We start from the raw sequence: 144,179 nt of genomic DNA, 5'->3' as shown, positions 1-144,179 counted from the left end.
CCACCTACAGGCCAGTTGGTGTATAGTAACATAAATTAATTTATTGTGTGGGCCCCCATGAACGGAATTCCACAAAACTTGGCGTGCATACAGAGGGTGTCATAATGATCCTACACTTCCAATTTCGTGCAGTTTTGACTATGTTAGGTCACAGATACCTTCAATTACACCACCTCATTTTTACTTTTTTGTGTTTAACTAGGTGGCGCTATACATGAAATGAGTGGTTATGGAATGGGTTGACATGGCCCCTTGAGATCAACATACAAAAAAAAAATGGTCCTCCTAAACCCTACGGTTTTCGAGATATTCACAGAAAACTGTGTCTGCCCTACCCTCCTTTCGGGGGGTCCAATTCAGCGGGGGGGCTACAGATCCAGAAAAACGATGGTTCCATGCTATCCATGTGGGGTTACATGTCCACCAAGTTTCGTGTACCCCGGTCTTTCAGTGTCCCGGGAATCATTGACGGAAATTTGGGCATGCGAAAAAGAAAAAAAAAAAAAAGAAAAATCTGACTAAACCTATATGACCGCCGCTTCGCTGCGCGACGGTCATAATAAGCTTTTCTTTTTCATTTTGTAAAAATAATGACCATTTTGTTGTGACACTATTGTAAAGAAGTTAGGGTTACAATTTACTTGAAGGGATCTACATATGAGTGACATGACACTGTCATGAACATGTCATAAACATTATAAACAAGACATAAACGTTTAAGACATAACGCTTCTGTCACACGCTTCTGTCAAGTGTTATTCGGGTTTTGTCATGACAAGTTGGGTTAGGGTTATGTCATGTCACTCTTATTTAGAAACCTAAAGTAAAGTGTTACCGTTTTTGACCGAGTGTACAGGTTAGTGGTAGGGTTATGACAGTGTCATGTCACTCTTATCTGTTACTGAAGTTAATTTACCTGGCGATGCCCACCCGGTTTTATCTTCTGATGGGATTTTTGCCACCTAAAAAACAAAAACAAGCATAAAAGACGAACTGCTAAGTAACTGAATACAGAAGAAAAAACTTTGAACAGTTTTCTCTGCCGTCTTTCCAACTTTGTATTTCAATAGAACATTTTGAATGTTTTAAAATACTTGACAGAGCAACCTAAAAAGATACTGGATGTTTTTCATGAACAATTATTTTCTGTAATTTGCATGGTCAAATTATGAATTCATAAAAAAGGGAAGTGTATAATATTCTGAAAACTTGTCTTAACCATTCCATAATGTGAAAACATTTTTCAAAACAATAAGTGCAAAATATTTACCTCACAACATCAATGACCAAGATGGTTATGATAAATGCAGCCAGACACTTTACCGTGATTCCTATAGCCAGGAAACTTTGGCTTTGTTCTGGGAAATAATGTATGATTCATTGATATGGTGATGTTTCAGATAGAAAGTATATCATCAGATTTGCCTGGGAATTTACTAAGAGAACTTTGATTTAGTCAAAGGGTGGCAATACAGGTTTTACAACATGCAGAAAAAATACAAAGACTCAAATAATGAGATTCTTTGGACGTTGACCTGAAGTCATACCATTAAACATAATTAAGTGAAAAAACATACTTTTAATCACCAGTCTCACTGCATCAGACTCCTTTCCCCCTTGTGAATGTTCTGCCCTGCAGTAGTACTGTCCTTCATCACTGGAGCTGAGATTAAAGGTGAGGGTTTGTCCAGATCCTATAGGGGTGTGCAGGTCTCCTCTAAACCAGGTGTAGTTCTGCACTGGAGTGTTGGCCTCACTTGTGTTACAGGTCAGAGTCACACTACTGCCCCCTGCTGCTGGACCTGAAGGACTCACAACAGAGGCCACGACATCTACAGGAGAGACTGGGGAAGGGTATGGCCTTGAGTTTAAAACAAAAAATACATTAAAATATACACTGAAAGTAATTGAATGCAAAGTCGAGGACTTCAGTTTGAGAAATCTTTATACAGCAGAAATACAGCCATCGATTAGAAATGAAAAGTTATTCTTACACCAGACTCTTAGTGTTTGCACAGCACTGGTTTGCGGAGTGTTCAAATTCAGTCTGAGATAAGAGGCTGTGCAGGAGATAGTTTTTCCATGGTGACTAGGGGAAGCAGTGAAGGTCAAAAAAGACGTGAGGGATCTGCTGCCATTCTCCTCATCCTGTATGTGAGTGTGTGTTCCCAGTGGGAGGAGACCAGGTGATGGTAGGAGGCTGAGAGGGACAGGGAGCAGCAGCAGTGTAGGTCAGAGTCACTGATGTCCCCTCTGACACCTCAGACATCTGTTGGGGAGGAGAGCTTTAAATTCAACCTTCATTTTGGCATTAAACCCAGTTTGACACAAAAACATCAGAGTCAACATCAGGTCTCGTATATTGAACACTAAACTAACTTAACAAGGGATGTTGCTCTGAAGTTATAATATTGCAGCAATAATTAACATAACCCAAGAGGTTAACCTCCTACCTTCAACAATCAGATTAAATGACTTTTTGAACGTTCCTCTAAAGTTGGTCATCTCAACTCTGAAGTACTGTAGGCTTAAATTGTATATGTTTTGATCAGATGTTCAGGCTGTGTCCCTTTGTGAATGGTTATAGGCGCCTTTTCTCAATAGTCAACTGGGCTTACTTCATGCAGAGGTGTTTGTGTGCATGTGCATGTGTGCGTGTGCTTGTTTGTGTTTGTGTTTGTGTTCGTGCGTGCGTGTGTACTTGTGTGCAAGTGTGTGTGTGTGTGTGGGCATATGCGTGTGTTTAGGCGTCTGTATGCATGTGGGTTTGTATGTGTGTGTGTGTGTGTGTGTGTAGGTGTAACAAGTCTGATTGTATCAAATTTATCCTGAGCAAACAGCATTTTTTTGCTGTGTGCAAAGTCGTGTCTTCATGGTGTATTTCAGAGAACACTGGAAAACCTACCAGAATATGTTCAGGCATGGCTAATTGCATATTTGATACTTTACAGTGTGGATATATTTGAAATTGTGGTGAGGCTTGCAGCTGCCTGTTTTTTTAATCAAGGGCCAAGCACACAAAGGCAGAGTGAGCTATTTTAAATATGTTGTCAGACCTCTCCCCATGCAACTATATTAATGACATGGATCTGTTTAACAAATATACTGCTCAAAAACACTAAGGGAACACTTCAATCATACACTGGATCGGTACTCTGACACTGTTTGGTTCTGAGCACAAGTAAAACTTTTGTTTTGAAAGAACTGTCAGACATTCTGTGAATGTAGTTTGAGAATGGAGAAAAGGGTGGAAGGTTTCAAAAAATGTGTTTTAACAATTGTGGAAAACTAAGTGTTGCCTTAATTTTTTTGAGCAGTGTATATTGATAATTTGAACTCTGAACCACTGACATCCAACCAATAATAACGCAGAGGTATATCCCCGAGAGTGCTCAGGGATTGGTGATCAGCGATAGTTGTTGGTGCATGTCACCCATGCCTACAAAAGGCCCAAGGACATCCAGCAGGCTTATTGCATTCTGTGGGGAGTATGCTTAAACTTCCTAGAAAAGTGGTTCTCAAACTTTTCACAATGAGTAGCACCTCAGAAAACAATTGGCTCTCCAAGTCCCACCATTATGACTGACATTAAAATTCAGTAGTGTAGACCAAATAAACTACATATTTTACATTGTACATACTGTTTTAAATCATTTTTCCCCCAAGAAAGAAAAAAAAGTTAAACTTCATTGATCAAGGATTTTTTTTATTGTATATATTTTGATATAAGTGATTAATGCATCTTTATGAAAGAAAAAACAAACTACTCAATGGAATGTCTCTTGGCCAATCAGAAACAAATAATTCCAAAGAATCCAATTGTAGTATAATCTTAGAATACTCAACACCAAAGCTTTATTTACTTGCTTATGCGTTGCAGATGTGTCATCAGTGCAGGACCATCTGTTTTCTTTATCTGAAGAGAAACTGAGCTAAATAAAATTTGAAGGATGAGTACAGACTCCCAAAACCCTCATCCTTGCCTGTGGCACATTTGAGTAGAAACAAAGACTCAACTTGGATCGTGTTAAAACCTTGATCTCCATTATCATGCACACATAAAGCAATATGGCAGTAGAAGTTTAAACTTTCAGTTTTGGCTAAACCATGAGACAAGTAGTCAGTAAAACCCTCGACAAGCAGCTTGAACAAATGATCTCGGACAACTAAATTCCAAATACACTTTTTAATGTATGCATTAAATGACACATATTGGAATGGTTTTGGAGAGCTGTTGAATTGATTCCACATTGATTCTGTGGAAGCTGTAGAATGTGCTTCCGTAGTTGGTGCAACAGTAGTTTTAGAGAGTTTTCTTCCCCTTTGGAGGCATTACAGGGTAGTAGCCTCCAAAGGGGGGCATCCACTGTTGATTCTGTGGAGGAAGCACGGCAGCTGTGGTAGGTTCAACAGTAGTTTCAGAGGGAGTCGCCACAGGCATTACAGGGTAGTAGCCTCCAAAGGGGGGCATCCACTGTTGATTCTGTGGAGGAAGCACGGCAGCTGTGGTAGGTTCAACAGTAGTTTCAGAGGGAGTCTCCACAGGCATTACAGGGTAGTAGCCTCCAAAGAAGGGGGGCATCCACTGTTGATTCTGTGGAGGAAGCACGGCAGCTGTGGTAGGTTCAACAGTAGTTTCAGAGGGAGTCTCCACAGGCATTACAGGGTAGTAGCCTCCAAAGGGGGGCATCCACTGTTGATTCTGTGGAGGAAGCACGGCAGCTGTGGTAGGTTCAACAGTAGTTTCAGAGGGAGTCTCCACAGGCATTACAGGGTAGTAGCCTCCAAAGAAGGGGGGCATCCACTGTTGATTCTGTGGAGGAAGCACGGCAGCTGTGGTAGGTTCAACAGTAGTTTCAGAGGGAGTCTCCACAGGCATTACAGGGTAGTAGCCTCCAAAGGGGGGCATCCACTGTTGATTCTGTGGAGGAAGCACGGCAGCTGTGGTAGGTTCAACAGTAGTTTCAGAGGGAGTCTCCACAGGCATTACAGGGTAGTAGCCTCCAAAGGGGGGCATCCACTGTTGATTCTGTGGAGGAAGCACGGCAGCTGTGGTAGGTTCAACAGTAGTTTCAGAGGGAGTCTCCACAGGCATTACAGGGTAGTAGCCTCCAAAGAAGGGGGGCATCCACTGTTGATTCTGTGGAGGAAGCACGGCAGCTGTGGTAGGTTCAACAGTAGTTTCAGAGGGAGTCTCCACAGGCATTACAGGGTAGTAGCCTCCAAAGAAGGGGGGCATCCACTGTTGATTCTGTGGAGGAAGCCCGGCAGCTGTGGTAGGTGCTTCTGTAGTTGGAGCTGGAGTAGTGGATAAAGCTGGTGAGACTTGGTCTGAGCTTGATGCAGGGCAGGAGAGTTTTACTGGATTTTTGTGCCACAACATCTGCAGCAAGTGGCTATTTCCCTGGAGGAAGACATAAAATAATGCAGTCATACACTAAGTATAAGTATATATACTCTTGATCCTGTGAGGGAAATTTGGTTTCTGCATTTATCCCAATCCGTGAATAACACTCTGTACAGTGAGGTAAAGCACACACAAATCCCGGCGCAGTGAGCTGCCTGCAACAGCAGCGCTCGGAGAGCATTGAGGGGTTAGGTGCCTTGCTTAAGGGCACTTCAGCCATGCCTACTGGTCAAGGTTCGAACTGGCAACCCTCCGGTTACCTAGCTCAACAAAACTGACACATGTTCCACATTAATTGAAATGCTAAATAATTGCTTGGGGTCCCTTTGCCTAACTTCAGGAACACTTTTGGTTTAAGAGCCTTACATCTACAACCAGTAAGGCCACTCCTATGCACACATATCTGTTTACAAGGGACCAAATGGTATTCAAATTGTATGCAATTTTGATCATCTTCACGATTAGCTTCCACCCCTCTGGTGTGTTGATTGGACTTCACCCAGGAAAGTCTAACTGATCAAGCTACTGAAATCTATTCATGAAATGTATGCCAACAAAAAAGGCTGAAGGCAACAGAATACTAAAACAGGATACGTCGAGATCACTGTTAAGTGAGCTTGCCTTTTTAATGTGCGAGTGAGAACCTCCTTAAGCTTACATTTAAGGTGTCAAGTCAGGGGGTCCCTATATTTGTGATTAAGGACAATAAGGATCTTAATTTTATTCTCAGGTGTTAATTCAGGGATTCCTTGATTAAGGGGGGGGGTTAAGGGGAAATCAGGTAAAGGGGGAAAAAGGGGTAAATTCAGTAGGCTTCTCTCCTTAATTGACCTAAATCTACACATATTTCTACTTAAAACCCTTCTGTAATTAAGTAGTTGTTTTTAAAGTCAAAAATTAAGCATTAAAGGGAGTGAAAATGAGTTGTTTCATAGTGATTGATGGCATCTATATGGGCTAATGTTACTCCCACTCTGACAATTTAAAAAAAGAGAAAATCCCCTGACGTGACATGAAAACCATAGCCTACCTGTTTTATAACATCACAACCATTAAATGTGGCAACAAACACAAGGCCCACTGCAGTCCTTTTCACAGAGTAGCCACAGTCTCCTGGTAGCTTGCTTAGTGAGAGAGGCGTGCCACCTGTTGAATAGAAAAAAGAAAAAAAATATCAAGTTATTGATGCAAACACCGCAAGTGAAAGGGTTGCAAGGAATCAGCTGAATTAGGCTACTAATGTCGACAGACAGTTATCGTGTACACTGCAAAAAAAACACACTTTTCTTACCTCTGTCTAACTGGAGTGAAGAACATCCAGGGCCTTGTGCAGATAACTCCATGAGGTCATTAGTACATAATAAAATTGGTTGCATACGACGCCAAGCCTTAAAGTCTTCAGTGGTGCTTTGTCCACCCACCAGGCCAGAATGTGGATCGTCGGCTTGAAAGTTAACGGAGCCATCGTCTGCAGTGTTTTCTTCAACAGATCGTCCCTCATATTCCAGATTTCGACCCAGTGAAATATCCCCTGTGCCGAAAGTAATTGTCCCAGTGTGAATGTTCTCGGACCTTTCCTTACGATGCAGCTTGTCTCTTTGCACCATTTCGAGGCTTATACCACATGTTTGGCCAATGCAAAGAAATACAAGACACAAAAACAAACCAGCACCCCTTTTTGTTTTATGCATCATTTTCATAAAAGTGGTAACCTACAACCAGGGAGCTGGACTAACCTTGGTCTCGCAACCCTTTCAGTAGCCTATAAATAGGCCTACTCAATTACCACCAATTGAAATGAGATCAGTGACCAAGCCTCTGATCAGGTTTTAATTGATGATGCAGCTGAACACTTAAATAATCAAGACCTACTATAGGGCTCTGGGCCTACTCTTTAATTTCATTAACAGCTGAACAGATACAGCTGGCCCATTGGTTTTAGGAAGGCTACATCAATTAGGCTAAGTGGACAAGCTGTCTCAGTAAACTTTTTGTCAAGGAGCATACAGTAGTATTTATCTTTATGACTTTGATTCACGTTGTAGAAGACAGTTGTGCAATTGTTCTGACGTAGATTTCCAGTGATCTCTACTCTCTCAAGCAACCTGGTCGTGTTAGTAGTGCCATTGAAAACCACTGAGTTTTTATCAAATTTAGAACCCCCTTTAATCCACATGGCGTAAATTGATCCAGATTTGGTCAGTTTACTCTCAAAATCAGAGATATCAAATGTGCATGGTATCAGTGCGCAAGATGAAAGCATAAATCTTGTCTGGCAGTGACACTGAGTATACATCATCTTTCTTTTTATTGTTATTCCCTAAAATGACAAAAGCAATGTATCATTATATTGAAAAGCCTTCTTTCACCAGTTTAAAAAAATGAAATGTTGAAGAATTAATTTAATAGCTGTCACTGTAGTAGTGCTTAACAGCATAACTCTCAAAAAGAATTTCAAGTTTTTGCCTGAAATTGCACTGTGCCTATTTACAAGGGCATTGTTCCCACCTCTTCTGGGGCCTACCATCAAATGTTGGACCTCTATAGAAAGCTGAGAACCTCTAGTTTTTGTAGGAAACAGTCAATATAAATGTGTGATGTACTCACAAAGAGTTACAGAGGCTAGAATATATTTTTTTTCTTTCTGCCGGATTACAAGCATCTCTGAACTGACCACATTTCAGCCCTCTAGGTCTCTTGATATCCCTTAGAAACACAACTGAGCCCTAGCACCAGGTCTTGTGAAGTTGTGTGCAAAAGTAGATCAATATAGAATGAAAATATGAGTGCTTTAGACTATTATTTGCCAAGGTATGCCCATGCGTTTTGTAAAATGGATACTCCCCATAGGACTTTTTGTTATCCAAAATGCATACTGACAATCAAATGCTTACTGCACATGAACCCCTTTGTGTAGAAGCATAATCCTGGTCTCAAATGAAAGGTAACACTTTGAGGTTTCATGCTTGTATTTGGATTATACTTCAGGGGTTCTGATATGGAATGACTACACTAAATATGGAATGATTACAAAAATGTCTCTATTTTTGCATTTACTTTGTTGGTTCAATGAGTGTGTATAAGATAGACTATACATCTGTACAACTAATATTGGATAACACAACATGAAGATTCAATTTCTATGGATTCTTGTGAATATTTCAGTACCCAATATGTTGCATCTACTTATTGTGCTGCAGCTACACTGCAGCCAGAGTTCAGGGTAGCACCAAAACCGGAAGGGGGGGAGGGGGGCATTTTGGATCAAATTTAATTGAGACATAATAAGATTAATCTAAGAATGTAAAGCACTATACAGATTGTACATGAACATTTTTGGATTCCCAAGAGTCATTTTTGGATTCCCAAGAGTCAAAGTTTTAAAATGGTGTATAACATTACTATGCTACATAGCAATATGGTGCATACAATTGATTTAGAATGTTGGGGGGAGGTGGGGGAGGGGGGTAACCGTCCCGCCGGCGGGACACTGAAAGTTATTACGTTGATCACAAATATTACAAAAAATAGTTTAAACACCCACCTAATGCTAAAAGCAGGAAATGAAAGAAAAAGAGGGTCTTGAAGAAAATCATTGTGTCTATATGTATCTGTTAAATGGTTAAACACACAATGGTTAAACAAAAGTGTACTGACCAACAACCGCAGACAGAATTAATATAAAAAAGACAATTTAATTATGACATAATTTGCATTTTATTCAAGAATTCCTACATCTGAGCAGCACTCAGCAAAAACAGCAAAATCAGTGAAACACATATTCTCTGGCAAACCACTCCCATTTTAACCGTAAACCGTAGAGATTTCAGCCTAGCTCTACACTACAAAATGTGCCTTACAGACCTCAACACCATCACACACTAGTAAGCATGATCCTGTTTGTTAAGGGTGAGGAGGTGCAGAATTTGTCATTCATTATATTACTGTCACCACATAGTGTCTATCATAGATGAGGGAAATAAAAGTATTAAATGTAAAATGCAAAATTCCTGATAACTGTTAGTCCCCATATATAGTTTCTCAGTTATCAGAAATGCAAAATAATAGAATTTTAATCATATGATAAAATATGTGATTAATTGTGATTAACTATAGGAATTCAGCGATAAATCATGATTAAAAATTTTAATCGTTTGACAGCACTATTAAACACACAATGGTTAAACAAAAGTGTACTGACCAACAACCGCAGACAGAATTAATATAAAAAAGACAATTTAATTATGACATAATTTGCATTTTATTCAAGAATTCCTACATCTGAGCAGCACTCAGCAAAAACAGCAAAATCAGTGAAACACATATTCTCTGGCAAACCACTCCCATTTTAACCGTAGACCATTTTCCCTAGTATTCCCATTCCCAAGTAAATCCCATTCACACAAAAGCCATTAAAGAGATTTCAGTCTAGCTCTACACTACAAAATGTGCCTTACAGACCTCAACACCATCACACACTAGTAAGCATGATCCTGTTTGTTAAGGGTGAGGAGGTGCAGAATTTGTCATTCATTATATTACTGTCACCACATAGTGTCTATCATAGATGAGGGAAATAAAAGTATTAAATGTAAAATGCAAAATTCCTGATAACTGTTAGTCCCCATATATAGTTTCTCAGTTATCAGAAATGCAAAATAATAGAATTTTAATCATATGATAAAATATGTGATTAATTGTGATTAACTATAGGAATTCAGCGATAAATCATGATTAAAAATTTTAATTGTTTGACAGCACTATTAAACACACAATGGTTAAACAAAAGTGTACTGACCAACAACCGCAGACAGAATTAATATAAAAAAGACAATTTAATTATGACATAATTTGCATTTTATTCAAGAATTCCTACATCTGAGCAGCACTCAGCAAAAACAGCAAAATCAGTGAAACACATATTCTCTGGCAAACCACTCCCATTTTAACCGTAAACCGTAGAGATTTCAGCCTAGCTCTACACTACAAAATGTGCCTTACAGACCTCAACACCATCACACACTAGTAAGCATGATCCTGTTTGTTAAGGGTGAGGAGGTGCAGAATTTGTCATTCATTATATTACTGTCACCACATAGTGTCTATCATAGATGAGGGAAATAAAAGTATTAAATGTAAAATGCAAAATTCCTGATAACTGTTAGTCCCCATATATAGTTTCTCAGTTATCAGAAATGCAAAATAATAGAATTTTAATCATATGATAAAATATGTGATTAATTGTGATTAACTATAGGAATTCAGCGATAAATCATGATTAAAAATTTTAATCGTTTGACAGCACTATTAAACACACAATGGTTAAACAAAAGTGTACTGACCAACAACCGCAGACAGAATTAATATAAAAAAGACAATTTAATTATGACATAATTTGCATTTTATTCAAGAATTCCTACATCTGAGCAGCACTCAGCAAAAACAGCAAAATCAGTGAAACACATATTCTCTGGCAAACCACTCCCATTTTAACCGTAGACCATTTTCCCTAGTATTCCCATTCCCAAGTAAATCCCATTCACACAAAAGCCATTAAAGAGATTTCAGTCTAGCTCTACACTACAAAATGTGCCTTACAGACCTCAACACCATCACACACTAGTAAGCATGATCCTGTTTGTTAAGGGTGAGGAGGTGCAGAATTTGTCATTCATTATATTACTGTCACCACATAGTGTCTATCATAGATGAGGGAAATAAAAGTATTAAATGTAAAATGCAAAATTCCTGATAACTGTTAGTCCCCATATATAGTTTCTCAGTTATCAGAAATGCAAAATAATAGAATTTTAATCATATGATAAAATATGTGATTAATTGTGATTAACTATAGGAATTCAGCGATAAATCATGATTAAAAATTTTAATTGTTTGACAGCACTATTAAACACACAATGGTTAAACAAAAGTGTACTGACCAACAACCGCAGACAGAATTAATATAAAAAAGACAATTTAATTATGACATAATTTGCATTTTATTCAAGAATTCCTACATCTGAGCAGCACTCAGCAAAAACAGCAAAATCAGTGAAACACATATTCTCTGGCAAACCACTCCCATTTTAACCGTAAACCGTAGAGATTTCAGCCTAGCTCTACACTACAAAATGTGCCTTACAGACCTCAACACCATCACACACTAGTAAGCATGATCCTGTTTGTTAAGGGTGAGGAGGTGCAGCATTTGTCATTCATTATATTACTGTCACCACATAGTGTCTATCATAGATGAGGGAAATAAAAGTATCCAATGTAAAATGCAAAATTCCTGATAACTGTTAGTCCCCATATATAGTTTCTCAGTTATACAAATTGTAATGGCCGTAGTTCCTAAATGATTCATGAAATAATTTTGCACAACTCCTTGAATTAAAGCTGAAAGTTCACATTCAAACACATTTTTGAATGCTTTGTTTCATATTCAGTCTGGTGGTGTGCAAATAAGGCCTGAACTCTATTTTAATGACAAGAAATTCATCAGGATTAAAACGTAAAGTTATCTCTGCTTATCTTTTAGATTCCCTTACCTTTTTGCAGCACTGATTGGGTTAATTGTGTTAATCTTGTTGAGATTATTGAAAAGCTGTATCTCCACTAAAGCATGACCTCTGAGTTTACATGCAGAGACGCACCAGGATACTTTATCTGACACGGACTCAAATGTCCTCACAGAAATAACCAGGATAGAGAGTGACTCAGAGAGAGACTGACTATTTCAACAACTGAATGGGATGTACAAGGAACTTTGAAGAAGTGAGATGGAAAAACTTGTGCTTGCTTGATGGAAAAAAACACAGAGAGTTCAGTACCTTCTCATAGCTGTGAACTGATAAAGCTGATTATCTGAGACCAAAGTTTTCAGCGGAAAAATGCACTGACTTGCACTTTTGGCAAAATATCTTCCTCTTTGTTGAGAATGTTTGGGGTAGAGTCCCCAGCTTCTGCCTTAACATAGTGGTCAGGGAGCTAATATGAGTTAAAAATCAAGGTCATGGTAACTTTATTGTCCCCGAGGGGCAATTAATTGCACAGCCAGCAGACAGACATAAAGACAAGACACACAACAATACCTAAAAACATAAATACACACAGGATCTAACATTTTTTGAAGATACAGGCTGTTGGTATACCTGCTGGGCATTGCTGCCTGACGCACCTCCACCAGTGCACTCTATGCAAGTGTGTTCCCCTACACACCTATGGGCAGGAACGGGTCATCAGCTGGGGACCACCAGTCACTGATGTTTCGCTCCTTTAACCCCAGTACATCTCTTGGTGGCGGAGCGATGGCTGGTATCTCTACCTGCCACCCCCTGCTGATGCCCTAGGTGTTCTGCCCCCACCCTCTATCTCTCCTCCTCAGCCACAGCCAGAAGCTGCCCCTCTCTGCCTCCTCCGCCAGTTCCTTGATGGCTTTCCGGCTCCCTGCTCCTGTGCAGCCAATGTCTCGCAGCAGGCGAACTGTTGAGGCGCCCACAAAGCCCCTACACCCCACCTCAACAGGGCGTGTAATGGCTTTCCAGCCAGCCTCCTGACACTCTGCTGCCAGGTCTGCATACTTGGAACGTTTGCGTTCATTGGCAGCCTCTATGCCTTGTTCCCACGGGACAGTAAGTTCCACCATCAGGATGGTCTTGTCTGGAACTGACCACAAGATCAGATCTGGCCGGAGCGATGTTTCCACTATCTCTCTTGGAAAATGGAGCTGTCTCCCCAGGTCAACCCTCATGGTCCACTCGCCACCGGGTGAGAGGAGTCTTGGTGTTGCTGTCTGGTGGGTGGGTTTGGGATCTTCCCCAGCTTTAGCAAAGGAGATGTGCCGTCTCACTGGGGCAGGAGGTAGGCTGTTGGCCTGTTGTCTGCCTGCCTCTGCCACCTCTGCCAGCTTTTTCAGCACCAGGTCATGCCGCCACCTGTAGCGGCCTTGTGACAGTGCCGTCTTGCATCCAGAGAGGATGTGCTGGAGGCTTGCGTTGATGGTGTTGCACAGGGGACAGCTTTCTTCCGCGCCAAACCATAGGTTGAGGTTTCGGGGGCAAGGCAGAGTGTCATAGGTGGACTTGATTAAGAAGCTGAGTCTGGCTTGGGGGGTCTTCCACAGATCTGCCCATGACATGGGCCTGCCTGTGACGCCTTCCCAAGACATCCAGCCTCCCTGCCGGCTTTGAGACACCGCTTTGACACGTAGACGGTCTTGTTCTGTAACAAATAAAGTAATAAATAAAAATAAATATAGTTAAAACAGTTCTGGCAGATTGTTTATAATGGAAATGGAAGTCGGGATAAAATAGTTTGCTGAGTCTATTGGACCTGCATCTGGGCATGGAGTACCTACGGCCTGAGGGGAGTAGCTTAAACTGGCAGGACAAGGCATGGCTGGGGTCAGCTGCAATAGATTGGGCCTACTTTGCCACTCTTTTGGTGTAGGTGTGAGAGAGAGTGGGGAAGTTGATGCCTGCAATCTTGCTACATGTCCTGACGATACTCTCCAGTCTATTTTTGTTTTTTTATGGACAGAGAACCAAACCAGCAGATAAAACAGAAGGTTAAAACAGACTCAATAAAACAGGAATAAAACATTCTCATAAAAGTAGGGTCAATGTTAAAATTCCTCAGTTTGCGATAAAAGTACATGCGCTGATGGGCTTTGGCACAAACAGCATCAGTGTATGAATTAAAACATAGCTTTCTGTCAATAATTATGCCAAGGTACTTATACTCTTGTACTACCTCAATCACTATCAATGATAGTGGGGGGAAGAGGGGGGGCATTGCTTCCTGAAATCAATAATTAGTTCCTTGGTCTTTGATACATTTATGTTTAAAAAAGAGCGCTTCATTGCCAGATGAAACGCCGTTAACTTTAACCCTTTGGGATCTGGAGGTTAAAACCCTTTAATGCCTAAACCAAGAAATAGTGGACAGAAAATTCTATTTTTTTAAATCTGAAGTCTCAATTAGGCCCTTTAACAAAATATAAAAAAATAAATAACAAAAATAATTTGCAAGTGTGTATCATATTTGATACTTTGGGCATTACACACAATTTTTGTTTGTATCATATTTGATACTTTGGGCATTACACACAATTTGGGCAATAACAAGAACTTTGCAATCTGTAAGATCTTTGGATATCCATAACATTCAAATCTTTTTTTTTCTTTAAACAGCTGGCTTTTTCCATCCTTTTCTTTCATTTTGAACTTCAAAAACTCTTTCTTTGTATAACATCTGCATCTTTGAACGTTGAAACGACAGTCTTTTCTTTCCTTTACTTTGCCAAATGGTAAGCAAGGAAACAGTTCCTGTATTTGTTTAGGCAGAGGTGGACATTGCATTTTACACCGAACACATAGGAGAAGTGAGGAGTTTCTTTGCAGTGCTTGCACCTTTGTCGTGCCCAGGATGGGAAGTGGTCAACCCCATCTCTCCTAACATCTGGAGGAACACTGCATAGTGGCCTCTTCCGTGGTGGGGTATGTGTTTGTGATGGTGAGGAGTGTGGCGAAGGGGAATGTGATGGAGAGGACAGTGGCCTACCAAGTACCATCTTCTGGTTTTCAAACTGTATTTGTACAGGGCAGAGAGCATATCCAAAAACACCACCCATAAATTTGTTGTAGGTCTCCACAATGGCTGTTCTGGGAACCATAACGTATACGTCTTCCGATCCCAGTGTTTCACCTGGCCTTGGGGAGTCCAATTTATATCTTCCACTTCATCATCTGTCTCTACAAGGCCCTGTATGTCGCTCAAATTGCCATCAAGGAAATTCAGGACATATTCAGTAGAGAACTTCCTTTTAGCCTTTTCCCTTTTAGCCATCTATAAATTAGCCATAGATATCTATGAATTATGAATAAGAGTTATTAATTATTTGTTGTGAATATCACATTTCAATCTGTAAATTGTGTAATTGATTCATTACACTGTATTATGGACTATGGAAGACATAATATACATATAACATCCAGAAAAACATAACTATGCCCATTGAAAGATTTACCACTAAATACCTGCTGCATCAATTGTGATGTCAATTGTGATGTCCTGCTGCATCAATTGTGCAAACAATTTCTGCTCGATTTTACACCAAACTACATTTTACAATTTTTGGAAATTTTAAGTTTTTTGAACAAAGTCATTTTTAATCTTAAAATATTGATAAATATGTAAAGGTAAATCACACCATAAAATTATCAAATTACCAATATTCTTGACCTTTACATAATCGGCAGGGTACTAATGAGATTCCACCATTTTGAATTTTAACAAACTACATGTCAGAATTGTTGTAGTGCAAAAGGTATCCAACAGGGGGCAGAGGACAAGTATTAGATTGTATACAACAGGGTTTTATGCAAAGTTTATATCTCATGGTGATGCAATGGGTCTCAGAAATGCATGTCTCAAATTTGATACGCACTGCATTAAAGGGATAAAAAGTCAACTAACCAGGCTATTAGCCCTGGGTGGATGTTGTGTGTCATTAAAAATCTGTCTGCTAAAATTGTAGTTTTTCATCCAAACAGATGCAAAAATATTTATATTCCTGAACTCACAATACCAAGGCCCTATATACTATGTAGGTTATTCATGTCCGTAGTGGATCTGTAGAGAGCATAAACCTTGTTTGGGCTTTATTTTTATTTGGACTTTATCGCTCCTCTTTTACAGCAGAATGCATCTTTCTACATTTTCAAGATATCACTTTTTCATACTTTTCCCATACCATCTATATTTAATCAGAAATAATGAGTATAACTCAACAGAATGCTACTCCCTGTCGCCTTGAGAGAAGCAGCGCAAAAAGACTTGTAGTCTTGTATCGTTTCAGAGATCACAAGTCACTGTTCATATCATAAACTTGTTGAGGTCAGATCTCTGACTGTGATGAGAAAAATAACTTCCCCATATCTGAGAATTTGGGTGGACATATTTGGTGAACTACTGTATAGGATGCACATGCACTGATGAAAAAAGATCATCAAAATGTAGTTCTCAAGCTCTTTCTTCATCATGTAAATGCAAAATATTTATAATAGTCAGAGGGCCAATTCTAAAAAGGGCTTTCGTTAAGACTTTTGCGGACATGTTTTAGTACAAGCTGTCTTTTTTTAGTTAGAAGACACCCATAGGTAAGATATCAGGGAGGGTGGTTGTCAAGCTGATTTTTTTCTGTGTGACTTGTACAAGCAATTTCAGACCAATGTTTTGGTTTTCTGTTCAACACGACATACCAACAATACTGTACATATGGACCCTTTCAACAAGGTAAACAAAAACAATGCTTGAACGTTCTATTTGGGCCCCAATCTACTTTCTCTGCATTAAGATAACATATGGAATGTTAAAACGGAAGTCTTGTGGGGCCAACTATGATGCTGATAATGGAACTCTCTTGAAAGGGTCCATACATACAAATGGTATCAAATGAAAGCTAACACTCATGGGCTGTCTGTAGAAGTGTCAGAATGAACATTGATTGTACAGTGTAAGAGACAACAAAACAAGAACATGAAAAAAAAACATCTCCGCCTAAAGAGAACCAGTTTTCAAAATGAATATCAGCTTGGAAATATAACATAGTAAAACCTCTATCAATCAATACCCCTATATATGGGAATGAGTCAAGCCAAGTTTAAAGCTTGTACACAGTACAATGCTGCACAACTTATAATACTTTAATGTCAAGGCGGACATGTAGAACTGTAGATGGTGGTCTGTGGTACTACTATTTGACATAACTGCTCTCTCACTTCTTTAGGGTTAGTAGTAATTATGTAAACAAGTATAGTATGTATATATACTTTTTTGATCCCCTGAGGGAAATTTGGTCTCTGCATTTAACCCAATCGGTGAATTAGTGAAACACAAACAGCACACAGTGAACACACAGTGAGGTGAAGCACACACTAATCCCGGCGCAGTGAGCTGCCTGCTTCAACGGCGGCGCTCAAGGAGCAGTGAGGGGTTAGGTGCCTTGCTCAAGGGCACTTCAGCTGCGGCCCACTGGTCAGGGCTCGAACCGGCAACCCTCCGGTTCCAAGTCCAGAGTGCTAACCAGTGGGCCACGGCTACCCACTAGTCATATGGCAAAGGTATGTTTTTTCCCCATCCAAGCAGTGGCACTCAAGTAGGCAGCCAACAGAAGACACCCAGGGACCATGTCCATGTGCTTAGTCTGAGTCCTGGTCAGGGACACAAAAGAAGTCATAGTCAGAGACCAGAAGTCATACCATTAAACATAATTAAGTGAAAAAACATAATCACCAATCTCACTGCATCAGACTCCTTTCCCCCTTGTGGATGTTCTGCCCTGCAGTAGTACAGTCTTTCATCACTGGAGCTGAGATTAAAGGTGAGGGTCTGTCCAGATCCTATAGGGGTGTGCTGGTCTACTCTAAACCAGGTGTAGTTCTGCACTGGAGGGTTGGCCTCACTGCTGTTACAGATCAGAGTCACACTACTGCCCCCTGCTGCTGGACCTGAAGGACTCACAGAGGACACCACATCTGCAGGAGAGACTGGGGGAGGTAGGGTGTTTAGAACTAGAAATACATAAAAATAAACAATACATGTATTAAATAGATAATTTTGATAGATATCTTTACAACAGCAATACAGTCATTGATTAGAAATAACAAGTGATTCTTACACCGGACTATGAGTCTTTGCACAGTACTGTTTTGCAGAGTGCTCTTCTGAAGTAAGAAGCTGTGCAGAGGATATTTCTCCCATGGTGACTACGGGAAGCAGTGAAGGTCAAAAAAGACGTGAGAGATCTATTGCCATTCTCCTCATCCTGTATGTGAGTGTGTGTGTTCCCAGTGGGAGGAGACCAGGTGATGGTAGGAGGCTGAGAGGGACAGGGAGCAGCAGCAGGTCAGAATTACTGATGTCCCCTCTGACATCTCTGATACCCGTGGATTATGTGGATGGAGTGAATGACATGTGTCTCCAGCAACGCACGCAACTGTGTGTAGGAGCCATGACTTGTTCTACAACTACACAATCAACTTCACTCACCTCATTTTCACGCATGTATGAAATCATGTCCTCCGAATGCACTACACTAATGTCGAGTAGACATGGACATTTATACCGGGCTAGGATGTGCTGCTTTCACATCTACGGTGTCATTTTCTTAATAAACTAATACAACGTTTTAATGGGCATATCCCATAGAATATTGTTCAAAACATCGTCAGAGTAGGCCTAGGCTAGCCTAAGATAAATTGTTCAAACCATATTGTTTCAAAATATTAAAAACTAATAATAGCCAAAAATACTAAATCGCAATGCATGCTGGGAAACAAAACTCAACATGAAATAAAGTACATGAAACATAACTAGAATGCATTGACATTATATCCACTCATTTTCTTGGACCTGTGATCAAACAGGGACAGCCTATAAATGTAAGCCTATCTTCCTGGAACATTGCAGATAAAGAAACATTTTAAGATGAAACTTTAAGATGAAATAAATAGATTCCAGATGTTTCTATTCTATATCATTGTTTTATTAATAAACAGTAAGGCTCTGGTGAGGCAGAGAGCTTCTGCTCCTCGTTAGAAATCTCATCGGATATGTGCACTCTTTGCTGTTTCCACAAGGAGCTGCTGTAACATCGGGGACAGCTATGCGTGACACTTTTAAACGCGAGCATGCGTCAAATAAATTACAATGACATTTAAACAATATCAGCATTTTAGAGCGGACCTCAATCTGTCAAAAAAGTGAGCACAAGGCCAAAGTGATGGCAAATAATCGTTCCTGCCTCAAAACCCAGATTGCTGCTTAAAAGGTGCAGTCTACGATCATTGTGGAGACATGAAGAGGCTTAGTGGGTATTATATGAACCATTTTGAGAGCTGTGGTGGTAAATAAAGATGTGTCCAGTGATTGTTTAAAAAGGGTATGAGAAAATCAATATTTGCCAGGGGTATGAATAATTTTGTTCTTAACTATATGTTAAAAAAAGTCTAAAAAGTGAACATCCGAATGAACTGCTTGTCAAATTAATAGGCTATCCTAAAAAAGTTGCATTATTTGCATGATAAAATGTAATCAGGTAATCCCCAACAATGTAACTGTAATCTGATTACACAATTTTTTTATTGTAATCTGGGCTGATTATAGTTACTTGATTTTTGTAATCTGATTACTTAATCCAGATTACATGTAATCCGTTACTACCCAACCCTGGTTATACATTAACGTTAAACTCAAAATGTATGTGCTACATAATTCAGCATGTCTTTATGCAGACATGCTGAATTATGTAGCACATACATTTTGAGTAAAGACATGCTGAATTATGTAGCACATACATTTTGAGTTTAACGTTAACAACCCTTTCCCCAGTCTATAAAGCTGTGCGACGCACAACTTCATAAACTGTATGATATGTTGCCTTAGACTAGGCTAATGCAGCTACTGCTAGAGACTAGATAGATAGATACTTTAGTCATCCCCAGACGTGTAACGTGAAGTCGTGCATGGATGTGATGTCTCCGTCCTGCAGGCGGTAGCCAGAGCGCTCTCAACTCCGCTGCCATGTGTGAATAAACAAACGTCCCCCCCATGTCCCCGGTATAACGTTATTGTCAGGAATTTGAAATGACCAAATGCAAATGTCATCCGAGGGACCTGACGGTGACGTCCACAGAAAGTTCTGCACCGGACGTCACGCAATAACCAAACGATAACTTGCTCCGGACGTCAATAAGGTCACCGGAACGTCCGCTAGAGAACATGACGTTCGGAACCAATCGGGGACGTCGTGAATGTCGGCATAAGGTCCGGTGGACGTCCTGTGTTTGTCGGGATACTCTATTTCAACACAAACGTTTGATATTTAAACACATAAAGCCATTCAAATGTGTACTGATCACAGACAGAATTGAATTAAAAAAGAGATTTAATCATAACATAATGTGCATTTAATTCAAGAATCCCTACATGTGAATAGGACACAGCTTCAGTAAAAATCAGTAAAACACATAATATTCTCGGACAACTCACCCCCCACTTCAATTGCAGATGAGTTTCCCAAGTCTGCAATAAATCTTGTTTCCACAAAAGACACTGAGGTGAGATTTTAGCGTACCACCACACTACAAAATGTGCCTGGCAAACCTCAACATCATCACCATTGGTAATAAACATGATCCTGTTTGTTAAGTGTGAGGATGTCTGGTGCAGAATGTGTCATTCATATATGTCACCACATAGTGCCTTTTCATAGATGAGATATAAAAGTATTTAAAGCAAAATGCACAATGTCCACATATACAGTGTCTCAGTTAGAAGATATAACGGCTGTAATTTTCCTAAAGGGTTTATAGACAACTCCTTGAATTGAAGCTGAAAGTCTACATTCAAGCACATTTTGAATGCTTTGTTTCATATGCAGTATTTTAGTGTGCAAATATATAATATAATTATATTTTAATAGGAGTTCAACTATAAAACGTATGTTTAACTTTATACATTTCCTGTATCTCCGCTTATGATTGTCTTTTAGATTTCCTTACCTTTTTCCAACACTAATTGGGTTAATTTCTTTAATCTTGTCAAAATGATTGAAAATCTGTATCACCTCTGAGTTTTCACAGAGACCCAGGACTCCAGAATATCTTAACAGAAATCACCAGAATAGAGACTCGGAGAGACACTGACTCATTCATAAACTCTATGGGATATAGAAGGACCTTCGAAGAGGTGAGATGATAACACTTGTGCTTATTTGATGGAAAAAAAGTTCATTACTTTCTTATAGCTTTGAATTGATCAAGCTAATTATCTGAGACCAAAGTAACTCAGCAGAAAAATGCATTGACATGCACTCTTAGCAAAAAATCTTCCTCTTTGTTGAGAATGTTTGGGGTAAGTATCCCAGCTTCTGCCTTAACATACATGTCAGGGAGTTGATATGATGTTTAAAATTTAGTTTTTCATCCAAACAGATGCCAAGATATTCATACTCCTGAACTCACAATACTGAGGTCCTAAAAAGTGGAGATACTGTAGGTTACTGGTGTCCGCTAGCCTGACATTGTCATACTCAAATTCTAGTCAGAATTTGAGTCTGATACTGCTCCATTGGGACGTAATTATGGGGCGTGTTTCAACCGATACAGGGGGGGAATGCCTCTGCACTCAATTGGATAGACCTAACCAATCAGAGCAACAAAATAGCTTACCGTGAGGTGTAGGAAGAAAACACACAAACCATCCTTCTGCTCCTATATCCCCTCCGTTTTTTAAAAAATTCTGTTGTGATATGCTACAAACATGTTAAACAGCTGGGAAAGGCTGTCGCAAATCCCTCGAACAGGTGGTCAATCAGAGATTTCAAACGAACGAGGTCGCAATGCAACAGCACTGTTTTCCCTTGATGAAAGTGAAACCACCAGTTTTCCCACATCTCAACTTTGGCCAAAGTTTTCAGAAATAATCGTTTTCAGTGATACAAACTAATAATATGAATTTTCCATATTGGGTCTTAAAAAGCCATGTATCCTTCTAGCCACAGCGTTTTTGTTTCAAACATAAGCCTAATCTAAGCGTGCTCAGATGACGTGATAGACCAGGCGCTGTTGCTCACCTGTCCATCATCGTAAAGCCTGATTTGATTGGTCCGCCCGATTTAGGGCGAGCATACTTCCACCACAATGGAGCAATGCCAGACCGAACTTCCCGTGGGGCGGGACTAAGTTCGGAATGGCACCCAGGCTAGGTGTCCGTAATGGATCTGGTGAAGAGCATGTTTATCATAGATCAGTTGAGGTCAACTGTAGACTGTTGCTGACAGTGATGAGAAAAACAACTTCCCCATATCTAAGAATTTGGATTGACGTGTTTCCTGAATCTAGGCTGCACAATGATGGAATGAGGTACTCAAAATTCAAAGTCTTTCTTCATCACTTAAATAGTTCTGCAAAATACTCATAATAGGGTGCTAGGAATATGGTTCAATAAGGCTGGTCATCCAGGAGGCTAACCAGAGAATGTTGGAGAACTATGGAGTCTGTCTTATGGACCCCATCAGACAGGACGTTTCTTTCCAGCTGTTTTGTGTAGACAGTAAATGTTTGGCACTCTGTGTATGTGTCCTTTGTGCCTTGCATTTGGCAACCTGTTGAGCGTGTTCTGTCTGATTGGGCCCTGAAGTGGCCATACATTAGCCATGGCAGTAGCAATACACTGTTTGGACTGATAACAACCCTTTGAGCCATCTGGATACAGCCAAGCTGGGCGTGACCCAGCAGCGATGGGTAGCTGTCTGCCTATAACTACAACATTCAATACCATTCTGGTCACTCAAATAAGAATGCCAACTCTCTGTCTAGACAGCCCCCTGCAGAATGCCCCAAGCCTTTTTCAGGGCCATCGGCCGGAGGAACTGCTCTACCTGTGCCCGTGCAAAGCTGCTCGATGAGAGGCATGTCTTCAGGTGACCCAAGTGGCCATGTCTGTCTTTCCTTCACATACAGCTCTGAATGAGTCAGACCCCACTATCAATGTCTTCCTCCCATTGCAGTGGGTGCAGAAACCAATGGGACACCTGCTAGCGTCCTGTCCAACTCAGATCCTAGAAGTGAACTACACCTTCCTGGAGCCTTCCAGAGATGGTAAGGAACAGGTTTTAATTATAACTGATGTGCTTTCTAAGTTCACACAGGCAGTGACCACCCAGGACCAGAGGGCGGCGACAGTGGCCAGAAGTGTTGAGTGCTGCAGTGGTGCTGGTCAAGGCCAAGGCCGCAGTTTCAAGAGTGCTGTTATTTATCAGCTGTGCTGCCTATGGGGTCCAAAAGACCTGGACAACACCCTACCACCCACAGGGCAATGGCCAGTATGAGCGGTTCAACCACACAATGCATGATCATGCAGCAGCTGATCATGAGACTGAAGATGATCACACTGGTCAGTAGGTCGTTGTGAGTGCACCAGGAACCCAGACACAACCTACCCAATTTGACTTTATGAAGGACCTTCCGGACCACCACTGGAAGACATGGAAATCCCCATCGCCTCCCAGTGTCAGTGGTGAGTAGGGCAGACGGGGCTACAAACTCCCAGGTACCTGGTAGGGTGGGGGGGGGGGGTAGAATGTAACCAACAGAGTTTGAAGTCCTTTCTGTAGCCATTCCATGACATACTGAAACTGTGGCTCCCGATCGACTCTTTGCCCCTATGAAATGCATTGCTCCTCCCTCTTGGCATGGTCTCCGACTCCTGTGCTTGGGGTGACTGCACGGCTTCTCTCTTTGACTCAGTAGGATCCATAGTGTTCCAGTGTTTCTATAGGATCCAGTGTTTTTCAATGTCATTTAACAATTCTTTGCATATTTCAGACATTTTCTTGCATGTACTGACTGACACTAAAAGTAGAATGCCGTCTTTGGCTTCAGCAAGACATCAAGGTTATCCTAACATCAGCCAGCTCCAAACAACCAGCCACAGTATCTTCCGCTATTCAGCACACTTCAGTCTATATTCAGATCCTATGTTCAACTGAACACAATGTGCTCTCGCACTTCTTTGATCTTTACTACTAGCAACACCATTTCATATACTGATATAAGCACTCTACTGCCACCCACTGGACAAACATTATAGGTGTAACAGATTCTAACACTGAATACCATACAGGTCTTACATTAACCAACATGATTACCCTAGCAACCAGCATAGAATCTGCTTTATTTAGCATAGCAACCACCATATCTACCCTAGCAACACCATAGCAACAAACCCAAATCCTAGCTACCACCACCATAATGTCAACCAAGCAACCACCATAGCAACCAACACAATTACCCTAGCAACCGACATAGTAAATGCTTTATTTAACATAGCAATCACCATATCTACCTTGGCAACAATCTAGCAACCACCTCAACTACCCTAGCAACAACCTAATAACCACTCAATAATGTCAACCTGGTAACCACCACAGCAATCAACATGATTACCCTGACAACCAGCATAGCAACCACTTTATTTAACATAGCAACCACCATATCTACACTAGCAACAACCAAACAACCATCTCAATTATCCTAGCAACATCTACAATATTGTCAAGTCAAGTTTATTCATGTAGTGCATTTTATACACAGAGGTCATTCAATGAGCGTTACATAAACAAAACCAAACTGGGATAGCTAATAAAAGCATAGACGGGTAATACCCAAAGAATAGTTTAAAAAGTAAAGAACAAAAAAGAAAACATAAAACACACTAGGTAATAGTATATAAAAACATAAAAGCGCAAAAGTGTTTAAAAAGTAATAATTAAAAGACATAAAAAACAACATAGCACCCAGTGAACAGCAGCACTCTATGGAGATTCTTCCAACATGATTACTCTAGCAACCAGCATAGCCATGCAATATGAAATGCATGTATAACCCAATAAAGAAAAATAGGCTACTGCATGAAAAATGTTGCTTTTATTTGCCTTGTTAAATGTAAACATGCACTAAAAATACCATGAATGGCACTGTGAAGGGCATTATTATTGCCAATATTATTAGGCTTTGATTTACCCAAGCCATCGCGGCCCTGAATGGCAGATTATGTTAAATTAGTGAGTGGTTGGCAACACTTGTTGTATAGTAATTGTTTTTGTGCGCAGATCTCAGAGCAGGCTGCCTACATGAACGCGTTTTTGACGGCCTGCTTATGCTGGCGGGCAGCTAGCGGATCGTTAGGAAAGAATGGTCTTTGGTCTTTTTGGGGCTGCAATGAATCGCTGATACAACCTTTAAAAGTGTGCAATGTTCATGCTACAACAGCTGGGCAGCACACTGCTGTTATTGGCCTTCAGAAGGGACAGGTCTACACCAGCCTGTGTGTGTGTGTCTGACACGTGCGTGTGTGTTAGGCTACTAGGCTATATGGTTTGCTAAGCAATTTTCATCAAGCCTACCTCTCTCCATCTAACAGCTGTACAACTTTCTATAGCCATACAAAGCAGCCTAACTCTTCACTATTTGTGTAGTTAGACTAGTGGCATAGACTTGCCTAACTGAATAAGAAAGATGCCAGCCTCACGTCCTAAAAACATCGCATCATCGTGTAACGTTAGAGATCTCTCATCCATTCCAACTTGAATTGACGACTGATAAGAAAGCATTGAATAGACCGTTATGGGCAATAATGTCAACAACCCGTGCATTAAAACAGGCCTAAAATGAACTTACAATCTTAGATAACTTGTACTGACAACGAAGGATGGCGTTCCACTGCACTGTCAGAAACTTTCTTCACGCCCCGCACCCTCTCAACGTCCTAGAGATGCTAATGCCTCGAGTCTACCTACGAGGCAGCCTCAGTTACACGTCCCCTTGGAGACTAGCAGGAGCAACACGTGATGTGGCCACTTACTTATCAGGTTTAGGGGCAGAGAACGGCGCTTTGAGGACGGGCGAGGAAAGTGTCTTCCTCTCTTACGTCGATTAATTTCATTATTTCGGTTTGCAGTATTTGGAAAGGAGAGGAACATTTCAAAGTTGACTAACTTTGCACATCTTTAGTATCGCCATTTTGATTGCTTTCCGGAACAAGTTTGCCTGTTCCTTTTTTCCCCTCAGCCCATCATCTCTATTCACCATCATCAGTATGTCTCGGCGTAAGCAGCCCAACCCCAACAAAGTCAGACGTAAGTCGCTCGCGGATTACTCTTTTAAATCGCTTATTTGTTTATCTGAACATGTATTTTAATTTAAATATAACGGGACAATGAAATGGCAACATTTTAACTAAGGTACAGTTAAGCGAAGTGGTGGCATTGAGTTTTCTCAACTCCTGTTCGCTCGCTTCCTAGTTTGTTTTTTTCCTCCGAGGGCTTGATGCTCCTTGGTCAAAAAAAAAAAAACGAGAGAAAAAAACAAGCATTGGAATTTGACACGTTCTCTTCTCACACGTTATCGCCATTTTTAAGTGACTTTATTGATTTGGTTGATTCAGTCGTAAACACCGATTTAAACTGTTGCGCTTCCTGTAAGTTTGTGATGGGGGCTGCAACTGAAGGTTCAAAGTCTAACAGCTAGCTAACTAGCTGCTAGTGTTGCACGGAGCATCCATATCTTCGTGCACTTTGATCGAATCAACAACTTAGCTGGCTAGTTGACATGCGTAGAGTTTCTGTTTGGCCTTGGCTCACATCTCTCGTTTTTAGTAAAAAATCCATCGGGTGGCTAATATTAACTGTTATTTGAACGCATGTTCGAACAGCGTGGGTTACTTATTTTGTCAATCTAACGTCCATCTCTCACCTAGAAAGCCACACTACCCAAGTTAACGTCTGGTACATTGGCATATTAAACGTGGATTTGATTATTGACAATGATTGGCGACAATATGGGACGTTAAGTAATTGTAAATTAGCGGATACTACTGATTAGCGTACTGCTACTTGGGTTAGTAAACTTTTATTATGGGTTGTAGCGCATCACAATTTTTTTAACACTTAACGTTTAAATATATACGCTTTGAGATTTTTGTTGTGTTTTACACATTTTACTAGCTGATGAGACATGTAGTGGTGGACTGGAGGAATGGATGACTCCTGGTCTCTGGGGTAACGTGAACAGACACATAGCTCGAGCTGTTAGGTAATGGTTGCTAGGCATTTTTCCTCTGTCCCTTGTGCAGCGCCTCTCGCGTTGCCGGTGCTATTCAAGAGCGCAAGAGCAGTGCACGGCAGTAGCCTACTCTGCTTTAGGTAAACGTGGCGAGCCCAACTCGCTCCATGAGTTGCATAAAGCACCATCATGCTTAATTACGTGTAGATGTGTGGGGATTTTGGTTGGTTTTCTACAGTCATTTTCAGTGCAGGTATTAGGTTTTTCAGTTTTTGGGCTGCACATGAAAAGATATCCTGCATACGAACTCCAGTCAATTTAGGATGAGGGAAGAGAACAGATCCGGATGAGCACTTCGCATTCCATTACGAAATTCTACACTGTACATCGGAGGCCTACATCAGCAGCGCTGCTTTGTGCGACCTGTCATTAAAGACCGACTCCTATGTCTCCATTTTATGAGTTAATTTAGTTGCCCATGGAGTAACCAAGTAGACTTTAAGCAACAATAGGCCGCCCTAACTTTCTCTGGAATCCATTTAAGCATTTTAAACAAGTTTTGTCTAGTAGGCTATGTTAGTGTAAGTCCACGCTTTCAGGTTTTTGGAGGTTTGGGAGAGAGGTGCTTAGGCACTGGACTCACTAGGCTACTGTGTGCAGGGATGCTAGAAAACAAGAACCAGAAAAAAGGTTTTGCTCATGGCATCTTTTTCCGTTGATAATGAACGAGTGGGCATGATTTAGGAAATTGGGAGACATCATTTGTTTTTTATTTTTGTTTACTATCCATGTAGATAAAATCAGATTTGCAGATATTAGACCACCAGTGGTTTGCGTTAGTGGTGTGTCACAGTGGTTTGCTGTTATAACTGAAAAAACTAAAAACTGTTTGGACTATAAAAAACGGTGGGGTGTTTGTCACCAACCTGCTAGTGGACTCCCAGAAAATTGATGAGCAAAACACCAGCAGACCACCATATCTGCCCGGAGTGGACAGACAGTGGTCCACCAGTCTCTTGCTATCTGGCAGTGTAAAAATATATACTAATGTTATAGAAATGTTTTAAATAGTTTAAGAAACTACGGTCATCTATGGTCATGGCTTGTTAGTTTTATTGTTTAGATCCAGCCAAATTGCAACCACGGCAGCACCATGGTTCTGGTACTCTATTGTTTGTAATACCCTGGCAACAGAGTGGATGAAATTGTATTGCATTTAAAGCTAATAGAACTTTAGTTTAAGTTGGAACTTTAGTGGAAGTTGGAACTTCAAATAAAGTCAGTCAGTCAGTCAGTCAGTATGAAAGGTTTCATTTCTATAAGACACTAATTACACATGCAGGGGTTAACGGAATCATGTGTTTAGAATCTCACTTATTTCCATTCATCATCTGCAGTCAGCTGCAATATTTTTTGAAAGGCCTGTGTTTGTTTTGAAGTCTTTTAATTGGCTGTAGCAGTTCTTGTCCTGTATATATATCTATTATTTGAACTATAATGTACAACCATGGCCTATCTCTGCAGTCCAACTTTAAGCTGATGGATAACTTATTTTTAGTTGGGGTCTGCTTAAGGTTTCTGCCTGCTATAGGAATTCACCTTTGACATTTGCCCTTTTTACTGTGGGTTTCATGAGGTGTCATTTTTTTTGCCTTATGTGAATAACTTATATAAAATGTATTTAAATTTATTTTGGGTGCATGTTATACTAAACTATACTATGTGCAACTAGCTGCATAGTGAACATATAGTGTTTACCATTTTGTGAATTTTATGCATGGATTGCATTTATCCATGAATTATCCATCCTATTTATCCCATGAAATATAGATGCATAGAGCTGTATGGAATATTGCTGAATTTTATTTTTGATAATGGAAGTTACGTGTTTTGCCTTTGAGTCCAAGCATGTCTGGGTGTGAGAGTGCCAGGAAATGCTCCTTTGTACTATGAGGAAGAAATAATTGTGTCACTGTTGTGATTGGCAGATTGTTATGGACACTTGTTATGACACTTCTTGGTGACAACTTGCTCACCAGTGAAAAGACAGGGTGTTAAACCTTCTTCCTCCTCCCTCCTCCATTCCTAGCTCACCCCTTCCCAACCCCCTTCCCTGCGACAACCTTCAAATAAAATAGGTGTTTACTACAGGTTCAAAGTCTAAATTGACTGCTATCTCTAGTGTGAAAGAATGCTGGCTTCAGTGGTAGAGGGCAGAGGAAAAAGGGATGGGAGAGAAGAGGGGGATAAAATGCAATCCTGCAATCCTACCTTGTTAAACAGGAGAGAGAGGGGGTTGGAGTGTGTAAGAGTCAGACATTAGACTAGTGAGCAAGCACAAAGGAGGGTGCAAGGAAAGAAAGGAAATGTTACACAGTTCTGGTGGATCGACCTAGGAGCACATGACCTCGAAATATGAAGGGGACAGGAGCACATGGTGTCAGGAAACTGAGCTGAAGGAGGAAGAGACAGAGGATGTGTAGAAACAATAGCCCTGAATGAAGCCTCACCTTCTTCACGTGTGTCCTAATTTGTTCATTTTCTCTCTTCAGTATATGTGGAGAAAGTCCATTCTCTGCTTAGCCTTTAGGGCTACATGCATTGTTTGTATGCCTAGTTTACTCAATTTCAAACCAAAGTGTAGTTCCTGAGTATTACATAAGAGATTATTATTTGTATGCATAATTGTTTCCTTTGGCACTGTGACTGGTTTTTAACCTGTTTTACAGTTTTCTATGAACTCATTGCTTTCAGTAAGTAGGCCAAGTTTATCATTGCCTGGGTAACTCGATGATCTGAGAGACTGATAGAGAGGGAAGAGAGGGAGACTCGGCTGAGTCTGTGACTGCTCTTTTTTTCCTGTTTTGTTCCTTTCTGTGCAATTTCTTGTTCTGTCCGTCTCTTCTCTTTCTCCCTCCTTCAAAGTTTGTCTTTGCTGACTAAACAGTTTTGTCAGCTGGCTGTTGTTCATAGGCTGAGGATTTGTAATACCTTCTGGAGTTTAGCCGGGTAGGGGGGAGGGGTGTTATTCACAGACAGCACTTGTTGCTGAGTGGAGCGGTGCAGTGACGTGGAGTGGAGCGGAGCGGAGCGGAGCTGTGCAGTGAGGATGGATGGATGGATGGATGGATGGATGGATGGGAGGGTGGGAGGAGAATAGAGAAGAGACAGAGGAAGACTCTTGGATAGTGTTTGGGGGTGCAGAACAGTGTAGCTTCGTCCAACCAGTTTGTTTTTGTACATTAACCCATGATCAGTTGATGGGAATATCCTGGAATGAATTTGCAATGATCTTTCCTAGAAAGATAGTGTCGTTTGTGATGTTTCATTGATATCACAGACAGCACAGTCACTATCCATTGTTGTGGCTTGGATTTATTGTTCTGTACCATTGGTGGGAATGGGAAAGTGGCAAGTATCAATGAGTGAACAATGTTTTTTTGTTTTTTTTGTGAAAAAAATAGATGCCTCTAGACCTGTAGCAGCAGCAGTATTCTGACGGGTAGCCTAATAGTTCACAATTGTTGTTTGTTGCAGGTTGATTCTTAAAAGCTCTGTTGTGTTGTTGGTGGTGTTTGCAAGTCATGTGTGTTGGCTGTTACAGTTTGCTTGCTAGTTTAATACAATGCTTTTTAAATGGCGTATATGTGACCCATTTATTGTAATTAATCATAAGTTGACCATCATTTGTCAGCAGAGATTTGAATACTACCCCTTTAGGCCTCAATAGCAGCCAGATACTACCCCTTGCCTATTAGGCACCAGTAGCAGCCAGACTGGCATTCCAATACCCTGGTTGCTAGATTAGCAAGGGGCAAACACAGCAGCTGCAGCCATACGCAACCTGGAGATGTACTTTATACTCCACCAAAACTAGAAGTACTCCAACACACATTCATTTATACATTGTGGTCCATGTGCAGCTGGGTTTTGAAGGCTATTTGAGAAACACAGGTGAGAGGCTAACATTCCTGCTAACCTGAGTTGAACCAGGCTTATAACCACGACAATAGAAAATGACTGAGACAAACTGCGAGTTTGAGTCTAAATTTAGTCAGTATAGCTTCTTTAAAGATGCTTTCAATGTATCACTTAGATTCCTTGTATTGCTGCCACATCTTTGCCACACACATGCTCTCCTTTGGCTGAAAAGGTAGTATTGTTTGCTCCGTAAACATGGGACACCTCATCTCCATGGTAACCATAGTACATGCCCGCAGTCAGGTTGTTCCTCTTTTGGTCAGGATGGAAGATGATCACACACCTCCCTTACACACACACACACACACACACATAGTTATTCTCAAGAGCATCGCTTTGCACAGCTGCAGCAGGAGTGGAGGGTGGGGGTTGGGAGAGGATCAGTTAGGAGGGATAGTGTGGCAGCTCTGTAATGGAGTTGTGCACATGTTGGGGATGAGTTTCACAATCACTCCTTTTGTTCTTTCGTGTTGCTTATTAAAGGAAGAGCTTGGTGGTAACAACAACCTAGGGTCTATTTTTAGATGATAAGGAGTGTAAACTCATTGGGTATGTTAACAACGTCAGTCGGAGTAGTTTTGAGTAAGATTAGAATATGCATTTACAACACAAAAGTATATAACACTTGGCTTGGGGAAGTATTTTTAACTTTGTGAGTGTACAGAAAGGTTATAAAAAAAGAGTGTTTTGTGCAGTCTCAGTTCTTCTTCCGGCCATCTTGCTTGGAGAAGTCTGTACAGTTGATTACCGAATGCTGCAGAAGCTACTATCAAGGAACACACAAGGACAAAAGATTATTTTTTATAGCTGTGGAACACAGCACTTAACATGCATTGTCTGTATGTTCTTGTCATGACGACTTTTGGCCATTTTTGTGGGATGACTATTTTGGGGTAGCCTAATAGAGATGTGATGATTCCTGAGTCCTTACTCTAACTTTTTTCGTCTGCTACATCTAAACTGCTACATCTAAACATAGTCCATGCTATAGGTTACTGTCTAGGACGTTCTTTCATTGTGGATGTGTGGAGCTGACTCCATTTTAATCCCTGAAGGTACGATGGATGGTCCCAGTAAAAGCCTGCCGGACTTTGTTGCCAATCGGGCAACAGCAAAGAAAAAAAAAAGAAAAAAAGAGTACATAGCATTCTGGATAGGTAAAGGAGGGGGACAGTACTGGGGGGCGTGTTCAAACTTGGGTGGGTGTAAACTACTGCTGCTCAACATTTGGTTGATGTTTTTGCCTTGAACTTTGGTCTGCATCTTCACTCGTAGTCAAGTAACATGCAGGCACTAGCCCAAGATGGGAGAAGGGTAACCATAGAAAAGAGGAGAATCCAGATTGTTCATGGGTTGTTTTTGTTTTTTGTTTTTCTATTTCTTTTGTATGTGATACAACTACCGGTATAAAGAATGAAGTGTTTAAAATAGCAAAGAGGAGAAAGGTGGGAGACAAGTTTGTGAAAGTATTATGTATTGTACTCTGTCTTAAATAAAAGAACATTGGACACTACTTGCTTCAGCAATTGATGACACTGCGACTGTCCAGTGTTTTTCTGTCTCCCAGCCCCCACAAGTGACCGTCTCCCTTAAGGAAGGAAAAAAAGTTTCACACAAGCACAAATCATGTGTGGTCACTGCATGAAACTGTGTGTGTCTTTCCGAGTGTGTGTCTGACAGAGGGATAGCCTCAGTCTTCATCCTCATGAAGGGTGTATTCTTCTTAGCTTTACAAAGAGCCCTATTATGGGGCTGTGTGAGAGGCGTCTCTGCCTCTTTCTCCATGGATGCTCCCCCATCCCCTCCAGTGATTTCCTCATCTCAAAAACAGGCTTGTTGGAACACAGAGTAGTGGCCCTAGTCAGCATCTTAGTTTAGCCTTCACCTGTCGTAGATAAGGTGATGTTACTCAATAAAATAAAGTTTAGCATACCTAATAGACCTGATATTATAGTAACCAACTGCGGAGTATTGCACAATCATAGGTCATATTAGAATCAGTTCCTATTAGGTAGAAACAACACAGATTTATTGGAGTGATCGTATGCGTCAGTAACCCTTATTAACTTGCAGTGCAGATTATGATATGATGACGTTGACAGTTTGCAGAGCAAATTCAAAGTGGCTGAAGGTTCATCGGATTCTGCCAGACAAACTTTAACCCCTTTAAAGGATGATATTAAGTACAAATGATTTCTCCAAAGTACATCACTGATTTGTTCTGGCAATGCACTGCTTTTTTGGTGTTTGTGTATTTTCGCGCATTTAGACTCGCTGCCAGCGATATGTCAATTCTCTCAAAGGAAATAGCTAAATGGCTGTCAGTATCAATCAAATACAATTTTAACATTATGGGTTCTGATTTGTATATGATGCAATGTGTTAATACTGACATGCAAGAACTAATGTTGATTTAATGAACTTGGCAAAACGATACACAAGCACCAGTGGCTCAATGCACAGAGGAGTACATGAATTAATTTAAAGTAACACTGTTTCTTTGATCATCCATGATTTCATTATATGTTAAGTTACTGTGCCAATTATTCATATTTTTATGAGTATCTATACTTATTTATCTTATTTTATTGGTTTAATTGAATTATTATTAACTATTATTACTTTTCTTTTATCCATTTTATTTATATTCTTCTCCATTTTGTATAGGAGTTGACATGGAGTTGACCAGGTTTACATTTCACTGCTAGTTTTATACTGTTTTAACTGTGGACTGTTAAATTTCTCTTAAAATCGTGAATGTACTTGCTAGTTGGCTGTCTGCTGCAGTAGTTTTTTGTTTGAATGAAACTTTTTTTTTTTAGCCCAACACAGGCAATGCAAGGTGACTCAACAGTTAGCCTTCACTACCGCTTGTCATTTTAAGTCTTTCCTAGCTTTAGATGAAACAAGTTTTGGACAGACCTTTTTGCCCCTTTGCTGTGGATAGGGCTGCTGCTTGTTGCCTGGTTGCTGCCTGGGTTTGGGTGGGGGGAGCCCCTGACCCTTGGCTGGGCCCCCGAATTTATGGAGTTGAGCTGTCACTGCAGCTTCTGAATGAATGTACCATTTGTTGTGCAGACAGACAACTGTCAGAGTAATGGTGGACACTACAGTGAGACCAAATTGTGTCCTACACAGCTATAATAGCCTCCAGAACAGGGAGAGAGAGAGAGAGAGAGAGACGTAGAGAGATGTAGCAAGATGTCGGAAGGAGTGGTGGAGGATTGAGTGAGAGACTTCATTCTGGAGATGGGTAAGAAGGATAGAAGGGAAGCAAGCCTGTATTCTGCTCACTGGGATAAGAGCTACATTGCAGTGCAATGATTGCACATGTTCCAAAGGCCAAGCAAATGGCTGAATCCACCCAATGGTCCTCATAAACTGAAGTCTTCCCAGACAGCATTTCTATCATTTAAGAGATTCTAGCAGATTTGACATAGCAGATGCTTAAAAATTAAGTTTAGGGATGAGTAACTGCAACTAGTGTATAGGTTAAGAGCTAGCTGAATATGGTATTCAGATGGAAAGGAAACTTATTGCATCATCGCATAGAGCTTTGGGCAAATTATCTGAATGTTTTAGAAATACTGTGCTGTAGAAACAACAGGATGACCAGTGGCCCTACATTCACCACAACAGGCAGGGAATTGTACTTACACTTAGTTATGCCTTTTGGTCAAAAGAAACTACCCGTTTCTGCCCGTCTCTGAGATCTTAAAAGGATGAATAAAATGAAATGTCTGTTGAGATCAGTGCACTCATAAGAAAAAAAATTGTATAGCTAATTCTTTGCTCCCGATAGATGACATTATATATGAGCTGTGCCAGGCATTTCAGCAGGGTGGTTGCATGTGACCAGAGTTCCCTGTTGCAGCCACAGTCTATGACTGTGCATCAGATGACTTCAATTATTGTTAGCAGTTTGTTTCCTGTTTAGATGTCTCATTTCTGCAGCTTTAGAAGGAGAAAAGGAAAAAGTGCTGACTGGCAAGCATGCGCAAGATGTCTCACTTTCAAGAAGGTTTCACGTTTTAGAGAGAATGTGGGTAGGCAAACTGGGAAGTGTATTAGGTTGTTGCACAATGTTCAGTTCAAACAGGCCATTTGCCATTATCAATTCTTGTATTCTGTATACGTTGTGTAGTTTCTTGCTTGAATTTAAAGCAGTGGGGTTGGTTTAGTCATATTTGTGCCTTCTATTAGGTTTCTCGACATGCTCTTTAATTCTGATAAAGATTTCCCTTCCTAGTGTACCTCCTCCCTTTCTCATTGTCCTTGATGAGCTGTGGTTGACAGAGCAGGGGCCAAATGAACAGACGAGTGCAGGCTTCTCCTTGGAATGTAGACAAAGAACCGGCTGATCTTGTCTGTTAGGATTCTCACTGCTAAAGTGTTTCTCTCTCTCTCTCTCTCTCTCCCCCCCCCCTCCCTCTCACACACACACACACACACACACACACACTCCCCTTGCTCTCCGTCTTCTGCATTGCTCTTCTCACTCGTACATTTGCACTCCTCTTATCACTGTCGGCAGCTGTGTTTTCCACAAATGCTCTGTCTGCCCTTATAAGCTCTGTAGTAACAGGTCCTGAGTCTTGATATGTGTTGAAGGCACACAAGTCATAGGAGTTGATGTACTAAGACATTAGTGTCTGTTTGTTTCTTCTTTAGTTGTTTAGTACATTTTATCCGAGTTATGTTCATAGTTTATTACAAAGATGCACATTTATTACATTAACAAGTTAATTTATCATTGCTCTTCTCAACTGTAGGGGAATCCGATAGCAAATCTTCAGTGCTGCTTTAAACATGGCATTTTTATGTACGAACAGACCGCACATGAATTAAAACGCATTTTGCGGGGCACAGGGCAGCCGTCAGGCAAGCTATGAAGAGAAGTGTTAGGCCCAAGAGCAAAGGTGTTCTGGCATATGTGTGAAAACAGTGTATGTCTGTTTTGTGGTCAAATGTTTCCGCAGGTATAATCCAGATTGTGATGAAATGCATTCATAGGAGAAACTTTCAGAAACAACAGTACCAGTATTCAGAGCACCGGTTCTGCTTCTTTGAACCACTCAGAAGCAACTTTGGCTTTCCTTTTAATGTTGTCTTGATCCTTTTAATGTTGTCTCAATTCAACTGTGCCCGTGTTTGAATGAATATTACTGTTCAGTTGTGGGCACCGCAAATAAATGTTGGAGGGCGGTGACGAGCACTGTTTACCTGATGAAGTGAGTGCTTAGTAAATTCCTCATAATATAGCAAGGCATTTTGTGTGCTTTCTGCTAGTGTCAGCTGTCCTAAAACCACGGTCACCTGTTGTCTTTGCCTATTAAACTGAATGGGAACAGTAAATCAAACATTTTTAAACAAATGTGCTACACAGAGCAGAGAGGCCATGCACTATCACTTCTTGAACATTTTAGTCCCTAACTTGACACACATGCAAAAAGTACTTGAAGGCTGTGTCCTTGAGCAGGGATATTTTGCTACTTTTTGTCATATTGCTAGGGGCTGCCACATACAAGAGGTGCTCCATTTTAGATTAGGACATGAAATGTTTGTCAGCTTCTTTTCCCTGTTTGCTAGTCTTCCTGTGTGTTATGGGTGTTATTTGATTCAATCGCTGCAAGGCCTCTCTTTTACTTGTCAGTGTGAAATCTTTTCTGGAAACATGTCTGCTTTGTTCCAACTTGAAATGCTTCCTCCACATCAACCCACTATAACTCCCCTTGTGACTCTCAATTAGGCAGTCTTACCAGCCACTAATCTGATAATCTGTTTCTCTCTTTGCCTCCCATCCTCCTTCCTCTCTGTCTCTCTCATCCTCTCATCCTTATTCTGTAGTCTTCTGTGCCCCCCCCCCCCCCAACCCCCCACATACATTCTTTGACTCTGTCCCTCATATGATGGTTCTTGACGACTGTTCCTCTTCAACCTGTTTGATCTTTTACTATTCTCTTTCTCTCTCCCTCACCCCCCCCCCCCTCCTTTTATGTGTGAGACACACAAAGACACTTCATCATCCTCTCCTTCTACACTCGCCAGCTTTTCCAGTTCTCACATCCTAAAGACGATAAGCTGTTGTTGGCTTCCTAAGTCTTTCTGTCACTCTCCTCCATGTCTGCTCCCTCCATCCCTGACCTGCTTTCCTCCTGACATGGCCCAAGGTGGACTATTTTATATAACCACATTTAATGAGGCCAGAGATTACATTCTAGGAACATTCTTGCTCTTTCTATTTGTCACCTTCCTGTTCTCTCGCAATCGTAGACAGAGGAGCGACTGTTTCACAATGAAGTGTTTTTATTTCATGTACAGGCATCAAAAAGAGATTGATTTGTGGGTGAAAGTTCTCTTATGGCCAATTTATAATAAAGAAGCAGCAACCACTCATTTCTGGAAAACAGCTCAGATACCTGTGTGTGTGTGTGTGTCTTTATTATTGATCTGCGTCTGTGTGTATGCACATTTTTGTTACTAAACTGCATCTCTTGTCATCTCCTTTTTCAGTGTAAGCAGTGTGTGTTTGCTGGGCACGTGAGGTGTGTAGTGAGGTGAGGTGAGGTGACCTGCACCCCGCTCATCTGTGACCATCTTTAGCACCTGTATCTGTGGATGGGTAAATATGTCGCCCGATAACTGCTTATATGCACACCACTGCTCGACACTGTCCCCTGCAGCTGAAACCACCTGCAGCATGCCTGCCCTCAGACCTGTTGTTACATGCACAGACAGCATGGAGCACTTTGCCATATGTGTACATTTGAATATAGTATGCTTATGTACATTTGAATATAGTATGCTTATGTACATTTTAATTTGGATTATTTTCCCATCCTGCTTTTTCTTTCCTCTGATAGCATTTAACTATACATCCATATCCATCTTGCCAATACTGTCCCATCCTAATTCTTTGACTTGCTTCTTAATAGTCTTGCAATATGCTTTATCACATTTTTCTTTGGCTGCTGTGCTGTCTGACTTAGTCAGTGTGCATGACACATCCTGTTGTCTAAACACAGTCCTACCGTCTCCTCCAAAGCTTTCAGGATAACACCGCCAGCAGGCCTTTCCCTCCATCTGATTGGCCACAGACTCATGCATACACACACACACACACATACAGAGCCATGCAGAATCTTTCAGACTTGGTGAATGTCCTCAGGGTTACGCAGCCTCTTTCCCCAGGTGTGCCTACACCCTCTCATAACTGTGGAGATAAAGCTTTGTGTGTCAGCTCCACTCCCCATTACTCAGTCAGGTGGTATTACCTGATTTGTGGTACAGACTTTGCACCATACTTTTTTTGTTGTTGTTGCAAAATAAACATATGGTGCCTTTCATAGTCCACCACAATAGACACAAAAGAGCTATAGACTCAAAACCTGACTACTGATTTGCTTTTTTTGGGTGACTCTTTGACTCTTGTTTGGTAGGTACAGCTAGAGTTTTTGGGGGCCTCACAGCTAGTCAAAACCTGCCCAGTCTCCTTGAGGAGGAGTGCAAGCCAATGCTTGTCTGAGACAACAGCCAGTGTATGTCCATCAGTCAGCAAACTGGTATCCCTGGTGTGAGGTGATTGTAAACACCAATCTTAATATATGTCAGTCTGTCTGGGAAAAGTGTCTTTTAAGTGTGTGGATGCAACTCGAAGCGTGAAGGTGTAGCATTCTTGAATTTGATTCTGCCCAAAACTATACAGGTTAATGCTGTGGGTGCTTATAGTAAGCCTACTGTATATAGAGCACTCCCCTATTTCCACCCATCCCTTTACATGTATGGGCCAATTGATAATAATTTCCCTACTAACCAAGACGGCAGATTCGGGAAAAAACATAAGCTCCTGTCCGAAAAGGGTATCTTACCTAAATTATGTTTGTGCCGAGAATGACAATGTACAGTCACTCGAAGTGCGGTAAACAGTGTTGTAATACTGCGTGTACAAAACCGCATGGAGGTCGGATTTTGTCCACATCTACACACCTCTCGCTACGGAAACATGTAAGGTTGTTTAATGAAATTATAAATAAAAGAATATATATCTTTTTTAAATTTTCAATCAAAAAGGACAGAAATTGTTCCATTTTGAGAAGTAACAACCTGATCAGATGGTTTCAAAAACATGTTGTATAATACCTACACAAACGAAATACATAAACAACAATGGATCTCCTCGAATTAGTTATCTACGTTTTAACAAGAATTAGCTGCACCAGTAGCCTGACGAGCCAGACCCACATTAAAATGTAGGGTCTGGGCACTCACCGTTCGCAGTGCTCAGTCCGAGGGGCGGGATAATCGGTTGTCTTTCAAATTCCCTCTGCACGCAATAGGACAGCGCTATGAGTCCCATGCGTTTCCCACCAGCGGAGCTAGTTGGCTAGTTCAAACTTTTGCCAACTTAAAAAAAGCTTAACTCGTGTCACACTGTTGGCCAGCAGCAACATCCATCTTCTTTGTTTTCAAGTAGCAGGGAATTCAAGCCAAATCGTTGCAACTCTGCCATCAATCATTATGTTAAGCCCTCCTAACGACTCTATACACGATTTGATTGGCCTGATAGAAGTTAAATTTTTCGAGCTCACAAGCCAACCGAGAGTTGCTAGACTAGCCTTGGAAAGCAAATGTAATTTGCTGTCACTAGGGTGCGTCTAGATTTCTAGGCTACTGCACCAGTGGTTCACCATACATTTAAAACAAGCATGTGAGAATACAGGCATACATGATGCCACTGTGCGTAAAAACTGGGGGAAGCAACATGTCAGGTTACTTAGATAATGTGCATCTTAGTAGGCTTGTATCATTAGACAGAAGGACGTTTTTTGAACACTACTCAGCAGTCTTTTCTGGGGTTTGAAAGTCCTGTACAGTTTGATAAATGTGTGTGGCTGAACATGATGTGCTGTTGAGTGTGCACAAAGGTAGCATATGTGTGAATGTGCGTGTTTTGCAAGTCAGGACAGGGCCTATTGATTGCATGAGTGGTGGAGACTAGCAAGGGAGTGTTAGGAGAGTAAATGGAAGAAGAGAAGAGGATGGCGGGTGAGGGGGTACATTTAGGGATGGTGAGAAACTTTTTCCTTCCTGGAGGAGGGAGAGATGAACAGGAATAAAATAAAAAGTGGGACAGACGGACACTGAATGCCTCAGAAAAAGCAAGTTCACATGGACACACATTCACACCTATGACACAAACTTTTCCTGTTTTCCCAGGGAGAGAAAACTGGTACTGGAAATTCAAGTAGTCAAAGAAGAAAACCTGCATGTTGAAATCCTTTGTGCTGCTTTTCCTTTTCAGTGTAATTTACCCCCCTGGTGTTTAGTCTGTTTTGCACAGGACTATTTGACCTTTTTACCAGCCACCTGTTAACATCAGAATAATTAAAAATTATACAGCTGTGTATGTGTGTGTGTGTGTTGGAGTGCTTCTTAGGTGGACTGAATAATCACAATCTACTGAACCGTTAAGACAACGGGACAACCGCAAGTTGTGTTCTCCACTCCCTATTTTACAAACAATTGTCAGGGTGTGGCAGTGTGCTAGTGAGAATGATGGAAGCAGGGAGCTGGAAAGAGCTACATCTGTTCCTAGCCATCAATTACACACACACACAAACACAGTATCATAGATCTGATAGAAGAGTAAAGGTTGTTGGAACCTTTGCAATATATGCAACATATTCCCCGGGTAGTGATCTCCATTCTAAAAAATAATTATTTGCCCTCTGTCTCTCATCTTCCTTATCATTTACCCAATTGAAATCCAGCGAGTTTTCACATAAATCTCAGTTTCTCAAGGTCAACGAGAGCTCACAGACATGCCCCCAGAGTGCTGCCTGGCTATGTTAACTGCAGGCTTTAGCAACTCCTAAGTAAAACGATTGTTTTTGGGGGGTTTTCGGACCGACAATAGCCTACTCCGTGACCTTGAGAAAAGGAGATCTATGTGAAAACTCTGTGAACTATGTGAATTTCTCCTTTAACTCGACTGAAATGTTGAAAAACATTTAAACATCCAACACTCTTAATAGAAGTGCATTTCTACTACTATTTCTGCCTGCTTCATCTCAGGGCCTCTGCAGGAGGGAGCTCAGCAATGTCCTCTCATACTTTCTGTCTCCGTTTTGTTGAGGAAGAAGTGAAGAGAAGAGCTTGTCAGAGAAGAGCTTGTTGTTAGACCGTGAAAAGGAAACAACAATTAGGAGAAGCCTGGAATTACCTCTTTCTTTTCTCCTCTCTCTCTCTCTCTCTCTCTCTCTCTCTCTCTCTCTCTCTCGCATGACAAACATAGATATGCATCCAAGATAAACAGGCAAACTGGTGTCAGTGTGTGTGTTTTCACATGCATGTTTGCTTTATGGTGTGTGTGTGTGTGTGTGTGTGTGTGTGTGTGTGTGTGTGTGTGTGTGTGTGTGTGTGTGTGTGTGTGTGTGTGTGTGCATGTGCTTTTGTGTGCCGTGTGTTCATGATTTGTGTGTACATGCATGGTATGAATAAATGTACATGGGTCTGTATAGAGGTGTTGTCTAACTCCTGTCCCTTTTTGTGGGGGCCTGTTGGCTGAGTGAGAATCTGACTACAATCCAACATGGACAATACACACACACAGACACAGACACACATACACTTTTGGAATGACAGGTTTGAGCAGTAAAGCATTGGCTGTGCTGATGCTGTTGTGATGTGACAAGGAGGATAGAGGACACAGCTTGTGCCTTTTACAAACTCGTATATGTGTGCGTGTGTGTTTTCCAAGTCCATAATTTCTGCGTTTTCAGTCTATTATTTTTCTCTGTTTCCTTCCTACGTCTCCTTTATTTTCTGTAGTGATGGAGAATGGTCCAGAGGACAAGTTGCTAGGGGAGGAAGCTGCTCTCACAATGACCACCAGAGAGGAGGAACCAGAAGAAAAGTGCAATGACCTCCACACAGAAGACCTAGTTGAACACAGAGGTGAGAAAGGACAAAGGAGAACTGGAGTGCAGGTATCCCCTGGTGCTCTTGGAAGGGTCAAGTGTTCATTACCGAGGAGAGGAAACATTTCCATATCCAGGCACTGGGTAGGATTGTAAATATTGGAAAGGCTTTATTTTTTAGGGCTAAAGTATTAACATACACCAACGTGTATCGGCCTTCCGGCCTTTATCAGGGTGTAGATAACAAGCAGAGCAGAGCCAAGCCATAATTATAGTTGCATTAATGTCAGGTGTGCCACTCTGGCTCATGCAACACATTTCAGAGACACAGACCCTGTTTACACGTACATGGTTATTTTGAAAAATGGAGACATTTTCCTTCGTTTGTGCTATTCGTTTACACGCAAATGGAGAATTCTCGTCTGAAAATAACGGCCAGAGTGGAGATTTTGGAAAACTTTTGTTTGCACATTTGTATGTAAAATGAGAAAAACTGAGTTTTAGGCAGCTGACGTCACAGTATGTGCCAGAACTTGCACCTGCACCAAAAGTGCGACCTATGTTTACATTTTGTTCCAAAGAGAAAGAGGAAGTGATTTGTTGCTGTTGTTGCTATTTTTGGGATTCTGATTGGCTAATGTGGGCTTGAGCTTCTCGTTACACTGCCACCTAAAGGTTTGGCATGCTCTTTACGGCATATATACTGGGATTAGTGTAAACAAAAACTTTTCTGAAAACTTACTGAAGCTGTGCACAATGTTATTTTTTGAAAACGGAGAGGGTGAAATGTCCTTTTATGAAAATAGCCGGCCACATCTAAACGTAGCCACAGAGGTGAGAAACTTGAGAAATGCCGTGGAGTGGTTGATGTGATTGTCCAGATCTGTGCAATCAGATTGTGCAGACAATACCAACACCTACTAGCATCCACTCCCAGTACATCACAACACTTGTGTTCTGTCCAAAAGTGCATGTGTCACTAATCCACATAACCTTTTCTAGGGAGAAGAGATACAGCAATGAGCACTGAGAATGGGGCAGCGGGTGCTGATGACATGCTGGAGGAGACATATGGGGTGGACCTCTCCTCCATTAACTCAATGATGTCCACTGTGATGAGTGTGTCCACGCTGAACGGGTCGGGGGTGGATTCAGCCTCATGCACCCCCACAAAGAGTCCTGTCCACAGCAAGTCCATTAACAGCAGATCTCCTACCATCAGCCGCGCAGCAAGGAAGAATCCGGTACACACACAAAATATATATGCACGAAGATGATGCCTTTGCATAACACACACATATATGCAGACATGCTGACCTGAAACATTTCATAAACATCATAAAGATTCCATACACTCTGGTCTACACATTCATTCATAGTTTAATCAGTCACACACACACATACACACACACACACACACATATATAATATGATATATATATATATATATATATATATATATATATATATATATATATACACACACACACATATATATATATATATATATATATATATATATATATATATATATATATATATATATATATATATATATATACACGCACACACACACACTCACGGTAAAGCACTCAGTTTGGTTTTGGTAGTGTACCAGTTACGACATGACAGCAGCGTAAAATGTTATCTTCACACGGTATGGGTATTTCATGGTCTGTGATAGACAGAATTAGCAAGCTAGTTGGTTATCTGGTCATAGTAAGCCCATGATTAAATGTTTAATGTGCCAGGAACAACAAGAAAACCTTACAAAGTCCTCCAAGCTGTTGTGTTGTTAATCAAATTAACAAACCAAACAATGCCATGAACCGGCAATTTACCAGCCATCAACACCTGATTGGCAGTCGTTCACAAAATGCACTCCTCATTTGCATAGTATTCAGCTTTGCTTATCATCATCATCACCTGCTCCCAATAGACCTCTGAAGTTTGCCTCCAAAAAGTACCCAAAGCTGCCATCTTAGCCCATAGAGGAGATCCGAGTGTTAATCAAAGATAACTACCTATGGCCATTTGCACTGCAAATTTTGCTGTCTTAACATACTGAAATGTACAGTACCCATTCGAAAGCAGAGGACAAAGGTGTGTAGAGTAAAACATCTGCATTTCAGACTTCTTTGTTCCCACGAGAATTTAACAGGTTCGATAATTCAAAATCCCCATGTTATTTTCCCATAAGAAAAATCACAATATACCAGATCCTTATGGGCAAAGATGGCAGTTTTTTTTTTGTAGATGAACTTCAGAAGTCTATAGAAATGAATGAAACTCCAGAAATTGGCTTCCCTCAATTCGCTGGCATGCATCAGTACTATACCATAAGCCTTATCATATCCTCAGATGCATCTTTTTGAATATTTTGCCTGTAAGTGGAATTGGAAGAACCCCCTTGTTTCAGTTTGGTAGGTCAGTCATTAAGCGCTTTCAGATATAACCTCCGGAGTATATGCAGAGGTTTGTCAAACGGAGGTCCTACCCTTCGGATGATTCAGATATGATGCTAACCTGCGGACCTTATACTGACCTTATACGGACCTATGTGTGAACGACAGGACTTTTTACTGGCTTTTCCCAAATCACGAAAGTAACGTCGACGCAGCAGTATAGTAGCAGATAGCATCCATCAGGCAAGTGTTATTTAAATAAACTCCTGGTGTACCTACAACCTTTTCAATCCCTCGTTTTATGAGTAAAGAACATACTGCAGAAGTTTCGTACCATTCAGGGCATTATTAGTGGGGTAATTTACGAGATAAAAGTTGGTTCCATTACGCCTGCAGAAACTCATTAGTTTCTGACAGGGCTACTCGTCCAGGGTTCGACCAAGGGAAAACAGGTTCTGGGAGGGTGTTTGGCTCGGGGTCATGGTGCAAAGGACCCTAGGGTGAAATTACTCCGAACCATCGCTTTAAGTGGTTCGTTTTTTCATGGTTTATTTTTTCCAAAAGCATCCTCTCCCCATGTGTCTATTGCATTTACGTAAGGAGCTTTGAACAAAGTTAGGTTTTCTTCATTTTCATAACACTGGCATTTAAGTCAGATATAACCACATGGACGCACGAAAGAAACGTCACCGACACGCCCTCTCACTAGGTGTGAATTTTAACCCTCTTCTACGCTTCGTTCAGACACAGCACATTTACATAATGTCCGGAGGAAATACTAGGGGGGGAGTAGTAGAACAAACGGCTAAATTCCATTCCAAATGACCGGTTATGTCGTTCAGATATACGGCCCCACCGTTTAACATCCGCAGAACCTCCGGTCTTACACGTATGTCTGAAAGCGCTTATTGATGTGTGCGTGTGTGTGGCAATCCACTACATGCAGTCATCTAAGAGTTAATGATCACAGCTTTTGTCAACAACCAGTCTGTGCTAGTGCTCAAGGTGTCAGGTTACTCAGATCAGCTACAAGTACATACACACCTTTCCTCTCAGGATACATTGCCTCCCTCTCTTGTACAAAACTCAATACAACTGGTTACCTGACTGTCAGTCTTTTCGATTGCAGTTGCTCATACAAATAGTATTTAGGTGCCCCTTTTTTCATTACTGAACCAAAGCAACAGACAGACAAAAGCTGTGTAGATTAACTTAAGACGTACAAGAAGGGAAAACTATTTTGTGATAGACTTGATGACTGTATTGACATGCCTATTATTTGCAGTGAGACACTACTTAGATTGTACACTGTTGGTGTTAGGGTTAGGATTTGTCTTTTATTGTAACTTTGGCAAAGCTGCATTAAACCATCAAAGTCCTTTTAGGCAAGTCCCCCCACTCGGCGGCCATCTTGGTAATGCACTTTGGGCTTGTAATCGGGCAGCTATTTTCCTATTTAAGTGAGGGGAGGCATACGTAAGGAAGAAGGTCATAGGACATAAAAAGTACATCAGGCGAATCTGTGTTTAAATTAAAGCTGAATTGAACGATATAAATATGCCCCCCCCCCCCCCCCCCCCCTAAATGGATAGGTAAATGTGGTTGGTTAGGCTACGCTGGATATGTGTAGACAACTGCCATGTTGGTGTTACAAACTAACCCCATGAATTTCTATGGAGGATTCTTTGAGTGCTGTTTCTCCTCACTAGAAAGTCGCTGAAACCATGCTGTCAACACATAACATAGGACATACACATTTAATGTTCATTGTTAATCCATATGCATGTGCATTTTTCCTTTCCAACTTTGTACAAAGGTTCTGTGTGTGTTTGTCTTCCAGGAAGCCAAAGAGGAGGGGACATCTTTCATCTGCCCTCTATGTGACAAGGACTGCTTAACCCAGCATCAGCTCACTACACACATCCGCCAGGTACTTGCTCATACAGCAACATACCAGTACATACCACTACATCAACTCACATTATACTATTCCTTAGACATTTTGGCAGTGAAGTGAACAACAATGCTGGGTGCTATTGTTATGTTCAAGATTTCTGTAGCCAATAGTGTGTCATTTCCTAGAAACCTTGCAACAGCAGACACTTCTGCAAATGATTGGCTATGGGAGACAGTTAAATATATAGATCAACAGGTATCTTACGTTTGTATCATCAGCTGTAAAAACAGTATAATGGCCAAGATTCTTGGATTTCCCCTTGAGGATCAATATAGTATCTATTTATCTATCTATCTAAGATTGGTACCTCAGAATGCCAGGCTGTTGCTATGGAACCGATGTGATGGTCATGTTAACATCCCTAAGACAGCACTGCATTGCTGACACTGGCTCTGTTTGTCTTCTGCCACTCCAGCACAATCAGGACAATGGTGCAACTGACCACTCATGCAGTATCTGCGGCAAGTCCCTGAGCTCTGCCAGCTCATTGGACCGTCACATGCTGGTTCACAGTGGTGAGCGGCCCTACAAGTGCTCTGTATGTGGACAAACTTTCACCACCAACGGCAATATGCACAGGTCAGAATTTCTAACGCCCGCCTGATTTTTTTTTTTTTCTAAGTTTTTCTCACATTTGTATCTTGGTCTCATTTTCTTGATCTTATTGTCTCCCTGTCTCAAAAGCCTTGCTCTAAAGCCAATATCAACACAGAGACCAAGTTATTGCCTTTATTTACATTAGCATTACAAAAAGCCCCTAATCACCCATTCTTAAGTAAGAAAATAGTTTTCACGTGTCATTGTTTTAGAGGCTTTGCCAGATACTATACTTTAGCTGTGGCAATATATGTTACCTTTTGCAGAGAGAGATTTCTTTAATGCTCCTTGAATTGAGTGTGTGAAAAGAGATGAGTGTGCCTGATGGAATGACCGTTTGATCGTTTGTCTAGCGCACAGTAGAGATGATATGGCAATCCTTATGCACCTTGTCCATGATTAAAGTAAATGATAATGTACTGTCCCGGTTTATTATTAAAAAATAAGTCCCGACAGGGCGAACAGGACCCTGACATGAAGCGGGTCTTGTTATGTGGTGAAGGGACTTGTTTTCCAAAAATTTCCGGCGGACAATACATTTCCCCGCATATTATAAGGCTACCTGCCAAAATGAGAGAAGAAACCTCACACATTTCTTTTATAATTATTTTGTTCTCGTTTTATGGCTTCCACTGAGAAAACAAATTGTTCCCCACACATACAGAACGGGAAAGCTTCAGATTACGTATTACTTGCTGATATTCACTTTCAATTAAGTCATATTGCATGAACTACTCCCGGCATGATATGAAAGACAGGAATCAGAAGCACAAAACCTGTTGCCTTTCACAATGCTCATTATATTTTTGCAGCAGTTTTGTACGGATTTTGTGGACCTCCGAACATTGGGAAGGCCCGTTCATGTTAGTGGAGCTTTCTGCAGCATTCTGATGAGCCATATTAAAATACTATTTAACAATCTCAACTGAAGCACTATAAGCAGTAGTGTAACATTAAGTGGTTTCTTTAACTTTTTTTCTTGACTCATTGAATGCCAAGCTGTTTTTGGAAGCTTTGTCCTAGAGTGCCAGCAATCTAGACCATTGTTTATGCTTTTTGTACAGCCACAGCATATTCTGTGTTATAGCTATGAACACATACAATGGCTCGTTTGAAAGGTGAGACTTCTACACGCCTCTGTTCCTGAGAAATCCCAAGCTAAACAGTGGCTAGTTTTCATCAAAATCCCTGTTTTTTTTTTTCTAGAAATGGAGATATTGCGTCTTTTATGACCTGAGAAGTGTTGCCTGCAAAGTTTGTGGGAAGAGATCTAACGAGACCTGCCACCGAGTGATAAACCCACGAAAATAAATGACCTGATTTTGACCTGGCGTGCATGTCACTGATAGGCTAATCAGTGACTGATTCGAAACAAAGCGGCAACCATCAAAAGCCGAGTTAAGATCAAACATCCAGATAAAATGTCCAGATCTTGCGTTTTCATGAGTTTCGTATATTTAATTTCCATTCATAACAGAGTTCCCAAAATCACATATAAGGTGTGTTAGAGTGTCTAGTTTCGTAATGGAAAAAAAAAAGCTAAAAACGTAATATTACGTTTTTGGCACTCAACGCATGGGAAGGAAAAACGTAATATTACATTTTTGGCACTCAATGAGTTAAGTGGGCAGGATGTGGGCCATTCTGTGTGCGTGATACAGATAAACCAGCGGGTGTTGATTAGGTGTGTGTGTGTGTGTGTGTGTGTGTATGTGTGTTGGAATTGGTTACCCCAACAGGGTTTGGGTGTGGTTCTGCAATAATAACAGGGTTTGGGTTTTGTTAAGGATAAGGTCTGCCCTCAAGGAGAGCCCATAGTGTGAAGCAGGAAGGAGAAAGATGATTCTGGCCCTTCCTCCATCACCACATCACCGGTCAGCAGCTCTGTCTCTGGAGCTCTGGTATCTGCTTTCAGCAGGCTGGTCAGTCATGGGGGATGAACAGCACACTTCCTCAGTTTGTAGAGCTTGATCAGAGACTTTATTAACATAGAATTCTCCATGTAAAATGTATAGGGACAGTTTGTAACGCTAATATGGCAGTTGTCTACACATATCCAACCGCATTGTTGGAAATGGCATGATGTACATTTTGTCTTCAGTTTACTTCCCCGTCACCATGATAATAGCATGTTGTTGCATGTGTGGTGAGCAAGTTAACATAAAAAATAATGTCTTTTTTTTTAAGCCATATTTTAGCGATTTGGAGGGAGATATTTATACAGAATCTGATTTAAACACAGATTCACCTGGCTTTTTATGTCGATATGACCTCCCTATTTGGAGTTATCTATGCCTCCCCATTCATTTGAATAGGAACCTGATCTTGTTAGTCCGAAATAGCTGCCCAGAGACGTTACCAAGATGGCCGCCAAGTGGCATGGCTTGCCTTAAAAGATTTTGGCTTGATGGATTGCACAAATGTACCATACTCATATGTGCTTAAACCAACTGACAGCCTATGGTTAAGGGTCTAGAGGAGGTTGTACAGGGGGCTGTTGTAGTTGGTGGTTGTGTGTGTGAGTGCATGTAGATTACTATATTCCCGTACATGACCTCTGTATTCTGTCTGGTTTAGAGAGCTTTGTTAGGGATGTGGAGGCAACGATGCATGAGGATACCCAGTCTGTGGTGTTGGTAAAGTGGCAGCCATTTTGTGGCAAAACATCACATTAGTCCCTTTCGCACCAGAGGAATTTTTGCAGTTCCTAGAACCCCTTTTCCCTTTGCATAGGAACCCTTAGTGACCTAGGTCTGCGTTGATTGGTCCAACTCATAAGCGAGAGAGTCTTGCCAAAAAGTGTCTTGCCAAAAAGCCAATTTCCATTCCAAGGGTCCTCATCTGTGACTACTGTCAAAAGATGAAGAATGCTGTCATCTTGGGTTATGTTTACTAACAGTCTAAACAGGACAAGAGTGTGTGAATAGTAATGGACCTGATTGGTTGTGGGTGTGTGGACTGTTTGGATGTGGGCTCTTCAGATCTGGGCTGGGCCTCATTCATTTATTGTACTACTTTGGATATAGATTAGATGTCTACTCATGTGTAAATCATTTTATTTACACCAGTGTCTAATTAAATGTTTCCCCCTTGGGCCAGTATATTTTTTTTTATACGGATTTGTGCGGCCCCTTGTATTTACTGGCCCAGAAAAGTCACTTTTACTCAAAACTGTTAATTTATTGTAATGGGCTCCCTCTTTATTGTAGTGGCCTCCTATGCTTATCGTCAACCAGCATTACAGGTGAGCTGAGCTGACTCATAATGGTGACTGGTGGAAAAATGGTCACTGACCTTTATGTATTACTGGGGCCCTGAGCTATCCAGATGTTGGTGTATACAGATTTGCAGGGTGTTTTTTTTGACAATGATTGTTAAAGGAGCTATCGTATACAAATCTATTCTCTGATGCATGCAACCACACAGTTGAAGTTTTAAGATATAGGCAAAAATTCAGACCTGTGTATCAAAATCATGAGTGTAAAAATAGCCTACATTTCCTTGATGTGTTCCTGTTGTTCAGTGGGGAGTAACAACTAGCGCTAACAACTAGCCTAAATGCTTAGCTTACTGTATGTTATACAAATGTTGATGCAACTTTGTGTAGATGACAACTTGTAAAATTGACTTACTGTATTTTCCGGACTATAAGTCGCACTTTTTTTCATAGTTTGGCTGGTCCTGCGACTCAGGTGCAACATATATATATATATATATTTATATATATGTTTTTTTTCTCTTCATGACACATTTTTTGACTGGTGCGACTTATAGTCCGAAAAATATGGTAATAGTAAAGTTGAGAAAGGGAGGATTTAGAGGTCAGTAGGAAGGTACCTTTATTTGGTCATGGGCAATGTTATGAATATAAAATGTGGGGTTTACATAAGTGAGGTGACTGCAAAATCTGTTTGTCATGGCTGACCCATCAAATAGAAACAAGCAAAGCGTGGTCATGAGAAGTTGGCATACCACCTCTCTAGATCAAATCTAGATTGTTGTTCTAGATTTGTGTTAGAAAATGTCAAACATCAGTCCTTATTTGTCCCATTCCTGTTTTGTTTTTTCAATTGATTTTCCTTGTTGTCCTATTCCTTTGCTACAGACATATGAAGATCCATGTCAAGGAGCCAGCCGGCTCCATTCCCAGTAGTCCACCCTCTCCCACAAAGCGCAGACGGGCCTCAGCCAAGAGGAAGGGTAGCCAGGATGAGGATGGAGAGCAAACAGAGGAAGCCAACAACAAGATGGTATGTTTTTGTGTGTGTGTGTGTGTGTGTGTGTGTGTGTGTGACCCAGGGGTATATGTGTATACCGTATGTGGGTGTGTAAGTATCTATGATCATGATCTCCATTATGATCTATAGTCTTGTCTTCATCGTCGGAACTCTGCACATTACCCAGGTGGCAGGGACATTTACAGGAACGGCCCCAAAATCTGCCCTTTCATCCTGTGGTATTCGCGGAAATAAGTACAATGGAGTGAATTGAAGTCTGTATACAGAGCTTACCTAAGAATAGCTGTTCCAAATTTTAAGAAAGATAACTTTATGCTGGTTTCATTTCGTAATTGAAATGTGAAGTGAATACACCATCAAAACTCTGATTAGTTAAAGCTGATATTTCAGCATATGTTAGTTTGTTAATTCAGGGTGTGTAACCACAGCAAGATAAATACAAGGTGAGATTAAGTATAGCTTTATCTGTGTAACCACTGGTAAGTCTTTGTGAGTTGCAAAAAAATGGCGCTGCTTGGCATTGTGGAATCTGACCTGCGGTGTTCCCACCCCACCTCTCTCCGCTTCCTATCACTCTTACAGGGGTAAGTTCTGTGGGAGGAACATGCACAATGTGTGAGACCCCTAAAACTACCCCTGAGTTCCTGAAGTGGAAATGGGCCTTTTGTGTGTGTCTGTGTCTGTGTCTGTGTCTGTGTGTGTGTGTGTGTGTGTGTGTGTGTCTGTCTGTCTGTCTGTCTGTACTATGTGCTTGTCTGAGTCCTTATCCATCCGTCCTACAGGTATCTGAGGAAAGGGATACTGAAAATGCACCTCAGGGCAAAGGTGAAGATGACAAGCTGCCCTGCTCTATTTGCTTCAAAGCATTCAGATGTAAGAGCGATCTAGAGACCCACATGGAAACACACCCTGACTCTAGCCTAAGGTACTGGTACTCTGACATTTGAAAATTAAGAATGAACACATACACAATGAAGATGCTAAGCACTAGTGGCTCCACAACAAACCAAACAAGCACTGGTTGCATCAGGGCAAAGTATTTAAGTAAGGGAGCCATAGATTCCCTAACCTCAAATCAGTGCACTAAACTCAGACCTCCATCATAACACATAAGTCAACAGTTAAGAAATAATGGTACAGTCATTAATGAATGATGATGCAGTCATTTTTAGCAATATGGATTGTTTAAGGTGTGTTCTTTTGATATTTCCTAATTTTAGTACATTTTAATGAATGTCATGACGGTGTTGAGTGAGTTTAACATGATGAGTGAGTCAGTCTTGATGGGCGTAAACCCCAGCAAAGCACCTGGGTTCTGACAACATATCAGGTTGCACTTGTTACAGGCAACTCTCAGGGGTTTTCGGCAAGCTCTTTAGGCATTTATTTATTCTTGTGTATTTATTGTTGGAAGAAGTATGTTGGCTATGACTGCATGATCACAAATTAAGTTCCCTCACAGAAATAAATAAATAAATAATTTTGGAATTGAAATTTGAACCCACAAGTCATTAGGTGTCACAAAAGTGTAGTAATGACTGACTAAATAAAATTCAACTTATTTTGTGTGAAATACATTCTATTATTAATCCTTAATAACATTTACAAATAAAACATATGTTTTCATTTCATTATAAACCTGATAGCCATTGCATTTGGTGGACATGCTCTGTCCAGTGTCTCAAGAATGACTATACTATGTAAACGTAGTTTTATAGATTTATGTGAATTATTGTGATGCATTATGAATATTTAATAACAATTGATTTGTTATAAAATTTCCAAAGACTGGTTTACACAAAGTAGGTTTTACTTCATTGTGGTGGAGGACTAAAGGTACATTTAGCAGGCAGGTGGTGTTTCTGCTGCTGCTCTGCTCAGATGTGTTAAAGTTATGTCTGCTTGAACACAAAGCATGCCTTCATAATCTCCCAGCAACTGCTGTTTACCCCAAACCCCCACTGCACGGCCTTCAGCAATGTCAAACATGCAGCCTTTGCACATATTGGAGGGACAAGGATCTGCTATGGAGCAATTACAGATGGGACATCCGAGTATACCTACATTATATCGTGCAAAAGTGTCCTTGCTAAGTTTGTGATCATTGTAAGTCATTGTAACATAGGCCAGACCAGGCTTTTTACTCTGTATATCAGTGTAGCATAAAATTGAAAATGAACTTCTTTGATTTGTCTAGATGTACAAGGCACATACTGTTGTCCAAGTCCCACTATTAGTCCAACCCCTTAGTCCCAGTTCTTGCTCCCTTCTACTGACCTTAGTTTTTCTGGCTATGCTCTGGGGAGGGTATTGCTCAGAGGAGAAAAAGAGGGAGGAAGGGATAGATAAAATGGGTTGAATACTGCTGAGGGTGGTGGTAGTTAGTGGTGGGGTCAAGTCTTAATGAATCACAGAAGGAGGGCCTCAGGATGCTGTCCACTGTTGGTGGGGTTGGTGACTGTGGGACTGGTTTCCTAGGAAACCGAATTTCCAGACCACTGCTCTGAAACTCCCAAGTAAATCACTGCACATCCCAGCTTCAGTTGACGGGAGGCTGTTTAGGATGGCTATGAAAAGGGGAAGATATACAGGCAGAAATTAGAATGAGACACAACAGGCCAGTCTTTAAAATGTGAGTAAACACACAGACTCTGTATTGTGGTCTTGCTTTAGGCAAGGACTGCAAATTTAGCTCTAATCCTGGGTAATCGCTGGAACCGAGAGGGCCAGTTAAGAGGATATTAGCAGCAGTATTGCCGGTTCCATGGTCAACGGCTTTTGTGAAGCAGCAGAACTGTACTTGCACACATGAGCTGTGTACACATGCACATACTTACATGTGCACACTTTCCTATTATGTGCAACTCCAAACATGGTTGCTTGCTACAACTCAAATGTACTCTGCTCTTTCACACGTCACAGTTCCTATGGTTGTGGGGGAAGGGCAGAATTGGCTGTTTGAGGCAGCTCCAATGGGATTAAAGATGACTGCACACAGGCCTGTCACACATACTGTTGCACATAATCTGTTGGTGCATCGCTGCAGATATTCAACATCACATATATGTCAATACACACTCACAGTTGTATACACACACTGCATTTGTCTACTGTCTAGGTTGCATTTGTAAAACTAGAAGACACTAAGTACCATATACTCCAAAGTTACACCAGGAAAGTGTACACGTTTTCAGACAGCAGTGTGAGAAGCCTCTTAAATTGCAAGGCTACTTGGACTGTGTTTGTAGTCATCTGTGTGCCCGTATCTGCGTTTGTGTGTGAGAGTGCCCGTGTCTGTGTGTACAGTGTATGTATGATAAAGCAGCTTACGTCATCCATGGGCACATTGTCACAGTGTGATAAGACCACAGGGTGGTGCCACAGACACCTCCCAGTTGCCTCATTATGTGCCAGTGACGGTGCCATAGCAATAGCTTATCACACACACACACACACACACACACACACACACGCACTCACACACTCACACACACACACACACACACACACACTCACACACACACATACTTGACACTTGACACACATTCACACCCATACAAAACAGACCACATGTTAGTGGGAACACCTAACTAAAAAGGTTATGTGATCAGTCTCTCAGTGACTCAGTTTCTTGTAATATTAAGTGCTAGACTGCATTCAAATAATCACAGAAACTAGTTGTGTTAACTGCGTCTGCATATCTGCAGATTTGTTTTTCATGCTTAATAACTAAGGTGCACACCCTTCAAATTGTCTGCATATCTGCATTCAGTGGGTCTTTGATGAATGTACGATCATGCAAATTCATGCCATTTCTTTCAGATGTGATCTCTGCTGTCTCTCATTCCGCACTCACCGAGGTGTTCTACGTCACAATGCCGCCACTCACCACCAACTTCCCACAGATCCCAGCGGCCAGCCTTTTATCCAGAACAACCCATCCATTCCCCTCGGTTTCAATGACATGGCCTTCATTGACTTTTCTTGCCACAAGTTCCCTCAGATCGCACAGGTGATTGTACTAGACTATTTAAAATGTTTGATTAATATATTATAATTCCGTGTCTTTTTGTTCATGTTAATATTTTAATAATTCATTAATCATTTATATATTTTTAGGTTTGGTGTGAAACCAATTTGCGTCGGTGCACCAGCAAAATCCATCGCTTTGTGTGTGATGTGTGTGACAAGGCTTTCCCTCTCCAATCTGCTCTTGACCTGCATAAAGACACTCACCAACAAAAAGATGGCTCACCTGACCCTCCCCCCTCTCTTGGAGCTGAAAAAGCCGAGACCCCATCACCTGATCAGTTCTCTTTTATGGGTGGTCTGGGTCTGCAGCACATTTCCAAGGTCAAGCCTACCCCTTCTGAGGAAGAAGTTTACCAGGCGAAGTTGGACAGCATACGCGTCATCCATGTGGAGCAGCCCACGCACTCCTTGCCACAAGAGGGCGGTGTCGTGACAGGGCTGAGTGGGATGGGTTTTCACCTCGTGGACCCATTGTCACTCCAGAGTCTCTCGCAACGCGAGGCTCTAAGCATCCTCTCCCTCAAGCCGTTCCAGGGAGGGTTTGTTCTTCAGCCAGACGGGGGTGCTGTGGCCAAGCCTGTCTGTGGAGAAGGTGGTCTAGAGCTGGCTGACATCCAACAGATCCTGAAGGTGGCATCTGCAGCACCTAACCAGATTGCACTGCCCACCTTGTCCAAGGCACCATGTAGCGCTACGCAGGCAGCTGGCCACAAGCAGATGCCGCCACTCAAGCCCAAGCCACTGGTGACTCCGTGGACCAATATGAGTACTTCTACCCCTCCCTCACTGATCACTACACAACAGGCTTCGCTAGGCTGCATCAGTCCCAATCTGCCTCCCCCAAATAGCCAGCTACTCCGTAACTCTAGGGAAATGTCCTCAGCTTTGTCTTCCTCCTCCGTTGTCTCTGGTTGTCAGGTGTCTTCAGAGAGAATGCAGATGGAGGCGGACTGCATGGGCGATGCTGAAATGCCACAGGAATCAGATCAACTTAAGAGTGAGGCAGGCCAGGGTGCGGAGGGTGGTGAAAAGAAGGCCTCAGGCTCAGGGGCCCAGAAGGCATCCTATCCTTGCAGGTTCTGTAACCAGGTCTTTGCCTTCTCTGGTTTGCTGCAGGCCCACATGCGCTACCACTTGGGCATCCAGCCCCGCCAGTGCAACATTTGTGACTATGTGGCACCTGACAAAGCCACACTGATTCGCCACCTGCGCACACACACTGGTGAGCGGCCCTATGTTTGTCGTGTCTGCCACTATCCCTTCACTGTCAAGGCCAACTGTGAGCGCCATTTGCGCAAGAAGCATATGAAGAACACACGGAAAGAGATTGAGAAGAATATCAAGTATGTCACCTCCACCACTACAGCCTCCTCACCGGTCTCTACCCAAGAGGCCATCCTGGAGCAGGTGGGGGCCGGCGAGACCCTTTGTCGCTTCTGCGGGGAGGATCTGAAAACCTACCGAGCCCTGCAGATCCACCTCCGTACCCACAGTGGTTGCCAGCGCAAGCCTTATGAGTGCCGCCGCTGTGGGGCGGCTTTCCTGACCAAGAGAAACTGCATCCACCACCTACTGAAAGGGCACCCTGAGATCCAGGAGCAGATTGAGGAGCATATAGCTGTAATGCCAGCTGGAACTGCCTTGCAACCAAGACTTAACTCCCAGCCTGTCAATGGCCTGCCTGCCTCCTCCACATCACCTAATGTGAAGATGGAAGATCTGAGCTTCTACAGTGGGGAGCTCGAACAGCCCCTGGACTTTTCAAACAAACATGTTGGAGGAAGCAGTGCTGGATTGCCACAGATTAAAGTAGAGGGTAGCATCTCCTCTCTATTAAGCGATGACTGTGACATGGAGCCTATTGACCTTTCCATACCAAAGAACCCAGAGAAGCGAATGAAGATGGAGATGACTGTTTCAGCACTGGAACATAGAGAAATCAAGAAGGAGACCTCATTCATCACCCCCCTTGACCACAGTGTGAACCAGACCGTACAGAGAGAGAAGGATGAGAAGTTGTTGCAGCAAGGGGGCTACCAGATGCCTTTGGCTGTTGCCTCAGCCCTCAGTGCAGGGGGGCCTGCTGGTCGGGCCCTACGACTAAAACCTCTCCTACCCAAACCAGTCTCCTCATCCACTTCCTCCTCCACCCTGAAAGAGTTGCCACCGCTAGCCTCCATAGCCCAGATCATCTCCTCTGTCTCAGGAGCTCCAGATCTTCTGAAGCGAGACTCTCTCATGGAGAACAATGGCGGCCCTAACATGCAAAGAGAGAGAGACTCTACTGGCAAAGTAGACTCAGCCTCCCAGGATGGCTTGTTAGATGAGCTTCCCTTGGAGAGAGCAGCTAAGAGGGGCAGGAAAAGACCTGTGAAATGCATGAAGGGTACAAACATAAACAAAGGAAACACAGGCAGTGGTATTGATCTTGAGTCCAGTGGTGAGTTTGCCAGTATTGAAAAGATGCTAGCCACAACCAACACCAACAAGTTTAGTCCCTACCTGCAGTCAGAAGATTTAGAAATTGGTCAGAAGGAGGGAGAAGTTTCACTTGAGAAAAGTGAGAAGAACGAAGAGAAAGAGCAGCTGCACCCTCAGAAAGGACCCTCAGAAAAGCTGCACCCTCAGGTGCGCAAGCACAACCCAGCTCCAGGCCAGCTGCAGCAACCACCAAAGGGGAAGAAGAATGCCTACTCAAACTCAGTGCAGAAGATGACCTGTCCTTTTTGTCCAAGAGTTTTCCCCTGGGCCAGCTCCCTGCAGAGGCATATGCTTACACATACAGGTAGGACACTCACTCACTCACTCACTCACTCACTCACTCACACACACACACACACACACACACACACACACACACACACACACACACACACACACACACACTCAACTCACTCACTCACTCACTCACTCTCATTCACTCACACACACACTTAGTCCAGGTGCTTAAGAGCCCAAAGCCCAAATTTGCCAAATTATTAGTTGTACATTTACCGGTAGTATTAGAAAATGAACAACTATTCTAAGACTTCTGTAATTGTGTGTGTCTTGCAGGTCAAAAGCCATATCCATGTCCCAAATGCGACGCTTTTTTTTCCACAAAGTCTAACTGTGAGCGTCACCTGTTGCGTAAACATGGTGTGACCAATAGAGTGCTGCGTCGCAATGGTGTCATGCCAAAGGTCAAAGAAACCGAAGAGGGTTCACCTGAGAGTGCAGGTACATGCTAAATCCTGAACCATACATTTATACTTATATATTTACATTTATATACATATAAATTTATACTTTTACATTTCTATACATATACATTTATACTTCTACATTTCTATACATATACATTTATACTTGACATTTATATACAGGGTTCCCACGGGTCATGGCATTTCTGGAATACCATGGAATTTTGACAAAGTCTATTCCAGACATGGAAAGTCAGGGAATTTTATCATATTTGGGGCAAAGTCATGGAATATCAGGGAATTTTATCATATTTGGGGCAAAGTCATGGAATATCAGGGAATTTTGTAGCAGTTTAGAATATACTTGCCTTACTTACAGTAATACAAATATATTTCCACACAGAATTGGTGTATATTTGGTTATTAGCTTTATTGCTCGTTTGAGTGGTGATGGTTAGCCCAACTTTGCTTATTCAATGGCCATTTATTCATATTCCACTCTAAAAAAGTCAAAGATTCTTGAACGCTATGAGGCTGCTCTGAAATCTTATCTCATTATAGGTCATGGAAATTCAGGGTTTTTGTCAGGGAAAGTTAGGGAAAAGTCATGGAATTTTACACATGACCTAAAGTGGAAACCCTGTATATAGAAGGAATATCTCTTCAAAGTATTTCACTCTGATGTAATTTTTTTTTTTATTAACTATGGTTCTATCTGTGTGTTCAGAGAGTATGTCTGAAACAGAGCTCCCCACAGCAGAAGCTATGGATGAGAGTGGTACTGACCACTGTTCCCAGTCCACCATCCCTGGAACTCAGAAGCCTTCCCCTCCGACAGACGTTTCTAATGATGCTACCACCCCCAGTACTGACAAAGACTGCACAAAGCAGGAGGAGACTGAGATCCTGACAGACCTTGCACAGGATAGCACAAACCTCCCTACCACCCATGACAACGACGATGATGCCCACAGCAGCAAGAGCCTAGACTTCAATTTTGCCAGCAAACTGATGGACTTCAAGCTGTCGGAGCATGGACCGCAGTCCCAAACATACTCCCCGGATGGAGGCAGTGGGAAGAATGTAGCAGTACAGCTAGAGGATTCAGCACCACCCCCAGAGGACACCAAGCACACCTGCAAGACCTGTGGGAAAAGTTTCCGCTACGCTGCTACACTGGCCCGACACGAGAAGGCTCACATCTGTGAGAGCATTACTGAGAGCCAGTGCAAGGAAGATAAGAACAGTTGCACAAAAATAAAAAGGGAGGAGGAAGAGGAGGAGGAGGAGGAGGAAGAAATGGACACTGAGGGGGAGAAGAAAAGAGCAGCAGAGAGCAGCGTGGAGAGTGGCTCAGAGGAAGACGAGGAGGTGGACCAGAGTGATGAGGAAGGAGGCTCAGAACCAAAGGACAATGAGGGTGATGCTGGAGGGGGACTGGAGATCAAGGCAGACAAGAGGAAGAAGGTCTGCAATGTGTGCAGCAAGCGCTTCTGGAGTCTACAGGACCTAACCAGACACATGCGTTCTCATACAGGTAACACACACACACACACACACACACACACACACACACACACACACACACACAGAATGCATCCATATTTGTTAATACCATGACCGTTGTTTCCTCATCATCATCAGTGTATTCAGCACTCACACACATGTACAGTTTTAATATGTCAGTGCTGAAATTCTGTACTATAATGCAAATTAATCGCGGCCCACGCAAATGACTATGTTTCATACCATATTCCAGTCTTATTCGTAATAATGACAATATTCTGATTGTGTGTGAGTCGTGTAAACACCTTATTTCAACTGCCATAACACAATTAAGTTCATATTCTGTTTACTAAAAACCTGAATAACACCACTGGCATATGCCTCTTTTAACTGGAATATCGTGGCATATAAACTGATTAGTCAGAAAATGCCCTTTTGGGAATATTAAATTTACATTCACATTACATTTATTCATTTGGCAGACACGTTTATCCAAAGTAATTGGAATTAAATTCCACCTATGCATGTTCATGCAAGGAATTTTGGTAGCTTGGTTTGATGCTCTGAACCTTGGCAAATCAAAAGTGTGCGTTTGATTACCAAACATGACGTCAAAGGACTGTGCATGTTTAGAAACAGTGAGCCAGCATGCTCCTGTTTGTGATATACTTTTTTACAGTCAAGCTTTAGTTCAATATTCACTGTGTAATGCATTTAAAACTTGTGATGGAACATTACCAAGTGAGACTGTCTAGGGCCCACCTCCTTTAAATTCTAACATCTAAAAGGGAGTTTTTCAATGTCACCATCACCAGCTCCCCAAAAGCCCCTCAAGACAATTGTTAATGTCCTACATAAATGAATTCAATTGATTTGAATTAAATTGTGATGTTGAGTTTGGGACAAGTTGGACTGCCTTTTGTAATGGATTTTGTATTGATTTTGATTGAGTGATTTTGTATTGATTTTGATTGAGTGATTTTGTATTGATTTTGATTGAGTGATTTTGATTTTGGATTGATTTCTTTTACGAACAGGAGAACGGCCTTACCGGTGCACTACTTGCGAGCGCACCTTCACCCTGAAGCACAGTCTGGTTCGCCACCAGCGCATCCACCAAAAACCTCAGAGCGAGGTGACCAATGGTGGGGGGTCGGAATCGTTAGGGGGCTCCGCTAGTGAAGGAGAGAGCTCTCAACCTGGCACCAACCCTCATTCTGAGAATGAGCAGGAGAGAGAGGCGACGGAGAAAGTGAGTGAGGCGCACAGTGGTCAGTCGAGCCCACAGCTCACAGACAGGCCAAGTATTGAAGGCCTCGCACAAGTCATTACTGCAGAGGACCCTCGAGAAGCCCCCGAAGTGGAGGACCCATCAGAGACCTCGAGAACTGAGGCTGAGCCCGGATCAGGGGTTGGAGTTGATCCTGAGCCAGATACAGTTTCTCAAATGCCTGAGGAAGCAGCGCGAAAAGTAGGTGTTCTCCCCTCCAAGATCTCCCCCCCTCAGCCAGAGCCAGAGGATTCAGTGGATACCCCCAGTAATGGTTTCATCCAGGGACTACTTGAGATCCACACTGCTAAGCCTTCCCTTGAGCACATGCAGCCATCTGCTGAGCATCCTTCTGTGGGGGTGGATTAAGGGAAGAGCCCCCAATTTATTTTGAGGTGCTCTTTTTTTTCTATGCAGTGAAACATTTGCGGATTTGCTGGACACTGTGCCATACAATGAAGTGTTGCGGAAACGAAATCTAAAGGGACACATCAGATGACCGCGTGGACTTTCAGAGCATAATGGTGTTTCCAAGTGCCTTGCTACTTCTTTGGGCTCTGTCTGTATCAGAATGTGCTGAATGGATTTTTTAAGCTCAGTATTTTATGATTATCTTTTTAAATGACTTTACAGACGCAATAAACAGAATACCTATATTAATGTTAGAGAGGGTGTGAATGACATTTTTGTGTGTGTGTGATCCAGCTTGGCTGGAACTGAAGAGGCTGATCAATGAGAATGCAAGCCTGTGTCAGGTTTTGTCAAGGGTTTTCGTAACTGGAAGATGGGGGAGGGGGGGGGGGGGGAGTCTTAATAAAGAGCTCAACAACAACATACAGCTCTGGAAAACAATTAAAGATCACTGCACATTTTTTCTGATGTCATCCTACTGTTGCTGAGTGACGTTTGAATGAGTTGACGGTCATATTCAAAATTAAAAATGACTTTGAATGTCACTCAGCCACCGGATGTGCAGTGATCTCAATTTTTCCCATAGCTGTGTATATAATATGTTGGTCACATGGGGCATCAAAATTACTTCTTTCCTGCCTCTTTTATGCCTACAGAATACATAAAACTTCCACTGACAGAATGACTCCAATGACCTCTGTTGGAGTGCAATGAATGAATAGAGTAACTGAATAATGTTGTCAGTGTTTTTCTTGTTGTGTTTCATCATTGAAGAAATTATATTTACAACAGTAAATATGGGCAATATTTGCCTAGGAAGATTAGATTCCCTGCTTGGTTTTGTTCTATACACTTTCCTGTTTGAAAACGTCTTCCAAAAACAATAACACCTTCACTTTAAGCCTTACCTGTGATCCTGTTGTTTCCTTTAAATTTTTACTACAGATATCTCTCTTTTTTATCTGTCAGAACACTACCCTTACGTATTCACTGTGAACTTGAACAGTGTCGTACTGCTGCCTCTCATCACCCTAGTCAATCATAATTTTACGTTTTTAAAGTATTTTTCCTGATGTGTAAGTCTCATTTCTCTTCATAAAGGAACCTCAAACTGCAAAAACCTCAAAACAGCTTGTGTTTTTTGTTTTTCAAAACCCTATTGACATACGGGACCATGGAAAAGAGTGTTTAAGAACACACAAGATTATATATATGACAGAATAATTTCAGATAATTTCAAAGATACTACAAAAGGTTATTCTTCTTGGTGCTCTTGAAATGATAGTCTGTAATGAGATTCCTCTTTGTGGTTGGTCCATCCATGATTAGGGTGTAAATACACACATTGTAAAGGCACTGGGTTCGTATGCATTGCGGTATGGTAAAGCTTCGGTCTGTGTGTGTTGATGGGGGTGGGGTGTGGGGTGTATAAGAGAGAGAGAGGGCGAGCAACTGGAGAGAGACCAACAGTGTGCATGTATCATAACCCAAGAATGCACACAAATTCATTTAAGTATATTTATTATAACTTGGGTTAACTCCTTAATGGAGCTAATACAACCTGGAGAGAAGCCATGTGTTAATACATATATGCTGCAGAAAAGGATTCAAACGCAATTGTCTTAGAGCCTTGATCTGAGACTTTCCTAGCAATAATCACTATTGATCTAAAGCTTTACTTTGGTTTTCATGTATTGATAGAGTGTATGGTTTGGGGTTTTTCTTGTTATTTTATGTCTTTCTAGTGGATTTCTTATATAAAACTGTGAAAGTTATTGTGTTCAGCTGTTCTTGGTGAATCTGTAGGGTAGAGTGTTTTGTTTTGATTTTGTATGTTAAATCTTCATTTTGATTTATGAATGATTTCATATTATTTCCCTCCTCTTCAGCTCTCAGGGTCTTTACTAAAATGTGTATGTCAATAGAAGTGTTGATAAATTAATGTTGAGTACATTAGTTCTTTAATGAAAGACTGTCAATCACTACAATCAGCACTTGACTGTGAATTCATATCACTTGTGCAGAGAAAAGGAACATGATTTATCTGTCTAAGAGCACATTTTACAATTGTGTCTTCACTGTGCAAATTTGCTGGACAGGGCTGGGTCTGTTTTTTTTTTTTTAAATCCTGCCATGTTTTTTTGTTTTTTTTATCCTTTTCTTCTGAAGAGAGCTCAACCGTCAAAACATTGCCTGCTGCCAGTCATTGTTTACCTTTAGATCCACCATGTAAAAGGGAACTGTGTGGTTGCTGCGCTCATCACTGAACGACACTATGGGAGCCAGGTTCTCTCTAACTCCAGTAAAAAAAAAGAACTAACACTAAAATTGCTATGACCTTTGTTCATGATCATGCTTCAGAAATCAAATCAATAAGCTGTCTTGTATCAGTATAATAATGAAAGCAATAAAAATGTCAGAATGGTGTGTGTGTCATCATTGAATACTACTGTATCACATTTTGCAGGATGATGCAGATGAGTACTATAATGTAAAATGTAGTTTTTCCACATACTGGTAGATTTTACAGTACTTCAGGATTTGTAGATATGATACTACTGAAGTTAGTAAATGACCAAATAGCTCTTGGTTGCGTTGGTTGATATGGAAGAGAAATAGAAGAATCAACCTAGGATAAATAGTAGATCATTGTGATAACATTTTTGAGATTTTTCCAAACACATGACATTTCCAGAAGCTGTTGGGATTCAACATTCAGAATTGCCAATTAAACAGACTGGCTTTCAGTGTTACTGTGTAAAAGTAATACTATGCTACTGTAACTGGCTTGACTCTACTTCTTGCTTTGGAATTTCACCCAGTGTAGTTTTAAATAACAAAGGGAAGGAGAAACTTTGAGGAAGAAGTAAACTTTTGATTTTGCAGATTTGCAAAGAGGGGATGCTACATTTTTATATAGCAATATTCAAACAATAACAATACCAAAATGCCCAAAATAGACTTACCTTAACCACCTTTTAAAACTTTATCCATCTTGCACATATATTTTTCTTATTGTTTTTGATATGTGTTCATGCGTTGATATGTGGTCTGCTCATCGTTCTTTAGTTGCTGTGGTAGTACATATGCAGAGTTGTATTAACTTAAAAACTTGCTTTTAAAATAAAAAATATAACCCTATGATAGCACTGACAAAATACATTTAATCATATCGATGATTGATTATGGTACAAATGTTAGCATGTGTCAAATACCTTCTTTTTTTTAGCTCATTTGTACTCTAGCCTAAATGCACATCCTCAGTCCTAACGCTAATGTGATGTAGTACACCACTAGAGGGAGGCCTTTCCCTATCCTCAAAGGGAGAGTTGCACATGTGCCATTGCTTCCAGAGCATTCAGATGAGTTTTCATTATATTTTAATACACCAGAACACCAATCAAAATCATATTCTTGAATTGTTAGGTCTACTTTTCTGTGATATTGGGCTGCCAAGGTCAATAGAGAGAGGCTGAGATTGACAGTGGATAGCATGGCAGAGGGGTTAAAGTGGTGATGGGGGAAGGTTGGACATCACAGAGGTTTCACATTACACAGTTATACAAGGCTCTATTTTAAGGGTTTGAATATATCTCCAAAGCTCAGACTGAAGCCCCAAGCACCTTGAAATAGTGTGACAAGTCGTTTCCATAAATACCGTTCATAAGTCTGCCTTGTAATTGTTTTGCTAATCTTCAGCTTCAGGTCTGACTTCCTTGGGTATGAAGTTCTTGTAGGATGTTAAAAGTGGTAAAAAGTCTGTCATGACAGCCAGCTAGATTGTCAATAGTAAGAATGAATAACAATGTCAATGGTGATAAATGGTAGATGCAGTGACAGACAACTGAGCCAAGCGCTTTTCTCAGCCTTACAGCTGTGTAACTCCAGCACAATGTTAGAATGATTGTTGACCTCTGAGTGGGGTAAAGACAGGTCAAGGTATGCCTTTGTTGAGACAAAACGGGATGGTGATGCAAACAAAACCAGGTGGGCTGCGCAGGGGGAAAAAACATTTGGAGAAGAGCTGTACCAAGGATCTTGTGTACAAGCACTTTGTGATGACAGTATTGCGCTTTAACCTTTGAATACATAAACCAATAGTTAATATACAATTTACCTTCACAGAGAATACAAGCTTGTGACAGAGAACACAGAGAATGGCTTTGCATTCTGATTTGTTTTGTATTTATGTCTCTCTGTCAGACCCACTCCGACTTCTTCTCCTGGTTGTCACTACTGTTTGAGGGCATGTCGGGGCCACTCATCTCTACCAGTGTGTAGTGTCCTACTCTTCTGGTACAGACTGCAGTAGCTGCTGTCACCACATCGACAGAACTTGTCCCAGGCGGCTTATCCCGTCTGGGCGGTGGGGGTGGTTTAAGACGGCTCCGTTTACTGACCCGGATGGGCCTGGGCGTACCAATTTGCTCTGTAGGACACAGTGCCACATCACTGCCCTCTCTCTCTGGGCATTCTCCCTGAGTGGGTGTTAGGTAGCCATTTTCCCCACTGTTAGCATTCACAGGACCCAGCATGGGAACAAGAGGTGTTCCTCGACCACAAGGAGGATCCTCCAGATGTGCTGACACACCATCATCCCCGCTGGACCTACTCATCCCTCTTTTCCTGAAACTTCCATTTGCTACTGAAGCCACCATTTCCTCCACTGTGGACACATTAGCATCAATGGCTCCGTGGCTTTCTGCCGGTGAGAGGTAAAACTGCTGCTCCTCATACATATTCTGCACTAGCATCCTCCTTTTGGACTTCTGCCTCACTGAGCGCTTAATGGCACAGATCATGTCCAAAATATTGAGAAGAAGGGAAAAGGCAGTTGTCCCCAACATGAAGTTCAGCATGACAGTTTTCTCTGTGGGTCTGGAGACATAGCAGTCCACTGTAGTTGTACAAGGTGATTGCTGGCACAAGAAGCGCTTGGGAATGTAAAAACCGAATAGATAGTAGTGGGCTGCCCCAAATCCTGCCTCCAAAAAAATCCGCAGGAGCAGCTGGAGGATGTAAGCTCCATTGAAGTTCCTCAACATGCTGAGCTCTGCTTGAATGTGACTTGCCTTGCGAAGGGCTCCTTTCTGGGTAGATCCCTGCTGGATTTCAATGGATTTCATCTTGTGTGAAGTAGTGTCAGAGAAAACAACATAATCTGATAGCACTTTGTGAATGATGTAGGCAACAAATGTCACATATGGCAGACAGAGGATGGTAAACTGAAACAGCCAGAAGCGGAAGAGGGAGAATGGAGCAAAAAGATCATAACACACATTTGAGCAGCCTGGTTGAATTGTGTTGCAAACAAATCTGTCCTGCTCATCCAGATAGAGTGGGTATCCAGCAAAGATGAGGATGACAACACGCAGGAAAACCATAATGAGCAGCCATAGTTTTCCTGTAAAAGAAGTACACCACATGTTACAGTGAGTTTCAGGAGTATTCAAATGGCAAGGCTTCACATATAGCATATATGAAGTCATGTTTCCATCAAAAGCCATGCCAAGTTTTGGGATGTTACTTCCATTTAAATCATATAGTCTGATCATTTGGTGAACCCATAAACATAGCGTGAGGAGTCATTGTGACTCACCTTGCCTTTGTATTTAAATATAGCCTACAGACCAATTGACCTAGAAACATTTGATGTTTGATGACTGTTTTCAGCAAAAGCCCACATACATTTGACAACTCAAAGTTCAGCTGCCACACTGTACCCTACTCCTTTTAAAATGTCTCATCACAGATGTCTCAATGAGTTCCTACTTCTACTTACCTACAACAGTGATGTTGTGGTTGACTGTAACAACAATAGCTTCATATGCAGAATGGCTCCCCATATTGACTGGGGGTTGGACCCAGTCTTGCAGGCCTTTTGTCTTATGGCTCACACTTCTCAGCTCAACAGGGTGATGGAATCCTGCTTCCAGTGAATTCACTCATGTTGAGGTGATACAAATCTAGGTCTGTGTAGAATTCACGGTAGCCAGTTACCTCTCACAGTCTACTGCTGGGCTTTGTCTTGACTCCTCGTCTTACCTCTCTTTCTCCCCCTGTCCTAGTAACAACTGTTCTCAGACAACAGAAGAAGAGGGCAGTGAGCCCCATTGTGGAGCTATTCTTACCCACCAAAGGCACGTCACCCTCCTGACATTGCGGAGATATTTGTGGAGTTGTTTGTCCTTAGAGAAGAATAACGAGGCCTCTGGATTAGCCATTAAATAACCAGTATTAAGTTCTCATGTAAAATGGAAAGCATGTCAGTGTCAACATTAAGAATGCACTCCAAGGTCGAGATGTAGCCTCTTGGTCAGAGAGGCAAGATCATCTACTGACCACAGTATATATTTCTTAATTGTTTATAACCAGTTATAAATCGCTCAAAACAAAATTTGAGTGCTATGTCTCATTGATTTAATGTCATTTGTCACTCATTCATTCAGCTCAGTTCACAGTTTACTCAGGTTTACAGTTACAATAATGTAGTAGTTACCATATTTGAATGACAACTTTAAAATAATCTGGTCAATTCTGACACCAGCCATATCTGGTCCTCATGCCTTAAAAATCCATCGGGCAACTCATGGGTATGACTAGTTATTGCTGTATCAACAAAAGAAGTAGCAGCATGAACAGAAATCTGTTATTGAAGTAATCTCAGTAGCCGTCTCAGTAAGGTACAAACAAAGGACAGAACAGTAGTGTGGAGGTAAATATGTATTTTTACTTTGTCCTAAAAATAATGTCATTGTGGATATCATTGGATGTCTTCTAGTTAAGTAATAGTTATTTAATTGCTATGACCTGTGACCCTAGTCTAATTGGGTGTTTGAAGGCTGTTGAGTTCTGGCGTCCTTTACTTCACAATATATTTGACAAAACATAAAATATGTGGATTATAGCCCGGCAAGAGCAAGTCTGGTGTCAACTTATTCATTAACTTCTGCATTTGGAGTCAGACCATAGACAGACACATTGTGCGAGGGTCATGTGATATTACTGTAACTTCCTGTTGGAATTTTTATTTTTTATTCTCAGCTAGGTCTTTAAGAACTGGCTACAGAAAACAGATGAAAATTAGACCATACAGGTCATTTACAATATTGTTTCTGTTGATCAATGAGCGCTGTCCCAATCAAACAGTAAACAAAGTATCATGCAGATACATGCCGATATATGTATTGTACATTATAGGTTTTTCTTTGGTAAACTTAATATGAACTAGACCTATCAGTGAAACATTTATCATATTAAGCACTGGTGGATTAAATGGTCCTCTGCTTCAGAAATGTCTGAATTATGTCCATGATTTAAAAAAAAAAAAAAAAAATCTAGTTGCCCTCATCATCACTACTTGTCTGTAACTTAATTACAGGCCCAGCTGTTCCATATTTAGACAGAGTGTTAATCCTGCATCTTGATCAGGCATGCCATGGCCAACTCCTTTTAACATGTTAAGAATCACAGTCCTCAGAACCCTGACCCGTCGTTATTTGACCTTTAGTCTGTAATCAGGGTACATGACCCTTAATCTCATCACTACATTCTGAATCACTGCTCTTCAAATAGTCCAGGTTTGGTGAAGAAGCTCCCTCTGCATCCTGCAGAACCTGATTTAGAGTAGCACAATTTTAGTGTGTTTCAACTGAAAATGTCTGTGTACTCAGATATTAAGGAGGTCTGAGGCAGGTGGGTTTTTTATTGCAAGTTTTAAAAGTTTATTTTTCTTGTGCAGGTTCCTAAACATTGCTTCTGAACTGGGATCATCATTTAAAAACCATGGTTGAAGAGTCAGCATGCAGCGTTTAAACCTATTGGCCCCAGGGGCGCTTGAGGTTGAAGAGACCTCACTAAAAAGAAAGACTGATGATGAACTAAGAGAATATCCAAACAGATAGCGCTTTAGCTTTTGGCAAACTGCGCACAGATAATGGGGTTGACCTACAGAACATAAAAAAAAAAAAAAAAATCAACAATAACAACAATAATTCATTAACTGTTACCAGTCATATGACCAATATTCAAAAAAGGAAAATAACAGGAGAATTCACATACAGTTTACAGCAGTTCTCTTTATGTTAACACAGGAAACCACCAATAGTACAAAGACAAATTGGAAAGATTAATTTGTAAATCCTAAAAATGAAATAAAAAGAAATTGAAGAGCGACAAACAAGAGAGGGACTGAGATAGACAGATAGGGCAATTATATATATATATATATATATATATATATATATATATATATATATATATATATATATATATATATATATATAGTCTGGGGGAGAAGGGGAGAAAAGGAAACAACAAACCATGTCTAAACAGAGGTAGAGTTGAGTGCACAAGGCTATCAGACAATTCAGACAGCTGCCATGGGTCAGTGATGGCAGCAGGCTCTGAATTAACACACACTCACACATACAATAAATAGGATAATACAATCTTTGAATACTTTTTCCAATGCCTCCCCAGGGACGACACCAACCTCCAACCCAAATTAGACACTTGTGTTTAATTCTCTCCCTGGCAACTATTCCCTTCTCTCTCTTGCTTGCTCCTCTAACTCCTGCCATTCAAACACAATGTGCAAAGGGCCTCTAAAGCACTAGTACTCCTCATAGGAGAGTCCTTCATTGTTTGTTTTTTTTTTACTTTGGTAAAGATCCATCCCTTTTTGAATCACTACAAAATGTCTAACCATGAACAACTGATCAAAATGAAATATGGGACTACCGTCACAATACAGTTTGTAACCATGTAAACAATAAAATTAAGAGTGGACAATGTACAGCTGATATTTTGGAGAAATCTGATACTTGATTACGGATAGGCAGAAATAGCACAAACTGAATTAATCATCATTGCAAAAAATAAAGTTCTCACAATAGAAAGCAAGAAACAATGAAAACTACCCCAATTTCATTCAAATTTCAGACGCCGTGTCGGCACTCAATTTATGAAAAGCTTTTGAAATCAGAAGAGTACAGCGCCCTTTCCGTATTGTATTTGATAATGCCCAATCAGCGGCTCCTTATTTCATGGTGTTGTTATATTACACTCTGATAGATTACTTCTTACATATCAATACTGATCTGTTACATATACATCATTTTAAATTTTTTTTTTTTTTTTAATCACGGTCTGAGCGCATAGGGTCTTGTATATACATTGTACAAACCAATCTTAATGTAACATTTATTATTCTATAATGCTTTTGAGATTAGGTGTATGTCAGAAATTCAATAAAAAATAACAGCTACCAGTATGAATCTTCACGAAAATTTCTTTTATACCATATTTTAGAAAATAAATATTCTAAGTCCATTTACACGGTGATGCATGGACCATCTCTGTTTAGTGTACGAACTCCAGTTTATTTTGAAATAAAAATGGTGACATTAAAGTTTTTTTAAGACCTCATGTGCCAACTCCTCATTTTCATAACATGTTTTCAATCTCAATTGTTTCTTTTGAAAATAAAAAAAGAACAGAAATTCAGTCAACTCAGGACTTTTGAGTTTAAGGACATTACATGGCAGAGCAGACAAATGCTACACAGCCCATCTCTTCAGCCACTTTCGGCCTTATCCCGGCCCTAGTCCAAATAGTTGGTTAGCAGCACAGGACTTCACCAGTAATGAAGACTAAAGTCCTCTACCGAAGGCTACATCTCACTAATCTTTAACATTAAAAGAAAAAAAAAATCTAAATGTACAAGTCATTTCCTGATGGCCTTGGTTTAAGTCACTGCATGTAGATTCACTGAAAGAATATCTAAATATCTTAAAATGTAATGTAATCTCAAAATGAACAATGATAATATGTGTAGGTCTTTCCACTTGGTGGCATCTGTGTTTGCCAATAGTAATGTGACTTTTTACTTTCTTTACCTTCCATACTTCCATCCTTCTTTGCTTCAAAGATGACTCTTTCTGAAAATGGTTCCCAGGGCCTCACCACTATGCTGATGACTACTGATCAGAGAGAGGGGCAAGCCTAGGGAAAGATCTGCAGCAGTAAACCTCGCAGACCTAATAAAGCACCTTAAAAGCCTACAGCATACACAACTGCAATCTGTATGAAGGAGAGGAATGATTCCGCTCAGCCTTTCTGTGCTTCACATGTGGTTTTGCCATTCAAAGACTAGAATAGGTCCCTTCACCAAAATGTTGACGCTCGTGTAGATGAGAAAGTCCCGTGCTCCTGCTCATACAGCTGACCTTAGTTGGGTTTCTGGGGCATACTTTAAGCTTGATGAAACATTTGCACCTTGACTGACATCTGACCAAGAATAGGATTAGAATCGTAGAAAAATAAAACAAGAAGGATCTTCTAAATGGTGGGAATTCTGGGAAGGAGCATAGACCACTATGTCCACACTTAATGACTTCAAACATGAGGGCTGTCTTTGATGCACATCTCATGCTGAGTCAATGTTACTCAAAAGCCACTAGAATCAAAAGGAATGTAAAATTATAGGTAGCTATTAAATATCAAATCAAAGCAACAGCAGGAAGCCGTTAATGATTGAACTGCACTGTTGGAATGGTGCTCTTAGTGGTAGGTGGCTGCTCCGATTACTTGGTGGGTGACTTTGCAAAAATTGGTCTTTTTACGAGTCCTCTTCAAATGTCCTTGACCTTGACCTTCGTGGCAACTGACTAGTGGTGATGTCCTTCCCAACTTGGGATGCCTTCTTCAAAATCAAACTTTATGCTGTCCAGATGGAGGAGGATAAAGAGGAGGAACAGAAAAAAAAGCAAATGGAGGAGGGGGGGGGGAAGTGATGGACCATCTCTTATGTACAGTGAGACACAAACTGTAATACTTATGGTAGGAAAAACCTTAGAGTAAGAGGGGGGAGGAGTCCCCACTCTGTGAGAGCCTCACAGGCTCTGATCAAGAGTGGTGTATCTAAGCAGGAGAGGCATCCCTTTAAACGAGAGACCTGCCCGTGCCTGTGAGGAGTCTGATGCCTCTTGTAGCCCCTGGCCCCCCTCACATGTTCTGGCTATCTGTCCCAAGGTCTCTGGTTGTTAGGAGATGATGGCAGGGGACCATCTGACCACCGTTAGGTTATCGGCACTGACTGATCGCTTCTTGGAGCCTTTTCTCAAGTCCTTGTATTTGTCATCACACAATCTAGAGATGGCCTGAGAAGAGATGAGAGAGAAAGATAAATGACAAATTAGTTACATTATGGATGCACGTTTTTCATATAAAAATCAACCTGGGGTGCGTTTCCCAAAACCATAGTTGCTAACCTGTTAAACTAATTCAACAAGTGTCCTCAGTGTGGTATAAATTACACTAACAGCTGCATGAAGGATGTCCCTGTCTTATCAGGGGAGATGATTAAGCTAAGACAAAACAGTCTGAATCAAGTTCTAGGGTCAGCTCAGTCCAGGCCAAAGAGGCGGCTCACCTCAAGCTTCTGTGCCTTGTCTCTGCTAAGGGGCTCCAGAGGGAAGCTTAGGTTGTTGGCCTCCGACAGTGAGCGCAGGTCAAAGTAGTACTTGGCATAGACACTTGACGGCACATTGATGTTGAACTGAAGCAGCTCCAAAAACTGCCTCTCCAGCTCATTCCTGGTGGTTAACAAAACAACATAAAACAGAATACATACACAGATAATATACATACAGTATAAGCAAACAACCTCAGAGTCTGACCATAGAGAATGAGAACGAGAATGCAGGTCTACATCTTAAATCAATACAGTGATGGGAAACATTTTTCCAAGACATGACTTCCAAAAGTTAGCCCAATTAGTTTTGCTGTTTAACAAACGGAGCAAACACACTATATTTAGCGCAGGGTGGAGGCTAACGAAAAAGGAAAGCAGAAATGTTGAGAAATATAATGAACACTGGTATTTGATATGTGACTGACATCTGCCTTAAAGCTGCAGTTGGCAAGACTTTTTTGATCATATTCACTGAAACCGACACTATGCTCCAACAGAACAACATAAATCAGCCGGTTTTAGGAAAAAACCCACACTTCTTCCTCCACCTAGAGCCTGTTATTTATTTAGCAAAAATCCACAGCTCCCGGTTCTTCTGGTCCAATCAGAGCAGGGCTGTGTGAGATCTGTCAATCACAGTCTGGTGCAGTCTGGTGTGCACTGACGAGCACAAACTCGATGAGAGGGTGCTCGGTGTTAGTGGGGGAGGGGCATGATCGTTGTAAACATTCAAGATTTTGGCTACTGTAAGTCCCCTCAATCTGTCAGACTTGCCAACTGCAGCTTTAATCTATGCAAAATAACAAAGTGTATATCCACACAGGTCAGATATCTAAGATATCAACATGCTCACAGAGTAAGGAATCACCAAGCACTGCGTTGTGTGTTTTATGTGGGATTATATTAATAATAGACTGAAAAAATCTGAGAGTATTATTGTTCAAGCACTGGAAATTCCAATGGAAATACCCAGACAGAGACAGAGTCGTATACACTTCCAACAATCCAAAGGGTGATATACTGCCTGTCAGCTCAAATAACCCCCCCCCCCCCACCAACCCCATGATGGCAGACTACACCTTTACCAGAGCTATTTCTAGTCTGCATCAAAATAGCTTGTCGTTGAAAAAAACATTACAATTATTCACTCTTCGATTTTTTTTATCTCTTGTTCTTCAAAGCATAAACTTGTACCTTGGTACATACATAGCATGTGTCAATATGTATCAACCCAGAAATACTATAGATAGTCCTGTGGATATTTGGCAATCTCACAAACACTCACATGTCTTCAACGGTGATGTCCTTTAGAATCTGGCAATAGTCCACGTTCCAGACTGCCTGGTCATCCCATACCTTGGAGGCCAGAAGTATGGCACCCAAAACAATCCTCTTCCAGTTAGCAGGACATATGTCAATCTCTGCATATGTCAGCAGCCTTTCAAGGTAGACCTGCAGGCCAGATAAAGCACTTCAGAAAAATCACTTTTAAAGTCATTATCCTGCTGCTAATCAGCCTAATTCCTAGCCTAGAAATCTAGACGCACCCTAGCGGCAGCTGCCAGGGCAGTCTAGCAACTCTCCGTTGGCTTGCGAGCTGGAAAAATTAAACTTCGATAAGGCCAATCACATCGTGTGTAGAGTCGGTAGGCGGGCTTAACATAATGATTGATGGCAGAGTTGCAACGGTTAGGCGTGAATTCCCTGCTACTTGAAAACAAAGATGATGGATGTTGCTGTTGGCGAACAGCGTGACAGGCAAAAGTTTGAACTAGCCAACTAGCTCCGCTGGTAGGAAAACGCATGGGACTCATGAGTTGTAGCACTATCCTATTGCGTGCAGAGGGAATTTGAAAGACAACCGATTATCCCGCCCCTCGGACTGAGCACTGCAAATGGTGAGTCCCCAGACCCTACATCTTGATGTGGGTCTGGCTCGTCAGGCTACCCTAATTCCACCATATTTCATAGAACTAAAGGTTGCATCAGGAATGAAAATAAATCTCAATTCAATGAGACATTTTTTTTTTATCCATATAGTATCGTTTAACTACACATCCAGAACGAAAAAAGATTTTCCTCTGACTTGTTCATTCTGAATTAAACAAAGTGTAAGTGCATACAACACTACATATCAGTCATGCTACCTTGAAAATATAAAGCAACACAGCATATTACATTTGGTTTGTAGTGCTATAGCTTTGAAGTGTGATCAAATTGAATAGTCATACAATAGCGCGAGTCAAATTGAATCACAATTCACCACACATACACACTCACACAACTTTGCTCGGCTGAATTTGTGGAACCATACACACCAAGATTTGGCAGACTGGTAGGAATGCTGTTGTGGTCAACCCTTTGACACCCAAGAGTCCCATTAATGATGACATACTGTAGGCTATATAGACTGTAGGCTGACAGCAGTACATTTTCAAAGTAAAGACTAATTAATCACTGGTATCAGAACAGTACTCACAATCAGCCGATACTTGGGTATCGTTATTGGTGTCAGGACTGAAAAAGTCAGATCGATGCATCCATAGTTACAATAAAATGGGTCATGATGACTGCCCATGAAAATTGTATGTATTTTAGAAAAATAAATAAAAGAATGAATCAGCAATTTGGAAATAAGGCTGGAACCAAATCTTATCAGTTACCTGGGTAGTTACAGCTCTATAGAGAATGCCAAACGCTCAACAGCATTATGTCACCATCACAAATAACTGACGTCAAAAGCAGCATGAGGAGTCACACGTTACACATGAGATGCTTGTGCTTTGTGGAAAACAGACTACCAGACTTCACGAGGAAAGAGGAAGGCAACGCTGTGAAGACATCACATGCTCACCCCTGTGGGTAACAACAAGGGTGTTGAGCATCAGGAGGTGTGCAATGTGATGGGAGGATATAGCACAGACTCACCAGCAGGTAAAATAGTGCAACTACAGATAATTAACTGCGATGCAGACAGACATGTAGAAGCTAAAAACCAAAAACTAAAATTCCAGAGAAGTGCCTCTCCTATGTCGGTGTGTTTGTTACAGAGGTAAAGACTAACCCTGCTGAGTCTCCTTTCCTCACACAGATCCTGTGGCTATTTTTAGCAGATAGCCATCAGGTCCTGGGCCTCCCTCAATTACTCCCGGAATCCATCCATAAGCTCCCGTAGGATCACTGCTTTGTGGCATTCACACCGACTCTTACGGCGGTACAGGCGAGAGGCACACACACACACACACACACACTAACACGAACTGTCCTCCAACTGTGCCCTGCCAGGGAACACTTCCGGAAATGACTACCTGATAAGCCTGGACCACACCTTAAAACCGCAACATAAACAGTTATATTTCATTCCTAATAAAGCCCAGCTGCTATATGCACTGAACTTCCCAGCAGGGGAGTGGCTACACCAGCAGCTGTTGCTTGTCTTTTTTTTTTTTATTCTGTTCATACCAAGTATATATACTCTTTTGATCCCGTGAGGGAAATTTGGTCTCTGCATTTATCCCAATCCGTGAATTAGTGAAACACACTCAGCACACAGTGAACACACAGTGAGGTGAAGTACACACTAATCCCGGCGCAGTGAGCTGCCTGCTACAGCGGCACTCGGGGAGCAGTGAGGGGTTAGGTGCCTTGCTCAAGGGCACTTCAGCCGTTCCTACTGGTCAGGGTTCGAACCCTCCGCTTACAGGTCCGAAGTGCTAACCAGTAGGCCACGGCTGCCCCTGAGATGCCAAAGACCACTGCATTACATGCTTCCACAGAGTAGCAACATCATACATACAATGCCACCCAAAGCCAGCATGAAGTTTGTGATATAGAGAAACATTTGCATGCACATTGTGGTGAAGACATTGGAGGCGTCATAACATAAACTTGTCCTGAATCAAGTGCACCTGTTCCTGCTTCTAATATCTGCTTACAAAGACAATCTAAGTATGGTCAATGGTATTACTATTTACCAATATACCAATAATTACCATCATTACAAAATGACAGGCCTATAAGCAGGCCTGGGTAGCTTAATTTTATACTCCACAATCTAAACAAATTGGGGGCAGTGTAACACCAGAGAGCACCTTCTCTCCTCTCTTTTGCCAGCAATTATATCACAGTACCCCACACCATCCAGACATTGTCAGACACTAAATCTACTTCAGCTTTCAGAATTATTTATTCGCATATGTAATGTACTTTGTTACAAATAATAAACAGTGAAGTTTCAGCAGTTGAGTTCCTGAGATCCTGAGCAACATCACCTTTTAAAAAAAATAACTATTCAAGGATTTTGTTCTGCATTTTTATAATCTTATTTTTTTGTTGTTTTATAATCATTGCCATACATTTTCGGAACATATGGCATTGTGCATTGCCATATGGGGTAACGCTCCAAAGGCCGTTTCACTTACCAGTGTGACGATGGCGCACTCAGCAGTGAGTTGAGCTGCACTGAAGAGTGTCCGCACAAACCGGTAGATTTGCTTCTGCTCTGGGTCATGCTTCTCATAGTCTGACGGCACCTCCGATTTCTGTGGAGAAAGGTAGAAGCATAGGTGAATAATGAGTAAAGCCTTTCAAATACATAAACATTTACTCTATACTACATGCTCATTCGTAGAGATTTAATTCTGCACACAGAAGTGTTGACATTATATCATAATTTGAACCAATATTGGTACCATTTTAAGATAAGTGAGAAGTGTAAGACAATTACAAAGGTAAAACTTACTGAAAGAGGATGGAGTTTTTCATCAAAAATATCTAATACCATCCTACCATCCACATCTCTGCAAAGACAAAGTGGGAGAGAAAGTCAGACAATAAGGAGACGTTAAGGAAAAGATCAAATTAATCTAAACATTGATTTTCATTTATTTCCAATTACAAATATGCAGGAGGAGCTATGAAAACCACAGTGAAATTCTAACAAAGTGCCCTGTCTTTAGATATTTAGTTGATTATGCTTGAATTTCACATATGCATACACACATGAATAAAACACAATATCACTGCAAGGGCATACACAACCATACAGAATATGCACAAACCATACTAACAATACTCACTCACACATGAACAATCTTCCCTCTTACACAATTTAAAAACAAATTTTGGAGTTTCTACTGTGTGGCTTTTGCATCTTTTGAATAAGGGGAAATGTACGAAACCTTTGAAGAGTGAACCTCTAAGAAGGTTCTGCTATTTGGCAATTACAATACTTACCTGTTCTTTATATGGTAGTATATTGCAAGAGCTACACTGTAAGAGAAACAGTTAGTGTAAGTGTAAGTGACTTTTTGTATATTTTTTGTATGAATATTTAAAAATGTAGCATTGACATTTGTTCTTCAAGACTGTCAAAAGTAACTTACCATTTGATGGTGTATTTGAGGTTGGGCTGGCTGACGGTACTATCGTCCAAGAAAATGGTTGAACAAGAGCTGTACTTGCGTCTCAAGGGGGCAGCCGCATGCTTAAAACGCAGACAGACAGACACACAGGATACATGGGTCAATGTCAGCAGGGATGACAGAACCTTGCCAAAGGACTTGCAGAATAGGCCACCTGGAGCCTTAATTTAAAGCCTTTCTCCTCCAGGCGGAAGTTCTGCTTCCTGTCGAGGGAGGGAAAGGGGAAGAGCCTACAGACAGCAGCTGCCCCATATCTCCACTACAATAATTCTGTGTTTGTCACATCTGCTAATGCTGGTCTAACGTGGTGCTTCTGTTTACCAGAAGAGGGAAGGGGAGCATCCATGCATTATATTAATCTAATTTCCTGTACTGTATGTAATATAGTAAGTACATTCCACACACCCCTATTTGCAGTCAAAGTGTTAAAGGCACTTGAAATTAAACACATTGCAACAGGCAAGCACAAATTAAAAAGACAGAAATGTGAAGGTGTGCAGTCATACTGTACCTTGGACTCCGAGATGTGTGTTAACTTGCAAAGCAATAGGGGGAGATCAACATTTTAACAACATTTTCAGATGCTAATTAAATCTAATCTCCATTGACATAAGTGGAGGGCCAGGCTACAGTAAGGCCTTGGCTAGACTTGCAAAGCATTCTAACTGAATGAATAATTAATGTAATTCACATATTAATTTATCAGCCTTTATGTCCACCATAACTAGCTAGTGAAGACATTAGCATGTATTTTTAAGTAAGGCATTTTGAAAAAAAAAAACAACTAAAATTAGCAATGCAAATGAGGCACTGAATAACACCATGCAGAGTTAATTGTGTCATGCTTTCCTTATCCTTTCACTTGTCATTAGTGTGCACAAAGACAAACAAGCAAATATTACACTAAAACAGTAACTGAAACTGTGAATGTACATATATGTTTCACATTTTCTGTAAACATTTTCATAGCTGTGCAGCACTGAAATCCATTTAGCAGAAAAATGATGGTTATACTCACATGGTTAATGTATAGGCTTTTCCGCTTTTCCCGTACTGAAAAAAGGAGGACAGAATTAACCAAAGCACATATTCTGTGCAGAGTATGAAAGAATTATATTACACAGCCCCTATTTTAGGTATTTCAAAGATGGTGTAACTTGTTGTGTACTATTGACAGTAGAGTCATTAAAAGTAAAACTATTTTCTCAAAAGAAGACACGTAACTGAGCAACACAGTGCTATTCAATACTATTTTGCACACACTGCATCAAAATGACATGTTTTAGAAATTCTGTATTTGGTCAGAACAAGTTATTCTAATATCAAATTTGATGACAAAATGATAAAACATTATCGTGACAGCAATCACATACATCAAGTTAAAAACTGAAGAGACACTTCACTGACAACAACAACAACAGCAGCAGCAGCAAAAATGGCAGCAGCATTACCAAAGGGGAACAGATTATTTCCCAGAGACAATGGTCACAGCAAATCTCAGTCACTCCCTCTGCCTGAATTATCTCTATCGAAGTAGATCATGGATAGCAGCAACATATTTGAATAATCACTGTACAGGATGAAGCTGGCATATTGTCCTCTGTGACTGAACCTTTGTTTGCGAGGTTGATTACTATGGTGAATCTTAATCAAACATCATTTTTTTTACACTGGTGTGGTGAAACACAAAAACAAAAAAATAAAAAAATAACTTGAAATAAAAAGTGCTGTTCTCAAGAGAGCCATAGTTTGATGGGCTCAAGTTTGATGGGCTCAGTGTCTGTAGCGCCATGCTGCTTGGGAAATGATAATAAGTGATTAAATTTACTAAGTCACAAAAGTAGGCTAGAGTTTTGAGGTGACATCCATCATTATGTTGACAAACAATGAAAAGAAAGTGAAATTTCCTGGGAAGATGTGTTTGAGCAGCAGGATCATACTGTAGCAGGGTACAGATGTTGTTCTCAGGCAACATGAAACCCCTCCACATCAATGGCCCCATCTCTCTCACACATACACTAACTTAACGTCTTAAATATGCCCCATATGCCATTGGTCCCACACTTTGGAAAAAATATGAACAAATATTACAGTTGAAAATCATTGAACACACTGATTATTCTCATGGTCAACGCTGTCTGAAAATCAACAATATACAATGACAGCAGGAGGCCTATGTCCCAGTCTTGATTCAGACCTATAAGGACATTTCAGACCCATGTAACATTGCAAGAGTATAATCAGCACTAAAGATTTGCTCTCAGGGTCCCCATTCAGTTGAGAAGAGCAATAATAAATTAACTTGTTAATATAATAAATATGCATCTTTGTAACAAACTATAAACATAACTCCGATACCATATAAGGGGAATGCATGGACAGCAGTCTGCAAAGAAAGAGCTCCAAATTCATGTAAGTAGCCTATCTATTTACTCTACAGTCTATAGCATAGCAGCTCTTTTCCATTTCGATTTTTGCTGAAGATTCAAATGGAAGGCTTCTACTCAATTCATCTGTTTGCCACTCAGTGATAGTAACCAAGATGACTTATGCTGCGATGTGTGCATAGTGAACATTACAGTATATCTTCAGAAGTTGTTGCCATGGAAGTAAATTACATTCACATCAGACTTCTGTTGTGGGTTGGCAGTCATCCTTTTTGCAAACACTCCAATTAGGAGTGTAGCAAGTAGCATGCTAGCTGTCGAAGCCAGTAGGCATAACATTAGCTAACCCACTGGTTAAACCGCTGACTACTTGAATAACTTGGCTTAGGAACATAAACTGATAAATAGGCAACTTTTTACGACCTGACATTTGTTGTTATCTTTGTAGGATATCAAAGTATGTATCAATGAACATCGCTATCTGGCTAACTCCACCTACGAGCCTACTAGTGGTGGGAGAGTTTCAGTGTTCCGACCCGCTAGAGCAACTTGCTTAGTCTATATTACAAGTAATGTGACCAGCTCAGAGTGCTGCAGAAGTGTTGTTCGCCCTATTAACATGCCATCAAAATGATTTTGGAAACATTTTAAGGTAAAATAAAAACTCTGCTTTAACTGCCCATGGAAATTACTTTTGACTGGATTCAAGTCTCATGGGCTGTTTAACAAATTGACTTCTTTATGAATAAAGAGTTACATCAAAACCTCATAGTCTAGAAATGAGGATCATACTGTATAAAGCAATGAGCCCACAACACACTACAACAGAGACGCACTGCATATGAACACACAAATTCAAGCACACTGCCAATGTGCACCCAGACGCTTGAGACACACACAGCTATCCACTCAAGCTTACCTTTCTTATTGGGGGCAGCAACTGAAAAGAGAGAGTGCTGGTCTAAGTTTTAAATTTGTTTTGGCAGTCACTTGATAACCACAGCCTGGAGTGTGCGGAACCGAGCAAAGACATTTTTCACATCGATGGCTTATAGTGTTCATATACCTATGAGGACAGGATATTGGTAATATCATGTAAATGAACATAAGTTTTCCGCACATTGTTTACGTTATGTGCTTAACAGATTCTCTCCTTCCGGGCTAATGTGAAGGTCAGGCAGGTGTAGGAATGTCCAGGAGTTCTTGCAAGGGATGGATTAGATGTTTACTCACCATCTGTCTGAGACTTGCTGAGAAAGATCGTGCTGGCACGTGGATGGTCCGAGGGGTTGTACTCCATGTTTGGATCTAAGTGAAAAATGTAGGAGGAGGAGGAGGAGGATGAGAAATAGAGAGCTTGTAGGCAATTCATAGATGTACACTGCTATTACCAACTATTGATCATTAAGGGTGTGTGTGTATGGTTTTGGCACAGCCACAATGCAGAATATTGATCTGTGTGGCACAGCACAGTAACAAGATAAAGAAAGCCATTTGGCATTATGACAATAAACCAATGTGTTCAGAGTGTCTTGCTTTTAAACAGAAAGAGGCCATTATAAATCAGCAGACTAGAGGTAATTCCCCTAACTGCAATATCGCTCATTCAACACCAGGTGGCACATAACTGATCCTACAGTTAAACGTTCAGTGTGGTTCCCTCAACGTCCTTGAGGGAGTGGAGAACCCTTAAACTAAAAAAATAAAAAAAATAATCGGATCTTAGAAATTAGCTAATAAATGTCACAGACAAAAGGGACAAATGACCACAAACACTGATATGGCTGAAACAGAGACACTCTTTAAAAAGGGCACTGTTAAGGATGCAGCCCACGTAAACATGTCATATCTTTTGTGTGCACACTCTTTTGAAGTATCAGCCTTTTGTATGCACGAGCCGCTCAAAGCTCAAAGGAAAGAGAGCAGCATGAGCACATTCAGCCCAGCCCCCTGAAATGCAAAGGTAGAAAATGTAAAACTGTGTTCATAGTGGGTGTTTTATGAGAATATATTCAACGCTAGTGTCAAAGAAATGTTATGATTTAAGTGCCTTAAACCCATATCAGGGCTCTACAGTGCGCCCATTTAAAAATGATGCCGTGCGAGTGCAAAAAAATATTTAGGCGCACTGGTGCGAATGACTTCTAACCATGTCAATGTTTGTCTACAAAATACACCGCAACATCGAGAAGCATTACTGGTGCAGACCATAGAACCACGTCGCGAATGCAGCATAAAAACTACACCTCCCATCAACGTCAGCGTTGTGACTCGCTAGTAGTCGCTTCAGAGCATTAGTCATTAGTGCGCAGAAAAAGCGGAAAGTTAGACTAGCCAGCCAAGATGCAAAGATTGAAGAAATTAGTTCTTCTATCCACCGAATTCATTGGATATAGGAGGAACAGGATGAGATTCTGAGAATGCAGCGAGAGAAGGAAAGGTAACCTAACATGCCTTTTAAGCCCAGTTGACGTATTGGCTGCAATATGCAAAATATAGCTGTAGCGAACCGGGACAAAAGTAGCCTCCCGTAATACTCCATTTTATTCAAGGTAGAACGCTACTGACAACTCCAGGCTTCCACGCATGCTTGTTTGTTTACACCGAGTGTGTGTAAGTGCAAAACGAAAGTAGGCCTAACGTTTGCCTACTGCCCCCATCAATGCAGATATTTCAAATAAAAACTGAAAGTATAAAACATATATCCTTGATTAGCCCATGTTGCGTTTTGTGGAAGAGAAAATTGACTGTTTTAGTAGTAGTATTAGGCAGTATGCAGTCAGATAGGTCACCATGGGCATATTTGGATTAGCTACAGATGGATTCACAAATAAATAAATTAGCCTACATTTGGCAGGATACTTAATATACAGGCTAAATGCAAATATGGCAATGTATTATATTATTTTACATTAACAAAATGTAGGAAAATAGAACAGACTGAAAATAAAGTAGGCACTGATCTTTAAAATCCTGTTTCCTGTAGCCTAAATGTTGTCAGTCATTCTTAATATTCGCAATTGGTGCACTGGCATGTTTAACTGTTAGCTGCAGTATAATGTTAGATTATGTGTAAGTTAAGTACAGAACTGACTGTGCGCCCAAATTTTTGTCTGTGCTCCTACATTTTTTAACTTGGGCGCACAAGTGCTCCTGGAAAAAAAAATGTTAGTGTAGAGCCCTGCATATACAGAGAATGGAATGGACGTCACAGAAAACTTCCTTTCCAGCAGGAAACTGCAGGAAAAGAAATCAGCAGGCAACCACACAAGCTCCCTCCTCCCAAACTACAGGACACACACACACACACACACACAATAAGAGGTAGCTAGCCAAGTTGCTCAGCTCTTGGTGAAAACACATACACACAAGCCTGAGCACAGAAGAATGATAAGTAGTGACTAAACACACCAGTAAACATACCAAAAGGTATTTGTCCTTGAAAGACAGTTCCTTTCCTTTGAATGGTGTCCCTTATCATTAACTAGTAGATCCTGTCCATAGGGAAACCAGACCACTCAGTCCAAACAAGATCCACACACAACTAATATTAATGTAGTCTAATACTTATACTGGGATACATCATGGCTGATTAGCAATAACTCAAGTAGTACTTGTAGTGTACCACCAACTCTGAAGCTACAATATGAAGTTGTAGATAGTAAAGTTATCTGCCCACAACAGAGGGCAGGTCAGGAAACAGAAACAGATGGTTAAGAAGTGTGTGTGCTTCTTTGTGTGTGTGTGTGTGCGTGCGCGCACACACTGTTCTGAGTCCTATAGAGATTTTTTGTAATCTTACTCATCCATTGAGCCAACAGAGATAATCAAAGCACCCTTACAAACTGGACATACTTTACATTACATTACATTTGGCTGATGCATTAGCCAAAGCGACTAACAACATGGTAAACAGTTTAAGTTTTAAAGCAATTCTCAACAATTTTAGGACAATTTAAAAAACGGTAGAGTACAGTAAGAATCAGTGAGTGCTGTTTGTAACAGTTACGTGTCAGTTCAAGACGGCTGGTAAGTGCTAGGATCAGCAAGACTTGTTGTAAGTGGTGCTATGAGGAGATGTTCTCTAAAGAGCTGGGTCTTCAGGAGTTTTTTGAAAATGGAGAGTGATGTCCCTGCCCTTGTAGGAACTGGCAGTGTGTTCCACCAACGAGGAACAACAGATGAGAAAAGTTTGGATTGGACTGAGCGTACCTGTGGTAAAGCTAGACGTCGTTCGTCTGAGGAGCGCAGCGGTCTAGAGGTAGCGTAAGTCTGTATGAGGGCATTCAAGTAGGCGGGAGCAGAACCGGAGACTACTTTGTAGGCAAGAGCCTTGAATTTGATACTGCATACATACTGCAAAGCACTGCGTAATATGACCACCACAAAGTGAGAGAATGAGAATGAAAAACATTTTTTACATCCAGGAAAGGTCTATTATTTTGAATGGCTGACTAATGTATGTAAATGTATACTCAAATTGACTAATGCTATGGTACACCATTCTCTATGCTTGACCTTCACTCACCCACTGACTTCTCATGAGCTATTTCTTTGTTTGTAATACTGTTATTTATGTTTGATGTGAATTATTGGACCAAAACATTTTTGCATGGGAAAATAAAGTAGCTTATCTTATCTTCTTATTGATGATTTGATAACAATTGGTTAAATAGCTTCTATATTGCTTTATTGGGGGCAGCCGTGGCTTACTGGTTAGCGCTTTGGACTTGTAACCGGAGGGTTGCCGGTTCGAACCCCGACCAGTAGACACGGCTGAAGTGCCCTTGAGCAAGGCACCTAACCCCTCACTGCTCCCCGAGCACTGCTGTAGCAGGCAGCTCATTGCGTCGGGATTAGTGTGCGCTTCACCTCACTGGGTGTTCACTGTGTGCTAAGTGTGTTTCACTAATTCACGAATTGGGATAAATGCAGAGACCAAATTTCCCTCACAGGATCAAAAGAGTATATATATACTTATACTATTTTAATGTGCCTACAAAATTCTGTTATGATTGGCCTTTCACATTAGCATGCATTGGCTGCTGAATTTTGATTGACCATAGATTACCATTTTGTTGAGCCAAAAGAAAGTATTATAGTATTACAGTTCCAAATATTACAGATTACAGTATTACATTAAAGTATTACAAATGTAGCCAAGTATTACATTTCCTGTTCCCTGCTTAAAGGCACAGTCAGGGATGTTGCGTAATTTCAGGCCCATAGCATGTTTTGTCACATTAAGCAATCATCTCCTCACGAACGCTAGCTGCCCATTCCTTGATTACACTGTAAAAAACCCAGGCTCTGAAAACTCTCTTCCGGTCACTCTTTACAGACCTATCTGAATAAAGGTAAAAAGCCCTGTGTGTGTGTGTATATGTATGTATGTACCATATTTCAATTACCCACCACTTCCATTAAAATGAATCCATTAACGATAATGTTTTTATAGACAGCTCTGGAAAAAATGTAGAGACCACTGCACATTTTTCTGATGTCATCCTACTATTGCCGAGTGACATTCGATTGAGTTGATGGTCATATTAAAATTTGCAGTGGTCTCTTAATTTTGGAATTTTTTAGGACCGTCACCTCATTTGAATGTCACTCAGCTACGGTATGATGACATCAGAAAAATGTGCAGTGGTCTCTTCATTTTTTTCCCATTGCTGTATAGAGCCGTGCATATATATATATATATATACATATATATATATATATATATATATATATATATATATATATATATATATATATATACACACACACATATATATATATATATATATATATATATATATATATATATATATATATATATATATATATATATATATATATATATATACACATATATACACACACACAGTGGGGAGAATAAGTATTTGAACCCATGCTAAAGTTGACTAAAAAGAGGAATATAAAATCATCTGTTAGAAATGTATCTTAATGCCTTCATTAAAAAAATTTGTAAAAATCCAACCTTTAAGGACACCAATTTTCTTAGTGAATGTAGAATGTATCGTAAATAAATAATTGTTCTTCCTTAAAATACAGGGGTAAATTTTTTTTTTTCCAGTTAGCCTATTAGCTGGTTTGATGCTCATTGAGTTCAATGCAAATCGAACCAGCTAATAGGCTAACTGAAAAACACACCATACCAATCTCTAGGTATGATGAAGGGTATGTGGTAATGTGGGGCTATATTATCAGGATGCATAGTATCCTGGATCCATGAAATAAGTGGCATATCTTAATGGTGGGTCCATGGAACTGTAGGCCTACTTTGTGAGAATGCCCCAGGACATGTGCCACATTTGTGCTGAGCATGATTCAGCACACTAGACAAAATGATTATGGGAAAAGTAGCTCTACGGAGCTGGGCCCTGCCTTGTGACTGAATATATCTAGTTCATATGAAATACTGTGAAATATCAGGATTTTCATTTCATTGTCAACTTAGCCTTGGTAAGGACTACTATGAACAGAGGTTAGCAAAAAACCAAGCATTATTTTTTGATAATTAATAAATCATTGAGAACAAAGAGTACAAGAGCAAGAGGGCCTGTAAGGAAATTGGCACGATCTGAAAATGAGAGCTTTAATTTCATTTCACTAAGAACTCAGTGTCATCAGGAATTCCTGCATGACCATTATTTTACAAATTCAGAGACGTTTAAATATCCAAGTCCACAAGGAGAAAATTGTAATAACCGTGTGGTAGGCAAAACCAGTGAAATCTGGACCTCTCCTGGAGTACGCTAGGCTAGTTGAGTTTAGATTTAAATACCACCGATGCGAAAGCTTAGGACACATGTACCTCATGCAGCAATATTCTCTTAAATTCCATCTTAATTTTCTTTTGAGAGAGAAAAAAAAAATAGAGAACTCAACTTTGGATGCAACAAACACTGTTACCACTCAAATTTGCTAACCCTGGTGTACAGAACGACGAATCTCACTTGGTCATACATTGGAAGTGCACGGCCCGGCAAGAGCATTTCAACTTGTGGTGCGCGCTTTCGTATGTAGCTTTGTAGTTGCATACTGTAGCATTAGGTCCTCTAGCCTACATGTGCAATCAGTCAGTTTTAAGTAAATATCATTAATCTATAGCAGTTCTTTTTAATGGTCTAGAGATTTGTCAGACACTTTAACAGCGTTCAGTCTTTTAAATATGAACACTATCTACCTTAAAATACTCTTGCTGGTAATCTGTAATCTAATTACCTATGATTCGCTGAAGCATGGAATAAACTAAATTAGCAGGTCTCATGATCTTTTCTTACTAAATTCATGCATTTGCTTCCTTATATTGGTCAGCCAATTAATGGAATGTGAAAATTCGACATTTTCTCAACCGTGCGTAAAATTCTCTTAGCCAAGAGAAAGGCAGAAATAAGAAAATATTGGTGAATCCCAGAAATGAATGGGTACTAAGACACAGATACAAGATACAAACAAAAATAAAAATCCATTTGCATATCATTAGCATGACTCCCAATGTGTTGGCGCATACCATCTGAAACAGAAGAAAATAGAACAGCTATGTTTCACCAACACCAGGGTATTGAGAGTGACCTTGAAGGGCTTTTACTTTAATATAATGTTCTTTCACTGAGAGTAAAGCTCATATAGCAATCATCTACAGCAAAGCAGACCAGCCACAAAAGTGGCCATATTATGATAAGCTATCGGTTTGTGCTTGGGACTTTCTCTCTCTTAAACTTCGCATTAGATAAGTGTAAGGTGCGTGAAAAATAATTGAAGCCTATCCAATACCAGCAGAATCATGGAATAAAAATGATGACGCATAATGCCTACACCTAAAAACACTGATTATATGCAATTCTAAGACGAGTCTTTTGAATATATGTTTGATTGATGATTTTCTGGTGGTGGGGTTTGAAAAGGTTGTTAAGTAAAGATGGAGATGATGAAGAAAGGGGCGATTTGAGCACTTGTTTTAATGGTGCAAGCCTTGGGGGTTGGAAATGATGCAATACTGTATGTGTTTATTGTTGTAATCAAATAATAAATTATAACAATTACTGAATGAAATATGTTTAAAGCTCACTATTCTTGGTAGCACTGAGTAAATGGTCTGCATCAGTTTATTCAGTTCCAAGTCCTGTGTGTGCTTTCACAGCTGACCTGATTATCTCAAATAAGGCCAACCCAGGACAGAGTACCAGGACAAACCTAAGTGCTTGTAAATAATCATGGTAATAGTCAAGGGCATAGGTTTGGTCTCAGCTTTGGTGGGGACATACACCATACCCGTCAATTTTGTGTCGACGTGGCCTCGGTGGGCTAGTTTACACAGTGGGTTATTTTATGACAAATGCTTGATGTACGCTCCAATAACTTGGCAGGAGTTGATTAACCGGATAGTCTGGGCAGTTCAACTGATCGGACGCACAAAAAACTTAGAAGTACTGATCTTCATGATCAACCCACCACTACGTTGGTACACAGCATTGATGTCCAATGTGACAAAAACAGTGATTAATGAGTGGTCATGAAAATGGATCGTGGTTGACAAGTTTCAGAATGTTGTTTGTATGGATTTTGTAGTGGTCAAACAGCAACTCCTCCTGACAGAAGAATGTGTTAGTCACCCACTGCATACATAAAGGGTTTTTGTATGTCAAAAGTTGCACTGAAACCTACAATGACCTAAGTGTAAGTGCCCAGTTTATCAGGTGGCCCAATCAGTTGCTGTTGTTATGGCATTATGACTACATATACAAATAGCACTGTCAATCTGAGGAGCAACAATAAAAAGGAGTAAAGCAACACATAAGGGTTTGTGAAACTCATTTTTATATGGACTTAAAGCCACATGCATAATATCATTAAAAAAAAATCCCCAAACCCCTAATAGAACAAATCGAATGTTTTGTTTCAGCTTTTCTTGTTTTAGCTCACCCGATCGCCCTCCCTCCTCTCCCCTCCTGCTTTCCTTTAAGGGCAACTAAATGAATAGATTCATTGTGTGTGGGGTGTTGGTGGCGTGAGGCGTCTGGTGTGTGTGTGTGTGTGTGTGTGTGTGTGTGTGTGTTGGGTGGGTTCCATTGTGTTGTAAATGCTGGGCAGATTGGCACAGACACAGATAAGGGGATGGGGGAAAAGGACGGGGAATGCTGATGGGGTGGCGCTGCTTGCCCAAGTCACATAGGAGGTGCAACAGGAGCGAGAGGATTTTGTGAAAATACAGATATTTTCCACAGAATTAATATTCCCTTTTAAGACCGGAATATGCCGTTACAACTACATGGCTTTCCCCGTCCCACCCCATCTCTCTCCCGTTCGCTTCTGGGTCACTCTCTCTACTGTCCTGGGATGCGTTTCCCAAAACCATAGTTGCTAACCTGTTAGCAACTTAGTTGGTGGGCAATGTGAGATTGTATTGCAACCAACAAAGTTGCTAACTTAGTTGACTAAAGGCATACATGCCAGTGACCGGAACAATAGTAAGATAATGCACTGACTGAACAGACTGTCTCTTTTTATACCCTCTTCACACTTAAGGTTAAAATACTTCAGTTTGTCTGTAGAGACCTTCACTATGGCAAGATAGATGTGTCAGAGCCTTGTTGATGGTTGAAAAAAGTGATTTCCTTTGACGTAACAAAGCTGCCCCCAAAGGCTATTCTATATGTAATTTATTTGTAAATGCATATCCCAGTAAATTAAGGTATTTTGTTATGGCGTGGTGTTTGCATGAAGAGACTGGCATTTGGCCAACTGAGTTGGCTTTGCGTAACATGCCAACGAGCAAACATGCTGCAAATCATGAAATATAGCGATTTTGTGCTTCAGGTAACTCAAGCATACTTGCCTGGTACCTGACATCACAAAATACTATCCTGAGTAGACGACATCTATCATCTGAAATCTGAAGGCATGACAATTTTCCACTACGCTCCAATGGTAACTCAGAGAATTCAACAAACCTAGGGAATAAAAAAAAACCTTTGTTTCTTTTGACTCATCCGTTTAGCTTGTCTATGTGTAAAGAATGATTGCTATAACGCCATGGTTGCTAGTAACTTCTATCCATCCCGCCATCATCTAGTATTACTAGTGCTGGATATGACCAACATACAATAAGCTATTGCAACTTCAAAGTATCCAGTAGTACATCAACATGTTGGTTATGGAGCAGGGAGGGAAGGACAGTAATTTAATTGGCTTTTGAGTAAGAATATCGACTATCTAGCCTACATAATACCTGTGTGTGTTTTACTTTTACTAATAGCTCCACCTATCAGTGTGTGTGTGTGTGTGTGTGTGTGTGTGTGTGTGTGTGTGTGTGTGTGTGAAATGGGCAGGAAGGATAGCTGTAATTAGGTAAAGTTTAAGTGCTACCCCACCCGGACACCAAACCTTTGAGATCTGCTAGCCTCCCGAGCGGTGCCATAGCAACGCATCAGAAGGCACGTCAAAGCCCATTCTCTCTCACTGATGTTACTGCATCGGAGCTAAAAAACAGGAGACATTATAAGAGACTAAGATATTCGCTAAAATTAAAAATGAACTACATTAAATTACAAACGCACAGAATCATTGTAGTATTTTCTAAAGAAGGGGGATCTTAAATTACAGCGGTCATGAGCTCTATTAATTACATTTCTGAATGCCTGAAAAAAGTGTTGGATGCATGCACTCAGGAAACAAAACTGGCCAGAACCCTGTCGGCTCTGAGATCATCTGAGAATGAGTGTGAGTAAGGGAGGACTATTCTGCATGCTTAAAAAGAGTGTTGGATGCATGTTCTCAGGAAACAAAACTGCTACTGCGCCCATCTCATAATTGAAGCAGCCTTTAACCAACAGGGTATGGCACACCATCTCTCCAATCAGAGGCCAGGTAAAAAAACATTTAAAGCAACACCAAAGAGTTTTTTGTACCTTAAAATAATGTTTCCAAAATCGTAACAGGGTGAACGGCACTTCTGCATTCGCTTTGCGGCCCTCTATCTGCTATAACCGCACTATGTAAGTTTGCCAGATCGGGTAGCGGATCTGTAGTTCGATGGAATGAGACATGGAATGAGACAAGAAACTACAAATTTGACTTCTGATGACGCAATACATCGTACTTTCATAAACTCATGCAACATATTCTACCTTGTCTGTGGACATTGTTATTTGCAAAGCCAGAGCTGGATAAACAAATAGCGTGCATGCGACAGAGGAAAAGTTATTTGGTGTTGCTTTAAGCAAGTGACCGTGGATAAAACCAGGAAGAAAATGGAAGTAAACAAAGAAACATAGAAGGAATAAAAGCAATATTAGTGATGGACTGACCTGTATATAGTGATATAATACAATGCAGATAGCACAGGGTTCAGTGTGTGAAGCTGACTCGGGTTACTGGGAGTTTCAGCTTACGTGGCTGCCGAAGCGACACATAACTCCCACCTTAACTGTGATGTCAAATAATAATAATAATAATAATAATAATAATAATAATAATAACAACAAGTGTTTCCCACTGACTTGTTTGTTATTGTCTATGTTGTACTACTTACATTAGATAAAATATTTTCATTGTAGAGCTATGTCCACCTTGGCGCTAAATCACGATCAAAACGGTTTTATCCAAGTTAACTCTGCTAAGTTCTTATCACAACATAGACCAAACTCTTCAATTAAAGGAACACACCAACATTTTGCCATCTCCACCTGAGTTAGATAAGATGATAGAAACCATTCTCGCCTCTGTACATGCAGTAAGCCTGATGCACCAACCATTAGCCTAGCTTAGAATAGTTCAATGAGGTGATTGAAACCAACTAGCCTATAGCTCCCAAAAGTGACAAAAGAACTCCCAACATTTTCAAATTTCAAAAACATTTCCAAAATTGGTACAAATACCAATGATTTTCTAAGCATACAAACTTGGAACTACAGTGATGGCCAAAAGTATTGGCACCCATGCTAAAGTTGACTGAAAAGAGGAATATAAAATCCTCTTTTGGAAATTGATCTTAATGCCTTAAGTGAAAAATGAGGAAATATCTAACCTTTAAGGACACCAATTTTCTTAGTGAATGAATAATGTATCATAAATAAATAAATGTTCTTCCTTAAAATACAGGGGTCATAAGTATTCCCACCCCTATGTTAAATTCCCATAGAGACAGGCAGATTTTTATTTTTAAAGGCCAGTTATTTCATGGATCCAGAATACTGTGCATCCTGATAGTTACCTTGGCCTTTGGAATTAAAATAGCCCCACATCAACACATACCCTTCACCATACCTAGAGATTGGCATGGGTGTTATTTCAGTTAGCCTATTAGCTGGTTTGATTTGCATTGAGCTCAATGAGCATCAAACCAGCTAATAGGACACCCATGCCAATCTCTAGGTATGGTGAAGGGTATGTGATGATGTGGGGCTATTTTAATTCCAATGGCCAAGGTAACTTTATCAGGATGCACAGTATTCTGGATCCATGAAATAACTGGCCTTTAAAAATAAAAATCTGCCTGTCTTCACTTAAGGCATTAAGATCAATTTCCAAAAGATGATTTTATATTCCTCTTTTCAGTCAACTTTAGCATGGGTGCCAATACTTTTGGCCATCACTGTATCTTCTCATTCAGGCAAAGCACTGCTACTTGGGTGGAGTGATATGCACACAGCACCTGAATAGCTTGGGTGTTACTTTGCACAACACATCCCATGTAGCGTTGCCTGAATGAGAATATAGTTCCATGAATATAGTCGGTCCGTCCGTCCATCCGTCCCCCGGCCCAACAGCCACCACCTTAACTAACAAATTAACTAGCAAATTCATGTGGGAAACATCACATTATAACCAGCTGGTTAACATCAGAGGCTGGGCACAGAAGGTATTACCAAAACCGCCCCACCCTTCACCAATCCAGCTGTGCCCACCCCTTCACCCAACCCCCTCCTCAACTCTCACTCAAAATACTGTTGCTAGGCAACGGAGACATGAAAAGGCTCAGTTGCTCCAGACAGTTAAAGGCAGATAGATGAGATCTCATGCTCACTCCCTCACACACAAAAACCTACCAACTAGCTGCTAATGAGAGACTAAGCATGAGTCGACACTGAACTCTAAAACTCCATATGGAAGAGCCTAAATTATGGCACTACATAATGTTTTAGGGCACAAAATGTGACCGATTGAAGGACAGATCCCTCAAGAGTATCAATGAGCAAGGGAGAAATCAGCAGTGTCAGAGCCAATTATTTGTGCTGAGTAACCCTACAGTCACACTAGCTACAAGAGACAGTGACAAAGTGACAGGCAGCCATTCATTTTCAATGGGAGTGGGCGCTTCACAGCGACAGATACAAGTGGCCATTATGACGCCAGCTAAGCAGGGCCAAAATAGACAAGAAGTCTATTTTATGCAAATGCTGAGTGTTGAGCTAACTCATAGATGGCAGTATTTCATAGTTGAGCCCTTATATTTTGTAAAAGTTAGCAAGAAATAAGCACTATTAAATCTGAAAACTCTGGTTTTGTAGCCAAGAATTCCATCTGAGTTGATGAACGATCCATCTGCCAGCCACTAACTTTGTGCTGTTAGCAAGCAACTAACCTGCGAAGCCCAGCCTTGTTTACAAGTCTGTAATGCCCACTCAGCTGCAGGTTGCAGAGTTGTCGCTGCCTCCTGTAGCTAATGTGACTGTAGGGTAAGGAAGGTCTCCATGTACAAAGTCACTCCCAGAAGAGGAGACCGATACCAAGGGACATTGGTAGAGCTGACAACAGGTGGTGAGACAATCGAAGAGCATCCCTTTTGGTGATTTGCTGATTCTTCAGCCAGACAAGACTCCACATAGCCTGCTCTAGAAGCATAATCACATAGCCAAAGAGACCAGATCTAGCTCTAGTAGTTCAAGGTCTATAAGTAACCTAAGTGGTTGCCTTGTCATAAATGTTGTCCCTCAAGTCTGCATGTCTGTCTGTCAGTCTATTACCTGCATAATGTTACAGAATAGAAATGAAATAGATAAATCAACAATATCATTCTGACCCAGGAATGATCAGAGGTGGATTAAAAGAGGAAGATAGATAGCATAGCAATCATAGTAGTTTTTCCATCGAAAACAGTCATCAAGCTTTAACTTGGGTCATGTGCATCACTGAGCCAATCACATCAGTTATCCGACATAACAGATGTTACCAAACATTCTCCAAACCTTAGCTTACCATGTACTACTCTCATTCACTTAAACTGGGTAAAACGGTCATTTGTTTTCACATAATAAAGAGTTTGACCAGGGTACTTAAGTCACATCTTCCATAGGATTCCATTCAAATAAAACAACGTCTCCCTGCGCAGATACCGCACAAATCTTTCAAAACATGTTAACAACTATATTGAGACACCACACATGCTAACAAGCTTTCATAAGAGCTGACAGTGGTGGCATTGGTGCAATGTTTTGTTCATCGGTTTGTCTGTAGGGACCCTACCCATGCCACCGAAGTGTAAGGCTATTTTGAGCCTTGTCAGTAGTTTGAAAATAGCAATTTATTTTGACGTGGATCTATGCTTCATAGCCACACGCTATAAACCAATTCATTGCAAATGCAAACAACACTCTAACTCCAAACTCTTATTGTTTAATGTAATTGTGCTCCCAAACAAAAGTTTGAACTCGTTAGCATCCATAAATAGACCAGAGGTTGTTTTAACTCCAGTCTCTTGTTTTTATCAGCTGGTAACCTATTATCAGAACAGCCAAAGTCATTTGTTAAATCAGTGCATCAGTAAGATTATAGAAACTGCTATTACAAAGAGCAAATCATATACAGTCACTATGTAGGTATAGTCAAAGATCCTTGAACAAGATGGAGCAACGCAATTAACCTTATACATTTCCACCCCTATTTTGGAGTTTTTCCTCGAAATTGCACACCGCCTACTTAAAATGGCCCTGTTGCCACATACTTTGACTTACAATCAAGTGCCTGACCTCTTTGGAAAGCTAAGGCCTTGTAGAATTTTTTGGTACCAATAGATTGACTGTGTGATGAACTATCAGAGAGTGGCAAAGGGTAGAATGATAGTTTTTTTTATAGGCGGTTATGCACATCTCTAGAAATGACCACATTCTGCCCTCTTGGTCACTTATTTTCTCTTGAAAACACCACTGAGGCCCACTACCAGGTCTTGTGAATCTGTATGTCAAAGTAGATCCTTATAGGATGAAGTATGACTGTGTGGGACCCATATTTGTGTGGGCATACACATGCGTTTTGCTAAGTGTCCATTTGGAGACTCCAAAAGGACCTTTGGTTACCCAAAACTAAAACTCTTCCTATACAAGAACCCCTTTATGCAGAACCATGATCTTGGTGTCAAATGAAAGGTTACAGTCTGTGTCTCATGATGGAGTGATCCCTGGAGAGCTTTGCAGTGGCTGTGCCATACATTTAGAGATGCATTATCTGACCTGGAACTCTTACTTTTGCTCCAACACCTTTGAGATTTCCATGAAAAAATGACAAACAAGGTAATGCAGCAAACATTTGTATTATAAAATGAAACAAAGGTAAAAATAGTAAATATTATTATCTCCCCCTTCCTCTGCCTCTCCCCCTGCTTCTTGCAGCACCCTTTCCTCTTTGTGTCCCACTGATCTCAGCCACCGGCTCCTCTTCCTCAGACACAGGATCCTCAGCTCTTGATGTTTTGCTTGGTGGGACCCAGTCTTCATTGCTGTCACTGAAACAATTGTACAGATGGAAGTTAGACTCAGACCCACTAAAGTATATGAAAACCCTTCCCAACAACTTATACAAATTATATAAATGTGTGTACTCAGGTCACACCTCCCCTGCACTCTTTTTTACACAAACACACACACACTGCATTCTCACCTAACTCCCCTCCCCCAGATACCAGAACTATTCACACCTCCCCCTGCACTCTCTTTTACACACACACACACACTGCATTCTCACCTAACACCTAAAAACTATGCACTAAACATTACAAAAGCAAACGAAACTGTATCTGTAACTGTATATGGATATAAGTAGTATACTCACAGCTCGAAATCAGGGTCCTTCCCAGCTAAAAAGTTGTGCTCCTCCTCGGAGTCGCATTCGGAGAAACTACTTTCGGCTCCTCCAGATCATCGATGTCCTCCGGTTCAACATGTTTCGTTTTTGCTTGTCTTTTTGGCATGTTTTTACAAACAAAAACCTTCAAAAACTGCCTCTTGCTTGTTCAGTAAAACACTTCCAAAACACTGCTTCGGTGACTATGTTTACGCATCTGTTTTACGCATTGAATTTAGCCGACAAGGAAGTAGAATGTGACGATGTGTCACATGTCTAAAGAAAGCTCTCCTCATTGGCTACACAGACATCTAGGTCCCATCTCATTGGCTCAATCAGACGCAGCGCTATTGCCATTCAAAGACTGGTTGTCAGATTCATCGCTTACGTGACTCATTGGCTTTGATGGCATCTATCTCGACTCTCATTGGTCCTACAGACATGTAATTGGTATCGATGGAATCAGAAGAGCCTCGTGAACACGCAGAGTACCGTGAATCCAGCGACAATAATGGAAGTAGAACCGAAATATATGGATTTCCGCGAAAAATAAGTTTTTACTTCGCTTCTTTTCGTATGCATCTGTTTTGTTTGTACTGGCGTGTACAACTACTCAATATATTGGCAATAAAACAATGTAGATATTTTACATCTATGGATTCTTACGAAAATTTCAAGACCAAGCATGCTGGGCTAACTTATTGGTACGGCCATACAGACAAGTGACAAAGTATGAACGCAGCAACTTTGGGGGGTGGTGGAGGGGGGTATTCTGATATGTTATATATCGGGATAAACTTATATTTTACACACAAAATATATGTTAATTCATGGAAAGCTTTACATATATCGATTCTTGAGATTCTCAGCTTTAAAATGGTATATAGCATGACTATGGTAGTTCATGATAAGGTGCAAAAAAATGCATGGGGGTTGTTGGGGGGAGGTGGGGGGCACTGTATTTGTCCCGAATTCGGGTCACTATTAATGTACTGGGTTTAATTTCTATGGAAGCAGAGGGGGAACAGTTCCAGTCTGCAGGGACTGTCACCTTGCGTCACAAAATGTCTCTTTTTCTCTTTACACGCAATAGAAGCAGATAAACATAATTGTGTGTAAAGTATTACTGTCTATAATAATGAATGATACTAATGAATCACCATTTGGAAGGTATGGAATGAACAATTAGTCTGTGAACCGAGCTAGCTAGCTAACGCTACCTTAAAAAGCTATACAAGTGGTTGGCAGTAGCTATGGCAATATAGCTAGCCTATGCGCTAAATAGTGGCTAACAGTTAAGGGACTTTGCTTAAAATTAAAATACTGTTGTAAGTTCACTAGAGTTCGAGTCCACTTTCACTAATGTCAGTAATGTTATTTAACTAGTTGTAATTTCAAATACAGTAAAAATCTGGGCAGTAACTGGCAACTTCATGGACTGATATAAAGTTATTTTTTTCTAAATCCGAACACTAATAAATTGTACTATTAGGCTGGAAATGATCACAAACATTTGCGGTTTATGATAAACTGTACCAAAAAAACCTCAGCAAATCCAGAAAGACATAATCATTCATTGATTAGTCATTGCAAGCGCCTCTGATTGATTAATCACCACTATGTGGATACTGTTTTTAGAATTGATTTAGATTAAGTGTTAGTTATAATTTGTATTTTAGTATATTCTTTATCTTCTACTGTCCTTATTGCTTAGTTGTGTTTTTATATTATATACTTTAATTACTTTTTCTGCTGTTAAAGAATGTGTATGTGTTGTCTGTATGCTGCTGAGACCTTGAATTTCCCCTGGGGATCAATAAAGTATCTATCTATGTATCTATCTATCTATCTATCTATCTATCTATCTATCTATCTAATGATCAATTTATTGGAGAAATTCCATCCACTTATGTCTCAAATTGACATTAGTGCAGCATGGGCCTACTCTGGTCTGCATAAAGGGGGGATCTCCATTGGCAGAGACCCAATTTGCATGCGAAAATATGACCTCGTCACAAATTTGCGGCAACTGTTTGCCAGAAGTCGGAAATTTCTGTAAGGGTTTGCGCAGTCATGTGCCTGAAACCTTATCAGGGTTCATATAATAATGCATGATTTTTGGGCTCATCTGGTCATAACTGATAGGCCTATAGAAGATGGGCTCCTGGCCTCTAGCATATGCCAATTTATCATGGTCTCAACTGAGAAGAGAGCCCCTTCTGGAGATAATTACTCGCACCTGCTCTCTCAAGTGCTTATTTTTTCAGATCCCCTTCTCTCCTGTGGTTAACCCAACAGGGATAACTGGCTGAGGTCATCAGGAAAATCATGCAAATGTTATCTGAATTTTATCAACATCTCACAGAATGAACATTAACATAACAACCATTTACTGACTCATTCTATATGCCAAGTTTTAGCTAGTACACAAACTACCCTGGGCTGAATGGACGTCTAGCTGGTGGGAACATTTAAGGGAAAATCCAGAAGTGTGTTCGACTGCATTTTCAAATGCTCACAAGATCATAACATCCCTCCATTTGGTTGTGCCATAATCTTTTGCTGTGCATTCACATATACCAACTGCAATTATTAAGCCATGATGACATGTCGTTCCACTACACTGGGCAGCTGTGTATGTGATGTCATACCGGGTAAGAACCCTCGGCTTTGAGAATGAGTGAGTAAGTGGGCTGGGAAGGCAGAGTCTGCTCAAACATGCAAATTAATCAAGATATTATTCATCTACTCCCCATGTAGAAGAGAGATGAGTTGAGAAAATGGTCCTATAGTATGTCTTCTCATTTAAGAAATATGTCCCTTTAATGAAGAATATGGGGACTGTTGCATTTTGGTGGGAATCCCATTTCAAGGGATGTGATTAGGGATGTGTTTAGGGAGAAATACAGCAATATGGTGATAGACACCACTGTGCCAGGAATAAAAGCAAAGAAACAAAACCTTGGGTTTTGGAAAGGTGCTATATTATTATAGAGGTATACAGAACACAAAAGATTCAGAGATAAAAGAAACCCACAACATTAAACAGAGAGTGAAAGAGCACTGTTAAGAGAGGACCACTTGGCAGAGATGGCTGTTGGCTTTTAGTTCCAGGGGCTTCAGATGAAAGGTCAGGGATATTTGTGTTTCTGAACAACGCACTCTTTCAGCACCTGATGTCAGCCCTCTCCCTTTCTGAGCAATGCTCAGCAATGACTCACAGGGGCTCTAAAGATGCCAGTTATCAAACATGGTTTCAAAAAACACCTTATAGCCCATGACCACCATATTATTTCTAATCTCAATCCCATTTTAAACATGGATGTCTTCATGCCTCAGAGACGGTCTAACAAACAAGCTTTAAATGCGACATGGATATGGAGTTTCTATGTTCATTCATGTGTGACGTTTTGTAGTCCATAAAGCTGCATGGATTGGCAAATTGTCCAGGGCTGTGTATTGAGTTAAAGCTCTGTTTTGTGTTTTTACTTTATTTTATTATTATTTTAATATGATACACTACTTGGACAAGGCATTCTATGGGGTCTTCTTATCTGGCAGATAGAGAATATATGTGAAAAAACGCCGGAATTACCCTTTAATATGCTTGACCTGAGTTCAAGTGGATCCTTTAATTTATTGCTCTTCTATCAATCTAATGTTTCCATGTGCCTGTATAGCACCAAACAAATGCAGAATGCTTGTCTATTTGCCTCTCTTCATCTCCCTTCAGGATGCACTTAAAGAAAAAATAGGTGAGTATGGTGTGCCTGAGTTAAGGAGAGGTGGTACATAAGTTGCACTGGGTTAGCAGGCCTGTCGATGAACTTGGTGGGGGTGGGGTCTGTGAACCAGTCTGGAATGAGGTTAAATATGGCTAGGGGGAGGTTGGGGAGTGAGGAGGAAGAGACGAGAGGAGCAGGAGAGGAGGGCAGTACAGAAACCGTTCACTATCCCCAGTCAGCAATTCCCCTGTCACACTTGCACACACATAAACAGAGAGAGGGTGGGGGGCTCCTTTTTATACAGAGATCCCGTTATAATGGTGTTACAAAAACCCTCATTATGCTGCCTTTGCCCCACCATCTTTGCTTTTAGATGGCATGCTGCCATCCTTGAACCAGATGTGTGACGATCAAGTTATTCGCTATGTTGAACTACAATGATGCAATCAAGATCAATCGAGGAAAAAAGTGAGGAGTATCATTAAATCAATGTGATTTGTAGCTGGAAACTAGAAATGTTCAGAAATTAGTAGGGCTGTCAGTATTAACGCGTTAATCGCAACGCGATTAAAGTGTAACTCTGCCGAAAATTGACCCCAAGGTCTAACAAGCCATGGAGACAGTATTTTTCGTTGATCAACCACTACAGAGCTTGCCCCACTATAGCCCCAACTCACAAACAGGGGATTAGCTAATGGCGATGAGCTAAACGCTTCCCAAATAGCATTTTTTTAACCAGTAATATTGTTCAAAACAGCACCAGCAACCTCGTCAGTAGCTTGCTCAGGGTTCCTAAACATAAAACGAAGCACCAACAACATAGTTAGTGAACCCGGAGTTTATTACAGAAGACTGTTAAAAACACTTACCAACTTACCCCCTTCCAGCTACTCCAACCCTCGCAAGGATTCGTTGTATCGTCACGTTTGGTTAATCTATTATTGGTGCTGGGGTTGGAGGAGCTGGTAGGGGGACAGTTGTTCAACAGCAACACAACTGTGTGCATCTAGAAGACAAGATGGAAGACAAGTGTTTGGGGGGACTCGGATGATACTGGAAAGAATTCTGCACACGTTTTTTGCAGCTCAGTAATTAAGATAATCAAACGGTAATTGTTATAGTCAAGATTTTTTTATCTTGGTTTAAACCGGTAACCGTTACATCCCTAACCCCAAAATATGTAAGGGACTTCGATTTTGTAACACTTTTGTTGACTGCTGTACCATTGAGGACTGAGTTCTGTCCATCCTTGGTGGTAGGTAAAATTACTGCAATTACATGATGCTTATTAAATGCTGTCCCCAATTCACTTTTCACATTTTTTTCCAAAGGTAATATTATTGGCCACAACAGACCGATAAATATTGGTAATCGTTATCGGCCCTAAAACTCCATTTTGGTGCATCTCTACCAAGTAGGGTAGCTTATCATAGTCTATTGGTTTGACTGTTCAGAGAAGTGTAAAGAAGTACAGAACAAAAACTGAACTATTTGGCCACAATTCCCAATGGAAGAAACCAGGCACTGAGCTGCACTGATTTTTGTCCTTCTTTATGCTTCTCTCATCTTCTCAAAGGAACTCTAGATCTCATTCATAGTGATCATTGGGTCCTTGGTTACCTGTCTGATCAAGGCCCTTCGTCCCGGATTACTCAGTTAGGCTGAGCGGCCAGATCTAGGAAGACTGTTGTTGCAAACTTTTCCATTTGAGAATGATGTAGGCTACCGCGCTCTTGGACACTTCCAATGCTGCAGAAATGTTCTTATACCCTTCCCAAGATCTGTCTTCACACAACCTTGTCTCGCAGGTCTACAGACAATTCTCTCAATCTCGTGGCTTGGCTTTCACTCTGACATACAGTCAACTGTGAGACCTTATATAAAGAAATGTGTGCCTGTCCTAATAATGTCCAGTGAATTCATTTAGGCATAGGTGAACTCCAGTCAAGTTGTAGAAGCATTCCAAGGACCACTGATAGAAGTAGGATGCACCAGAGTTCAATGGCAAGTGTCATAACAAAATGTGTGAATACTTATGTAAATAGAATATTTCAGTCTTTTATTTTTTATACATTTACAAAACAATTTGTCGGGTGTTGGAGTATTGTGTGTACATTGATGAGAAAAAGTAAATAATTGCTAAATAATATCAATAATCCATTGTAAGATGAGTGAAACATAACAAAATGTGGAAGAAGTGAAGCGCTGTGAATACTTTCCGTATGCACTGTATCGAGTAGGCATCATAAGTTCAATGTGCCTTCCCAAACTGTGCTTGTACTTAAGCATTTATCCAAAAGTCATTGTTATGTACTTTTGATATGCAACGCCTGTTTTCAGAGTTTATCATTGTTATGTTTCCGTACAATGTGGGCAACCCACATCTGACCCAATTCATCAGATCAGGTCTGGAGTGTACAGGAAACCAGGGACTTCCCTGCCTATTTAAGGATACATTTGTGCACACTGTCAGGACAGCTTTATTGCATGCCTCTTTTTCACTACCCTGGAGGAGAACGGGAGATGAGAATACATATCTTTGAGAGAAAGATGGTGGCAGACAAAAGGACGCACACAAGCACATAACAAATGCATCCTCCTCAATATCCATAATTTTCACTATAGCTTCTTTGTTTTTGCTAACAGAGCTAACATTGTTCAGCTTCATTACTTTAACTGGGAGCTGTGCACAGGCAGGAGACACTAATGCACTCTAATGCCACACATTTTTTTCTTTTTGAGGGAAGACACTGCTGGTGTGCTTGGACTTCACAGTTAGTAAGCACAACACAGTTCTTCGTGACTTAAATAAACACCCTTTCCAGGACCGGTCATCTGACTGAGAAAGTTGAAGATAATCTTACTTGATTCAGTGGCTTATAGCAAAAACATAGGCACACAGCCCATGCCAAGTGAATAGACTGTTCTCTTACAGTGACTCACATGTTGTCTTGCTCACAGTGCCACATTTTAAATCAGCGGGATTCATAGACAGGGATTCTTTCTCTGCATATCAGAACAGACCCCTCAGATGGTGCTGATCTTCCTCAGTCTATCCACCCACAAAGACAGCTAAAGTAGTTCTCTAAAACAGAATCCAACCACACCACACACTAGGGACTGGTCTACTGCAGAAAGACTGATTAAAGCTACCAACAATAATGTTCTTCTGCAATCACATGACTCATTGAAACCTGGCTAACCCTGCTTCTGGCTCCACTTTTAGTCATGAAATTGTATTAAGAGAAAAGCCACCTAGAGGTGACACAAGCACAAAAACAATATGAAAAGCCGTCAGCTAACCAAAATCTAGGGCTCTATTCATATCAATTAGAAGTGCAGAACTTTAGTGTCCTGACAAAACCACCAGTATGCATCTTGCTGTTCATTGTGTTGCTATCAGACAAACACGCAAAAAGAAAATGCATGCAAACAGAAGATACGTCTTTCTTTTTCAGTCTTGGCATACACCTGAAAGCCTAGTAGTGTCTGACCTCAGAGCATATTTGAGACAAGAATGAGTGTGCTAACTACTTCAACAGATCATACGTCCAACAAACTTGTTTGCAGACATGTTTGTTGTTTTCATTTGGCATACTTGCATGTCTGTCTGATACTACAAATTGTAGGCCTACACTTAAATGAAACTGCAGAGAGAAGTAATGAATTCACATTACAGTACATTACAGTAGGCCAACTATGCACAGATGCCAAGTGTGAAATGGTTAAAGGCCTGTCAAATCCTTGCAGTCCTCAACTCAGACCATCACTGACAAAAATTAGGACAAGTAATGAGTGAATGTCACAGTAGATCATTATAGCACAATAACACGTTAAGTAGCCTGATGTGACTAAATATTATATTTGTAAGTAGCCTAGGCCTGAACAAAGCCTACGAATGAATCGAAAAGAGAGCAGTATCTTAGATTAATTTATACGTAAGCTGTGGGTATAAGACTCCTTAGTTCCTAAATTACAGATACGTAATGTACGTTAGTATAACATTTATTTTTTTTTACTTTTCTTAAATTGACCTTAAATGTTGATTATTCTTTGCAGCAGCTGAACCACGGACGCGGTTTCCCAAATGCTGGATTCACGGCCTTGCTCGTTTACAGTGACCAATTGACAGATGCGTGTCATTCAGCTGTATTTTTTCTTTATTTTGTCGTTCATTAGGGTATTATACAGTTGCCTTTGGGGTAGGCTACATGGAAGTGGGATATTTTTTAATCATCTGTTTCTAAGGTGTGATATCCTACCGTCAATGTTCTCCCTATCGCTGATGTGTTGAAGATTGCCCCCAGTGTCGTCCCGAGGAAGCTCCGGCTCCGGGTGGTACGGCTCCAGCCTCGAGTGCGCATTTCTCCGAATCTTCGGGCTGGACGATACGCAGCAAGAGGTCGTATTCCCCATGATTAGGTTTCCTTGCAGAGGCTAATGTTGATGGTAGCGCTACGCAGTGTAATATCCAGCTTTCTCCTAGCCTTTCGATACAGCTGGCACGAGGACAGGCTGGGGCGTATCACGACGCTACACTCACTAAAATAGGAAACGCAAGAATACCTCACGGAGTTTATGCACCCTTGTTGGGTTCTAATTTGCAATAATCCTAATATAAACCCATTTACCGACACATATCAAATAAATCGCCGGGGCTACTGGCCACCCCACCCCAATTATCAACCAAATATTCCCCCCGACCCGACCGACGCAGCTCGCGTCGATAACGCAACAGCCGCCGTTGCTGTCAAAATTCTACCACAGCAATATCAAAAACCGCACCAGAAGCATTTTTTATCCGTCGAAAAATATAAGAAGGGCTATGTTAAAATAGCCCAAGCAACATTTTAACAGCGTCAGCTGTCAATGTAGGGCTCGGCTTACAGGCTTACGGAGGCGACTGTTCCCAGTGTAATGGTTCCGGTTCAAGTGGGTGGTAACAAAGTAGCCTAGGTCCGTTTACGTAGTGCATCCGTTTGCCCCTAACATTCCCTTCGCGTTCAATAAAAACACAATATTCAGACGATAAGGAGGATATATCTCCAGCATACTGACATTTTACTTGGATTAGGCTATTGTTCACGGCGTTATTTTGAAACAGCTGCCTCCCTTACGGTCAATGATAGGCTAGTCGGCTTTAAGCACATCTGCCAATCAGCAGGCCGTTAAATTACAAAAGGTGTCTGATTATATCTTTCAGAATACTGATAGTAGCCTAGGCCTAGTGCATTATGAAGTTAATAAAAAAAAAACATCTGCCATTTTTGCACTTGCAACCACGCCTCCAGTTTGGCCTTATGTGAGAGTTAGGGGAGCTGAATGTTGCTTGTATTTGTAGTGTGCATTTGCTGGGTGTGTGGGTGTTGTTCCACACACCCAGCAATCAGCAATTATTTGAAAGTAGGCTACCAGAGGCCCTAAGATCTCTTTTAAATGACCTCAAATTCATCTGTAATTTTAATCTCCTTTACAAAAAAAGAAATGCAGTTTTTCAACTTTCAAAACTGCTGTTTTTTTGGTCATAACAGCAGTTTTTGAAGAATCTTTGCAGGTCATATTTTGGACTTGTACTTGGACAAAAATAATTCAGTGGAAATGCATGGATTCAGTTGCTTCCAGTAGCAGCAACTGGAATCCATGCATTTCCACGGAATTATTTTTGGAATCTGATGATGATGACGGTGATTGAGGCATTTGACAAGAATGATATTTTTGGCTGTTCTCCCTACAGGTTTCCATAAGTCATAAACAATTCCAGTCGATGAACACCTTGCTTTAAGAGTATGAAAAAGAGGTGTAACCTGATTGATCAACAATCGTTTGCCAAAGTTATAGACTGTAGACCGTTAAATACACCTACAATTCTCTTTATGTGGATACACACTCCCTAAAATCTGATCAATTTGTTAATCATAGCACAATCCTATTAATATCACCACATGAGACAAGAGCGGGCTTGAATACTTGTAATTACGTTGCTCTCAACCAACAGGGAACACTAACACAGACATGTTTAAATAAAGGAATGTGGAAAAAAAAGGAAAATAATTCAGTGGAAATGCATGGATTCCAGTTTCTTCCAGCAGCAACTGGAATCCATGCATTTCCACTGAATTATTTTTGGAATCTGATCCCTTATCATACCTGTTCATTCTTACTAGTTGCTCGACTTATCTGACTAAATTCAAGATGGCTGCAAACGCTAAACTTCGTGAAGATACTGTGTATAAATCGTCTTGTAAGTAAATTACCAGTGCTTTTTCAAAGTTCTCAATGTCTCGTTTTAAATGTCAGGGCCCTCGGAAATCTACCAATGAAATGTGGAGATACATTGAGCCTCGTAAATGGGTGTAAAACAGTGATTTATTTGCATGGCTAGCCCGATGCCGAAGCACCACTATTGAAAAAGCTGTTGGTAGCATCGGCTAACTAGCGCCAGATTTTGGAGTGCAGGGGACAAGCCGAGATGGGCTATGAGACATACGTTCACACTCGGTATCATGTTTCAATACACTTTAGGTTAATATCACACCGGAATTCTCCTTTGAAGTCCATAAGTAGAGTTATGTGTATTAAAGTTGATTGACACATGAACTGGCATTTCTTAAATACTGTACTTTGTGGAAAAGCCTTTCATTTGTAATGACAGCTTCAAGACATTTCCTGTATGATGAAACTAATCAGTTGCAGTATTCAGGTGTGATTTTGGCCCATTATGAAAATTAATTAACACTCCCCTCAATGTCAACACTTATTTCTTTGCATTGATGTGCGACTATAGAGTTGATGAACTCCGGTGATATGCAAATTCCTTGCTGCAGACATTGCAGAGGACTTTATTTTTTATCAACACCATCAGGCCATTTTTTAAAAGTAAATGTTCCAATCAATGATCCAGGCAGCACGTATTTCTTCTCTCTCCTTCATTTTAGTCTAATTTTTACTGACTAGAACGGCTCGGGGTCAAAGGTCATACGGAATCGATTAATCTGCACTAATTTTTTGAATCAGTTATTTTTTCTCAAATTAATTAATCGAAATTAATCAGTTATTTTGACAGCCCTATTTAGAACAAAATAAAAGTAATCACAATCATAATCACTGTTACAAAATCTTCACACATAACAGTGGCAATCAAACTAAAATAGACTGAATCAACAACTGAAAAGTATTAAAATCAACAGGCGGACATTAACAAAACAATAAGGGAAAAAGTGAAAAGAGGAAATGTTTCCTGTGCTTATGTATGCTTAAATAGCAATGTTTTTTTCACACAGGCCCATTGTAGTGCATTATGCACTATTATGACAATAAATAACGGTCTATCATCATATACTGTTCAAAGTGTTATTTCAAGTTTAGAAAGCTGTACAGTTGTAGCAGATTTAAGACCATTTAATATAAATACAATTAAAGCACAAAACAAACAAAATCACATGTATGGTCGGAATTACATGAAAGGTCAAAAGGTCAGAATTACATGAAAAGGAAATAATACCAAATGGTTGGAAATACCTTTTACAGAGATTGACTTGTTCAAAACATACCATAATACAGACCAAAACAGCTGTATATTTTTATTTTACAACCATGAGCAGCCAATCTTTTCCACTTATGTTTAAGGATGGAAAGTTTTAGAAAATTTGAAACATAACAGCCCTTTATTATGCTCATTCTTGTGCCTTTGAAAACTGGTGTGTGTGTGTGGGGGGGGGGGATTAAATGTTTCTGAAACCCTCATAGAAAACAGCATAAATAGTAATACATATTTGTGCTGAGCACCATGGCAGAGGAAAATATTTTGCAATAGCAGTGAAGCAAATGATGCTGTGTAGAAAAGTTAAACCTTTGAGACCTTTTAAATAACAGCCATTTTGGAGGAATGTAACAGTGAAAGGGGGAAAAAGGCAGAACAGTCAAGGCAGCATTGTGATTTTCCTCTGTTCCCTGTTGCTGGAAGGAGTCGGCCCTAAAGAACGTCTTAGCTTGACTTGACATTGTATATGTCCTTCAAGTACTGGAGCTCTTCCAGCAGCTTCTTGTTCTGCACCTCCAGCACAGACAGCCTGGTCTCCAGGCAGCGAACATATTCCCTCTTCCTCCGCCTGCACTCCTTGGCAGCCTCCCTGCACAAAGCATAAGCAACAGAAAGGGCAGCACTGTGCCACACTCCACAGGTGTCTTGATAAGGAGGCTATGGTGCAAAGATGTCATGACTAGCCCAAGCATATCGACAAAGCTGTCTTCATGACAGAAACTGCTTATCAGACAATGTTCAGTAATGCTATTTGTGTGTGTGGGGGTGTGTGTGAGTGTGTTTGTGTCTTCGTGGTTATACAAACAAAAGCTGAATATCACATTGTTTTTTTTTCTAGTTTGGTTTGTTGTTTGTTATACCCGAAATTTTACATAGCATCCTGTAAAAATTGTAGCCCCTTTTCACATCACCCCCTGATGCTAGTTGGCTTTGTGGCAGTATAGGTGTTTCAGCGCTTTGAGTTCTTCTATGAGTGTCTTGTTTTGGTTTTCAAGAACAGCCACACGGTTTTCCAGACATTTGACATATTCCTTTTTCTTCCGGCGGCATTCCCGTGCCGCCTCCCTAGAAGTCACACAAGGCAGCCCAATGAGAGCTAATACTAGAAAACCAATATGACGGAAATACCTTCTCAACAACATGGGCCCACATAAACAAACAACAAACAACCTTTTGACACAAGGATAAGGAGCGGGAGGAGTGCCAGTGCAGAGGTAATACAGAGTGCTAAAGCTGAAAGAAACGCAAGAACTGCAAGGAGAAAAAAACAATACCAAGGACAGCCTGGGTAGATGCCTGCACTGATGGGAAAAGGGGGCGGCTGAGGAGGTGGAGACTGAGAAGCGGTAGCTGAGGAAGGCCAACGTGCCATAACATGTAGTTGCTGAGCTAATTTGGTGTCTTCAGCCATTCATGTTTTTTGAAGTCAAGTCTTTAAAGTGGAAATGAAGCAATGAGAACTGTGACAATTTTTTGGTAGCTTTTTGGAAATACATGGATTTTCATTAAACCTGAAATTCAAGTAGTTTCACTGGAAAATGACATGTCGTTAATGACTTTCGCCACTAGGGCGCGGCCATGTTTTAAAAATGCAGGCGCTATGTCATCAGAATGGTTAGCGTTTGTTTGTGGATGTTTTAGCCATTAGCGGACGTTCACTTTATTTCAATATGCCTATGCAAATTCTGTTGATGTTTGTTTTTGTGTTTGTACAAGAACAAGGGCCGCTGTAATGCAGCCTGTAGGCCTATCAGAGACAGTACTTTATTTGATTTAACTTCCTGTTCAGTTGCGTGTTTGGATGTTCTCGCACAACTTGTGGATTACTGCGACCTGAAAATGCAGTTGCATCGCTGATAAATTAGTGAATAAACTCGGTGGAGCGAACTTCTAATGTGTGAGTAAGAGGTTTCTTTTTGTGATGGAGTAAAATCAATGATTGCATTTGTTTCGCTAGTAGTTTCGCTAGTACTAATGGAAACTATTAGCAGACTTGCGAACCTCTGACGTCTGACTTGTGTAGGCTACTCAATCTGTAGTAGCCTAGTGGGGTATACTACGAAGCACGTTAGACATATCTAGGCTATGTAGCAGAGGTGGAAAAAGTATGAAAATATTGTACTCAAGTAAAAGTACCAATACCTTGATGAAATATTACTCAAGTACAAGTTAAAATACCGATCTGAAAATGTACTCAAGTAAAAGTAAAAAGTAGTTCATTTAAAATGTACTTTAAAGTAAAAGTTACTTAGTTACTTTTTTTTTGTGGGGGGGGGGGGGGGGGGGGGGGATACCAGAACAACCAGTTTTACCAGAGACATTCTAATGAGGAGATACAGCACTCAAAAAATCCTCCATAGTAATGCATGGGGTTAGTTTGTAACGCCAATATGCCAGTTGTCTACACATATCACAACCCTTCCGCGGCAAAACGTTGACATGTGAATACATTGAGCCAATCATGTGGTGTGTTGTAAAATACATTGAGCCAATCATATGGTGTGCTGTGAAGACATCGTGTCAATCATCTGTTGTGATCTCGCTGCTGGAGCAAGATTGGTGTCGTGAAGCCTTACCCACACGCATTTCTGCCGAAATAGATGCACGATAAGTGCCCAAAAAGTGTTGCAAAATGGCCGCCGAGTGGAGGTACTTGCCTGATAAGGATGTTGAGAAATGGAGATCTATGTGAAAAATCACCGGAGTTCTCCTTTAAGTTTGAGCAGTAGTTGATTTTCAAAGTTAGTTGCACTCATCCTTGGGTCGCTTTGCAGTGAACAGTAATCCAGCACAACTGAAAAGCCCCTCACAGGCAGCTGAGGCAGGTAGGCCAATGTTGAGTTGCAGAGAGTTTTTTTTATATTTGGAAACGAGCAGAAGGTTCAGCAGATTAAAGGGCGTCGAACTGGGGGGGAAAGTGGGAAGTATAGGGCAATGGAGGAAAGGGCCCTTGAAAAGTGGAATACAGGGGGCACAACACTTTCATCAGTCATGTGTAATGAAGTGGAATAACACAGGGACACACGCTACACGCTAAGAAAAAGCACTAAGGCAAGGAAAGGGAAGGAACGAGCTGGAAGTAGTTAGAGAGTAGTTATCCTTTCTATCTGTGCAAATTAATATAAGCTTGGTTAGTAGCTTACATATTGATGGGCTATAAAAAGGTTTTTCATTACCAAGGTGTCACACAAGAAACATTTCATGATGGATAAAAGCAAAAAGCTCTCCCAAGACCTTTGCAACCTTATTGTTGCAAAACATATCAATGAAACTGGTTACAGATGCATTTCAAAACTTCAGAATCTTCCAGTAAGCAGCATGGGAGCCATTATCTCCAAGTGGAAGAAACATCACTGCATCATCAATCGGCACAGGGCACAGGATCTCCTTGCAATATTTCTGACCAGGGAGTCAGAATGATAGTCAATTCTAAGAGCCAAGGACCACCTGGAGAAGGCTCCAGAAAGACTTGAAGGCAGCCAATTCAATTCAATTCAATTAAACAGTTCTGGAAGTAATCTGGAACTAAAGATTAGGATTCACAAGAGGGACCCCTGGAATCTGTTTAGAACAATGGACTAAAATCACACCTAATACTGCGACTAATAGGTTTTGTCATACAGGAAATGTCTTGAAGCTGTCTTTACAAACAAAGGCTTCCACAAAGTATTGAAGAAATTTCAGTAGGCACGTTCAATAGGCCTACTTTTTTCCTGTGTCATTTCACTTTAATACATAAAACTCTTTATGTTTGGATTTTTTATATGTGTGTTAATATATGTGTGGTGAAAATTTCAAATAGACTCACTGGAAGTTTAGGCTAATTACTGGAAAAAAAATTAAGCGTTCAATACTTATTTCCACCATATATTTATTTTAACTGAATATTTTAACTTCCAAATTAAATGTAAAAATTAATGTCAGACGAAATGTAAAGTTTGACTGATTGGATTTTGTATACAAAACATAGTGAAAACTGTCTAAGGTCACTCTCACTATCCCTGTTTAGTCCGCCTGCACGATTAAGGTAGTCTATCTTTTGTTTATTTAGTTGAGCGTCGCTAGTAGTGGACCGCTAATTGTTGTGCTGCTGGTGCAATGTCTTTCTCCAAGAAAGCCAAGTCAAGTTACTAAAAACAAAAGCCAAAACAGGAAAAAGAGAGACATCAAAATGAGGGGAAACAACTGCTAATAAACTTCTTTCCAAAGAAAGGTGAGCACAAACGTCAAAACACGAAATCCCATGGTGTTTGCTTGAATATCTCCAATAATAATAATAATCATTGGTGATAAAACGAACTGAGACAACCCATTGGAATAGCGGAAAATACACTTTCATAGGTTAGGCTAATCTGATGCATCTCGTAATCCAGCTCCATCTCCATCACTTTCAGAAAGACTGCATGGCGTCAGCTTGATTCATGTCCTGTTGTAGGCTACATGCTGATCATTATCACTAGGCTAGTGGTTTAGGGCGCGATTTTTTCTCTCTCCCTTTCTGTTTCAGTTAGTCTTAACTTTTTTTTTTTACTCAAGTAACGATGAGATTTTTGATGTAGCGAAGTACAATACTTCACTCAAAAAGTAATCAAGTAAAATTTAAAATACCGATTTTATAAACTACTTAAAAAATACAAAATACACAGAAAAACTACTCAATACAGTAACGTGAGTAAATGTATTTCGTTACTTTCCACCTCTGCTATGTAGACATATCGAGGCTTGACAAAGCCTTGACTCAGGGGTATACGTTAAGTGAAACTACGATTGCAGTTATGTGATATATTTGTCAAACTAGGCTTTCAGCTCAGATCTGTGCACGTTCTCGGTGTTGGGATGACTTTGGCCAATCGTGTAACGTGGAGACGCACAAGACCGCCTCTATTTAAAAACATTTAATCTACACTGCGGCCATTTTTTGTGTCTATAACATCAAATAAATCAATTTTTTTAACACCTATAACATCAAATAAATCAATTGTCATCAGTTGTATGGTATGCACGTCCATAGTGGGATATTTGCACGCACAGCACTATTAAAGCGCATTCGAGATCCAAAATGTTAGTAGAGGCGGAGCTCCACCTGTAAGATATATGACAGAATCCTACACGTGAGAACTTCGTTTTTAAGACAATTGATTGGTCAGTGTGCGGTAGATTCCACGATTTGAGCTATAACTTAGCACATAACCTCCTCTCGACCAGGTTTGGTTGACAGCATGAGATACCATGGTGATATAGCGACACTAAAACAGATCCACTTTCGTGTCACAGCATAGCCTGGCTTTGAGCGCAACATACCTCGCTAACCCACTAATCGAGATTCGTAGTACACCCCATTGGTCTGTGATTGTGACAGGCATGGTTTTGTGGGTAGACGTTATTTATGGACTGTAGGCCAGGCGTCTGAGTTTAGATTTGTTTATGTAAGCTGACAAAAAATAACCTGCTGTTCACTTTAAGTAAATAAATGCACGAATGTGCCACTTGTAGCAACCATAGATTGTAGGGTTCATGCTATGTTATGCTATGCCAGTCACAGTATGTGCTTGTTATGTTATGCTACATAATGCAGTACTGTAGCGCAGCTTCTACCATGATAATACATTGCAGAACAACTGAGTATGGGTGTAAAAATGAGTGTAGTCTCAGGTGATCAATGTAGACCCCTAGCCTACTCCCTCAACCCACAACCTATCAAGAGTGTGTTAGCTGGATAACTGCTGTTTTTTTGGGCGCTCCAGTGTTTCGGCTCAGATATCCCTCAGCGCTCTAATGACAGCATTTGACACGTCGGATTGGACGTGATACATCTTTTATTTTGGATGAAATGTCCCAGGTTAATTTCCTGGCAGCAGACACTCTCCATGTCAGTGGACATAGGGACACAAACCCCACATAAGCACCACCGATTGTTTCCTGTGCGCTCAGATACATCTCTCTCGATCATTTATTTCTCCTCCATAGTCAGGCTCTGTGGGGGGCACTAAAACTCTCACTGCTCTTACTTGCTCAAAAGCATAGGCAATTGGATGCCTGTCCTCATTGGTGGGTCTATCCCATTCGTCCATATCCATTTTGTTGAGGCAGTAAGCTAACTGTGAGGCTATGACAGCCACTATGTAAACAACCTAGAATGTTGTACCAATCATTCTCATGATGTCATCATGTTCTGAAAACAAAGACGGCTGCGCACAGGCTGGAATTAATGCAACTTGTGCTTTATTCTGAATAACGGGTCATATTTCCGACGTTATTTGTATTTATGGTATATTAAATATTTAACTAGTGCTATAGACATCTGTTTTATTTGACTGCTTCATTTCCACTTTAAAAGAACACGGCAACATTTTGGGACATTAGCTTATTTACCGTATCTCCAAGAGTTAGGTAAGTCGATACCGTTCTTGTCTCAGTGCGTGCAGTAACTCATTCTAACACACCCACCGCTGGCCTAGCTTAGCACAGTGCCTCAAAGTGAGCGGCTCCAAAAGCCTGAGAGCTCCCAATAGTGACAAAAGAACTGCAATCTTTTCCTATTTATATGTTGTAATTTGTATAGTTATAACGTGTACAAATAACAATGTCAAATGAGACACAGCCATTTACTAAGCATTAGTTTAGGGCTGAAACGATTCATCGAGTTACTCGAATAACTCGATTACAAAAATTAGTCGAGGCAAAAACCCTGCCTCAAAGCCTCGTTAAATTCCTATGACGCGCACTATACGCGCAGGGATCTGATTGTTCCACACAGACCGTTGTTCAGGAAGCACACCACTAGCGCGTGAATCGTGATACATTCTGAATTTAGCTGGCGCGATGGCGGAGTCAAGATGGCCATAAATGGCAGAAAATGTCTACATTTTTTAAGTAAAGTTTTGTGATCATTACATACTCAAAAAGGAAAAGAACAAGCATCTGAACCGAAAACATCCACTCCATACTGTTTCACCAAGCGTCAATAAAGTAGGCTATCTATCAATCTTTCTAGCCTATCTATCATCTATTAGGGGTTTGCACGGCGTGTCATCAGATCTGGACGTCGCCATATTGGAGATACTCGCCTCATTAGAAAGCATTAGGCACTGAAGTAAATCCCAAACATTGTCAAGGAAAATGGTTAATTATTGCCGTGTTTTAGGTTGTACCAATAGGTCCGACTGAGAAAAACATCTGGTGTAGGTATTGACTTCCAAAAGTTATTAAAAAACTAGGGAGAAAGGAGAATAATGTCAGAAGTTATCAGAGGAAGGGGGGCGCTTGTGGTTGAACTTGGTACTTCGTCTCCCTCACCCAACTCATATGGATCTGCGCTGCCAATAAACCGTAATTTCTCAAAATATCGCGCATTTTCTTGTGGTCCAAGTCCTGTCCTATATGCCTTTGCATCTTAGACGCATTTTGATGAGCTTTTCTGTTGTTTAGACACGGCTACAATCACGTAAGATATCCAAAGTGCATAATACTCCATTGTACTTCATTCACTGAGTATCGCCAATATGGCCGCGCGTGCTGGGTTACCATGGTTACCGGCCAGAACGTGACGTCCGTGCAAACCCCTAATCTACGTAGCCTATAGCCTACACTGATGTTGGCTGATTTTAATCACATACCGTATTTGTAGCGATGTCGTGATATAATGTTTAGCTTTGATGTTTTTAAGTAGTAAACTTATTCACGTTCAATTGCAAGACAGTATGCCTAAAAAAGAACCCCTTCTTATACACACATGCATGCACCCTCATCTTCCCTCACGCACCGCACGCATACGCGCACACACACACACACACACACACAGGTTGCTAGGTTACCATAGCAAATAGGCTCACCCCAGAAATTATTTTTAGTAGCCTAATGGTAAAATTATTTGTTAGTAGCCTAATGGTAAATGCTGCAGGTGTAGAAATCTACATAAAACAGATATTTACTTTGATGTCAGGTCTAGATTACAGCATGAAACTTGTTGTGCATATTAATACATTAAATTGCTTTCCCTCTTCTCCCTCCCAGCACTTCACAACATAGTATGGACAGCTTTGTTCGCCCAGCTAAGTCATGCACAAGAGGCTGCAATTTTACAGAGAGCATTTTGAACATTATTATATTGTTGGCACTGGCACTTACTTATAAACACTAAATGGGTAAATTGCAATAAAAGGGCTTAGTTTTGGAGCCAAATGTTGGAGTTAGAATAAATACCTCAGTGCCAATTGCTTGATCATTTTACAGCCATGTCATTTTCGTTATGCATTATTTGTTTTGGTTGTTTAAAAATGCAAAAAAAAAAAAAAAAATATCCGATTAATCGATTAATCGATCGATAAAGTGCTAGATTAATCGATTACAAAAATAATCGATAGCTGCAGCGCTAGATTAGTTACAGTTTCAGAAAGTAGCAACCAAGTGCCATAAAGCAGAAAAGTGTTGAGCCAACCTGTAAAATTGAAGTGGATGGGAAAGCCTTGTGTAGATGATATATGTGCATGTCTGTAAACTTATGCTTACCTATTCTTTAACAAGCGCAGCTCCCTTTTGCGAGTGGCCTCTTCAGTGTGCTGCTGGGGTCTATGCATGGAGCTGGAGGACCCAGACATCATCACCCCCTGAGGCAGACTGGGTGCGGAGGTGCGAATTTGGTATGCTGATATATCACCAGTGGCAGCTGCGATGGGAAAAGAGAATCATGAAGAGGTTATTATGTGTGTATGTGTGTTATTATGTGAGAGCCAGAGAGACTAGAACTAAATACATTCATGGAGCCTTGAATGCATGTATGAGAGAGGGAGAGAAAGCCACACCCTGCACTATTGCTGGATATAGTGAATTTAGTGTGGTACACAAATGAGAACAGCTGTGAGACAGCCTACTGATAATGTGTTGTTGCAATGGTAAACCTGCTCAGTACGAGGAACTGCAGGTTCAGAATGTAAAGACTGTAAAGTACAGTCTTTGGGTTACAGACATGCACACAAAAACATTTACATTTTTTCAATTAGCTGATGGTTAAATCCAAAGTGTCAAAAAAGCGTCAGCTAAATGAACAAGAAACCAACACTGCAGTAAATCAAATATGTCCTACTGACCACCTAGGGTTATGATATGAGCATAACAGTGAGACAGTGTGAACCTTCAATATCAATGTAGGCATGGTGTTAAGTCCTGACATCAGCCATATTGACTAGTACAAGTCCAGATATGTCCAGACCAAAGTAAGCCAGGATGACTGGTGTTATATTGGTGAATGCCTAACATCATTCTCTTATGTTAGTTTGATTTAGGACAACAGGCATCCGTCAACATATGAATATCTATTATGCAAATACATCTAGCAATCAAAAATAATATGTAAACTATACATTCTAAAACACTCCTAGGATGAATTTATTTTAATAGTGAAGGAAAATGAAAGAACAAAAAAAAAATCAGCATACCAGATGACAAGCATTTTCTGCCTTCATATTCTTGTATTTAGAACCCATTCTGAATCTTCACTGAGACATAAGAAGCATATTATCTAACAAATGATTAATCTCCTATCGTCTTGCTTGCGTGAAAGGAACTGGCTGTAATCACAGTGTGACTCTGAAACCCTGGACTGACGTCAATGTACATCTTATTTGTGCTTGAGCATTTACATTTCCCTGCTGGTGTTCAATTCCAGGAAACGTGATGACGTCAGTCAGAGATGTGAATGGGCTGAGCATTCAAGCGTTCAGAAAGGGTAGGGAGAGGGAAGAGCGAAAACAGCAAGAGAAGGAGACCATGCCAGTGAGAGGAAGGGAGAAGGACATGCAATGAAAAGGCACAGAAGACTTTGCCACGAAAACACTGAGCAGAGTTCAACTTGTTGATTTGCATGGACCTTTACAGATCTGTTTCCAGTGAAGCTTGTGAAAATGAAACAACATTGCTTAACATGGCTAGTAATGGATACATTCAAATTAATCTTGCAACCTAATCTCAATGGTTATTTGATGGAAATGGTCATGGACCAAAACTTTTCCTCTCTTCGCCTTTACTGTACGTGGTAAGTTTTTAATTCCAACCGTTTGTATGTGTACTTTCAAATATAGACAATAGTGTTTATAAATAGTGTGACACCATACATAGCCAATGATCTGAATGTTAAATAAATAACTAAATAAAAAAAAAAATAAATAAATAATAAAAATTTTTTTTATATATATATATATATATATATATATAAAGAAATATATTAAATGACGAACATACCTGATTCCGTTTCATCCCCTGTATCAGCCATGTGTACTGCATAGAGCTCCAGGATGCACTCTCATCCTGCCCATACGGAGTGTACCTAGTAGCTCCTAGTAGCTATGTAAGCATTTACAATTAAAGCCATTGACATCACTATGACATCACTAGACAACTGATGTCAATAGCATGGTGTCAAACAAATCATGCCCCCCACCTCTTTCATTCAGAGCACATATGAAACAGTAGGTCTCAAATAAAGGATATTTAAGAGCTTTAAGTTTGTCACTTCATTTAAAAGACCTTCCCAGCCCAGCCAGAGTGAACTTGCCCGGTGCTCTTGTTGCAAAATACCATAACCATAATATGTATTCCTTGAGGGCCCTACTCTTTATTGACCATTTTACCTTTCAGCTATTTCAGCTGATACAATATTTGTATCATTACAGTAGTAGTAAAATTAGTAATTAGTAAAAGTTAAGATAATGTATGATTATTGTTGGTAATGTTGAATATTATTGAAAAAGTGATGTGATGTTGTGTCCATGTGATGAAATGTTGAAGGATTCAGCTGCATAGCAAAGAGTTTTCTCCCTGCTTTCTCCCCGCCTTCCCTGAAGATATCTCCTCACCAATCAATCATGGGATTTGACTATGCTAATTGGTGGCTTTATTAACTACTAATTAGCAATTTAACATGATTAATTAAGTATGAGCTCAGAGAACTTGCCATTTTGAACGGAAACAAAGGTAATGTTTGGTGCCAAGCAGACACTGTGATTTTAGCCCTAAATCAGAGCTAACAAAAGTTTTGCTTCACTGTCAGATCTTTCATGTAACTTCAGCACGCTCACAATGTCTTATAAGGAAACTTCACAATCAATATTTCAACTCCAGTCCAATCCAAGTGAATTTCTGGCATATCAGAATTTTCAGTAATTTGCCTTGCAGTGTGAGCATTAGAGCGTACAGTGTGAATACAAAAATCCTGTTTGATTGAAATGTGTCGGGTTACCATATCGTATGCAACTGAAAAAAATTGTACTGTGAACACGGTATGTCATATTTTAATCATATAGCCCATAGTTGATGTGATTCATGTCTAAATATAATGCTGCCTGATAAGACTTGTCCATTTCTTTTGCAACATCCTTTTTCTGTTCAATTTTCTCATAATAAATAATGCCGGAATGAATGATTGAGCCCTTCTGGAAAAACTACTGATTATTTCCATCACTAAATGCAGTAGACCATAATCCTTTGTTAGTGAAGTTAGTTAAATAATGGTTGTTTACCTTGTACCATCATCTTGCTGCCTGGCATGTAGTACTGCTGGGTCCCATCCCCTGACTGTGTGCCATATGGTACCATGGGTGGCCCAGACTGAGGTGCGCCTGAAGGGGGCATGGTCAGAGTCTGCAGTCCCTGCAATCCCTCTCCTGCAGCATTTGTGATTTGGATGGCACCTCCCTGTGTGAAAGCAACTAGACAGATAAAACAGCTTTGAGTAAATACACCTGGACCGAGAAAACAGTAAATCGTAAAAAAATACTGCTCTGTTTTGGTGTACTGTTGCATGAGCAACAATTTACTTGAGAAACGTTAAAATTGTGTTTTGTACATCCTTGTGCATTGTAGACAAAAAAAATGTTGTGTTGTTCAATACCAGGAGAGTCACCAATGCCCATGACTTATTATTTTTTTGTGTTTTGTGAATTGTCTCTATTTTTAAATTTGATTTGTGAAGTGACTTTGGGTGTGTTGAAAGGTACTTTAAAAATAAAATGTTTTATTATTATTTACACAAATCCATTCAATGGCACATACTGTTTAATTATATTTTATACTGTTATAACATCACATGACCTCACACACTTTCACAATTCACAATCCAAGGTCAAGTTATTTTTACAGCACATTAAAAGCATAATTTGACCAAAAGTATTTTACAGCTGACGATAGAAAATACATGAACAAGAGAAATAAGGCATTAAATTATGTTGTAGAAAAAAAATAAAAGAAACAGTGAGTTAAAAAAAGAAGCCTTACTGTACTGGCCAGTGCTCGTCTGAAAGATAGATGTCTGCAAAGGAATTGCTGGTACACCAGAATTATCCCCGTCTTCTGCCTTGTCTTCAATTCTAGGTACCGAGGGGCTGTCGGATGCCAAGTTGTTGACTTTTCTGAGGGACAAATGAAAATATCAATTTCCTAGAAGATTTTGGTAGTACTATAAAAGCTATGGCAGTCATGACTGTAAAGGATATCTCCACCTGCGGTTATTACATTATTCATTTGTTAGATCTGTTAATATCTGATTGGAGGACAGGCATTCCATGAGTGGGGATATCCCAAGACATCCCCACTTGTACCCTTCACAGCTAATAATCACTCCACATTTTGCAGTGAATTGTCGCAACATCCTATTCCATCCATTCAAAGCAAGAGGGAAGCGATTTCATTAAGTCACATTTGACAGTTATTGAGTAAGAAAATGGGGTAAATGCAGTAGGATGAATGTTTCAAATTAACATGTAACGTGAAGACAAGTAAGTATACACACATTATTGTGTGCACTGTTGAAAGCTAAGAGTGATATTTTTGTGTTACTTGGCAACAGTAGATGCCAAGATCAATGGAACTATTTTTGGGGGTGAAGGATTAATGAACAAAAATCTAAATAACGACACAAAACATAGTTAAATATCTTTGAACTTGATTATTCTTTATTCTTTATCTGATCCACATTAGCTTAAACTAAGTGGTTGCCTATTAGGGCTGGGGCGGTAACGCATTACGGCAATACAGCATTCACGTGACGCCTCCCACGGGTCTGAACTAGGCGTGTCATGGATTCGATTTTCGATCTTTTTTAATTATATTACTATTAATGCAATTCTCATGTTTACTTTTGCCTTATATCCAGTTCTATTTTGGGGGGATTTTATTTTGAAACCGCATTTTTATTGAAAAGACTAAATGTGTTATATGAACACACCGGTCATTTCAGGGAAACAAGAGGGGGTTCTAGTTAGGTTGAAGTCTTCTTTTTAGTGGCTGTAGCTTCAAGTTTGGGGATATAGGCTAATGTTCACATCCCGCACGTCAACACCCGTGTGTGTGTGTTTTTCCCCCCTCTTGGCATGCATGCTGGACATTGGGGGTGTGGCTGCATTGTCGATTCTACTTTTGAATTAGAAGTTTGAGATCGGGGTGTCATTTCGATCAATTTTCGACTTAAAACCGAAATCGTGACAGCCCTACATGACGCATAATAACATTTCATTTTGAATTTAATAGGCTGCACACTATACAAAATTTAATGAAAAGTGTAAGGTTACACAATCCTGTACAATCGAAGCCAACAGATTTACATGCGGTATGCTGTTCAAGGTGTTCTATTAGCCTAAATGTAAAATAATAAACTTATTCCTTATTATGTTCAATGAAACATTTTAAGAAAAATACATACTGTTCCAGCCCTATTGCTACTGTAATCTTCCTGGGGTCCACAGAAGAACACTCACGTAAAAACGTGATAAAAAGATATAGATAGGCGCTTTCTTTTGGAAATTTTTGGGCTTAATGCCATTGAGGGAGGAGGAAAAAACTGCTTTTCGTGGTAACAGAGTTACAGTAGCGGAGTTACTGAACAGCATATTTTAAAAGTTTCCTAAAAACCCTTTAGATATATTTTTTCTTAATAATTTTTTCTTAGTAATATGGCACGAGTGAGAGTGGGGTTGGTAAAGGGTATACCCACATATCCTTTACCAACCCACTCTCACTCGTGCCATATTACTCAAGTGTTTGCTAAGGCTTGTCAGGTTTACCATGGGTTTTATGCATGGAATTTGTCACACTGTGATTTTTATATACCTGTATGGAGCTCTACGGGAGACGTTTTCTCGTCGCGTCTTAGAACCTGGAGCATCTTTTCCATGATGTGCATCTTCGAGCTTCAAAAAGAGAAAACAGAGCAACATCTGTTATAGACCCAATCTCTATGTAATTTTAGGCTGGTCAGCCATAGTTGGTGTAAAAACAATCTAACATTAACAGAAATGTACCTGGGCCTTGGGAGACTAATGAAGGACAAAAGATATACAGGCCTAATAAATATACGAACACAACTGAACATTAGTATTACTGTTCTATTAATACCCTTGTCTTTGTGGTGTTTTTAATTGTTACTCAATATTGTAAACTGGAAAAATCCTTTAAAGTGTTAGAATTATGTTCCTTGTTTACACTTTTTAGTTCCACTTCAAATTCATGATTATGATGCTTGTTTTAACAATGTTAAGGGTATTGTTGCTGTTTAAATTGTTTAGATATGTGTAAATCCTTTCTGAAAAATATTACATTTAGCCATTACACATATTTTTTGTTGCATGGCCTTAACTCTTTACCTGAGGTTTCTGGACCTGTGGGGACTGGATGACAGTTGATTGAGGTGTCTGAATAACTCTTTGTACTTGCATTATCTGGCCATTGGGCAACTTCACCATTGTCGCTGCCTGTGACTCTCCTTTACTGCCACATGCAGGCCCCTACAAATAAGAAATCTCAATACTACATGAAATTACATAATGTGAAATTACTCATATAGTCTGAGCCATGTGCAGTGTAGGCCTACTAATTCCTCAGCTGTACTGTTTAAAATGATATCACATAATCTGACATTATAAAATACTGAGAGTAAGTTTTCCTGCTATTCCCATACACTTATCCTTGATTCTCCTATTACAGTGCCACAAATAATAGCCTGCATCTAGTAAAATGGGTCATTAATATTCCATAATGAATGCCTGCACTTATACCTGAGGATGAAGAGAGGAACATTTGGAGCTAGTTGATTTCTTCAGAGAAGCCTCCTCCATGCTGTTCTTATAACTACTATTAACAAAATACAAATTATAAACCATCTTCACGCTAGGCCAGTAGCAAAACTGGACATTCCAACTTTCATTTGTCTGTATGAACCTATTTGCACCATTTAGGCTAAATTACATTAGTCTACTAACGTTACACTAAGATGTTTCAATTGGCAAACAATTGTAAATTGTGAAGATGCATTTCTATGATGTGTTGCAGTCAGGTAGGCTACTTAAACCTATTGACATAAAAATCAATAAACAAAGCAAGTGGGGGGGGGGGGGGGGGGGGGGGTCGAACTTATGTCATACAACCCTGATGACAGAAAATATCAAAAGGTAAATGATAATAACACCAGTTTCTATCAGCAAGGAGGCAGATAATTTGTTCAGAAAGGCTATCCAAGGCTAACTATCCAAAACAGCTGATAATTTGTTAGAACTGGTTTCGGAGTCGCAGCCTGGTGACAAGAAACAGTAGAAAGTTGTTGGCAGCACCTATGGAAGCTACTAGCGAGCAAGCTAACGTTTATCTAACGCTTTATGGATTTAAGTTATTTAGTTATGCTCTTCGGTTAACGGAAGGTATACTTTTGATCTTTTAAATTAATGTATATCTTCTTTGGCGCTTACTTGTATTCTTCACACACTTTTCGATTCATTTTTTAAATCAGGTGAAACTTCACCTGAGTATATCTTAGCCAGGATCTATGGTTGTCATGTTGCTGCTAATCGTCACTATTACGTTCCTACTGAGGTAACTTATCACTACTATGTGATGAGTGTTCACATCAGCCCTAATGCCTTTTTTCATACACTGATAGTAACTGTGTCAAAACTAAAGGAATCAAATGCAAATGAAACTTGCTACTTACCAATGTAAATATAAAGTGAGAGTCAATGCAGTCCACTTGTTAAAATAAATAACAGGAACGTTAACGTTAGCCAGTGATTTCAAAATGTTTCAAGAATGGTTGGCACGTGAGAATTTCGGCAGAATCTTCCGTTTTGATTGGACCAGAGCCTTATAGATATGGCTCTGGATTGGACAACCAATAATTAATGACCAACTGACTTGGAACATTTGGTTAAACGTTCTTCTGAAACAGTTTTCAACACTAAACAGCTTTGTCCTTTTTAAGGTGTCCTAGAAACGTTGTGACTTCTCAGTGGACACATACCGGTTCTGGACATTCCTACTTTGTTGGCGACATCTAGTGGAGACCGAAGAATGGCATGTAGAACTAGGCCTATGACCTGACTGACCTCAGCAAGTAAAGTGAGCAGTGCTCATCGCTTCCAACTGTCACAATGCCAGTGTGTGTGTGTGTGTGTGGGGGGGGGGGGGGGGGGTTCAACATGTTTCATACACTCCTTGCAACTGCATTTTAGAACTTCCAAAACTCCAAATTTGCCAATTATTATGAACAACACTGAATAATAGTTTATGTTATGTGTTAATCACTAGAGTGTATTCCATACACAATCTGGCAATCTGGGAAATGTCAGACTAACAGAAAAAATGGATGGTTCATTTTCAAATGAAGTTTGATGGTCATGCAAATTCCGGGAGTTTTCCGGGAGAAATAACAAAACGGAAGGGCGACGGGAGATGACCTTGAAATACGGGAGAAACCCGAAAATGGGAGTGTTGGCAGGTAGGAATTAACCATAGCCTAGTCTACTACTACTAGCCTATTGATAATGATGTGGAAGTGGAGTGTCCTCGTTGCTGTTAGCCGGTGTCATGACATTAATTATTAAAGGTGCATTCTACAATTGTAGGATCTCCTCACAATCTGCTATGCCCATCCTGTGATATAGGCCTAGGCTAGCCTACAGGCCTAATCCTATCACTGTTAAGAAAAGAGAGCCACCTCTGTGTTTTGTTTGGTCCTTGGTTAAAATATAATATAGACCCTATGTTGCTTGGGACTGTCTGCTAAGAAATTTAAATATAGAAACAAAACTTAAACATTAAATGCTGCCGCATGTGCAGTTGCTGACTGTACCTTTAATATGAATATCATGATGCCAATGTGTAAACCATTGCTTTAACCAGTAGGCTATGTGAAGATGGAGCTTCTCTCATTTAGTGTACCCTGGAAATCCAGAGTTCAGGGCAGGCCAAGATCAGAATGGTCCATATAGGCTATATGATCTGATATGGTGAGTCACAGTTGTTTTCCAGGGACACTATGTCTTGTCTCTGGTCAAAATACATTCAAACCAGTTCTGTCTGAAGATAAAAATATATATATATTTTAATGATAGGCCTTGGCAGCTGAACTGGAAATGTTCTAACTACTATTCAAATGCAAATTCCGGGAGTTTTATGGGAGAAATAACAAAACGGAAGGGCGACGGGAGATGACCTTGAAATACGAGAGAAACCCGCGAAAATGGGAGTGTTGGCAATGTTACACTAAGATGTTTCAATTGGCAAACTAAATTGTGAAGATGCATTTATGATGTGTTGTAGGCAGGTACCTAAACGTATTGACATTAATATCAATGATCACAGAGTCTCTGCCATTTTTACTCCTGAAATCCAAAGGTGACTGTGCCTTTTCTGTTTGAAGTGATGACCTAAGTGACCGGGGATCAGAGTAAGGTGAGAGCGGATCGTAAATGTATAGAGGGCTAAACCATTTAGAGCTTTAAAAACAATAACATTTTAAAATCAACTCTGGTAGTGCAGCAGGGGAAGGACTGGGGTGATGTGTTGATGTTTCTTTGTACCAGTTAAAATAGCAGCTGCGTTTTGGACCATTTGTAGCCTAATCATGGGAGTGTTGAATGGGGCAATCCCAAATAAAGTAGGCCTACATTGCAGTAATCTAGTCTTGATGTAATAAAAGCATGGATTACGATCTCCAGGTCTTTGGGGGTTAAAAATTACTTTACTTTTGCAATATTTCTAAGATGACAAAAGCTGCCACTCACCACATTACTCAATTGTTTGTTAAAGCTGCAGTTGGCAAGTCAGACAGATTGAGGGGATCAAGACTTTTTCAAAATTTTGAATGTTTACAACTCTCATGCCCCTCCCCCACTACCACCGAGCACCCTCTCATCGAGTTTGTGCTCGTCAGTGCGCACCAGACTGCACCAGACTGTGATTGACAGTCAGATCTCACACAGCCTTGCTCTGATTGGACCAGAAGAACCGGGAGCTGTGGATTTTTGCAAAACAAATAACAGGCTCTAGGTGGAGGTAGAAGTGCAGGGTTTTTTTTTAATAAAACCGGCAGATTTATGTTCTTCTGTAGGTGCATAGTGTCGGTTTCAGTGAATATGATCAAAGAAAATCTTGCCAACTGCAGCTTTAAAATTCAAAGAGCTGTCCATAAAAACATCCAGGATGTTTAACCTCACTGTGCAAATAAGCAGAAAGGGGACCAAGAGAGGAGTTTATGCTAGAGGCTGAGAGGGACCAAAGATGAACACCTCTGTTTTGGTGTCGTGTCGTTCAACTGAAGGAAATTGCTAGCCATCTAACATTTAATGTCTTCCATACAGCTGACCAGATTAAAAATAGACAGTGAGGATGATATTGTTGTGAATTTTCAAAAAGAGTGGATTCTGTGCTGTGCTTGGCTAAAACTGGCTAAGACTAAAACTTTTCAAAAATATTAAAAGTATTTAAATAAGATGAGACTGGGTAAAAAACACTTTTTCTGAAATATTTGAGATAAAAGGTAACTTAGAGATAGGCGTGGTCAAAAATCTCCAGGCACACTCAGGTGTGAGAAAACACTGCAGCCTTATTCACAATACCGAGCAGGTTACCAGCAACAGCACGTTAAAAATAATTGTAATATTAATTCTGTGTCTACTAAGGGTGAGCTAGAAGTAATTATACTTTAGTTTCGTAGAATTTCATCCATGGGGGGAAGGGTTACTGGAAGAGGATATTGTCTCACATGCACTCTTTCTCGCAAACACACATACACTGTTGCACTGTTGGACTAATGTTGGACTACTTTTTGCACCTTCACCATGACACTCACTCTCTTGAGCACCTCACCAGTCCCGGCCCTGTCACTACAAGTGTCTTATGCTTGATCACCCTCAAGCACATTGGACTTTCTTAATTTAACTTATATAGTGTATTTAGTATTTAGTTTTGTTAGTTTTCTTATCTGTCTTATCTTCTACTGTCTTTATTGTACAGTGGAGTTTAGTTATATGTGATACTTATACTTATGTTTACCATTTCTGCTGTAAGTGCATGTTGTGTGTTTTGTCTGTATGCTACTGAGACCCTTGAATTTCCCCTGGAGGATCAATAAAGTATCTATCTATCTATCTATCTATACACACACGCACGCATGCACACACACTCACATCCACAGGTACAGACACACACATCCACATGCACAGACACACACACACACACACATGTACGGACGCACACTTACACACACAGACTGAAACACACATGCACACACACAAACACACACACGCACGCACGCACACATACACGCATGCACACACACACAGGCATGCACATACTATCCTTATCGGCAATTATAACGGCCGATACATAATTACAAATTCAGTAGGCCTAGGAAAACCGAATATTCATCATCATTTAGGCTGCATTTCCAGTATTGGCGTTACATAGTAGATGGTGCAGCGTTGCAGAAAGACGTAACTTTGTTGGAAGTTAATCTAAAGTGGATTGGAAAAACAATAGACACTTCCTACAAGGACAACACTGTAGTTTACTGCAGAGAATGTCTAATAAGGGTAGGATGATTTTCAAATGAAATGTAATTCCCATTTCTTCTTGAAGCCGAAATAAACCTGAGAATGTTTATCGAATGGTTGGCTTCTTGGTATCGAATCTTATACAGGCTAAATGTTGATGTTACCGTTAGCATTGGTTGAGTGATGAAGGCCAGTTTGATTGTTGGTGTATTTATGAAAAAACATAAATGCGGTTATACCAAGCAAATTGATAACAGCACTGTAATTGTATCTTTCGACTGTCATCTCATTCTTTTCTGACCATAGCCTACTAACAGGAGCTAAGTATCTAAGTTTACCACAACACGCTTGCTAACGCGATGGTTTTCTAATGGAAAATATAGCTGAAAGTATGGCTGTCAAAATAAAAAATGTAATGCTGATTAATGCATTTCATAGTGACATTTGACCCAGTCTGGCTATTGTGACTGAAGGAGACAGCCAAGAAAGCACTGCTTTGAATGAAACATTTAGCCTAGGCCTACAGGAGCATCAATCTATTTCTGCAGTAAGGAATTTCCGTTGCCTATAGTAGGAGTTCGTCAAGTCTGAGCACCTCAATGCAAAACAATCCGGAGTTAGGCCTACAAGTTAGCACACCTCTTGATGATAATAATGCTAGCCGCCAGCCTTGTCAAAGTTAACTTTACTAACGTTTTGCTGAGCCTACCCTATGACCGACTAACTGGCAAACTCCCTTAATAAATTGACTACATTTGTTGCACACTTCAAACACAAATGTCTTCAAAAGTATGTAGATGGTGGTTACATTTATTTCCATTCTAATAACTTCACACATTACATTTCCATTTGCACTTGTAGACTATGCTGCTTTAATTTCTTTGTTCCTACTATTTAGTTTATTTTCTTGAACTGCTATTTCTAATCCTGGACTGCCACCTACCTGATAGAAAAGGCAACAACCTAGTAATTATGTGAATAAAAATCTACATGTTTGATTGGCCAAAAAAGGGAAATTTATAATAAAAAAGAGTAAAATAGAGTAAATAAAGTCTATAATGTTGGTTTGACTGTTCATTGATTCACTCATCTGCCAAACTTGTTTTTAAGATATGTTCATAGCAAAAATGGATGCATGTGATTAATTTAGATTAATTATTCACAGAGTATGTAGTTAATTAGATAAAAAAAAATGTTATTGATTGACAGCCCTACCTGAAAGATAACTGTCTATGATGCATTCTAACCACCGGGCTGGGACATTTCTGCTTGCTAAATAGGTTTTTCTGATGCTGTTGATTAACTCACAGTCCTTGGTGGCCCTGTCAGTGCTTTGTAAAATGTTGCATTAAGACCACAAAAAGACTCAAAAAGCATCTGAGCTATTAATTCCCAAACACCCACTACTTCAATCTTCTATTTTCAAAGGTGTTTCAAGTAAGGAAGAGCATGGCTCAAAGTAAAGTAACTAGGGCTGAGACGATTAGTCAGCGTAATCGACTACATAAATTCGTCAAAGTGAATAATTTGTGTCAACTCGCTGCAATGTAGATTTATTAATGCACCCGTGATGATCTACATCTCCATTTAAACCAAATATTTTGGAGCGCACTTTGAGAGATGTATCCAAGGCAGGGCTGTAGGTACACATATTTGTTGCACGTGCTACAAAAAATCATTCTGTGCGATGGATGATTTACCAACGTTACACCGGTCTGATTCAGTTTTGCCTATTGCTATACAGTAGCTACATGCATGAGACTGAGACACTTGCTTGTTTGTTTGAAGTATGCGTGTAGGGTGTGAGAGGGGAATTGATGTGCTTTGATTCCAGCTTGGTAGTTGTAGTCTACGCGATTAAAAAGCATCTCCGTGTGTGTGTGAAGTATCCAAACAATTATAACACTTTTATTATCGCTGCTTTAGCCACAGACCTTCAGCTACTGTATGTTTGTGTATGGAACAGTCTAGCGACGCATTTCATGAAGGCCCTTTTGGACATCTCAGCACCACTGGTTAGATGTAAAACTGCATTTCGTTTTAGACTACTGGTATTTCATTTGTGCATTGAAAATAAAGTTGAATATCATATGAACTAAATATGACTAAAATCTTACATATGTAGAAGAAGAAACATTCAAAAATCCATGGCATGACCTCTCTTCTTGATGGCTGTTGAAAACTGCATGGAACTGACAGGGATTGTTTTGTTTTATTTATTTATTTATAAATAAAAATAAATAAATAACATTATGCTCATACCTTCTGCTTTTCCTAAATACGATGTAGCCCACAGGTGCTACATCGTATTTTCCTTTCATCAGTCCAGTTGCAATGGATGAACATAATGAACTGCCCTACTTGTGATTGTTTTTAGAGATTTTAAGGGTTTTATAACGATGCTATACAGATTTTGTGGTGTGGTGCTACAAATCTATTCACCTTTGCACCAGTAGGCTACTTATGAAAAAAGTTAACATACAGCCCTGGTATCACACATATCTCATGTAGACTATTCTGTCTGATACACCATGCTGATGTTATAACCCTGAAATAACTAGCCCTCATGTTAATAATAAACTTGATATTTAATCTGATATTTGGGAATGGGAAAATAATCGCTAATGGACAAATTAATTGTTAGATTAATCAAAAAATGAATTGTTAGATTGGTTGACTAAATCAAAAAAATAATTGTTAGATTAATCGTTTATAAATAATCGTTTGGGACAGCCCTAAAAGTAACTGATCATATTTGTAAATTGTTTTGCTTGCATAAAGGGGGAGTCATTAAGCATAAACTGTTTGTTAAAAATTACTATCAGCTGAACACACACACACACACACACACCCACACACGTCAAGTCAACTTTATTTATATAGCACATTTTATACACAGAGGTCCTTCAATGTAACCTGACTCTCGCCAGATGAATTTCGTTCCGCCTAGCTCCACTCATCCATCTGGGATCGATCCATTGGAGTGGTGTTTTAGAAGGCTGGGTCTTATCAAAAATTCTTGCATATGATTGCATAAGCCACTTGTCCGTCATCTATTGACGTGCTACTTCAACCACTCACATCGAAACCAACCCGTGGCGCTGAGAACAGTCTCACAGTCGCTTCTACGCTACGTCACATCTATGAAACTCCCGCCCTGCGTCCTGATTGGCGCTACCATAAAATCTGGTGCCGAAATCACTCAACGGAAGCGATCCCAGATGGATGTGAGTGGAGCTAGGCGGAACGAAATTCATCTGGCGAGAGTCAGGTTACATTCAATGTGCTTTACATAAACAAAAGCAAACAGGAATAGTTGATAAAAGCATAGAAGGGCAATAGTCAAAGAATAGTTTAAAAAGTAAAGAACAATAATATAATAATAATAATAATAAGAAAACATAACACACAAGGTGATAGTACATAAAAGCATAAAAGGGCAATAAATGTTTAAAAAGTAGTAATTAAAAAACAAAAAACAAAACAAAAAAAACATAGAAACTATTAACATTTTAGCTGAAAGACTTTCCCAGATTTAGAAATGTAAAAAATAAGTGATCAGTTAGCAGAAAGCATCTGAGAAAAGTTTGGTCTTAAGTCTAGATTTGAAACTGGCTACAGTTGGGGCAACTTTGATCTTATCTGAAAGTTGGTTCCAGAGCTGAACTGCATACAGTAGCAACTAAACGCTGCTTCACCATGTTCTTGTAGGTATGATTTGACCCAGTTGACTATACCTGAAAGTCCAACCCAGTGCTCTAATATGTGTGTCTGTAAAGTGGATTATTTGCATGGCCCAATGCCCGAGGCACCCCTATTGAAAACCTGTTGGTAGTGTAACAGGGTGATACATAGGAAGGGCCAAGGGGCCAATCACAGTAGCCTGACTGCGCCACCCTGAGGCCTAATGCATCAGGGAATCTTTAAGAGATCATACCTCTAAACCTAGACAGCTCTTACAGGTTCAAAATTACACAGGGGAGACATGAATTCCAGGAAAACAAAGGATTTATTAATACAAAGGTTGGGAAGTGGAGATCTGAGGGTGGCAACTATGGAACTCCACACCAATATCATGCAAGCATCATAAAAGATTCTCCTGTTACACAGCATAGGTACACAGCAAAGCTACAAGCAATACACCAGAAACCCCACAAATGTGCTTAACAGCTGCTGCCCCTCTTATTTAGCCCTCCACTGGTGCCAGATTGATTAATTGCCTATGCCCCACCCCCTTCATTAGCACTGGCAGGTGTTATTGGAAATAGCAGGCAGAGAAGGTCTACTTGCTACAGTATCATCGGCTAAAGTGCCAGATTTCGGAGTGCAGGGGACAAGCCGTGCAGACAAAAGTTCACACTCGGTATCATGTTTCAACAAACTTTAGGTCAATATCACACCAAACTTCTCCTTTAATAAGAGCTGTTTCAGTGCTGTGATTTGCCCGAAAACCTGACTGAAAGTAATCAAAATACCCCTTTGATGTTAGGAAGGTGGTTACTTGATTAGAGACTATTTTTTTCAATAATTTTGCCAATAAAAGGTAGATTCGATATGGGCCTGTAGTTGTTTAGCATGGTGGCATCTAAGTTATTCTTCTTGAGAAGGGGCTTTACAACAGCTGTTTTCAGGGACTTTGGAAATGTGCCAGACAGTAATTATGCATTTACAATGTGAAGCACATCAGCTGCTATGAGGTGAAGAACAGATTTAAAGAAACTGGTAGGTAGAGTGTCTGAGCCACATGTGGAGGAGTTCTGGACAGTTTTTACAAGAGTTTCATAGTCTATCAAACTCTGACATCAAGTTAAGTTCCCCTTCCCTTGAGGCTGGAAGTTCCAGATGTTGCTAATTGTGAGGGGGGGTTGTTAACCTCTCCACAGTTAAAAATAGTATGCGAGAGTTATTTGTTGATATTTAAGAAGAATGACTGTCTTTCTTTGCATATTTCAGAATTATACATGCGGAGCATGTCTTTATGGATTTCATATAGTGGATCTGAAGTTTGTATTTGAGCAATTTTCTTTCAGTCTTCCTACATTCTCTTTTTAGGATTTTAACCCCTGGATTTTGTTTCCATGGTGCTTTCTGCTTGTCCTTAAGTGTCTTGAATCTTAATGGAGCAATATCATCCATAATATTAGCCATTTGTGAGTTAAAATGATCTAACAGATCATCTACTGATTCTGAGAGTTCACAGATGTCTGTGAAAGTGCTTGCTCCAAGGTCTTTATTTCAGTGGGGGCTACCGGGTGATTGTCAGTGGGCCCTACAGCAGGGGGGGTTCGGCGGGGGGGGGGGGATGTCTTGTTCCGTCGGTCGGCTACTGAGCGCTTATTAGAGGGTCGGCTCAAGGTTGGCAGCAAAAATGCTGGGTGGTGCAGAGAGAGGCGATAGTTTTCACTTAAGATTTTAGCTCCAAACCAACTGAGTTCTGTGCTTCTTGGTCTGAAATATTCTCTGCGATTCCAGAGAAGGTTAAAATTGTCAATGAAGTTCATTCCAACTGAAAAGCATGTTGTTTAAGCCAGGTGTTTAAACTGAAAAGTCTTGTAAAAACAAAGCTTCCCTCAGCTGGGAGTGGACCACTGATGAAAATTTCTATTCCAAGCCATATAGGACAGAAAAAAGTTACTTGAAATCTTCTCGGACATACAGCTACTCTTTGTATATGTCATTTGCTCTTACATGCACAATGATGCGTTTGATTGTTTTATATTTTGACACTATTTCTGTAAGTCTGTTCTTTGTCTCAGACACTGATGCATACAATGATGGTACATTCTCTGCATTCCCCGTTTTTTGTTGCTACTCACTTCATGAGATGTCTCTCGTGATTCTTTGATGGAAGGGCATCAATCCTTGATTCTAATGTAGAAATCCTCTGTTCAAGCTCAGTACATTTTCCACAGGATTTCTTGGGTCTTCCCATTTTGTTTTAATCCAACTTCAAGGTGACTTGCTGTTCAGTTTCCCTTTCACTTTACTGGCTCCTGTAAAGCTGTAAAGTCTTTTTTCAAAACTAACCACTAAACTAAAATATACTGGCTTCACTATCTTTACTGACCAAACTTGTAAATAAAATAAAGAGAGAAAAAAAGAGTGAAAATTGCTAGAAAAGATAGGTTAAGCAGGAGCGATGCGAAAAGCGTCCTACTCGCTTGAGTAGGAGGAGCGAAAGTTCCTTTGATGTAGGCTACGTAGCCATGTTATTGTTGTCACTCTCTTGCCTTAAAGGTTGTATCAGCGATGGCGGGGTTACGTCACTTCCGTTGATGTTCAAACAAAACAAAGAGATAGCTCGCTACTCCCTCCCCCTCCCTCCCGTGCAATTAAAACTCTCCTAAATGCGTATCTCGTCGGTTATTGGTTGAAACACTTTATTTTACCTTTGAGTGGGTTGCCAACCCTTGTTGGTAGCAACTGTTTTTGTGTACAGATCTCGGGGCCTAGGCTGCCTACAGAGACACATTTTTTTGACGGCCTGCCTATGGGGCAGACAGCATAGCGGATCGTTAGGAAAGATTTTTCACCTTTAAGGCTTCAATAAGGGTGAAGAGACCTCCTCACCACTCCTTAGGAAAAATGTATGAAAAGGGATGGGGCAACAGCCATAAATCTATCTGTATGTTATGTGCATTAACAGCTTTAATGAGGAACTTTACTGAAAGGACAATAACACAAATATGCTACAAAAGAGAAAACTAAACCATGTTTGTCATTTAAGCTAGTTGTTTTTAAGTACAACCAACTTCTATAATTCAGGAGTTAATCACCTTCTATGAGGGTGGTAGACCATGCAAAAGAAAAGAGATGCTCTGGTGCTAATGATGGCAGAGTGGTGTTGAATCTCACAAAGAGTAGCTTGATTAGAGGATACAAGTCCAGTAAAGCAGTAAAGTCCAGAAGTTGCTGAACTTCCTCTGAAAGCCAGCTAAGGTAGCTTGCAAAATGTGTGAGCAGTGACGCAGGTTTGAAGCTTGCAGGTCTTGTAATTTAGCGTGGATAGCAAAGAGATTTGGTAAAAGCTCACTATAGAAACATGAATTAACGTAATGTAACGATTAATGTAACGAGTTACAGTAACGTAACAAGTTACAGTAACGTAACTACTTTTTCGAGTAAAAAGTAGTGTAACATGCTACTACTGAAAATTTGGTAACGTAACGTAGTTCCTTTTTTTATATATTTACTTTTCCCAGGGACAGATTTGACAGCGACGCTGCTTTCTCAGCTGCGCGCTTGCGCAATAGGCACGAGCTCCACACGGCAGCCTACGTGACAGAGGCTGGTAGCATGAAGTGCAATCATAGCTCCACACGGTACGTGACAGAGGCTGGTGGCAATGAAGAGCAATCATAGCAAGCGAGACGCAGCCAACGCTAACTTCTGAGGGATGGAGGTATTCACATTACTTTGAACTCATTGAAACTAAGGGGAGGAATGTGAGTGTTAGTTGTAGCCTACACTGTGCCCTGATTTTGTCTACTGCCATTAACTCAACTGTCAGCCTATTGATACGATTTGCACTAGCTTTGCACCAAATTTCGGAGGAACGCCTGTTTAATGAAAGAGTATAAGGCTATAAAATAATCCCTCATATATTTTCTGTTCACCTTTATGCCCAAGATGTATCGAGGCTATGTTATTTGATATTGTTTTATAGGGCTTTAGTGGTGGTGTTGAAGCCTATAAGCCCAATGTTTTCTTGTCAAGTGCTCTGTGGCATTTTTTATAATAAAGAGCACAAAAGAAATACCTTTTATGTCCTCCATAGTAGAACTTTATGTAGGCCTACACATTTAAGAACAGATATTGGGTTCTGCCCAAAGTCGAGCAACATAAAAGTAACGTAAAAAGTTACTTTCCATTTTGAGAAGTAACGAATAACAAACAAACACTACTTTTTAAAAGTAACTTCCCCAACACTGTGGATAAGTGTGATTTATTTTCGCGGAACGGATGTACAGGACTGAGCGGCGGTCATATTTTGTACCGCTATGCGGTACACATAGTTTATGAATAGCATCATTACAATAATAACCAATAGATGACACATTTCCAATTCTGCCTCCACTGGTCTAGCCAGCTACATTAGCATATGCATATGGTCTATTCCCCATAACTTGATCTAAGTTGCTTTGGACTCTACTACCATATCCCACATAACATCCAGGGCAAGATTCCAGATTACAATTCCAGTCTGCCAAGTTTACAACATTGTGGCAGCCAGAGAAGGGGATAGTGACAGGATGCACAATCTCTCCCATCTTGTTCATCATGGGAATGAACCTGATCATCTCTGCAGCGAGTCAAGTCACAAAGTCAAGTGGGCCAAAGACCACTGCAGGCCGTCAACAGCCAGCAATCAGGAAATTCATGGATGACCTTGATAACACCAACTCACTTGCAGGCAAGATGGGTCCTGGCAGAATTGGATCACATGGCCACTTGGGCAAAGTCTTCAAGCCCAACAAATCAAGAAGCCTGGTGATCCAAAAGGGCAAAACAACCGGAAGGTTCAAGCTACTTCAAGGGGAAGTGATCCCGAACATCCAGGGGAGCCCAATTAGATGCCTTGGAATATTTCCTTTCTACTCTGAGCATTGTATGACACCTTACCAACCCCTTTGCCCCATCCCTTTTCATACATTTTTCCTAAGGAGTGGTGAGGAGGTCTCTTCACCCTTATTGAAGCCTTAAAGGTGAAAAATCTTTCCTAACGATCCGCTATGCTGTCTGCCCCATAGGCAGGCCGTCAAAAAAATGTGTCTCTGTAGGCAGCCTAGGCCCCGAGATCTGTACACAAAAACAGTTGCTACCAACAAGGGTTGGCAACCCACTCAAAAGGTAAAATAAAGTGTTTCAACCAATAACCGACGAGATACGCGTTTAGGAGAGTTTTAATTGCACGGGAGGGAGGGGGAGGGAGTAGCGAGCTATCTCTTTGTTTTGTTTGAACATCAACAGAAGTGACGTAACCCCGCCATCGCTGATACAACCTTTAAGGCAAGAGAGTGACAACAATAACATGGCTACGTAGCCTACATCAAAGGAACTTTCGCTCCTCCTACTCAAGCGAGTAGGACGCTTTTCGCATCGCTCCTGCTTAACCTATCTTTTCTAGCAATTTTCACTCTTTTTTTCTCTCTTTATTTTATTTACAAGTTTGGTCAGTAAAGATAGTGAAGCCAGTATATTTTAGTTTAGTGGTTAGTTTTGAAAAAAGACTTTACAGCTTTACAGGAGCCAGTAAAGTGAAAGGGAAACTGAACAGCAAGTCACCTTGAAGTTGGATTAAAACAAAATGGGAAGACCCAAGAAATCCTGTGGAAAATGTACTGAGCTTGAACAGAGGATTTCTACATTAGAATCAAGGATTGATGCCCTTCCATCAAAGAATCACGAGAGACATCTCATGAAGTGAGTAGCAACAAAAAATGCAGGGAATGCAGAGAATGTACCATCATTGTATGCATCAGTGTCTGAGACAAAGAACAGACTTACAGAAATAGTGTCAAAATATAAAACAATCAAACGCATCATTGTGCATGTAAGAGCAAATGACATATACAAAGAGCAGCTGTATGTCCGAGAAGATTTCAAGTAACTTTTTTCTGTCCTATATGGCTTGGAATAGAAATTTTCATCAGTGGTCCACTCCCAGCTGAGGGAAGCTTTGTTTTTACAAGACTTTTCAGTTTAAACACCTGGCTTAAACAACATGCTTTTCAGTTGGAATGAACTTCATTGACAATTTTAACCTTAGAATAAAGCTCGTTACTTTGTAACGAGTTACGCACAACACTGCTTATCAATTTATCTCCATCTCCTACTCCATCCCCCACTCTTGAAACTTTTGTGTATGCTTGTTTGGCATGCCTGTGTGTGCACGCGCATGTGCCTGTGTGTGTTTGTGTGTGTGTGTATGTGTGCATGTGTGTTTCTACATTACAATCAAGGATTGATGCCCTTCCATCAAAGACGGATTAACCACGAGAGACATCTCATGAAGTTAGTACAGCAACACAAACCGGGAATGCAGAGAATGTACCCAAACAGGCTGATATCACTGCTAATGGAGAGGATGAATGCATTGACTTAAAGGTGCTCTAAGCGATGCTGTGTAACGTCACTTCTGTTGACTTTCAAACAAAACAGAGAGCTAGCTCGCTACTTCCCCCCCCCCTCTCTCCCGTGCTGCTCCCGTGCAATTGAAACTCTCCTAAACGCACATCTCTACTGTGATTTGCTGGAACAGTCAATAATTTTTTTTTATGGGCTAGGTTTACCCAGGTTGTTTTTGTTGCCGTTTTTGCAGCCTGGGCTGTCCACAGAGATCACGTTTTTTTTCTGTGTATTCAGGACACAGACAGCTAGCGGTTGGTTAGGTGATGTTTGCAGTAAGTGACATAAAATGTTTTAGCCTAAAAAACGCGTGGCATCGCTTAGAGCACCTTTTACAAAGCCTAATGTGAGTACAGAACATTGGCAAGATGCTAGAAAATGAAATACAAAAAGACATGTTGGAATAAAAAAGACGCGGAAAATAGCGTCATTCACACAAAGTGAACAACCGCTTTTGATATAGACTAACAATGAAGTAAAGTTATCCTTTTTAGAATGGGGAATCATGGCTATTTCTGTAAAACAGCAGAAGTAGGCGTGGTAGACCAACTGAATGCAAATTTACCCACGTGTGAGTGCTTCCTTGTCTCGGCACGCAACATCATTAAGAAAGCGCTTGCCACTGCAAAGAATGCACATAGTATGATTTACCTTAATATTATAGTTGAAAATACCTTCGAAAACTTGCCCCTTCCACTTCCAATCAACTACAGTAGGCTATTCATCAAACGTCTATCAAAATAAGCAAACAATAAGTACCTAGGCCTATGTTAATAATTATAAGGTTATCACAATTAAAATAATAACTATATGGTAGTAGGCAGACAATCTGTTTTGTTTTGCGAGCAAATACGTACATTTAGCAAATAGTTTATAAATAGAATAAAGCTCCTTAAAAATGAGCACGGAGGTCTGAATCAATAAGACAACGTAATTACCATTAGAATTAACTTAGAATTAGAATTAGAATGGCTGTTAGCCTGGTCGGGACCAGGCTAGGTGCAGAGAATAAATCCCCATGGTAACTTATGTGCCATCTCTTTTGTGAAACCAAGGCTAAATTCATCCAGGATAACCTAAAAATCCCAGCTTAATCTTTTTTTTTTTTCCGTTTTTAAACGTACCTTACTAAGTGATGTGCCATCAATAGTTGTTTACTTAACAAATAACAACAACATAGTCTGTGTTATAAACAACAACATCTGTAGGTAAAGTTTTTTAAAGTAGGCTACTTAATGGAGAATTTGCTACACTTCTTCTGATTTAGTAGCCTATGACTTGATTCTCTCTGTCTGTTTCTTCATGTGTCAAATTAGATTGATTTCTGCTAGATCTTACTGTTTCATTTATCAATCTGTAAGATGGAAATCCACAAGATCGTAGCCAAATGGGCCGCCAGTGGGGTATATTACGTATCTCGATTAGTGGGTTAGCGAGGTATGTTGCGCTCAAAGCCAGGGTATGCTGTGACACAAAAGTGGATCTGTTTTAGCGTCACTATATCACTGGTATCTTATGCTCTCAACTAAACCTGGTCGGGAGGAGGTTATGTGCTAAGTTATAGCTCAAATCGTGTAGTCTACCGCCCACTGACCAATCAATTGTCTTGGCGTGCAAATATCCCACTATGGACGTGCATACCATACAACAACTGATGACAATCGATTTATTTGTTGTTATAGGTTAGACACTAAAAATGACCGCAGTGTAGATTACGCTATTGCTCGCAAATGCGGAAGTAATTGTTTTTAAATATAGGCGGTCTTTTGCGTCTCCACGTTTAACGATTGGCCAACATCATCCCAACACTGAGAACGCGCACAGATCTGAGCTGAAAGCCTAGTTTGACAAATATATCACATAACCGTTATCTTAGTATCACTTAACTTATACCCCTGAATCAAGGCTTCGTGAAGCCTCGATATGTCTAGATAGCCTAGATATGTTTAACGTGCTTCGTAGTATACCCCACTGATCAACACAAAAGGCCCTCTCCTACACCTGAGGCCCGTTGCACAAAAGCAGAATTAAGACATCCGGGATAAGTTACTGAACTGCGCTCAGTGAATCCAAAACAAGAGCGTACAGGCTTAATTGGTTGCACAAAGACCAAGCCACGATGAGCAGACACGGATTCATTAAGCCAGGTGAAACCTATCCTGGATAAGTGCGCGCTCACGGCTCCATCAAATAGACCCCGCCACCGATCACAGATTCACTGATTCACCATGGCAACTAGAGCGGCTTCATTGCTTCTTCTACAGCAGACATCCCAAGTCTCCCGGAAGTTCAGGGAGTCTCCCGTATATTGATAACGGCTCCCTGATGCCCGCTCGCACACGAGACCGAAACTTCAAATCGTGTGTGCATCTGAGTGTAGCGCGCACACGACGGGGATAGAGAGAGAGAGAGAGAGAGAGAGAGACAGAGAGAAGTAGTGCGTGGGTGCCTGTTCAAGACAGAGAGCATCCTGATTGGCCTGTTTCAGTTCAGTTCAGTAGGTACAGGAGCGTCATGGAGTTCAAAATAACGATATTGTTATGTTTGTAACAGTGATGTTTGTAACAGTGACTTTAGCATTGCCCATGGCGGGTTAAATGATTGCAAAATACATGTTTAGGTGAGTTTAACAAGTGTCATTTCATGTTCATATTATTCAGGACTAGCCTACTAGATGGCTATTTGCCAAGGCTACATAAAGACCAAACTACCAAAATCTACATATTTTATTATCACAATTTCTAACTATAGGCCTTCCTTATTTGGTGTGCTGAGTAGGGACAATTAATTGACAAACATAGGCTATTCATCACTATTTCAGTAACCAAGAAGGCTAAAGTAATTTTTTATATTTATTTATTTTATTTATTTTTTTATTTTAAGCGGGGGGTACCTCCCTGAAATGGCTTGTTGCAGGTTGGGATGTCTGCTACGGTGTAAAGTAGGTAGCGATAGCCAAAATTACCAAAATTATATTTGCGCACATTATATGTATAAAACCCCAATAACACACCCAATTATAATCAACATTCTGTATAATCCAAATTAAAACATATTTTTGTTCCACATTTTAATTCATGTAGCTATTTATTACCTCTGACCTCTGAACTTATAAGTTTGTAATTAATCACTTTATTCTTTGTGTGTGTGTATGCGGGTAGGAGTTCAGGTAGGGGCCGTGGCTTGTCTTAGACATAGGCAAGGGGGCCTTCAAGGAAAAAAGGTTGGGAAACACTGTGTGGATAGGATTCCTTCAAATACGCCGCTGACTATCAAAATACAGATGCACTGTTTGAAGTTGCGCTGCTTGCTGTTAAAGGGAATGACAGATGTCATTCTCATTGGTTTAAATGATGTGATGCCCAAAACACACCCATGACTGATTAAGAAACTTAGGAACGCCTTGTTGCGCCATCCGCCCAACGTCTGATAACAAAAACACTCCCAATGTGAACTGGACATCCAACTAAATTTAAATAAGGTTTACGCCAGTGACCATGCATTTTGGAATACGATAATAGGGCCCCTGGTGTTCCAGATCACTAAAATACGGCCCAAAAGGTCCTGTGTGCTCTCTACACAGGGGTTCTGGCCAAAGCTAATTCACATACAGCATTTGTCACTTAATTTCCCTCCAAATAAAACAAAAGAACCTCTGATTGTTATTTCCAAAATATCCGTAAATGTATAATATGGATGTAATATTCATGTTTGGTCTTGGATTGATCCTTGTGATGTGGGCAGCAGTCTGATCATGGTTTCATTACAACCTAAAGTAACAGTGTAGAAGACTAAGAACTATGTAGAATCTCACCTATCCTTCACACCAATGACAGACAGGTCTGGTGAGAGGAGGTCTCTGTTGGGTTGGGGCATGTGCAGATGTGTTTCAAAATAAAGACTGACACTTTTTGAAATTAACTCTCTTTACTCTTTCTTTCTTTCTTTCTTTCTTGGGGATCACTCTGATTCTGTCTTCTTCTTTTGTCTTGCTCATCTAGAGAAGGCCATTCTCTTCTTCTTGGTCTCTCTCTCTCTGGGTTTGTTTTTATTTCTTTACATTTTATGCATTCTTGCTACATTTGGTTTATCTCACATCTAACCTGTGGTACTGTACTTGCCTGTCTGTTTTTTTACCTTGCATTTTCATTTATATTGTTTACATTTAAGTTTATGGCTTACCATTTAATAAATTGTTCAACCATTCATATATCTCTCCTCGTGTCATGCACTCTGCTACTATCTGATAAACTACTTGGTAATATTCCAGGTCAATTTAATTCATTTTATTGAGTCAGATTAATTGTAGTTTCTTATAATATTTACCATTGATGCACTGTTCTGTCCTATAATGCTCAAGACACGCTAAACCTTCACAGCCAACATTATTCTCTTCTTGCGTCTTGTGCTGCCTTACAAGTCGACAATATGATCTACTTTGTTGCATGCCAAGGGAGTTCTGGGTTGGACTGTGTCCAAGATTGCTCAAGGCCTGTGCTGTCAAACTTGCGAGGGGTAACCACTTCAGCCTGTTTTGAACTTGAGCTTGGGGTCCCTGGACTCTGAAAGACATCTTGCCTCATCCAAAGGAGACACACCCCAGTGAGCTGTCATCACACTAAATGAAAACCATGAAATGGCTCCATCTACTCGGACCTCAGGTCAGTCATGCACTGGACTAACTGCAATTAGCTTACCAGGAGAAAATGGGTGTAGTAAATGCAGCTGTATTTCCTGGTGAGGTTGGGGTTGTTAACATCTGCAGTAAACTCCTGCTGGTGTTTTACTAGTTTGTCGTCACCAATGCTCTCTTCTATATCTACTGGGGAGGCACCATTAAGAAGAGAGGGATGCCAGACATGCAGTTGGAGTTGATGATGAGAGATGGCTCTGTGATTGGCTTAGAGCTGATCCTAGGAAGCAGACACCTAACAAACTGATGTCTATCATGGACAATGCAGCCACCTTTTGTAAACCACATTCATGAAACAGAGGAGTTTGTTCAGTAACAGACTGCTGTCACTGTACTGCCCAACGAACAGACTGCGGAGGTAATTTGTACATACAGGTTTTAAACACACCTCAGAGAGGGGAGAGTGGGGAGACTGACTTCTGTGCATAGGCTAACACTACATCTCTGTGCTTACCATGCTACTGGACTCTGTGGATATAGGCCCTATTAGCCTTTATGCATCATATAGTATATCTGTTTGCATAATTATTGCTAATCTGTTTTACTTGCATTTTACTTGTAATTTGTTTACTTGCAATTTGTTTACTAATCAAATTGCACTGTTATCCTCAATACAACCTAACAAATACAGCGTCATAGAATATCACTGCAATGTCTTTACTGGCACATATTCCATCACTGTAAACAGCTCTTTTTATTGACTCTCTGTGATCAAATGTCACCAAACTGTTGCATTTCCTGTTATTGTTCATTCACTATTGTTTTGTAGGAATAAAAGCTAATGGACCCTGGCATTAATCAGAGTATCTATCTATCTATTTATGAATCAGTCAATTAATGAATGAATAAATCAATCTATATATCTATCTATCCTCAATGGCATACATTTTTAACATTTATTTTTTATTGCCACAATATTGTTAGGCTAGGGATCCTAACTAACTCTAGACTACAGGCTAGGCCTACTGCATGTATGCAATATTCTGTATACTACTAGGTTGCTGCTGCTGCTGCTACAACTACTAGGCTACTACTACTAATAGCCTTCTATGTCTACCACTACTACTAGGCCTAATACTACTGCTAGTAACTCTCAAGTGAAAATTAAGTTCAAAACCAGGCTAAATAGGCCTGGTAGCCTAACATGGCCGTGTGACATTTTTTGATAATTATCAGCATTTCCTGCACAACTTTAGTTCCAAACAACAAGGTCTACAAAAATTGTCTTGTTCTGTTGTCTCCGTTTCTGTCATGTCATAGATTTAATTTGACGCCTGCCCTGTCGCAAACATACTCCGTCAGTACGCAAACTTAAATGTCTTATGACACTTCTTGATCCTAGTCCCCATCCGTAGTTTTAGTCAGTACCATCAAATACCGGGGTCACAGTA

At 40.5% G+C, this 144,179-nt stretch overlaps 5 protein-coding genes and 1 long non-coding RNA gene across 15 annotated transcripts in view; 2 read left to right on the top strand and 4 right to left on the bottom strand.

Annotated features, from left to right (window-relative positions):
* Positions 1–600: 600 nt before the first annotated feature.
* On the bottom strand, positions 601–1,847 carry LOC121688024. Its single transcript, XR_006024486.1, has 3 exons — positions 1,578–1,847; positions 1,271–1,358; positions 601–962 (listed from the first exon to the last, which is right to left on the bottom strand). It is a non-coding gene; the product is annotated as an uncharacterized LOC121688024 (long non-coding RNA).
* A 23,940-nt stretch (positions 1,848–25,787) lies between these two features.
* rreb1a (ras responsive element binding protein 1a) lies at positions 25,788–63,961 on the top strand. Of its 3 annotated transcripts, XM_042067319.1 has the most exons (13): positions 25,789–26,111; positions 37,531–37,639; positions 41,848–41,973; positions 42,939–43,180; positions 46,182–46,271; positions 46,714–46,877; positions 51,001–51,145; positions 51,916–52,058; positions 54,956–55,145; positions 55,253–57,950; positions 58,220–58,384; positions 59,075–59,884; positions 60,891–63,961. In XM_042067319.1, exons 2-13 carry the CDS (start codon positions 37,636–37,638, stop codon positions 61,490–61,492), a joined length of 5,379 nt encoding a protein of 1,792 aa, XP_041923253.1. In that variant the 5' UTR covers positions 25,789–26,111; positions 37,531–37,635; the 3' UTR covers positions 61,493–63,961. The 3 variants fall into 3 exon arrangements, with proteins under 3 accessions (XP_041923252.1, XP_041923254.1, XP_041923253.1); XM_042067318.1 differs by lacking the exon at positions 37,531–37,639 and having other exon boundaries at positions 25,788–26,111; XM_042067320.1 differs by lacking the exons at positions 37,531–37,639; positions 58,220–58,384 and having other exon boundaries at positions 25,788–26,111.
* A 1,715-nt stretch (positions 63,962–65,676) lies between these two features.
* On the bottom strand, positions 65,677–67,561 carry LOC121687931 (gap junction delta-4 protein). The gene is made up of 2 exons (XM_042067139.1): positions 67,317–67,561; positions 65,677–66,938 (listed from the first exon to the last, which is right to left on the bottom strand). The coding sequence occupies exons 1-2, from the start codon at positions 67,378–67,380 to the stop codon at positions 65,734–65,736; spliced, it is 1,269 nt and encodes a 422-aa protein (XP_041923073.1). The 5' UTR covers positions 67,381–67,561; the 3' UTR covers positions 65,677–65,733.
* A 1,671-nt stretch (positions 67,562–69,232) lies between these two features.
* Positions 69,233–105,561, bottom strand: ccny (cyclin Y). 6 transcript variants are annotated; one of them, XM_042067140.1, is made up of 12 exons: positions 104,879–105,561; positions 82,054–82,128; positions 81,740–81,760; positions 79,452–79,486; positions 78,945–78,968; positions 78,395–78,495; positions 78,246–78,281; positions 77,752–77,809; positions 77,432–77,551; positions 74,296–74,462; positions 72,969–73,131; positions 69,233–72,696 (listed from the first exon to the last, which is right to left on the bottom strand). In XM_042067140.1, exons 1-12 carry the CDS (start codon positions 105,030–105,032, stop codon positions 72,580–72,582), a joined length of 1,071 nt encoding a protein of 356 aa, XP_041923074.1. In that variant the 5' UTR covers positions 105,033–105,561; the 3' UTR covers positions 69,233–72,579. The 6 variants fall into 6 exon arrangements, with proteins under 6 accessions (XP_041923074.1, XP_041923076.1, XP_041923075.1 ...); XM_042067142.1 differs by lacking the exon at positions 78,945–78,968 and having other exon boundaries at positions 104,879–105,557; XM_042067141.1 differs by lacking the exon at positions 81,740–81,760 and having other exon boundaries at positions 104,879–105,556.
* A 2,391-nt stretch (positions 105,562–107,952) lies between these two features.
* On the bottom strand, positions 107,953–124,374 carry LOC121688585 (cAMP-responsive element modulator-like). 3 transcript variants are annotated; one of them, XM_042068271.1, is made up of 8 exons: positions 124,127–124,374; positions 123,198–123,273; positions 122,787–122,927; positions 122,254–122,333; positions 120,424–120,557; positions 119,670–119,858; positions 116,665–116,821; positions 107,953–108,745 (listed from the first exon to the last, which is right to left on the bottom strand). In XM_042068271.1, the coding sequence occupies exons 2-8, from the start codon at positions 123,255–123,257 to the stop codon at positions 108,601–108,603; spliced, it is 906 nt and encodes a 301-aa protein (XP_041924205.1). In that variant the 5' UTR covers positions 123,258–123,273; positions 124,127–124,374; the 3' UTR covers positions 107,953–108,600. The 3 variants fall into 3 exon arrangements, with proteins under 3 accessions (XP_041924205.1, XP_041924206.1, XP_041924207.1); XM_042068272.1 differs by having other exon boundaries at positions 123,198–123,270; XM_042068273.1 differs by lacking the exon at positions 124,127–124,374 and having other exon boundaries at positions 122,787–122,949; positions 123,198–123,253.
* A 19,804-nt stretch (positions 124,375–144,178) lies between these two features.
* Position 144,179, top strand: part of cul2 (cullin 2) — a 25,503-nt gene continuing 25,502 nt past the window's right edge. Inside the window, exon 1 of the mRNA XM_042067990.1 lies at position 144,179. This exon is cut by the window's right edge and continues 72 nt beyond it. The gene's annotated coding sequence lies outside the window, so the exon portion shown is untranslated.

Source organism: Alosa sapidissima, chromosome 17, assembly GCF_018492685.1.
Source record: "Alosa sapidissima isolate fAloSap1 chromosome 17, fAloSap1.pri, whole genome shotgun sequence".
Classification (NCBI taxonomy): domain Eukaryota; kingdom Metazoa; phylum Chordata; class Actinopteri; order Clupeiformes; family Clupeidae; genus Alosa; species Alosa sapidissima.
The sequence above is the reverse complement of the archived record's forward strand: the minus strand, read 5'-3'. Positions and strand labels throughout refer to the sequence as shown.

Coding starts and splice junctions, on each gene's coding strand:
- rreb1a (XM_042067318.1), top strand. CDS start 26,072: ATGTCTCGGCGTAAGCAGCCCAACCCCAACAAAGTCAGAC. Junction 43,181..46,181: donor GCGCAGCAAGGAAGAATCCG/GTACACACACAA, acceptor TTTGTCTTCCAG/GAAGCCAAAGAGGAGGGGAC. Junction 55,146..55,252: donor AGTTCCCTCAGATCGCACAG/GTGATTGTACTA, acceptor ATATATTTTTAG/GTTTGGTGTGAAACCAATTT.
- LOC121688585 (XM_042068271.1), bottom strand. CDS start 123,257: ATGGAGGAGGCTTCTCTGAAGAAATCAACTAGCTCCAAATGTTCCTCT. Junction 120,558..122,253: donor TCCCGTAGAGCTCCATACAG/GTATATAAAAAT, acceptor TTTGTCCCTCAG/AAAAGTCAACAACTTGGCAT. Junction 116,822..119,669: donor CAGCAAGATGATGGTACAAG/GTAAACAACCAT, acceptor TTCCCATCGCAG/CTGCCACTGGTGATATATCA.
- ccny (XM_042067140.1), bottom strand. CDS start 105,032: ATGGGGAATACGACCTCTTGCTGCGTATCGTCCAGCCCGAAGATTCGG. Junction 79,487..81,739: donor TGCTGCCCCCAATAAGAAAG/GTAAGCTTGAGT, acceptor TCCTTTTTTCAG/TACGGGAAAAGCGGAAAAGC. Junction 78,282..78,394: donor CTCAAATACACCATCAAATG/GTAAGTTACTTT, acceptor TTTCTCTTACAG/TGTAGCTCTTGCAATATACT.
- LOC121687931 (XM_042067139.1), bottom strand. CDS start 67,380: ATGGGGAGCCATTCTGCATATGAAGCTATTGTTGTTACAGTCAACCAC. Junction 66,939..67,316: donor CCACAACATCACTGTTGTAG/GTAAGTAGAAGT, acceptor CTTCTTTTACAG/GAAAACTATGGCTGCTCATT.